Source organism: Mytilus californianus, unplaced genomic scaffold (genome assembly GCF_021869535.1).
Source record: "Mytilus californianus isolate M0D057914Y unplaced genomic scaffold, xbMytCali1.0.p SCAF_3, whole genome shotgun sequence".
In the NCBI taxonomy this organism is placed as follows: domain Eukaryota; kingdom Metazoa; phylum Mollusca; class Bivalvia; order Mytilida; family Mytilidae; genus Mytilus; species Mytilus californianus.
Window position 1 is genome coordinate 38,982,903 of NW_026262679.1, and position 130,672 is coordinate 39,113,574.

The 130,672-nt window shown below is 32.1% G+C and overlaps 2 protein-coding genes across 2 annotated transcripts; both read left to right on the forward strand.

Moving 5' to 3' along the window:
- Positions 1-9,591: 9,591 nt before the first annotated feature.
- On the forward strand, positions 9,592-31,681 carry LOC127734538 (uncharacterized). Its single transcript, XM_052244464.1, has 18 exons — positions 9,592-9,960; positions 11,502-12,433; positions 12,651-12,722; positions 16,436-16,567; positions 17,028-17,150; positions 17,600-17,671; positions 19,069-19,190; positions 19,667-19,759; positions 20,614-20,700; positions 21,378-21,482; positions 24,305-24,491; positions 25,730-25,891; positions 26,082-26,167; positions 28,452-28,522; positions 29,001-29,170; positions 29,845-29,974; positions 30,839-30,912; positions 31,490-31,681. The coding sequence occupies exons 2-18, from the start codon at positions 11,686-11,688 to the stop codon at positions 31,492-31,494; spliced, it is 2,439 nt and encodes an 812-aa protein (XP_052100424.1). The 5' UTR covers positions 9,592-9,960; positions 11,502-11,685; the 3' UTR covers positions 31,495-31,681.
- A 12,666-nt stretch (positions 31,682-44,347) lies between these two features.
- LOC127734536 (uncharacterized) lies at positions 44,348-100,797 on the forward strand. Its single transcript, XM_052244461.1, has 22 exons — positions 44,348-44,470; positions 44,922-44,957; positions 48,512-48,588; positions 49,318-49,364; positions 49,654-50,533; positions 53,209-53,267; positions 53,540-53,611; positions 58,467-58,598; positions 59,717-59,839; positions 60,448-60,534; positions 61,790-61,923; positions 62,536-62,628; positions 63,588-63,674; positions 72,754-72,858; positions 75,019-75,205; positions 79,564-79,707; positions 79,931-80,016; positions 93,754-93,824; positions 94,331-94,509; positions 95,418-95,547; positions 97,962-98,035; positions 100,664-100,797. Exons 2-22 carry the CDS (start codon positions 44,934-44,936, stop codon positions 100,666-100,668), a joined length of 2,796 nt encoding a protein of 931 aa, XP_052100421.1. The 5' UTR covers positions 44,348-44,470; positions 44,922-44,933; the 3' UTR covers positions 100,669-100,797.
- The last annotated feature ends 29,875 nt before the right edge of the window (positions 100,798-130,672 follow it).

Consider the following 130,672-nt stretch of genomic DNA (forward strand, 5'->3'; position numbering starts at 1 on the left):
CCGATCTATCTGTCTGTAGGACTAGACTACTCGAAAAGGAGGGTAGTATACCGTACCTAATAATGACTTCACGGTTCAGCTAGCAAGCAAGCTAATCAAAGATATTACCTTTACCTACACACTCAATGCATTTTGCTGTAAAGTGATCTTTAAAACAAAAACATAGAAAGCTTTGTCTTGGTATAGTAACTTCTAAACGCAATCGGATTCAAAAAATGTTTTTATGCTTTGTTTACAAGAACATGACAGCGCTCCGTTTAACTTTTGATTATTTCGTCAATCAAAACAAGTTTTACCATCAAATTTTGAAGGTCTGTTTCATTGCTTCAAAATCAAAGAAGATAAAAGAACAGTAATCTTCAGTCCGTTTAAATGTTGCTCAGTCATGCTTATTATGATTATCATCGCGTTACACAAAAAAACAAAAACACAAAGAAACACATGCGATTGTTTGTCCTTAATAAAAAAAAAAAAAACAGGAAAATAATACAGAAAATATTCATACTTAGCAATATTGATTTTCAACATGTAATTTTCAATACTAAACCGTCGTTTTGATTTGACGATTCTTGCTGAAGATATATGACTTTGACCACATTTTTAATTTTTGTAACACAATGAAACCTTGAGAACGTAACGAATCGAATACGTTTTGTATGAAAGTTTTTATACTTGATATAATTGTTTTTCATCATGGGTAGATGATCATACTGAACAGTCATTTTAACCCACCATTTTATTCGGAAAATGCGTGTACCAAGTCAGAATTATGGCAGTTGTTTCCATTTGTTCCTTTGGATGATATAGTCTAACGTTTGATTTTGTCAGGTTTTATGGACTATCCTCTTTTTTTTTTATTTACTTTTGAGTTCGGTATTTTTGTTAATCCTTTTTTTTTATAAGACATTGGTAAAACAAAAGTTACACAATGACAACTTATTATTCCATCACTGTATTGGATACCAAAACTACATAAATGTCCTTACAAAGAACGTTATATTACTGGGTCTTCCAAGTACCCCACGAAACCCATTTATAACTTATTAACATCAATTTTATCAGCAATCAAAGCCGGGCTTCAAAGTTATTGTGAAACTACCTATTCTAGAGGTGGCGTGAATCAGATGTGGATACTAAAAAATTCCAAAGATCTTTTAGAGTACATACAATCTAAGTCTCTTTCATCTTGCAAAAGTATTTAAACATTTGACTTTTCTACACTTTACACAAGTATTCCCTAGTCCAAACTTAAAGACAAATTGAAAGAGTTGGTCCTGCTTTGTTTCATAAAAAAAAGAATGGCAAAAGTAGATTTACGCATCTTGTCTTAGGAAGGGATAAATCGTACTTTGTAAAAAATTATTCTGATTCAAACAAAAAATTCTCTGAAACTCACACTATCAAGATGATTGATTTCTTGATTGACAGCATATTTGTTATGTTTGGAGGACGTGTTTTTCAACAAACAATCGGCATTCCCATGGGAACCAACTGTGCTCCTCTTCTTGCTGACTTGTTCCTTTATTCATATGAGGCTGACTTCATACAAGAACTTCTTAGGAAGAAAGAAAAGAAGTTAGCAATGTCCTTTAACTTTACTTTCCGCAATAAAGATGATGTTCTCTCACTAAATAACTCAAAATTTAGTGACCATGTTGAACGCATCTATCACATCGAACTTGAGATAAAGGATACAACAGATACAGTTAAGTCTGCCTCATATCTTGACTTACATCTAGAAATTGACAATGAGGGCCGGTTGAAAACAAAATTTTACAACAAAAGGGTAATTTCAGCTTCCCAATTGTGAACTCATTTCTGTGTAGCGACATTCCAGCAGTACCTGCATACGGAGTATATATATCCCAGGTGATACGATATTCCAGGGCTTGATTTTCCTATCATGACTTCCTTGATAGATGGTTGCTTCTCACAAGGAAGCTATTAAACCAAGAGTTTCAAGAGCTGAAGTTGGAGTCATCCCTTCGTTAATTTTACGGACGTCATCACGGGCTGTTTGACCATTATGGAATATCCGTTTCACAGATGATAGCGGATATATTCAAATTGTCGTAACTTTCATCCAGTCCCCCTTTCCCCAAATGTGAACTACTGAATTAGACTTATTACCGGGTTGAGACTAACATTAGCAACACTACACGTGCCACATTTGGAGCAGGATCTGCATACCCTTCCAGAGCACCTGATATCACCCTCATTTTTTGGTTGGTTTCGTGTTGCTCAACCTTTAGTTTTCTATGTTGTGTTTTGTGTACTGTTGTTTGTTTGTTTGTTTGTCTGTTGGTCTTTTCCTTTTTAGCCATGGTTTTGTCAGTTTATTTTCAACTTATGAGTTTGAATGTCCTACTTGGTATCCTTCGCCTCTTTCTTATGAATGTAACTCATTTGAGATTGTTTGCCGAAAAGCTTTCATGCTTGGTAGGATTCTTTGACGTCCCGTAGTTGGTCATACTATACCGTCATTCGGATTTGATGGATATATTTGGAGATTTGGTACTTTAAAATTACTCATCGGCGTGGGACATTTCACCACATCTTAGCAATTTTGCTTTAATTTGATTTGAAGTTTCAGGTTAAGATAACTTTGTAAGATTGTTTGTCAAGAAAAAACGGTCATACTTGGTAGGATGGTATGACACCATGTTGTTGGCCTTACTGTACCGTTTCCAGTTTTGAGTAAAGATAATTTGGTAGGATTGTTTGCCGAAAACCTCACATACTTCGTAAGATGCCCGAGCAAAGACCCATATTCTACTTTGACAGATTGCGCAATCCAGTGGTATACTTTGTGATAATGAAACTAACTTGAACACTGCTTGTAACAAATAAATGTATTAATCATGGATATTTGTTTTATATGCTTATTGCGTTGACTTTTGATAAATATCGTTATCAAGTTATTATCATCTTGTTTTTTTACATATGATCGAAAAGATGCTAGGTATGATAAAAAAAATTGTGATTCATTTTAAACATCGTTTTACTCACAATGTAAAGGAACGGCAGTTAGAATAAAAGTTTGTTTATTAATTAATCATTGAATCTTACCGTCATTAAGTACATACTAGCTTTTTTGTTGGGAGTGAGATATTTGAATTCAAACACTGCTCAATATGAAAAATAGATTTATCTTAAACGTCAATAAGTCTACAACTAAAAAAGAGGACACATGAATGAAAGAAGATGAGGGTATACGTCAATACAAGCTTTGAATGGCTCATTTTAGAAAAGTTTAGAATAAATTAAAGTGAGCCTATCAAAGGCCTACTGTCAATATCAAAGTCCATTAGTGACGAAACAATAAGATGTAGAAAATGACTATTATTAAAACTTTTAAGCTTGATAGAAAATATTACCGTTAAAAAATTTAGTGTTAACTTTGACCGTTTACCTTGAAGATTTCTAGAGATCACCTTATATAGAAATAAGAAGATGTGGTATGACTGCCAATAAGACAACTCTCCACCAGAGACCAAAATGACATAGAAGTTTACAACTAAAGGTAACCGTACGGCGATCAACAATCAACAAAACCCATACAGCATAGTCAGTTATAAAAGGCCCCGAAATGACAAATGTTAAACAATTCAAACGAGAAAACTAATGGCCTGATTTATGTACAAAAAAATGAATGAAAAACAAAAATACGATATACAGCAACAAACGACAACCACTGAATTACAGGCTCCTGACTTGGGACTGCACATACATAATGTTCAGTCTTCGACAATACACAATCACACAACAATAAGTCATTATATATTTCCTGTCTACAGAAAAGTCAATGATTTAAAAAGAAACTATTTCTGCACTGATGTTGACATTGATTTATACATTGAAAGAAAAACTTCCTTCTTTAATTAAAATAAATATTAATTTCTTCCGCGTACGTATCTTCACACACACATATGTAGATGTAATAAATAAAATACCAATAATGACCCATTACTAGATGAATTTGTGTTATAATTGGAAACGAGACGGCTATCCACCTAAAAATATTATAACAAAGGTCGTGGAAATAAATAGCTTCGGGTCATCGAACGGCGTTCAACAAATAGCACCTAAGGGAATTTGGACCATTGTTTTTTTCATAACTTTTAAATTTGTGAGCAGAGAATTTACAATAGGTATCTCATATGGCATGTCAGTACCAAATCGACCAAGTGCTATAAATGAAAATAACACTTAATAAAAATTAAAGCCTAGGATGCTGAAGAAATTTATATGTGAAGAGCTAAATGACCAAAAGGAATATAAAAAGCATAACCTTATCCATCTAAGGTTAACATTTGAATTTAAAGACCGAGAATTAAAGATAGATAACATTTAGAAGGATACTATAAAATTGAGAGACCCACGTTTTCCCTTTACGGAACTTAAATGATGCCCTGAGAAAATTTCAATAAACATTTATGCTTTTAGTTATGACTAGTAAAGGATTTTAATTTAGAACTAACAACGTTTGAAAGTAAATTAAAAACCAATTATAACTGTTTTATCCTATCATTTGATTAAAAACCAATGATATGAAGTGGCGAAAGTTGGAAAGGAAATATATGTAGAACACACAAAAAGATTCAATTAAGTTTGCCTATATAACTTGAAGTATATTTGTGACACAGTGAATTTTATATTGTAGTAACAATTTCATTTACTACTGATTAGTTGAACTACGGTAGCATGTGTATACTGCGAGATGCAATTGATTTTATCATTGTGATGCTATAAAGCCAACATAACACATGTAAAAAAACATTATGAAAATGTATTTGTAATCATTTCATTCTTTCCCATGCGAGAAGACTAATTTTATTTGGATATATTCTAATCTTCAGTTGATTTTGATTACATACTTACTTATACTTATCTAACTGATCACATCGATGTCTGTTTGTATTAATTGTTTATTGTTTTCCACTTTTACTTTGAAACAGACATCTTTCAAGTCGTATAATATAAACTATTTTACATCAACAATTATTGGTAGAAAGTATTAATTTTGTAGATAAATATACCATTGTTTATTTCTTTAAATGTATGTACTCTCTCCCGTCGAGTAAAAGCAAGAATTGGTATCTTTGACGTAACGATACAGATACAGAATGTATGAGAATGTATGAATAACACATGGTCTTCAGTGGGAAATCTAGTGACAAAATATTACCTCCCCTGTAAACACTGAAAACTAGATCTTCTCAATGTTTATCCCATTTTAGCAAGGACGCTATCATTTATGTATTCAAGGAAAAACGTTCTGGTAATTAGTAAAAATAGAAATAAGTTGAAATAAAAACAAAACGTCGACTCAATGTTATTAGTTATCAAAGGTACCAGGCTTATAACTTGATATGCCAGACGCGCGTTTCGTCTACATAAGACTCATCAGTGACGCTCAGATCAAAATAGTTAGAAAGCCATTTTCCTCCTTAAGTAGCAAACGACGAGTACAGCAGGCTATAGAAGCTTGATGCAAAATTGGTTTAAAATGTTGCTATGCGAATAAATTCCCGGAGTACCAACTTCAATTTATTTTTTTACTGTCTGTATACCTCTCTGGTACATGCTAATTTTTCGTATAGAAATACAGCTAGATCAGAGAAAGTCAGGGAAAAAATTCCAAAGGAATCGATTGATATGCAGCAAAGATTGGCACTTTTGAAATTTAGTAACTAAGCAAATTCAAACAGACCTTATCTCGATGTAAACATTGAATGTGAATAGATCGAGAAGACCGCAAATACTTGTACAAAACTCGAGACGACCTTTTCTTAAAATTGTATACAAAATATTAGAAAGATACCTGCTTTATAAAAATAGTTATCTTTTAGCAGACCGGTGTGCTCGATAACTTAGATTTGAAAAAATAAGCATACTTTGGGAAATTGTAACATGCTAAGGACTTTTTGGAACACTTCGAAAATTGGTGACCCGAAAGATCTTTGGATTTTGTATGTACATGATTTTTTCCATTTTTTTTTTATCAATATGCAGCAAAAATTGGCATTTTTTAAATTTCAGTTTCATAAGCTTCTAATGCAGTTATCTCGATAAATACTGAACATAAAACATCGTGTATTTGCATGTATATTTCTAATAACACAGTTTAACAAATTATTTCTTTAAAATGTACAATTATTATTTAGAAATAACTTTTGATCAGTATCATTACTGGTATTGTTTTATTATTGACTTTCTCGACTCTATCATAAGGAGAGTGAATTTTCTTTTGTTTTCGTTCGCTGGATATCCCACTGGTCTTCAGAGGAGAAATGCATTCACATAATGCGTTGATATAGAGCTGTGCTCTTGTAAAAGTTACATTGAATGGTTTATGACATTTATATTTTTGTTTTTAGTTAAGTTATGTATTTGTAATGTAGTCCTATGCCCGATAAGTAGTTATTACTTTTTATTATTTTCTTGTCTCATTTCTGCGTATTGACGAATGAAATTTTTAAAATGTTTTCATTTCTTACAGAATTGGGTTGATACCTCTACAGGGGGACCATAAATCCTCGAGGATATTATCAGATCAGTAGTCCGTACTTCGGTATTGACATGATTTATAACAAACCTTTCTAAAATAGTACATTAATAAATTTTTGAATTATCAAGAAACTAAGGTTTCGAGTCCCTCAGACAAAGTTGACCTTAAATAGATTTGGCTATTAGTTTTTGGTCCTTGTTATTGTCATATAGCTCTTCAACTGTTTCGTTTTTTTTTAATTTTCTCCTATACTCTTCAGTAACTTCAAAACTTTCTTTTGTATTTAGCATTGACGGTAATACCAATATTGGAGAATAATGTTCGATTCATGGTAAGATCAAGTCAAAGACTTTGAAATTGCTACAGATGTGTACATCAGAGCAAGTACATAGCATTCAAGAGTTGGGGAAATATACTGGTCGGCTCGGGTACCATATGTTCTGCAGACTGTTACCTTGTGTTATATTACGTTTAAATCCTCCCCAGTACAAAGCAGGATTTTTTATCATGTCGAATTAAAAAGGTATAGAGGTAAATACATATGCCTGTCGTTTATATGATATGTATATATGAAAAGAAAAAGTCAAGAGAATCAAATGATCATTGACACTGTACATGTAGCATGTATTCATCAATCAATCTTAAACGTGTTAACTTGTAACTTTTAAGAACTTTTGTGTTACTGGAATATCTGAAGAAATATCTTTTTCCACAAGTTGTCGAGAGTCTTTGCAATTAAGTAGTTTATATATAAGTCATAGACACTTTTTACTGTTAATGAGGGTTAGTTGACCTTAAGGTGTATTTTCTATTTTTCGTGTGTTAGGTCTATTGATAAGTATATTCAGTCCCTGTTAGTCATATCTATTTCTTTGATATCAGTTCCAGACTGTTATTCATATCTCTCTTTGCCCAAGCCTCTATTATATATCTGTTACATTTCTTTTGTGAAAGATACCCAAATTGATGCATCCTTGCCTCTATTATATATCTGTTACATTTCTTTTGCGAAAGATACCCAAATTAATGCATCCTTGCAAATTGAAATTCAAGTATCCCTTATTCATAAAAATGTTCTACATTCATCATCTGAGTCCAATGTACTATCAATAAGAACACATTAGCAAACTGATTTGGCCTTAGACTTTCTTTTTTCAGCATTTTTCGACTCTGCTTATACACATATTGTTTTTGTTCTCACGAAATAAAGAAAATGCAAAATCAAATTCAAGCAAAGGTATGATATTTCTATATAAGAAATTATAATTGTTCTTGATTTTAAGAAATATTAATGTCAAATCGTCGATTAAACATTTATAAGCAGCTTCATTTTAATGTGATTCAATATTGAAACATATATTTTAGAAGTAATTCAAAACATTTTAACGCTCATTATAAAGCCTTAAATGACATTAAAGATACCAGGCTCATAGTTAAGCACGACAAACGCAATTTAGTCTACATTAAATTAACTAGAGGTGCTTAAATCAGAACAGTTGGAATGCCAAATTAAAAACGAAGTTGATGATCATGGAAAACCAATTCTATTAGCACCGAGAGTCTAAGAGTTGAGAGTTGATTTGATCATATCATTTAATAATGTTTTATCAAATATTTCTATATACTGCTCTGTAAAATATAAATGCAACATTTGACCATATTCTACCTGGTCTTCCTTTAAAAATATACCTTAAGATCAGAGCATTTCGGATTGTTTAAAAATATTGCATATTGACCAATAATACACTCCATACTTTCTCCTTAAAGTTATTTACACTCTAAATTGGTCCCAGGTAAACCGATGTTTGCACAAAAGTAGACGAGAGATAAACAACATGGCGGATATGGACGTTGCGTCTTTACTGCAGCTTTCAGAGCTGCTGTAATTTGATATCATCAATGATTCTCAAATATATGGAACTATATTATTAAAGGGTTATTGCGCTTATATTGAGAAATGTAAATGGTATAATCATGTAAGACACGATATGAGACGAAACACGTAGAATATTTGCTGTGTTAGAAAAATAGGGAGAAAGGTATTATACTTATTTCTTGCAATTACGGGGAAAAGATACTTTCTGTTATTGTACCCCCTGTTTCCCTAATAGTGTTTGCCTGCCATTAATTGAACAACAGTTGTTATCCATTCGTTTGATGTGTTTGAGCTTTTGAATTTGCCATTTACTTAGGGACATTCTGTTTAGAATTTTCCTCGGAGTTCGGTATTTTATAATTTTACTTTTTTCCTAGCAAGAATTGAAGATCATTAACGGACAATTCTTCGTTCCATTGAGAACTTTGGGAAGATTAGAAGAGCCGACTATCTTGCTTTTGACGTTTTGATGATTAAATGCTTATTAGTTTCTTTTGTTTTCCATATACGGAAATTACAAAGAAATAGAATCATCTCCCTTTGCCAAATTATTAAAGAGAGGTGGAATATACCAAATAGATATTCAATCGCACAAGTCGATCACAAACTGATAACGTCATGTCAAAAAACTACCAAAATAAGACAGTAAACATAACATAACACAGAAAAGTAAGGATTGAGCAACACAAACTACACAAAAAATTGTGGGTGAACTCAGGTGCTCCGGATTGACGGTCATTTTGACGATGTGCGTATACAACATCTTTCATTTCATAAAGTTAATATAATTTTACCTTTCTACGATTTTATTGATATAAAACGAACCTTACACGAATATAACAGAAAAATTGATCAGAATATGCTCAAATAGGTAAGTTTCCGAATTTATGTATCTGTGAAGTTATATATTTAATATATTATGTTTTGTTTAATAAGATAAAATGTAGTTTGTGAATTTAAAAACATATCTAGGATTTTCCGTAATTAAAAAGAATGTGTTGAACTTAGGTCTAGTATTTATACCATTAATTTGCATGCCATTCTCAAAAGACACTAAGAATGTTTTAGATAGATTGCTATAAGTTGTATAATTCTTTCCAATATAATCATTTATTCTACTTCTACCAGTGAGTGATTACTAATCAGTTTGATTATTCTGTCACTTTTGTTGGTGTGCATGTCTGTTACAGTAATTTTGAAAACAGATGATGTATACCCGATGAGAAATAATAACAGGTAACGATCTATCTTTCTGCTGGACAATAGCCTATAGAATGATTAGAAAGTTTTGTCGGAGGTAACTGATTAACGTAGGCGTTCAAATTTGTTATCCTGTTACCATGGGTTAAGCAATAAAGATAAAAGCATAAAAAAGTATTAGCTGAAAACATTATTTTTGCAAACGGCAATTATTTATATCAATAAAGATAAGGCATACACAAGCGAGGTATTTTAAAACTATGCTTTTTTGTCAAATTCATATAAAGTGTGTGTAACGGTTTATTAAGTTCGATTGATTTTTTTAGCATGAGAAGTACTTCGATGCTGGCTGTTGCGTCAAAAGAAATTATAAGTAAGTATGTTTAAATTATGTTTCGTGCAAATAAGAAAATCTAGTATCTTGCAATACCACTATTTCATTTTTTGTCTTCCCTTCCTTAATTTCTGAACATTGATGTGATTGGTAGGTTATATATAAGGCAAAGTTAAATAAATGGGTCATGTCATACATTTTTATATGATTTTTTTTATACAACTGTGTATTGTGAACTAGAGCTAAACATTCGTTTAAAATATTGATAAAAGAAATCCTGCAAGATAAATGTATTTTCGTATAGAAATCACGTAAAATCGACAAGAAACGTTATTTCAATTGTCTTAAGATCATTAAATCTCCATAAACAGTTGAATAGATTTTTTCTCAAAAATTGATATGTTGTTGCTACATAAATTTCTTTTGCGTTCATATAAGATAATAAAACGACCACCAACTTCGTTTAAATGTATTAACACAGGTGTTGCAGTGTTGTGAAAAAAGTCGATATACTTTGACCAATTGGCCTACAGTACCCTAAGACAATTGAAGAACGTTTTTCATCGATTTTACGTGCTTTCTATACACACTCGATTATATTTTAAAAAAGAAAGAAGTTTTTAAAATTGATTCTGAAATAGTTTTAGATACATTTTATGTATATATTATACTAATGTTGAACTTATTTAATGATTTCCATTCAATAATCTAATTATTAAGATGATTTAAGCTCCCTCAGGCACAGTTGACCTTAGATGGATTTGGTTTTCATATTTAGGTCCTTTTTGGTCATAAAGCTCTTCAACTGTTCCGGTTCTTAAACTTCCTTGGCTTTCAAATGTTCGGCTTTTAGCATTTTTGATGAAGATTAATCCAGGAAAGCGCTTCAGACGCACACAATTTATCAAGTGTTGTTTTCATTTTTTATAACACTGGGTCGATACCGCTTCTGGAGGACAATTAGTCCTCGAGTGAATCATCAGCTCAGTAGTCAGTATTTCATTATGATGAATGATAAACCTTTCTTAAATTGTCTGTTTCTAAATCTAGAAATTATCAAGAAACTTAGTTTTCAACCCCCTCAGGCAAAGTTGAGCTATGATTGGTTCGGCTATTTTTTGTATGTCCTTTTTGGTCATATAGCTCTTCGACGGTTTCGGTTCTTTTACACCCTTTGCTTTCAAATATTTTGCTTTGAGCGTTCATGATGAAGTTTAAATTAGAAAAGCGCGTCGGACGCATAAATTTATCAAGTGTTATTTTTTGATAATATTTTAGGAAGTTTAACCGAAAAAAATGATAATTTTTCCAGTTTTTAGTTATAGTTCAGGTGTAAACTTTATCAAAATATGTGAGCTAGCCCGTGAACTATTCCTTAACCTTAACTGAATTCAAATTTGTTAGAATTAATTTTTTGGTCATTTATGATGCATCTATCTTTAGTATTGGTCTTTATGACGTAATGCACTAATTTGAATGAGAACAATACAGACATTCATTAAATTGCAGAGACGAAGTGAAATTCTATCTCAGCATTCATTACATTCTTAAATTAAATATATATGTGTACTTCTTTTAAGAATTAGAAGAACACGTGAGTCGAGAAGAGACTCAATCTATTGAATATTCCAACAATCTAAACAGTGCTACCAAGCAGATTTCAGCCTTAATGGTGAACACCAGTATAGAGTTATCACACTGGTAGATAATCTACAGAATACGACAGCCTTTGGAGGAGACAATAGTAAAGAGAGTTCTATTGAAATGTCAAATAGTAATGAATGTTGTATACGTTCATTAGATGTACAAGACAATGAAGTACCGGGAGTGATAGGTAATTTACCATGCACGGAAAATAGTGAAGCATCAGGTGAAGATAATACCCAATGTAAATCAGAGAACGAATTTTGTAGCGTTGGCAATTCTATCCACAATCACCCCTCACATAGTTTGGACGAGACGACAGTGCCACCATCACTGACTCATAATACAGTAAATGGTAATGCATCCAATATGATACCTTACGAGCCTATTAGTGAACAAAGCGATACAAAATTCTTAAAAGAATTGGAAAGCAATAGTGATAATGTGAAAGTTCAACATGCTTCAACTTCAACAAATAAATATCGGATTAACAACAGTGGAGATGAAAATATTCAAGATGAAAACGAAATTGATCAGGAAAACTCATTATATACATCAAATAAGGAAACCAGCGATGGGCTTTCGTCTGAAATGAAAAAGTGTAATGAACCAAAATTACAAATCAAGATTCATAAAAACGAGTCTGGCTATAAAAGTAAAACTAGGATTTCACAAAACGACAACCGAGTTACCTATATCAATAAGGACAATATTGGGAAGACAATTGATTATAGCTATTTTATAAGGAACTTTCAGAGAGAAGAATCGATTGTACCAAATGTAAAATCGACAAAAAGCATGACAGATGCTATAAAAGCAAAGATGAAGTCAGCAACATCGAGACAAGAAGGGGACATATATGAGGAAGGCATGTAGTATAAAACTAACAAAGCAGAAATGTTTTCGTGTTGATATGTATAAATTGTTTTCAGCATGTAGAAGCTCGAAAATTATTTATAAACGCTAATTTCTTACGAATTCTATTTAAAAAAAACCCGTAATTTCAAATATCAAATCTTCGAAAAAAAGTGTTGGATGTCTCGTTTTCTTAATAAAATAAATGTGCTTATTAAATATATTTGAAGGTCTTTTCGATGCTGACCAACCCAAAACGTTTAGAGAATGGTATCAGTATACCGAACAAATAAAAGCCTATGGTAAGTATTTTGACAACAAATTACTAACTCGTTGAAGATGTATCTGTGTTAAGAGATTAAGAGAGATTAGAGGAAAGAATAACTTAATTGACAATCTAGATGAAAAATCAATAAATTTCAAATTTAGTAAAAATAAAATAATACTTGTATCTTTATATTTACCAAAAGATTGAAGGGCTAGATGTCAATGAGACAGTATTCAAAACTACGATTTGATTAAACTAAAACATGCATGTTAAGGTTTCTTTTTGAAATGGACATTTGTATATAGCAAGCTCTTCTGTTCAAAACTAGTTGAATTCATATTGCAAAAGAACTACCTCACTAAGATAATAAAAAAAACAACACACACTGAGATTTAAAAAAAGGCACTGAGATTATTAATAATTAAACTCTAACATTGAGGTAAAAAGAATCAAGAACCTAAACTGAGAATACAAATTACACATAGTGATTTAATAAAAGGAACAGTGAGATTCATTACAAACTAAGAATTTTAGAATTACACAGTTAGAATCGAAAATGACTCACTGAGAACAAAACTTAAGCACTGAGATTAAAAAATGAAAAACACGCCTTAAAAATGAAAAATCATACTCAAATGTGTGCGCCCATTTGATGCTTATATACATGTACATAATTAGCAAATATAGGAAACGTTTGTATATGTATATGAAGTTAACTTCGGTACGCATAGGTATATAATAGCTAGGTATTTAACAATCGTTTAAAGTAAGAAAAAAATAATCTAACCAAATGTGACCCTTTGTAACCAGAGTTCAAACACACTTCAAGTTAACTTTCTATCCATAAATGATTAATCACAACAACACTTAATTTTGTTTCATTTATTCGAATTTTAAATGCACTAGCTAGTTATTGATTAATTACTCATTAACTATAGAACGCCACAGCTGTCTTATGTGGAACTCTGATATTACGTTATGTTGTTTTATCATAACTTGATGATATTTTGTCTTTACATAATATTGTTTTGACATTACGTACATGTAATGATGTTTTGATATAACTCAATATGGAATAGTCATTACTTAATAATATTTCGATATTACACGATATGGTTTCGTATTGAATTGATATAGTTTTGTCTTTACTTAATATGGTTTTGTCATCACTCGATGTGGTTTCACCATTATTTAATGTGGTTTTGTCATTAGGCAATGTGGTTTTAACATTACTTGATGTGTATGTGACTTTACGTAATGTATTTGTTTCATTACATGATGTGGTTTTATTATTTCGTAATGATGATTTGCTAATTCTTTATATGGCTTTAACGTTAAGTAATGATGTTTCAAAATTTGACGATTTTACACTACATGATGTGTTTGTTTCAGTATTTGATGTGGTCCTGTCATTCTTTGGTGTGGTTATCACATTACTTGATGAGGTAAAACCACGTGACCAATTCGGTTATATAAATAAGATGTGGTATGATTGCTAATGAGACAAGTCTCTGACAGAGACCAAATGATCAATAAAAAATTAACAACAATAGGTCACCCTACGGCCTTCAACAATGAGCAAATCCCATACTGCATAGTCAGTTATGAAAGGCCCCGAAATGACAATTGTAAAACAATGCAGCCGATTAAACTAAATGCCTGATTTACGTAAAAAACAATGAACGAAAAAACAAATATGATATACAGCAACAAACAACAATCATTAAATTACAGGCTTCTGACTTAGGACAGGCACATACAGAATGTGGCGGGATTTAACATGTCTCCTCACCTGGGACAGTGCACGTGATGTAACAGCACAACATATGAATTCGAACAAACTATAAAAATCAGTCGAAAGGGCTTAACTCATCAGATCTCTATAAAACAGAAAAACAAATAACAAAAACACAGACCGGACGTGGCAGGGTATTTATACATCCCCACAACAAAAAAGACACTAAGTACAGATCTGAAAGTACTTGCAGTTACTGACAGCTAGTTCAAAGCAACTAACAACTAATAAAAAAATCATGTACCTAGGACTAAAGTATCAATCTTTATAGGTCACCGTACGGCCTTCATCAATGAGCAAGACAAATACCGTATAGCAAGCAATAAAACGCACCAATGTAATCATAAGTCTTCATAAAAAATGTCACACTCATAACATAAATATTTTGGCTGTTAAGCGTATACCCACGGACAACCTTAAATGGTTATAACATAAAATCACACAGTCAATTGGACTTTCAACTCTTATTTTTCAAACATTAAAAATATCATAATATGAACTCATTTTATAGATACTCTGGTCAATAGGCACATCATAGTGTGGAGTGGAATATCAACCCATTGTCAACAAATCAAAATTAAATAAACTGAAATTTCATAGATCTATTTGGGATAATGTTCATTAGAAAAAAACGTCAAAAGAAAAGAAAAAGAAAAAAGAAAATTAGCCAGATCTTTATATTGGAAGATGCAGTCAAAAGGGAATAAGAAGAATGGCCAAAAAAACCTACATGTATGGCAAACAATTCCTGAGATGAAGTTTAAATCATAGTTTGTGTTTGAAGTTATATTTATCAGCTGTAAATTAAAAAATTCGTAAGGGTTCCGCGGAACCCAGTTTCTCGCCTACTTTTGCTGTTGTCTATGTTTTCAGTGTGATAGGGGAACACACATAATAGATTTACAGTTAAAGAAATAAAACGTTTGAAATGTATGAAAAAAGTTATGCTTGTAAAAAATAAATACAGTATGCAATCAAATCTAAAGATTTATAAAAGAGTTGAAACATAAATTTATTGAATAAACAAATGATAAAGAAGATAATTTTTAAATAAGTTTGCTAAAAATCCAGGATGGTTTATGAATCTAATAAATGTTTTAAAATCTTTAACTGCAGACTATGTAATGTTAAGTGGAAGAAAAACTAAGTCCATTTATAAGTAATATACGGAAAAACAGGAAATAAGTTTTTACAAAATTTCCTTTTAGATACTAGCTTTTGATCATAAACAAGCTTCTGTGTAAGTTTGGTACAAATCCAGGATAGTTTAAGAAAGTTATTAAAATTTTAACAACTTTAACCACAGAGTGAATGTAATGTTTACTGGCAGAAAAGCTAAGTCCATTTCTAAGTAAAATACCGATGAACAGGATTTTTTTTTTTGCAAAATTTACCTCTGGATACTATCTTATGATCATAAACAAGCTTTTGTCCAAGTTTAGTAGAAATCCAGGATAGTTTAAGAAAGTTATTAAAATTTTAAAAACTTTAACCACAGAGTGAATGTAATGTTAACTGGCAGAAAAACTAAGTCCATTTATAAGTAAAATACGGATAAACAAGATTTTTTTTACACAATTTACTTCTAGATACTTTCTTATGATCATAAACAAGTATCATTCCAAGTTTGGTAGAAATCCAGGATAGTTTAAGAAAGTTATTAAAATTTAAAAAAACTTTAACCACAGAGTGAATATTTGTGGACGCCGCCGCCGCCGCCGCCGCCGCCGCCGCCGACGACGGAATGTAGAATCGCTATGTCTCGCCTTTGCGACAAGAGTCGCAAACTCGACAAAAACCTTATGAAATGAATTATAATGAGTTTTTAAAAACAAAAAATCTATCAACATGCTTAGTGCATTTGGAAATTATCGTTGGTCAAAAAAACATTATGAATTTACTGTATTTAACCTTGAAATTTACATGGATAAAAATATTTATGACAATTTTAGCTTCAGCTAGAGTAAAATCAGGAGCAGTTAAACTGAGAAGAGAGCATGATAATATTTTGGTATTAGATATATCTGAACGTATGGCAGAGTATTTTCAACAGATGAAATCAGCTGCTCTACAGTATGTGTATGGTGAGTTAAAATATAAAATCAAAGGTAAGATTCAGTTAAATCAAACCCTTGCCGAATTAAAAAAGAAAGAAAAAAGTATAAACAAATAATATTAAGAATGAAAAATCGAATACTGCACAACAATGATGAAATAGCAAATTGTAAATTCATGATTTATGTAATCATAATGGATATATAACTTGTTTATGCTAGCAGAGTTCAGTCATATTTTATTCTTTGTATGAAGCAACATATAGAGATAAAAAAGTATAACAAAAATCAAAAAGGGGAAGTTCATAAACACTGACAAAATCAAACTCTATCAATCAACGGAACAGAGGTGAAAAACAACTACCATATACCATATACCTGAGTCGGTTCTTTCATTTTCCGATTATAGCAAGGAATTAGAGATTTTCATAAAACAGCTGAACTAAAAAATTTCTTTCCATTGCAAAATACAATGAACAATTATCTACAGGAATTAAAGAAATCGCAGAATGTGGCGGGAATGAAAATGGTATTGGTTTAGCAGTATTTGGACGACAAACCCGACTTATTCAAGAAGCAACGATTGATTTTGAATTAATCATAGAATTGATAAGTAAAAATATTATATCTTTTTTTCATCTTAATGATCAATTTTTAGTTTTAAACTATTGAAAGTAAGTCACACAATTAGCTAAAGTATACATTGACTTGGTGCTAATGTTCAGAAAAGTAGTTTGATAAACGGATTTTTCCATTAAGAATAAAATAAAATAGTTGTTAACAAAATGATATTACTTTTCATATTGGAGTTTTTTATTCATAATGTTTCGTTTATTCCTTCGATAAAAAGTGACAAAATGTATGTTGTTGAATAGTTACGAGGAGAAAGCTACAATAAACAAGTTTCAATATCATAACAAAAAATGTTAAAAGACAAAAAAAAATAAAAAAACCAAGACAGTCACTGAAAAATTCCGTAACTTATTTTCTAATTTTTGTTGCTAAAGATGTAAATAATTCAATATACGTAAGATTTTTATATCAACTCAAGTTTTTTTAAAGGACAATTACGACCGGATGGAGATGCTTCTATCATTGCGGGACTTTTGATGGGTTATGCTGGTGTTTCTGCATGTAAGTACAATTTGATTTTGTTCTCTTATGGTTTGCAATTTAAATTTGAAGTCGGTTTCCAGGAAATAAACTGGACTCGCAATTGTAGTATATTAATCACAAATTAAGAAAAACTATAAACCAAATGAATTCACAGACCAATATAAGGTAATGAAAGGTGCTGCATAAAAGACTGATCTAAACTTTTCTTTGATTTTTTACCACAAATAGATATACTTTTTGTTGACCTTTAACAGTAATTATTGAGACAGTTTTATAACACTGGCAATTTATTCAGTTTGATATAATATAATATTAAATATACATCATGTTGTAGTGTTGTTAAAACTGAACTGCCAAATAACAAATGGAAAAATGATTCAAATGTTTTCCTATCAATATTTCTTTGCACATATTTTAAAAACGGGTATTGCAGTTAAATGTGTTTAATTGCGTGATTCAGTACAAAATCGATGTCTCTTTTATAAAATTTAAAAGAATGCAATCTTTCTATACTGTACGATATTAGGTTTTCTCACCCTTGAAGGCCGTACGGTGACCTATAGTTGCTCACATTCACTTCATCTAGCTCTGGTGGGTAGTTGTCTTATTAGCAATCATACCACATCTCCTTATCTTTATATTTCTGTTTATAATTGGTATTTGCAACACGGAGGGTACAACCAGTGATGCAAGAACTTCTAACTCTTTTACAGCATCTGAGTTTATCCTGGTTTGTTTGGATAGGTTATGTTGCTCAATCTGTAGTTTACTATGTATTGTTTTCTTTCTCTTGTATTTCTATTTTGTATTCACTTTTGACGTATGACTGGATTTGGATAAAATAACAATGCTCTATTCGAAACAGAAATTTCAGAATATTCCGGAAAAGCTTAAAGCACTTTCGATCAGCGTTTTTTAGAGTTTTTTTGTTTTGATTTGTTATTTTAACATCTTTTACTTCAATTTTAACATCAATGATTTTCTGGTCTGCATTTCTGAGGTAATGGAGACATCCGTTTGAAGAACATGATTCGTTCCCGACTGTTTAAGTTTGGCTGCTCATTTCAGGCGCCCACAGATAGTCCCGAAATCAAAGAACACATAAAAAAAGTTCTAATATATACAAGTAAAATTATATACATGGGATTCCAGTTTAGCAAAGTTTGGCTAAAACCAAGGTTAGACCCAAACTCCTCGATGGTGACAGCAGCTACCGTGATTGCTGGTAAAAAGTTCCAACCTTGGACTTTTCTTGAGAGGAATGAGTTTCGCTATGTTGCATTATTTGTCCCTCTTTGGTCAGGTGGTGTTGTTCTATAGTCCTGCTGACAAATAACTCTCCATGAGATATATCGATATTTCATGAACATAATTGAGGTAGATTATATTTTATGTACTGTATCATTTACTTACAGGTAAAGTAAGCAGAATACAAGATGTTGTTATACGGGCACATATGATTGTTTTCACTAATGGATCGTCAGACCAATGTTCATTTTCAGCAGAAAGTAAAAAAACTGCATCAATAAATGATAAAGTAAGTATATATAGGTTATATCTATTTACTTCAATGTAATAGCTATTTTCTTGAAAAACGTGATTTTGATATTTAAGCTATATCATACTTTGACTAATCACCTACATCGTATTAGTTTGTTTATTTGTTAATGCATGACCCAGACAACTCTCATGTTTGTAAAGAAATGTGTGTTAGCGATAGAGACATTACATCTTATGAATAGTCTCCGTTGCGTTTCAGACTGGAAGACAGTGGTATATTTTTGAAAAACTGCGAATTATTTTGTAAGAAAAATATGATATAGTCCTACTCCAAAAATGTAGCTTATCATGCTTATGGTACAGTTTAAGTTCTTGTCAATGATCTTAGGAAAGTGAATCTATTTTAATCTTTTTTGTATAATGAGATTTGGATTTTCTTGCGGTCATCTTCATATTCATTTTGACAATCTTTAAACTTCTGGAATCTATATTTATTTATTTCTGTTATTTCAGGTATCAACCGACATTGATTGTATTATTGACGAGATAACTTCTACCACTACAAAAATATTTTATGTTCCTATTGGTGGAGATCAGTGCAACAGTGTTACAATGTAGTACTATTTAGTAGTAGTTTTGTTATTGAAAAAGATCTCCATGTTAATGTTATTGCTACCACTGGGTCGATACCTCTGCTAGTGAACTGTAAGACCGCGATTCTCTACATCCGGCTTTGTCTATACTTTTTTGTCCTTTTTGTTTTATAAGCTCTTCCTTTTTTTTGGGTTTTTGAATTTTGCTTTAAAAAAGTCATCCAAAGTCAGTAAAGTTATTACATCAATTCTTAATCTTATGGTATTGATAATATATCTTTCAAGTTTTCAAATATAAGCTAAATAGTTTTTTTTTTACTAGGAAGGCTTTTAGCGACTTAGTGTTTTCTATGAACCATCCTAAGACGGAATTACTCATAAGTTATGTTGTGTTAAAGTTCGCATTGCAATTAAAGATATTCATAATGTCTAGTTTTTGATTTGACAATGACATTTTTATAGGAAATAATGGACTTAATATACAATCCTTTCTTGAACTTATACGCTATCCAAGTTTCCAGACACTTTTACAAATTCGGACATACCAAAACTTGAAGATAATGTCAACATGTTTGTCGCAATGACAATTTTTTTTATTTGATTCCAAATCATTAGGTTTATTACCTAAATCTTTAAGTTGTGGAATATTTTCAATGGCAAGTTTTGAGTGAACTTAAAGATGACGAAAGAGATAGGAGAGAAGTCGAAAAAGCGGCTTACATATCGTAAGATAGTGTCATAATAAAACACTTTAACTTGTCAATTATATTCTGCTTATTTAAGATAAATAACTTATATTTTTTTTCAGATTTAGAAATCCCATTTCCTTTTTTTCAGATTTTAAAATACACAAATATTTTTTTTTAGATTTTAAAACAAGTTGTAAGAAAAACAAACGGAAAAACTATACCAGACAATGAAATGAATCGCTTGATCAGAATGTCTCGAGTGATGGTAAGAATAATTGTCATTATATAATATACAATGTAGCTTGTTTTAGTTTTCATTCATACTTTGAAAAAATGGAGTTTTTTTTTATCTTTCTTTCCCCAAAACTGTGAAAAAAGTATGGATTGAGGTTTTCTTTACGGACTACAAGTTGTGCAAGATTTTCATACCATCTTTATAAGAATGTTATTAGAATTGAAATTAAAAAAGAATTTGTTATGGCTTTGAATTGGCTCCAAGTACTGTCGAATCTGTACTTTGTCTTTTATTGTGTTTCGTATCGAGCTGAGGAGTTAACTTCTTTTGTATTTGTTTTTCGTTTATTGTTTGTACATAAATCAGGCCGTTACATTATTTATTACGAATTATATCATGGATACAAATTGACCCCAATCAATATCGATAATTTAAATTAACCTTACCCTTACCCCAAACAGCAGTCATGCTTTTTTATTTTGTCTGCTGATGTTCATTTAAATTACGCGGTAATAAAAGAAATTTGCATTTTCGTGAAAAAATTGATAACTCCATATTAAAAGTCTAAACAAAACTAAACACACAAGACTTTACCTCATTTAGAGGCTGTTTTTTTTTCATACAGAAAGCAAAATATGATTGAAACATTGCTGTTTTCGTTGGGTGATTGTTTTCAAACTTGAAATATTAATTATTTTATATTACAGCAACTGGCAGTAAATATATCATCAGATATACGATATTTAAAGAATCAAAGCAGAGATGATATCAAAAAGATAATATCAAACCTATCAAATGTTCCCGATACACACGTAAGATATAATTGTGCATAGGATTTTACCATAATCAATCGCACAAGTCTCTTTCATATCGAACGGTTTTCACATTCCTTAAAACAAGCCAAATTACGATAACAAAGAAGTTAAATTAATGCAATTGCTTAAAACCATGATATAAACCCTGATCAACTTGTTTAAAAGAAAATATTTGATATCTCTAAAATGTATTTTTATAAATATGATTTCGACGAGTGATAAAAAAACTGAAACTCATGCTTCGATCATTATAGTTTTGTTGTTATTTTTTATTCACTGTGACTTCAAACCACAGAATATACTTCTGTGTTATCCTAAAATGCCATTAGCATTTGACAAAAAGTCGCCATTTTACTCTTAGTATTTAGCAAAATGAGCCAAAGCTTTACCAAAATATTTTACCCACATTAACATTGCTGTATCATTCATCTTCTGGCTAATGAACTATAATCGAAATATCCATGACAAGATCTCAAAGTGAGGCACTTATGACAGTTTTGCAGTCTTGTAATACACGAAAGACGCATGAAGCCACGAAGAAAACGTGAACGACAAATTAAAAATATATTTATATTGAAATCTAGCAAAATAATGTTTTATCAACATCTAATGGATGTTATCAGATATATTCATATACTGTGGATTCTTTTTTATCTTTAACTAGTAACTTTTTTCATTTTTGAATTCATGTGGTAAAACAATTGGACTCATTTATATACAACTTTCAACAGTATATCACATTTGACTTTTCAACATTTTACATAAAAAAATTCCAATTCCAAACTTAAAGAGAAATTGAAAGAATGGTACAATATTGTTGCATAAAAAAAATGTCCAATGTAGCTACAAATATCTTGTTTTACAGGGGTATACATCTAACTTGGTAAAACAATATTCTGATTCAAACAAAAAGTTCCCTTGAACTGATATTGTCAAGATGCCTGATTTCTTGTTCGATTACATATTTTTTATTAAATTTTGATGTCGTGTTTTTCAAAAAAAGATCAACATTCCTATGAGAAAAAACTATTCTTCTCTACCTTTGACATTTGCCTTTATTCCTATGAGAGACTTCATACAGGCGCTTCTTATAAAGAATGAAAAGAAGCTAGCATTATCCTTTAACTTTACGTTCCGCTATATCGATTATATCCTATCACTAAATAATTCAAAGTTTGGTGATTATGTTGAAAGCATTTATCCCAACGATCTTGAAATAACGTATCCAAAATGTGAACTTTCTATTTCTATGTATCAGCGCCTTCTTTTGGAGTATAGATCTCCCAGTTAATAAGATATTCCAGAACTTGTGTTTCTTATCTTGATTTCCTTGGAAGAGGGTTATTGTTCACATGGAAGCCAATTAACCAAGGGTTACAAGTGGCAAAGTAGAATTCTCCCGCTTTATAAATCTAAAGGAAGCCACCAAGGGTAGGTTGGCCGTTATAAATTATCTGTTACATAAATGACGACGAATATCTTCAACAGTCGTCACCACATGACCATCCTTTTATTCTCTAATGTGACATCACCGAATTAAACTTACCAACGAAATTGTATTAACATGAGGAGCACGACGGGTGTCACATGTGAAGCAATATCTTCTTAATATTCTGGAGCATCTAAGAATACACCCGGTTGTTGGTAGGGTTCGTGTTGCTCAGTCTTAATTTGCTTTGTATTGTTTTATAGACTGTCGTCATTTTGTCGTTTTTCGTTCTTTTGTCATAGAATTGTCCGTTTGTTTTTGAGCAATGAGTTTGAATAAAATTGAGAATGGAAATGCGGAATATGTCAAAAAGACAACAACCCGACCAAAGATCAGAAAACAGCCGAAGGCCACCAATGGGTCTTCAACACAGCAAGAAAATCCCACACCTGGAGGCGGGCTTCAGTTGGCCCCTAAATAAAAAAGTGTACTAGTTGAATGTTCCTTTGATATGATCCACCTCTCTTTTATGCCTTCTCCTGTGGTGTCACAATGGTAGAAAGTATTGTCCTCTTTTTCGAAATTGTTATTAAAATCAGGCAGGACATTTGTGAAATTTTGTCGCTGCACTTTCAATTTAGTGTTTTAAATTTCATTCTAGACAGTTCTTGAAACGAAATTAGTTGTTAGAATAAGCATCAAATGAGAAAATTTGAACGGCTTGTAAAATGTTATATTGTTTGCCTAAAACATAAAGGTTTAAACATTTACGTTTTCCCTCAAAATAACAAATTATTGCAATGGAAATATTAGTCTTTAAGATCCTTAACTTTGTTTTTTTTTCTTTATTTTAAAATAGCTGCATTTCAATAAGTGAATCTTGTTCACTTTGAAAGGAAGGGGAACATTTTAAAACAAAATTGTAAAACTTTATTACAAAAACTTAAACACTATTAAAAGACACAATTAAGCCTGTAACTCAGTGGTTGTCGTTTGTTGATGTGTTACATATTTGTTTTTCGTTCATTTTTTGGTACATAAATTAAACCGTTAGTTTTCTCGTTTGAATTATTTTACATTTGTCATTTCGGGGCCTTTTATAGCTGACTATGCGGTATGGGCTTTGCTCATTGTTGAAGGCCTTACGGTGACCTATAATTGTCAATTGTGTCATTTAGTCTCTTGTGAAGAGTTTTCTCATTGGCAATCATACCTCATCTTCTTTTTTATACACACTACAACACCACCCGTGCAAATCACCACTTTCATATGAAATCGACATAATTGCGAACATACCCTTGCTTGTTAAATTTCAAAGAAGATAAAATACAAATTTTCGATAAAATTGTAGAAATTGAAACACTAACTGAACATGATAATTCTTTTTAAGGATGACTGTCTAGATATGGTGCAAGATTTCAGCAACCCTATAAAGTATTTTAATAATCAAGGTCTATATACAGATATAAAACGTAACACACTTAAACTAGGAGATAGAGTAAGACGAGGACCGGATTGGACTAACGATGATCAAGATTTAGGTCTTCCAGGAACAGTTATTGGACAGAAACGAGACAGTATGCATTTATGTCTGTGTTGTTTTTATTTTGTTTACCCTTGTATTTATATTGTACTTAATTTGTAATTTATCGGGAAACATATTATATTAGTACGGTAATATGTTTGTATTTACTGTATGTCCTTTCAACTACAAAAACATGTGTTGGCTATCAACTGCAATAACTTTTTGTTGGCTGCTTTGTCATATTTATGTGTATATTTTGTTTGAACTTTTTAGTCAGTTGTGTTGTATGTCTGTGATGTGATTAACACAGTTTTGGTTGTTAAATCCAAATTATTGTAACATCATATTTATGTGTTTTGTTAACTTATCCAAATTTGTCAATATAACGGAACTATAAACAACTGTCATACTATTGGGAGGTTCAACTAGTTATAAAACAAGGTTTAATCAACCATTTTCTTTGGAAAATACCTGTGCCGAGTCCTGAATATGACAGCTGTTTTCCATTCGTTCCGTTGGTTCCAATAGTCTAACGTTTGATTTTGTCAGGTTTTATGGATTTTTTTTGAAATTTACCTTGGATTTCGGTATTTTGTTAATTTTTTTTTCTTAGAGATTGACAACATAAGTACATGCATACATGAACACGTATACATACGCACAAACATACATACACGTACAAAATGCGAAAGCTTTTCTTTTGACAGGAAAACTTTAAAAATAATTTAAACATTAATTTTATTAGTTTGAATATTTGTTATTACTACCACTGGTTCGATACCTCTGCTGGGGGACGTTTAGTCTCCGATGGTATCACTAGCCAAGTAGCCAGTATTTATGACATTGTGTTATTGAAATTTGCTGTTACAAAATTTCGAAAATTATTTTATATTAAGAAATTTATCTCCTTCATGCAAAAAGCTCAGATTCCTTGCCATACTTTGGCTATACTGTTTTTCCTATTTGGTTTATGAGCTCTTCATATTTTAAATAACTTCTGATTTTCAAATACTTTGGTCCCGAGGATCACTGAATAGAAGAGACATTTATTGTCGAAATACGTATCTGGTGTAGAAAAATTGGTACCATGAATGTTATTTTTAACTGAAAATAAACTATTTTAAGCGGAAATAAGCTGATCTTCAAAGTTATCGCTTGTAAAAAATAAAAAATTATTAGAATTTCTGTATATTTTATTAAATTTTATTAAATTCGGTTATTATCTGTTTATAGGTTATCTCATAAATTCATCTAGTTTTATATTCATTTGAGACATTACTTATTTTCCAGACTGGTCTTTAACAAAAGAGTGCGTTCTAGTTGAATGGGACCATGGAAGAATATTTTCATATTTGTATGATGAACAGAAGAATAAATTCAAAATAAAAAAAGTTAATGAACCTAGAATTCTTGCCAATGAGATGATAGCAGTAGGTTGTAGAGTTGTCAGAGGTGAATAGAATAATGCAATAATACCAATTTCTAACGAAAACTTATCCAGTACTCTATCATTCAAGTGTTTTGATGACTTATTTTCTATTTAACTATTAAGGAAAGAAAAAATAAATTTTCTTTTAATTTAATAAGCTGGAATTGAAATGTTTTGATCCATGCAGAAAGTAGTAACTCAATTTATATATAGGACTAGACTGGAAATATGGAGACCATGATGGAGGTATAGGAACGTTAGGAACAGTATTGGATCTGAGTACAGAAAGGACAGTAGTTGTGAGTTTTGTGCAACAATGATATCACTTCCTTTTAACATAATCTTGCATGCCTATTTTGTAATAATTTAGAATGTACATACATCAATAACATGTATTTATAACAAACTAAGAGAAGAAACATCAATCTAAAGCACCCGAGTTCGCCCCCGTTTGTTTTTGTTTGAGTTCGTGTTGCTGAATCTTATAACTTTATCACATGGACTTGTATATTATAGTTTGAGCCGTTATTTCGATATAAGCTAAAATAACCCAATGCCAAATGTTAAAGTTTATGGTATATGAAATCCCTAAATAGTCGAGATATCATCATATTAAGATTAGATTGGTTTTGCGAGTCTTTGTATTTCTAGTTTCGCGTGCATAGTGTAACAGTGGGAAATCTAGTGTCAAAATATTACCTCCCAAGTAAACACTGAAAACTTGTTCTTTTAATGTTTGTTCCGTTTAAACAAGGACGCTATTAATTATAGAAAAACGTTATTGTTAATAGTAACCATAAACATAAATTGAAATAAAATCAGATTTTCCATATAATGTTATCCTCTCCCCCCTAAAACAGTAAACGACAAGTGTACAGCAGGCTATAAGAGCTTTGTGTATAATTGGTTTAAAATGATGCTGTGCGAATAAATTCCTGGAGTACCAACTTCAATTTTGTATCCTACTGGAATATGCCAATTATTCGTATAAGGGAAGGGGAAAGGAATCAATTGATATGCATCAAAGATTAACACTTTTAAAATCAAGCTTAAGTTACTCGGCAAATTCAAATGGACCTCTAAGTAATCCCCTATGAGACATTGAATGTGAATAGATCGACAAGACCGCAAATACATGTACAGTAATCGAGGCGACCTTTCTTAAAATTTACCAAAAAAAATAGTAACATTGTTTTAACGGATAACCTGCTTTGTAAACGCATTAATCTTTAATTTTATATTTGAACCTTTTAAATTGTTATATGCACGAAAAGATATTATTTCTATATTGAAAGTTCATGTGACAATAGCAGACCGGTGTATGCGAAAACTTAAGATGTGAAAAACAGGTATATTTTGTAAATTGGTTTTATCTTCTAACAATAATGGGGAACACTCATGTATTGTATGTACATGATTTTTTCATTTTTTTTCCCATATCAATATTCAGCAAAGATTAATATGTTTTTAAGTTTCAGTTTCACAAGCCTCTAATGCAATTATGATAAAAAATGAAAATTAAACATTGAATGTGTATTTGCATGTTTATTTCTAAAAACACAGTTTAACAAAAAATTTCTTTAAAATGTACGATTGTACTTAATATATAACGTTTGATCAGTACCGCCAACGGCATTGTTTTACTTTAGATTTTCTCGACTTTTTCATAAGAAAAAATAATTTTCTATTGTTCTCGGTCATCGGTTTTTCCACTGTAAATGATTAATTTCCAATCATGAGAAAACCGGTAGATCAAAATCGTAGAAATTCAAATTAAAGTCTGTCCTTCTCGACATATAAATATCTTTTTCTTAGTTATATAATACATAGGCAAAAGATACACAACGGTTTAATAGAATGCCATCAGTTAATTAATTTAAGAAAGTAATATTAAAGAATAAACACAGCTAAAATAGTTTTATACATTGCAGAATATGATTGCAAAACAAAGGCTGCTTGAAAAGATAGTACATATTTTAAATCTATACAATATATGGTGTCTGTTGTTTATCCTTGTTGTTATGACAATAAAGGAGTCCAGGGGTTCCAGCAGTTCTCCGCCCTTCTGAGTCTTTTATTTTTATAAAATATATATTTGTCTATCAATAAGTTTTCTTTTGAATAATTTTGAGCGCTATCATATTGGTTTGTTCCAATGATAATTTGCTTCTATAAATATAGAATTTTGTTAACAGAATTATTAATTTTTTTTGTGTCATTTTTATCGGTTTTCGTTAGAATACCAATTAAAACCAAATCTATATTTAAAGTTAGTTCTATTTATATGTTTTCAAATATGCAGGAGTTAAGGTCTTCCCATAATTTTGATATATACGTGCAAGTCCAGAATATATGCTCTATTGTTTCGACCATAATATTTTGATGTTGTAATTTTTGCGATTTCCTGTTTACTTCGAAATACCGCGAAAATCAGATAACTGCAAAACAATACTGGTTATACGGTATTTCAATGTGTTTGATTAAAGTTCTACTTAGTAATCTTTGCTTATGATCAATGTTTACAAAAAGAGTTATTCAATAAGGAAAGATTATGTCAATGATATTTTTTTTTAATTGTTTAAGGTCATATGGGACAGTAAAAATGTAGGCCTATATAGATTTGGATTTAAGGGACTTTTTGAAGTGAAGCTGTGGTAAATATTTATGTAATAATTATTGATAAAAATTATGCAAATGTATGTGAACTAAAATAAGAATGGCATTATGAAACATTGAAAAAAGGAAGTACTTTCTTAAAAAGTAATACATTGAGATATTCGATGTTCTAATCATTTTACATAAAGTTGACAATCATCATTGTTTTCTTGGTTACCTTTAGAGACCTTTTAAACTTGTTTAAAAAAATACCTAGTGTCAATCAAAAACAGAAAATCATGGAACGACAAAACTCTAATGTCTAAATTAAAACAGAGGCATATCTGTCAGAAAATCAAAAGACTGAACATCAACAACACTACAAAAACAAGATAAGAAACAAAATTTAAAAGACTTCAAATAAACAAATACAAATATGATGCTATGATATATTGTCTGTCTTTTAATTTAATTTGATTTGAATGAAATGTTGTTGAATAAATAATTTGTCTTGTTGCTATTTTTACCATATTTTAGTGGTGATTTGTCAAACAGTATGCCATATGAACAAACCAAAAAGTCGGTTTATTCCGAACAAAAGTTTAAAAACAAAGAACCTGGAAACTATCGAAATACTTCAGAAACAATGATCACAAATGAACGTGATAAAGAGAACTACCTTTTTCCTTTATATTCAGATACATCAGGTAAGACGATTATAAAAAGACTTCTTCACTTTAAAAGTGGAAAGCTTCAACATTCGATATACAAAAAGAAGATAATCTCATGTTCTGTACATATAATCATGCCTCAAGGTATAGAATTGACCTCATGTATCTCCCGCCCATCTTTGAGACAAAAATTCAAAATTAGACGAGAAAGGCTGTTTAAACATTTCATCACAGAAAACTAATAAAAAATAAATACAGATAGTATGTATTCATTTTGTATAAAATATTTGTTTAAGATGTTTTCTAAATGAAGTTAATATGAAAAAAAATAATGACTTTTAATGCTGACAAAACGGTATGGGTTATTGTTGAATACCCTACGATGACCTATGGTTGCTCATTGTTGAATACCATACGATGACCTATGGTTGCTCATTGTTGAATACCATACGATGACCTACAGTTGTTTACACCCACGTCATTTGAACTCTGGTTGGTAGATTTCTCATTGGCAATCATACCTGACCTCCTTATTTTTTTTTTATTTATACGTTCGATTACAAGGAAGTTACTGTTGATTAAAAGATAAAAGAACAAATAGGACATCTGTATTCATTGACAATAAAATAAATTTACGGATTAATTCATGATATTTGCATAAAATGAAATGTAAAAGATTATGTTATAGCTATTTCGTATCTTTATAAAAGTCAGTGCCATTTGGGAATACCAGAACAGTTTACAATGGACGAAATATCCATCCGGAATAAATGTAAAGATTGAAAAAGCATATCAAAGGAAGAAATCAGGAAAAATCATTATCGAAATGGATCGCACAACGTTAGTATTAATGTTTATTTTGATAAACACATATTAGAATGTAAGAAGTAATCTCAACCTGACATGTGCAGGAAATGAACAATAAAAAGTGAATCACAATAAACATAATCAAATTACAGTTTGAACGAAAATTAGACGTGTAAAACATTTTAAATTCCAAATTTGGTTGGTTCAAATTAAAAACCTATAAGACATATGCTTTAAAAGAGAGAATAAAAATACCGAAGAAACATTCAAACTAATAAGTCGAAAATAAACTGACAACACCATAGCAAAAAAGAAAAAAAAAGACCAAAATACAAACAACAATATACAAAACACAACATAGAAAATTAAGGACTGACATGAACCCCACAAAAAAACCGGGGGTGATCCAAGTGCCCCAGAAGGGAAAGTAGATCCTGCTCCACAGACGATTTACTATCAGAATCATTTATATTTTGATTTTGATATTTTATTTGTTTAATAAATTATATTGAACAAATCAATATGAAAAATCGAACTTTACAGTATGTATTATACATTATCAAGAACACAAAAAATACCTGTTTCAAACGAATCACCCATGTTTCATAAATAACCATTACTAGGAACGAAAAATGAGGGAGGCAAAAAACATAAAAATCCTGGATCCTTTGAAATCCAGCTCTAAACAAATTAAACAAAACATCGAAGCTAGACTTTGTCTGAGAAGTTGCAAATTTAGTTTACGTATTATAATTGAACCCCAAAAAGACGAAAACTCAGAGTAAAAAAATGCCTATTATTTGTAACTTATGTTTATATTGAAAAAAAAAAAAAAAGAAAAAAACCCATTCCATATACATATATAGATATGATGATGGAAGTGTACTTTTTTTTTAGATACATAGTCAATTTTTCGAAAATGACACAGGAAAACGCCAACAATAAAACAGAAATGGCTGTAAGAAGAAAAGGTGAGGTTATTTTTTTTCAGTAATTGATTGTCTGATCCTTAACGCCATCTTCTGTACAGAATAACATTTGAGTGGCGAGTTAGATATTTGATAACATACATTGACCGATTAGAATGTAGGATAAACGTAAAAATATAAAGAAAACACATATTAATAAAAGGTGACGCGAAAAATATGTCAATGAGACAGCAACCTCATGACACAAAAAAACCCAAACGAATGATACCTATAGACATTTCAAACATTTACATATTGACATAATTATCATTATCAATTTTAAGAGATTTGATTGTCATAAAACTCGATTAGTTTTATTTTATCTAAACCTTTACACGAACAACAAAACAATATATGTATACAGTAGATTACTGTTTCTGTGTTTAGGCACCTCATTATTTACAATGATGGACTATTGTTCACGATACTACTATAAACCAGAAATTATAAATGATATATAATATGTTAAACAGATTACACAATTTCCATTTATAGTGCATGTGTTTGTCTTCTCCCCTTTTCAGATATTGATGAAGTTTTTTCTATAGCATTATCCTTATGTTTGTTCTTTTGTTTTCAGATTGATGACTTACTACTACAGTGACTGTAAACAATATTGTTTCTGTGCCCGCTAGAAACATGTGAAAAAAATCAAAAAGTTAAGACCACTCTAAAATAACATATTCCAACATTTTGACCCCTCAAAGCAGTGCCATTTTAAAAATTATAAATAAATAGATAAAAGTTGGCGTACTTTTGGCAAACTATTATACAGAAGCTTTTTGTTATTGAAACCTGTCATGAAGTACAGTGCATGGACATAAGTATTCGCGATTTTTTCTGAATATAACTTATATAAAACCGCGTTTTTTTTCCAAAGATATATTGGAGTCATTTCTTGTCGGATTTTAAGGAACTTGGTATGATAGAAGCGGATGCAATTTGGGGGAACAATTGATAGTTTTATGTTTTCCATACAAAATCATCGAAAAACAGTTATTCGCCATGTAACAACGATTGTTAGCTTGATTTTACTTCTTTTAGTTGATCTTACTTGACTGAGTACCAGAATGTCCTACGACAAAGTAGGTAACCAGTCGAAAATCATATACTCTAGAGTCGAAAGTAGGTAATATGAAAACAGTCTATATATACCCTCATTTTGCAGTGGCAGTCAAAATTTCCTCGACCTTTATCCCGGACGCCTCCATTACAGGACGTATTTTTTGTATTATTGTACATTCTTCTCGTCCTCAACACGAGACTAGTAGTACTACTCTTAAAATTGCATATTACAACATTTTGAGCCCTTAAAACAGTAACATTGAAAATATAGATTCTACCTCTGCATCGAGTGTGATACGATATATATCCACTCGAGACAGATAAATTTTCAAATTTAAAACGCGAGGCTCGCCGAGCGTTTTAAATATTTAAAATTTAACTGTCGAGAGTGGATACATATCGTATTACACGAGATTTGTTGGTGGAATCTGTTTCTCTAATGATTTTCTAACAATATGCAGGCAAACTTATTCCGTCTTTTCGAATGATCTGTAAAAAGATGTGTTCTTTCTATGTGACGTCATCAGGCATGGTCGCCTTTTTTCATGCCGTCACAATAGGAAATTCAGAGGAAAGCAAGTAAATTCGACGTCATAATCGGATTTTAACCAATGAAGAACTGAGATCAAACGAACCACACGTTAATTAAATTTTTTTTATACAATGGGTGCAGAAAGGGATAAATTGACGAAGAATTAGAGAAATGTTCTTATATGTGATACGGGAGCAATGCCATAAATACGAACCTGATGACGAGAATGATATTCTAGAATCATTTTCATTTTCATTCCTTTTCTTATTCAATTTAAACTAAATAATACAAAGAGAGAATGACCAATTACACTGTAAATACCACATGTAGCTTCAGAACACAAAGTTATACCAATAAGATTAACTTGGTAGTTGGAGAAGCAATTCGCACACCATTTGAGAACCCACATACATAATATTCCTTTTGAAGTATTCTCCCATCCTAAAACTTAACGGTAAATCAGATGAAAAAAAGGTAGACAATTTTGGCACTTATGTAAAATTCTTTATAACTACTTAGTTCACATTACAAAAGCCAAGCTCAATCTAGTACATGTATGAAGGCATACAGCTACGATTTTCATCATCGCCATTTAACGTTCGATAACTAAGTTGAAAGTAAGTCTTTAGTCTGAAAGAACTTGAATTTTATTTAGATGTTATTAGCTGTTATTGTCTGAATAACTGCGAGTTCTTTTAAATTGGTGCTTTGCGTCTTTTATCTTCATGTTAGTTGTTTAAGCATGTGTTTTTGCTTTCCGCCGATTTGTTGAGTCAAACCATTTCCAACTTATTCTTACAATTTGTTCTTATGTTGTGCTGTTACGTGCACCAATGTTTTTGTTTGTGGGAAAGTTTAACGATCACAAAAATGTATAACCCCGCCACGTTCTATATGTGCATGTCCCAAGTTAGGAACCTGAATTCAGTAGTTGTTATATTTGTTTTTGCGATTCTTGATTTGTCATAAATCAGACTGTTGGTTTTTCGTTTGAATTTTTCGCACATTTTGTCATGTCGGGGCCTTTTATAGCTGGAGATAAGGTATGACTGTGGCTCATTGCTGAAGACCTTACGGTGACCTGTAGCTGCTTAAATCCACGTCATTTGGACTTGGATGGTGTCTCATTGGCAATCATACCTCATCTCCTAATTTGGAATAACGTAACAAACCCATCGGAAACAAGTCCTTTCCTTAACATTAAACGACAACACAATTGCTGCAGGAATGACGGAAAGCAAAGACGACATTTCGCTTTTAGGTTATCTTATTGTAGTAATAAGGTAAGTAATAAGTTCATCAGAACTAGCATGTTATATAATACGTTACCACAAATATTGCATTTACATGCCAAATATCATCTCAATATTTGCACTGAGATCTGATTAAAGGAGGACAGAAAAAAGGCGAAATTTTCTGAGTCATGTGGTCATACTCAGGTTAGAAAAGAGAATCTTAGCAAATTCTAAAAAAAAATAGGACTTGTTCTTATACAACAAGTTTTTTTCATAAACAAAATGTAACGCGATCAACATCATAATACACATTATTTTAATCACACTCAACTCATTAAAGGATTCCGAATATCTGACAAAAAGTCAAAAACAAGATCAGCGAACATCTTTAATAAGTTAATTGCTCTTGACATCTCTCCCCTACATAATTCACCTCTTCAATTATGATCCCTAAACATATATGTAACACGTATCTTGTTACATGACTCGTGATGGTGTCCTTCAAACTTGTGAAGTATCGATTTTAGTCGTTCTTTCTCATACCTCTGGTCGAACAGTTTTTGTGTTAGGAGCACAGCCTTGTTAATGTCGTCAGTTTAATTTTGAACCTGTGCACATGAAACGTATAAATTGAGATATATGAATGTTGAAAATATAGGTGTTACGTCTGAGAAATGGTCAGTAAAAAAGAATATCAATGAAGAATGTAGCCATGAAACATATATAGCAAAAGTACTTGCTATTCAATACAGGTTATATTATAATTATAATGCTCTCATTGTATAAAGTTATGGAAGTATTAAGTCACTAAATCATTGATTTGATACAGTATGGGATGTCACACTATCAAACATAAATTCAATAATAAACACTATTGGCCAAAATTAACCAGACGAAAAGACTAGTGACAATAGTGCATCGAATATTAAAGATTGAACAATAAAAACACAACCGAAAAATTGACGAACTTTTGTTCAGAAGTGCAAGTAACTGCGAGAACAGTAAAAGCACAACAAGATTTAGACGTACAATCAAACCCCAATTTCCCATAGGACAAATATACACTACACAAATAACAGCAGCAGACGAGGTTCCTGGCTTCAGTCATTAATATTCAAATGATGTGGGAATTGTTTAACATCCAGTGACAAGTATTTCATCTATATGATTAATTATCGCTATTTTACGAAATATTCCTTTGATCTTAATGACTGATAATTTCCTTTCTCAGTACAGTCGAGTGATATGAAAAATTATAGCTAGAAAATAAGGGCGCACGTGCCCGTTGTCAATGAAATTAACAACGTCGTCACAGGTAAAATAGCGATACACAGATTATCATTGGTCATCTCAACTCGATTGCTTTTCTCACTTTCGCCGTTCCGGCTCAAGCGAGAAAATCAATCTCGTTGAGATCACCAACGATAATCTATAAATATCTTATTGTCGGCTCTTAAATCAAGTGGCTTACATTTCATGTATATTAAGGACGATATCTACACAATGTTTAGGTCGACCGGTATGAAATGTTGGGAATTGAACTGCGGCTGATAAATGAGGATATGTTGTAATTCAGGGGTTGCTGTGTGTCATTTTTGTTTTTTTTCGTTTATTGTACAGCGTAAAGCAAGCCGTTTGTTTTTCTCGTTTGAATTGTTTTACATTTTGTCATGAGTGGATCTTGAACTATAGCTTACAATACGATATGTGTTTCCTCATTGTTGAAGGTGAACTATATCATCTAGTCTCTGGTGGATATTTGTCTCATTGGCAATCATATCACATCTCACTAGTTGTATATTGATTTATCAAATGAAAATAAAACCTTATAAATTTCCTGTGTCCGGAGCTATTTTATGGATCTACCTTCTTCAGGTACTCTTATCCCAAATATTTGAAATTCAATGATGTATAAATGCGTCAAAACGTCAGGAGCTATGTGACAAAAAAAAAAGACATAAAAAGAATTGCAAAATTCATCTAAATTCAACTTTGCATGAGGAAGTTGGTTTTCTTATTTTCTTAGTTTCAAAGGTAAATAACTTTGAGCTCGCTTTCAGTATTTGCGATTAATTTTTAATAAGGCATTGTATTGTATTGTTTTAGTTTTAATACTATTTCATTTTTATTGTATTTCCGCCATGTAGTATCCTTGGTCCTACCGATAGAGATTAAAAAGTTAACTAGGAAAAAAGCTAAGCTTGGTTCTTCCTAACAAAGTGCTCCTAAGGGAAGGCTGTTCACGCATTTCTATCTTTGGATTACAACATGCTTTATTGTCATTAATTATTGAATTGTATTATCTTTTTTTTACATATTTTATTTACCCCCTAATATTTTCTGCACCTTTTTCTTTGTTCTAGTATGCTGGAATTTTCTTCATCAATATTTTTAAGTGCAAATGACCAAACCTATAACTCCTATAATATTTCCTGATAAATTCTTCATCCTCGTGTCTCTTTTACACTTTTGTTTCCTCTCACAATGAAAGTAGTCACGTTTAGTAGGGTGCCCAGTGTCCAAAAAGTCCTCTAGTGAACGAGTTTAAGTTAACGGAATAACACACGGCTAATTTGTTTTTGCAAATTAAAGGAAAATCATTATATTTTACAATCATGATTGTCGTCGTAATTTCCTGTGGTCACGATTTTTTAAATTTCGTGTTTTATAGGGTACCCCCAGATACAAATTGTACGGGGAATTTCAAATATGAAAAATAAAATTATTTCGCTCTTTGTTGGTGGTTGAAATAGTACTTATAATATAGTTTATGTATTAAATATATCAGATAACGAAAGCGGAAAGTATTTAAGTGATTTTATTTTAAGTATTTCAGCATTTCAGTAAGACTAAAATTTTACCCTAAATTTACCACATTTTCATCGAAAGCAAAATTATTACGTATATCATCACAGTATGTTTTACTCTGATTAAAGCAATAAGACAAAGTGCATGTGTGTACCAAATTTCATGTGTGAAATAAAAGTTGTTTTGAAGAAATTAGCAATTAAAACACAAATTAAGTCAACATTTTGGCATTGATTAAACACGGATTATCCCGTGTCATTTATCATTTTGTTGCTTACACTATTAGGTCATTACAAGGACAGTGGTCACTCAATACATTTCTCATTTTTGCTTGTTGTATGGTTGATTTATTTGTTTTAATAGCCATCTAACTAAGTAGATTGTTATTTTCTCCGGAGGAATATGTTTTGTGTCTGTTTTTCGAAACTTAAAACTTTTTATTGAATAGATATTTTTGTTATAATTGTAGTATAAAAATCAAATCGGTCGGTTTCGTTTAACATCCGGAATATGGCACATCAAGTCTATGTTATGGTCTCGCATGATGTTTTCGATCTAAATCCCCCTCGGTGTGAACGACAACAAAAATGTACCACCGTTCGTGCTATAAATTATACACCAGCAGACACAACTGCAGTAACTTCAAAGCTTAATTGGCAATAGGTTTGTCCGAGCAAACCACTGAAGCCAATGACCTACATGTGCCTAGCATGCATGTTCAATCTATCTACCATGTTTCAAATTGAAATGTTTGTTTTTATTTTTTCTGTGAAAATAATACAATTAAAAAAGATCGGTAGTTTAAAATTATAAGATCAGCTATAAAAGGCCCCGACAAGACAAATTGTGAAACAATCCAAACGAAAAAATTAACGGTCTCATTTATGACAACAACAAAAAACAGATACAACAGACAGCGACCTACGACAACCACTGAATTGCAGGCTCCTGATTTTGAACAGACACATACAGAATTTGGCGGGGTTAAACATGTTTGTGATCCTTCAGCCCTCCCCTTGCCTGGACAACACAACATAAGAATAATCATGTTGGAAATGTTGGAAAAAAAAACAGTTGAAAATGGACTGGCGGCAGGTGATTTTTTTCCGGATAGACCTTTTTTTTTTCATCTGTTGCTACGCATGCTTATTTTTTTTCGCGGCTTTCCTTTGCGAAAATTTATTTTCACTTTTGTACACATCTGTATCCTCAACTATCCTGCATTTCATGTTGCAGAGTATTCATTTCATTCTGTCTTGTGCAAAGTCATTTATTTCCAGTTCATACCAGACCAAGTTATTCATTTTCAAAATCCTCCTCCCGCTTTCGAAATCAAATGGTCGTCCCCTTACTGTAAGCTAATGAAAGGACATCATCCCCTTACTGTAAGCTAATGAAAGGACATCATCAATAGTCTGATAAAAGTATGATCATTAACACCATTATCGTAAAAAACTAGGATTCTACTGGCACAGCATGCCTAACTAACTGACTGAATTGTGTCGAAAGTCATAGAGAAAAGAATTATACATTCTTTATATGTCTGTCCCAAGTCAGGATCGAGCCGGTATTTGAGTGGTTGTCGTTGGTTCATGTCTGTCATATTTGTTCTTGGTAAATTATTTTTGTTATAAATTAGTTTTCTCAAATGAATTGTTTCAAATTTTTCATATCGGGGGCCTTTTATAGCCGACCATATGGTATGGATTTTTCTCATTGTTGAAGGCCGTTCGGTTGCCTATAATTGCTTACTTCCACTTCATTTGAATTTTAATAGGCAGTAGACAGTTGTCGCATTGGCAATTAAACCACATCTCTCATAAAATTATTATAACATTATCAATGGTCCATCTAAATGAAGTAAGGTCAGATGAACTCTACCACAAAGACATGTACACCTTGCTATCAATCCATACACCAAATATATTTGACCCACTACTTATAGTATCTGAGATACGGACTTGACCACTTGAACTTAACCTTGTGCACTGATCCATGAAATGAGGTCAAGGTCAGGTGAACCATGTCTGACGGACATGTAGACCTTGCAAGGATACCATATATTAGTAAACAAATACAGTTATCCTAGAACTCACGAATATATAGCTCATGATCTCTAGATTGATGTTGTTTCCAAGTATTTATAAAATACATCGATGCTGTACATAACCCTCTTTTTGTAGATAATCTTTAACTTCATATCAACTGTAGGCAAATATATGCTCAATAAGTCATATAAGTGTGTAAGATAGAATAATTAACCTGTTTCTTAAAGTCATTTTGTTTTCATAACTTTAACAGGCAACAGGTAACTCTACCCTTTTTCACAGTTTGCAGTATTTCTTATTTCTATAAAGCAAAGATATACTCAGACCTGCTATTCACTCCATTCTTACACCAGTTTTGAAACTAAATACATTTTGATGTGCTTCCACACTTACCAAAAGAAAATTGGATATTTATCCAGGAAATCATTACGAACACCTTCTATTAAGAGATGGATAAAATAACATTTTGGTAGGGGAACTTTTAAATGTCAATATCTAAAAAACATCTCTAGAAATCACTTGTATCGAATCTTATGTAAAAAGCCGAATTTGGAAATTTTAAGAGCTCAAGGTCACTGATATTTAACAGCTAAATGAAAATTTTAAATGTGCACCCTATAAGTACAAATGTCAATCTCGAAGCATATTTGGCAACAGAAATATCAAATTAGACATAAATATAAAAACTATAGTTATTATTCTTTGAATTATTCGAATTTATTTTGCTATAAACGCATATATGTAGGGGCGGAGAGCTGTCTAAACTGTTTTCCCTAAAATTTAAGCTTTGACCGTTGACTAATATTTAAGAAAATCGTGACCACTGTAGACAACGACGACATCAATATTTCGATGAGGCTTGTTCTCCTCTTTCTAACAGCCGTGTGCTATTCCGTTAATCCAAATCGATCAAATTCGTTGACTGGGCACCCTACTAATAAGGTCGTATATATGTACAAAATAAATACAATCCCGCAGTACAGAATATTTAAAACATAAACGTTTTAATTTGATACAGAAAATGACATTACGGGCATGTCATATTTTTACCTTTGACAAATGGTCATCTCATAGTATTCAAAAAAATTGTTGCAATGTGAAGATGTATTCCAAAGAAAGGTTAAAATTGAGAATGGAAATGGGGAATGTGTCAAAGAGACAACAACCCGACCCAAAGGCAGAAAACAGCCAAAACATTAAAATACACTAAAATTAAAAAAACATACAACACTTACAAAGGCTAGAGGCTCCTGACTTGGGACAGGCGCAAAAATGCGGCGGAGTTAAACATGTTTTGCGAGATCTCAACCCTCCCCCTATACCTCTAGCCAATGTATAATAAACAAAGACACAGCAATACGCACAGTGAAACTCAGTTTAAAAGAAGTCTGAGTCCGATGTCAGAATAGGTAACAAAAGAAACTAAGCAAAATGACAATGATACATAGGTTAACAAAGGACTACTAGCAGTTACTGACATGCCAGCGTCAGACCTCAATTAAACTGATTGAAAGATTATGTTTATCTGTTCCGTGTCGTACTTGAAGATTTTAAAGTTATCGTTATCAACTGGCCAAATTTTAATAATATTTATGAAATGCTGCATACAATATATTTAAGGATGTTTGTAGTAGATACTAAAACGACACAATAGTGTTACAACTGGGAAGAACAGTGTCTTTCGAAGTATTCAACAATGAACCTCTACATAAAGTAAAGAAGTGAAAATGTTCTTTGAAATTCCAATTTGTATAGTCATCAAAAACGTTTCAAATGCACAGATATGGATAATGAAATCGTGTCTCGCAATTTTGGGGAGACAAACCAGGCTTACACTAGAAACAACTTATGATTATGACTTGATTATAGAATTAATAAGTAAAACTATAAATAAGAGCAGGAGGAATTAAGGACAGTACATTGTCTAAAATAACAATAATATACTTCATCACAAATTCGTTTGCATCTGATCTCAGAATATGTTTATTTTGAAAAGTAGAAGATTTCTATATAGATACAATGAGTAGTTTATTGACCATCTTCAGAAATCTAAATAAAGTATTCTAACGTAATGACTAGATGTACATGGCTGATAAATGATTTTTTGGTGAATGATAAAATGTTTCAAGAATTAAACATTTCAATATTCTGTACGAAATTTCACCCTTGCAATTTTATTTGCAAAGAAGCGAACATAGATCATGAATACAACAGACGGAATCGGATTATTCCCAATTTGAGTTAGACCAGGTGACTCGTCGGGGAAATAATTTACTGCCAGGAGTGGATCTTCCGTCAAATGATTCCAAAGTTACACGCAGTATGAAGTATGACCCAGTAATAATTAAGTATTACACCCAATATTAAGTATGACACTCAGTAATAGGTATACCACCCAGTACTGAGTGTAACAACAAGGAACATCACAAAATCGTTCATAATGTCGAACATTTTGAGTCTATCACGAAAATACTTATTGTGCTTCCCTTTTACGACAAATTATGATTTCGATAGGCAAAATTTTATGCGCACGTAAAATTGGTTTTACCACAGCATTATTATGAAATATAAAAAAGACCACCGACAATCACTGAGTAGTTGTGTAATTTGATTATTCTGTAGATTTGTTATCGTTTAATCGAAATGACTTTTTCAAGGTTACTTAAGAATGAATTAAAAAATACTTCCTTCTTTAAGGAAAATAAATATTAATTTCTTCCGCGTACGTAAAGAGCAAGGAATTAAAAAGCTACAAGTCACAGATTGACCTTCAACAATGAACATAATTGGACGTCTTGATCTTCATGCACGGACTGAGTGCTTCAGCTTATCGTTAAAAATCCCGCAACAACTACAAAAATAAAGACCAGAAATAATTGCATTGTTTCTGTGATATACTTTTATTTTCTGAAATTGAATTAATATTTTTTTCCAACGTATATTACATATAGCACATCAGTAATACAATATTAAATGATATGTAACATGTTGAACTGAGAGCACACATCAGTAATATAATATTAAATGATATGTAACATGTTGAACTGAGAGCACACATCAGTAATACAATATTAAATGATATGTAACATGTTGAACTGAGAGCACACATCAGTAATACAATATTAAATGATATGTAACATGTTGAACTGAGAGCACACATCAGTAATACAATATTAAATGATATGTAACATGTTGAACTGAGAGCACACATCAGTAATACAATATTAAATGATATGTAACATATTGAATTGAGAGCACACATCAGTAATACAATATTAAATGATATGTAACATGTTGAACTGAGAGCACAATAGCAGCTAATATTTCAATTAACTCTATTGACTCTTTTCAGATAGTTTAATTAAGTGTTTTTTTCAATATCATCATGTTTATGAATGTACATAAATTTTGTTTTTCAAATTGATGACGACTTGCTATCACAGTAACAGACATGTACAACCATTTTTGTTTCTTTGCACGTTATTAAAAACCCATTTAACAGCAGCAGTGAAAAACAGTTTTATAAAAGAAAATAACACTTCCCTTAGAAAATTTGGTGCGTCCGAAGCGCCTTTTGAATATACCTCTATCAGTAACGCTAAATAAAACCTTGGATGCATAAGTACTTAAATACGTGAAAATCTACATGACTAAAAGTGTCACGAATAGAATAGCAAAATACATTTAAGGTCATTATAACCTTGCCTGAGGAAGTTGGAATATTGGTTTCTAAATAATTTTGAATGTATCGGTGGAGAATTTAATATATGTTAAATTTGGAATTTGCTGATAAAATTGGGAGTCAAATATTAATTTTTCTTTACACGAGTCATATCATGCATTGAGAGAATTTAAATATACCTTAATGACTTTGAGTAATGACTATTAAAGTATTTTTATTTTTATAGAATTATCAACGTTTGAAAGTAAAAGAAAACCAGTTAATACTTTTTATTACGTACGGGACTGAAAACGAAACAGGGAAAGATACAACAAATTATTTATAGAAAAAAAAAAGATTAAATCAAGTCCACTTTTATAACTTTAAGGATGTACTTAGGTGAAATTAAAAAAATCTAGAATTTAAAATTGATACTATGAGTCAGAAGAGCATTAGTTAAGGAACAAAATAAGCTAAAAATATTGATAGGTTATGGAGCTCCTTTTCGAGATATTCATTTTTTTTAAAATGGCGGGTAAAGGCTGACTTGGACTTTTACCTTATATTTGCATTGGTATTAAATCAAAGCGAAAGAAAAAAATCTTGAATCTGCTTAAATTTTGGTAAATGATCTTTTATGAGCTATTGAAGTCTTATATGAAAAGAAAAATTAGTGTTAGGGGGCAAAATATTTTATACTGTATCGTAGGAAAAAAACCAAGGAGTCCGAACATCTGACAAAAATTCCTAAACCTGACCCAAGTACATCCTTAAGTATATTCAAACGTCTGTCATACACTTATCCGATAATACCTTTTAACCCGGTTATTTACTCTAACGAAATACTTTTATCCTGGAAATTTCAATTTTATCAAGTAAATATTAACTTGACTGTCGTTTTCTACAGTAGTTTGTTCAAATTTATAACCAGTTGATCAGTTTGCTTTGATAAAATAAATGGCGATTTGGTCAGAATTTTGAATAAACTGCAATAGGTAAGAGCAACGCTTACAGTCAAGTCACAGTAAAAGTGTAAATACATATGATGTTAGCAGAAAAAGCGTTGACTGAAGCACATTTTGGATCTTACTACAAATGTGTGCACGTTCCACGCTATAACAACCCTATACATGATAAAAAGGAAGCATCAAATTCTTATAATTTCATTTTTGTGCTACAACCATAAAACTACAAGTTATTTAAAGTTTGGCCAGAATTTTGAATAAACTGCAATAGGTGAAGAGCAATGCTTCCAGTCAAGTCACAGTAAAAGTGTAAATACATATGATGTTAGCAGAAAAATCGTTGACTGAAGCACATTTTGGATCATCTTACTACAAATGTGTGCACGTTCCACGGTATAACAACCCTATACATGATATAAAGGAAGCATCAAATTCTTATAATTTCATTTTTGTGCTACAACCATAAAAAGTTATTTAAAGTTTTTAATCTGTTTTCCAGTGCATTGTTGTGACGTTGTCATGGGAAGCACGTACAGTCATGAATGCTGCGATTTTTGAATTCTATTAGGAAATAAAATTTATATTTTTGGAATGACTTGCGATTCTTTTCTGTTTATTATATTTAAGAATATTAATAAAACATACATGTATTTTAAATTTATATATCTTTTATAAAAAGAAAATTCGATTATCTCCAATTTGACATTTAAATCCGGGATGATGATCCTTTATGAACATCATCAGGTAGTGTATTACAACTGTGCAAATTATCATAAAACATCTGACTTTAAAATGGGATTGTGCTTACATTTCAAATGGACGGACAAACAGTGGGACTCACATAGATACAACTCAATATTTTGTTTGCGGGGATATAACTATTTCTTTCCATTCAATATAACAAAAATGAAAATGTTTTCGAACTTAAAAACTGAAAGATTCTTAAAGGAAATCAGATTACATTTGGGTTTAATTTGTCAATTTCTATTTTTTTAGTGGATTCAATATTTGATATTCATTTATGTATTAAAATATGTTGTTTTATTCTTAAATAGTTATAATCATTAAAAACTGTGATATCCATAAAAATACATTAATATATTTCCAGGATGAGAGTAAAATACATTTCCGCGTTAAGGGTTATTCTTAACCCAGTTAAGTGTATGAGGTATGACAAACATCTCATTGATTCCTTCGAAATGAAAGCATCAACAAGAACACAAAAATTCGTTCTATATAGATAAAAGGTAAGTAAATTTAAGTTTTTAGATAAAAAAAAAAAAAAAAAAAAAAAAAAAAAAATATATATACTTAATTGTTAAACAGAATAAAAAAATAAAACTACAAACATTGATCATAGTTACTTTCAGTTTCGGTTATCAGCTGTTTCCACACATGATACTTAAAATGTCGAGAGAAGTTAACTTTTACAGTAGTTACTTTCTTCCTTTACGATAAGGGTCATTATAAAGTTCATAAGTGCGTTACAAAGATATGGCTATACTGTAATAATGTCATGACAGCTTATGTACTTAACAGTAGAAAATATCTCAGAAGTTTGTTTTTCTTTAGTACTTTTCTTTCTTTTTAGAGTATCACAAAATTACTTTTATTCTGTGGAATATGTACAATTAAGTAATCCTTGAAGTTCGTTATTGTTTTAACCCTTCAAATAATAAAATTATTTTTTTTCCATAGGCAATAAAGAATATGGAAAACAAAATGGAGGCAATGGTATGATATTTCAAAAATTTAAGATATGTTGTTCGTTATAGATCAGAACAATGTCAGTGTGAAATCGTCGATGACTTTAAGCTCATTACAAGCTATTTGCAGTGTGGTTCAATGCATACACACAATAATAAGAAAATAAGTGTACAATAGATTTTCGAGTTTGAACAATAGAAATGTAAAGTGTATTATTTTTAATTTTAGTTTCTTGTGTACAATTTGGAATTTAGTATGGCGTTCATTATCACTGAACTAGTATATATATTTGTTTAGGGGCCAGCTGAAGGACGCCTCCGGGTGCGGGAATTTCTCGCTGCATTGAAGACCTGTTGGTGACCTTCTGCTGTTGTCTGTTCTATGGTCGGGTTGTTGTCTCTTTGACACATTCCCCATTTCCATTCTCAATTTTATTATCTTTCAAATATCAATTTGTTAAGATTAAATGATATAATTTATGGGTATCTATATTACTTACTTTGAGGAAAACGCGTGACTCAACCTGCAAAAAATAAAGTCAAGATTTTATTGGTTTTCTTCCATTTGCGCACAACCTCTAGATCCTGTTTACAATGTAGGTCCTTTTTTTTTTTATCTTACACCTCTTTAACTGTGTCGGTTCTTATAATCCTTGGCTTTTAAATTTTCGGCTTTGAGCATTCCTGATGAAGGTTATCCAGAAAAGTGTTTCGGATGCATCAAATTTATAACTTGTTGCTTTATTTTTAACAATGAAGACATTTTGCTAAACGATATCTTAAAAGATATTTTAGGAAGCTGTAACTTACAAATTCTGACAATGAATTATAATCAAAATGACCATTTAAGGTAAAATCTGTCAATTTTGACGGATCTATATCATAGTGACATATCAACTGACATGTCTTCAGAACAATGTACAGTGTTAAGTATCTTTTTAAAAAGAGTGTTCTTTATTTCTGGCAATTTAAGGGACCAGACATTGGCTGTTATAATATACCCCTTATAGTGTTGATGATTGCAAATCTGTCCATATTCGACTCATAGTCCAAGCAGGACTTGAAACTCGTAAAATGTTAATTAATCGTCTAATTGAGACTTGACTTATGTTGGACTTTTGATGTTTGACCTTTTCGGATGAAAACCCCATTGTTGCCACAAAAAAGAAATTTCTCTGTTAACCGTTAGTTAATTTCAAGATTATGCCCAAATTACACTAGAACTTTTTTTTTATCAAAAGCAGGAATGAATGTGAAGTTAGCAGCCGGTTCTTTATTCGATATTCAATATCCAAACGGCTGCTAGCAGTCGGTTCGATATTCAAATTTAGTTGAAAATCATAAAAATTAAAACATTCGATAACATTAAACAATGTTAAAAGCATGATAGTCATAGTTAAAAGGAGTGAAAAGATATGTAGGAAATCGTTTTATGACCCCTTCAACCTATCGTAAATTCTCGTTCTCAAATATAAACCCTTATATAAATCGCACATTTGTCTTTATGAAATTTAGATTTTTATCAATAAAACGACATCAAAGATGTACTTTTATATATAATATTTCTAGAAAAAAAAAAAAAAAAAACGATCACTCTAGTAACATTTAAAAATATAAATAAAAATAATTATGGAAAGCCAAAAGAAAAAAGAAATATATAATGAAAACCTACCGGAGACCGCTTAAATGACGGTGAGACCCCCCTGATCTTTTAATGTCCATAAAATTCGAAGATCTTTTAGACTATGTAAATATACAGATGGTATCAAAAGGATTTTCCAGAATAATGTCATCTTCGATATCTACGGAGGGCTTAAATTGTCATTTTTCAGCTAAAATTCGTCGAAAATTCAGGTCAAAGGGCACAGGGCGATGTCTAGACCCCTCTGATCTCTCAATCTTCCTAATATTATGCAGATAGTTAGTTAATATAAAGATACAAACGAGACCAAAAGGAATTTGGGTAAACTTCTTGTCTTCTATGTTTACGGAGGGCTGAAAGTGCCAGTTTGATATTCAAAATATATAATGAAAACCTACCGGAGACCGCTTAAATGACGGTGAGACCCCCCTGATCTTTCAATGTCCATAAAATTCACAGATCTTTTAGACTATGTATATATACAGATGGTATCAAAAGGATTTTCCATAATAATGTCATCTTTGATATCTACAGAGGGCTTAAATTGTCACTTTTCAATTGGCTCAAAACTGGCACTTTAAACCCTCCGTAAACATAGAAGACAAGATGTTTACCCAAATTCCTTTTGGTCTCGTTTGAATCTTTATACTTAGTAACTATCTGCATAATATTAGGAAGATTGAGAGATAAGGGGGTCTAGACATCGCCCTGTGCCCTTTTATCTGAATTTTCGACGATATTTAGCTGAAAAGTGACAATTTAAGCCCTCCATAGATATCGAAGAAGACATTATCCTGGGAATTCCTTTTGATACGATCTGTATTTGTACATAGTCTAAAAGATCAATACATTTTATGGACATTGAAAGAACAGGGGGGTCTCGTCGTCATTTAAGCGGTCTCCGGTAGGTTTTCACTATAAATTTTGATAACCACTCTGGCACTTTGAGCCCTCCGTAAATACAGAAGACAAAAAGTTTACCCAAATTCCTTTTGGTGTCATTTGTATCTTTATATTAATTAAATATCTGCATAATATTATGAAGATTGAGAGACCAGGGAGGCCTAGCCATCACCATGTGCCCTTTTATCTGAATTTTCGACGAGTTTTAGCTGAACAGTGACAATTTAAGCCCTCCGTAGATATCGAAGATGACATTATCCTGGGATATCCTTTTGATACGATCTGTATAAATACATAGTCTAAAAGATCATTCAATTTTATTGACATTGAAAAACCAGGGGGGTCTCATTATCATTTAAGCGGTCTCTGGTAGGTTTTTACTATACATTTTGAATATCAAACTGGCACGTTGAGCCCTCCGTAAACATAGAAGACAAAAACTTTACCCAAATTCCTTTTGGCGTCATTTATATCTTCATATTAACTAACTATCTGCATAATATTATAAAGATTGAGAGATCAGGGAGGTATAGCCATCGCCCTGTGCCCTTTTACGTGAATTTTCGACGATTTTTAGCTGAAAAGTGACAATATCTTTTTTTCGGGGCTTTCCAAAATTATTTCTATTTATAATTTTAAACATTACTAGAGTGATAGTTTGTTTTTATTTCCAGAAGTAGCAGGTATAAAAGAACATCTTTGATTGTTTTTTATTGATAAAAATCTATATTTCATAAAGAAAAATGTGCGATTGATAAAAGAATTTACGAAGCTTGAAGGGGTCATAAAACGATTTCCTACATATCTTTTTACTTCTTTTAACGATGACTATAATGCTTTACATGTTATCGAATATCTATTTTTTTTTGTTTTCAACTAAGAAATTTGAATATCGAACCGACTGCTAGCAGCCGGTTGAATATTGAATATCGAATAACGAATAACGAACCGGCCGCTAACTTCACATACATAAAGCAGGATATTGTGAAACTTCTATTATAAATGGAAAGCGTTATATAATTTGTCCTTTATTTAAGGTCATTGCTATGAAACGCACCATATATGAATTAAATAAAACTCAAGCAGAAATATTGGACAGAATGACATCAAATAGGTATGCTTCTGCAATTTTGTGCATTTTTAGAGATATATATTCACCTTTGTTTGCTTTATATGATAAAGCTTTTAATGCAGAATTAATAGATTTTCATGTATTAGAAAATATGTCTTAAAATAAGGTCTAGTATAATTGCACACACTATTAATTTGCCTGAAATTCTTAAAAGACACTTATCTTTTTATACTTTTAAAGATATTGTATGCAACTGTTTTGTTGTTTTATCTTGAACTGCCAGGTGTTCTACTTCTACCATTTAAAAAAATCATCACAGAAAGTAGGCTTATAACTGCGTACGCCAGACGCGTATTTTGTTTACATCTCAAACAATTCAAAGTTTTAATTTTGTAATTGACCATCGTTATTAGGTTTACTATTACGTCACTTTTGGATGTTCGCGTTAACCTTTGAGGAATTAAAACAAATGTGTTATACATTTGTATAATGATGAGAAAAAAAAATCATACGTCGATTTATTTGTTTCGTAAAGTTAAGCCTTTTGACGAACACACGAGTAATGAGCAATGAGAGGCTATTATCATGTTTTACCTATACATTTAAACGAATTCGCTGCATTAAACATTAGTTTTGCAAAAGTCAATGTTAAATATCAATTAAATCATATGATACACAAGTGATATATTTTGAAATCTTTGCATTTGGTAAAATTCAATATAAAATTCAAGTGTATGTAACTGTTCATTAAGTTTAAATTAAATGTTTTAGCACGAGTAGAACTTCAATGCTGGCTGTTGTCTCAAACGAAATAACACGTAAGTATATTTTAAAATATATCAACGACAAAATGTGGATTCTGACAATTTTAGTATAACCTTGTTCTTTCTCAATATTTAAACATAAATTTCATTGCTAGGATCTAATAACTGTGTTCTAATACATTAAGTAAAGTCAGAGTTTTTAATTCTTTTTGCGTTAATGACTTTTTGGCGGGAATGTAATTCACATGAGAACAAAAAGGTCAATATTTTGCTTTATTTAAGAGAAAAAACATAATTTTATCTGAACATTCATAATATACTCTGATAAGATATATGTTTTTAGAATTGGAAGAACATGTTAGTCGAGTAGAATCTGACACTCGGTCCATTGAATATACCAACAATCTTGACAATGTTACAAAGCAAATGTCCAACTTGTTGATGAAAGTTAACAGATTAAACACACTTGCAGTAAATCTACAAAAAACGACAGCCTTTGATGAGAATAGTGGTAAAGATGGTTCTACTGTAATTTTGAGTGAAGATGAATCTGTGTGTTTCTCAAATATACTAGACAGAAATGCATTCGGAAAGAAAGATAATATACCATCTAGTGAAAATTGGGAAGAATTTGAAGAAGATAATATCGAATATAGACTAGACAATGAATGTTGTAGCGGTGACGCTAATATCCACAACCTTTCAAACTATATGAATGGTAGGACAGTACAACTACTGACACACAATGCAATAAATAATGAATCCAATACCATCCATAACGAACCTCTTGGAGCACAAAACGATACGAAAAACATTAATAAATTGAGAGAAGGTAGTGATAACGTTAAAGTTCAACAGTCTTCACTATTAAACAACAGCGGAGATGAAAATGTCGTAAATGAAAATGAAAACGGACAAGACAACCCATTATGTACATTAAACAAGGAAGTTGATAATAAAGATTTACCTGAGATTGAAAATTGTAACATATCAAATTCAGAAAGCAGGATTCATAAAAATGAATCTGGCTATAAAAGTAAGGGACCGAAAACACAAAACGACAATCGCGTTAGCTTTCATAATAATCAGGAAAGTTTTAAAGGGGATATAGATAAAAGCCTTCCCAATATGGACGTTCAAATAGAAGAATCGATTGTACCCAATATAAAACCGACAACACACAATAGTGTTGACGAAAGACCTATGATGACGTCTACAACATCGTAAGTATCAGTACAAAATATCTCAAAAATATTCATTGTTAAATATATTGCTATATGATACTTCTTTTGATTAAATTTTTTCGTCTTAAGTTATAATCAGCTTTCTGCTACAATAGCGATTTTTTTGGAATAACCTTTAACAGGTACGCTCGAGACCGAAAATTTGAAAGCCAAAATGTACAACGTGTGAGAGTAAAAACCAGTATATTCTTACAAAATGTCAGGACACTCAAGCTGTATTAAAAGATGTGGGAAAACGTCGATATTGTAACATTTTGGTATTATTGAATTATCTTTCATAAAATTAACCCTTAGTTTCAGAAAAAAAATGATCTGATCCTATGTTTTCCTAAGAATCAAGAGTTATACTTACAAACAATGATTTAATTTGAAACATATCTAATAAGGATGTATTGTAATTGCTATACAGTTATGAACAATGTTTGGCCTATATCATGTCGATAATTATATTTGGCATTGCAAACGGTCATGCTTTTCTTATTCTGTTTATGACGTCGTTACACTTATTCCGTTGGATGTGTACTATTAGTTACACATTGTGCTAGTGACCTAATATGATATATATTGGGTCATTAAATTCCATATATACGGTTCACGCAAAGCGAAGCTCGAACCCCATATAGAATTTACTGACCCCATATATATCATATTAGGTCACTAGCACAATGTGTAACGTTTTTATCTTACCGACTATCTTAACATGTGGCATTTAGACTAATTGATCAAGTCTTCAATATAAAGAACCTACTTCCATTAGTCTATACAAAAACAAATGCCAACAATAACAAGAGAGGCGAAAGATACCAGAGGGACATTCAAACTCATAAGTCGAAAATAAACTGACAACGCCATGGCTAAGAAAGAAAAAGACCAACAGACAAACAATAGTACACAAAACACAACATAGAAAACTAAAGACTGAGCAACACGAACCCCACCAAAAACTTGTTAGCTTTAATGTGTTTTCTGCATTTATTTGAATCGGTCATTATTAATTTCTTCGTCTGTTGTTCGAGCGAAACGTTTCAGATTTTCCCTCAACGCCGTGTTTTTTTTATAAAGGGACGTAACATCACTACTAACCGTGTATTAAAATAAACCACGCCTACTAATCCCATATTAAATATACACAGTAGCCACGCGGTCGTTTTTAACCAATTATATTCATAGAAATGTATAGGAGTTAAGATAATGATTGATATTTTATTCTTGTAAGATTTGTTTCATTTGGTAGTTGTATTGGTCTTTCAACTAGAGTGTTAAGTAACTACTAGTTTCTTAGTTCGGTAATTTGTTTCTTTTGTTTCGTTTGTTTCGTTTGTTTTTTTTGTTTATTGCTTTTGTGTTCGTGGTAATCAGATGAGTCAAACCCTTTGCAACTGGTTTTTACATTAGCATAGCTGTTCTACCACTATCCCTGGTCGGGGGATGTTCATGCATCTAAAAAAATATTTAAAATCGCCACATTATTTATGTACTTGTCTCGTAACGTAAGTCAAAAATTAGTAAAATATTAGTTGCTGCATGCAATATTTGATTTTAGTTTTATGTTTTAGCATTAACAAAAAATCATGGTTTTTGAATTGGTTCACAGTTTATCTTGGTTTTTTTTCTCTCATGGTTGAAGGTCCCCAGTTGTGTCCATAGAACATTCCAAGTTGTCTTCAATATATTCTATTTTATCGATCAGATAATGCATAAGTCTTTGTCTGTTGAACAGTCCGATGTGTCTCTCTGATGGACTGTCCAGTATGTCTTTATAGACGTTCCGATTTGTAATTTTTATAAACGAGTTGTCTTCGGGTTGTGCTGCCTTGTACTTGGGCCTGGCTGGGCTATGTTTTAAAGTTTGTGAAGTGTTCCAGTATGGCGTGACTAGTGGCAAGATAAATAATTTTGTTTTCAAGAAGAGCCTGAAAATATTTTACGTATTATGTCTTGTGCATGAGCAAATGTTGAGAAGCATTGAGCTTAAATGAATTTATTTTCATGATAACTCTCGAAAGATTTTAACTTGGTAGTATTTAGAAGGTGCTCTGGCTGTTTGAAAAATAATTACTTGACAAGCAAAGAAACCAGAATCTTAATATATAACTCAATTGCCCCTTTCACTTAAGAAAAGAAAAACAAAACAAACAAACACATAAAAAAAAAACAAAAAAAAAACAACCAATAGCAAAAAAATGGCATAAATTTAAAAGATTGTTCTTATGTTGTGCTGTTAGTTACACCACTGTCTAATGGTTAGGGGAGGGTTGAGCGCTCACAAATATATTTTACGCCTCTAAATTCTTGATGTGCCTGTCCCAAGTCAGGAGCCTGTACTTCAGCGATTGTCGTTGGTTCATGCCTGTTAAATTTGTTTTTCTTAAATTTTTTGGTTATAAACTAGACCGTTAGTGTTCTCGTTTGAGTTGTTTCACAATTGTCATGTCAGGGCCTATTATAGCCGACTTAGTTTTTAATTTCCAACGAGATCACTGTTCAGATTGCATTATGTAAAAGTGCAAATCGAGAAAGCGCCAAAGATGTTGCTGAGTGTAGATTGAGAAAACATTTTACAATGCTCTATATTGCTCGTTAATAGGATATGGACTAGTAGCTCTTTTATTTGTTATAACTGTAAAACAATGAACATATACTATTACATTTAGATACAATTCGTCCAGGCGATCAAGAAGAAGGAGAAGGGAGGAAGACATATTTGTTGAACGTATGTAGGATATAGTACTTATTTGACCAAAAACTAATTCATGTAATTAAGAAAAACTATGTTAGTTCGCCTATGCCTGTTCTCACAGAAGTATTTGTTTGTTGATAATGTTGCGTTTGATAAATTTGTGATTTATGCTGATATATTTTATGAAATTATTTTTCGAATGCATATTTTATATTGAAATTGTGTGAACGATTTGACTGATAATCGTTAAAGTTTTAGATGTCTCTTTTCCTTAGTTAAATAAATGTACTCAAATTTATTTGTAGGACTATTTCATAGTGATCAACCCAAAACTTTTAGAGAATGGTATCATCATTTCAGACAAGTGAAAGTATATGGTAAGTGTTTTGAAATCAAATAATCTTCTGTATTTTTAAAGTTATGGTGTATTTATTCTTGAGATAACTTATCTTATGTGTGCCACGTAATTCTCTCAATTTTAGGCCAGTTTGTATCCTTAAATTTAAATAAGATGTACACCACCTATTCCTCACTGATTCGTGTTGCTCAGCCTCGGTTTTCTATATTGTGTTTTATGAACTGTTGTTTGTCAGTTGGTCTTTTCCTTTTTTGCCATGGGGTTGTCAATATAAATAAGATGATGTGGTATGAGTGCCAATGAGACAACTATCCATCCAAATCACAATGTGTAAAAAGTAAAAAATTATAGGTCAAAGTACGGCCTTCAACACGGAGCCTTGGCTCACACCGAACAGCAAGCTATAAAGGGCCCCAAAAAGACGTGTGTAAAACAATTCATACAGGAAAACCAACGGTCTAATCTATATAAAAAACGAGAAACGAGAAACACTTATGAACCACATAAACAAACGACAGCAACTGAACAACAGGCTCCTGACTTAGGACAGGATCATACAAAATGCAGCGGGTTTAAACGTTTTAACAGGCGCCAACCTTCACCCTAACCTGAAACAGTGGTATAACATTACACTATAAAAAGACACACAATAAAATACCAATTGAAATGGCTTAACTCGATCAGAAAGACAATACACAAATATAAGTAAATATACACTGAACGAATAAGTTTGATCTAAGACACAATATAAATAAAAAGACAACTTTAACCTAGGACAAAATGGCGTTAAATAAAGTAACGTACACAGGTAAATTTAAATATAATAATTTTGTTGTTAGGAGTACAGAAACATTTTTTACAAAATAAATTTGTTATTCATAGTACAAGTACAGAAGTGAATTTTTTTTCGGCATACTTATCAAATGTGGTACATATTAAAAATAGTAAGACGAGATATAACACAAAATAAGTAAACATTGAATAACAGAAATGCATTACAAATTGTGTCAACAGGTCAAATAATACGAAAGTACGATTTGAGAGTACTCGCAGTTACTGAAAGCTAGTTAAAAACCTATTAATTATAAAAAATCATGCATCAGAGACTAAAATCAATTAAAACACATCAGGCAGGGATTTAGTGTTTTAACGCCATGGACAGTCAAAGAAGACTTGACTTGTGCAATGCCAAAATAAAAGTAACGACAGGCAGTAGGATAGTTAGGATTAAACCTTATAATAAATATGTATGATGTTATGTATATGTTGTGTACAAGTTATCATTTTGTACAAATTATAATTTGTACCAAAAAATTGTAATTTGTACAAAAAGTGCTTGTGCAAATTACAATTTGTACAAAATTTGACTAAAATTCACTTATAACTTGTACAATAATTTATAGTATTTATTTTGTTATAAAAAAGCATTGATACATACTATAGAATTTTTATTCAATGACTACACAATAGACCTTATTTACAAAATACAAAAATAGTTCAGTATCATTTGATTGAGCATGTGAGTGAATTATGGCTTTGGTAATTGCACAACATCTTTTGCTTTTTGCATTTACATTCAGAAGTGGTGCATCCCCCTTTGTATTTACATGAAAGAAACCCCTGACCACCAGTTTTTGAAAGCTTCTTAACTGCTTCACGTAGCGAAAGTTGAAGCTCAGAAACTGTTTCGGCGAATAAAGATGTGTCTTTAACAGCTTCAATTTGATTTCTCGACAAATATCCTGTTAAAATTCCTACAGCTGTTTCAATGCGGTATCCAAGTTCTCCAGATTCAATAATTACACTTAAGATATTTCGAGGATCAGTTGGGGCACGATCATATTGAGGAATTAGTATAATGACATTATCCCCCACTGCAAGTTCTGATTATTTCTGTTTTGGCTTGGATCTGTTGGCCAGACAGCGCACGCTTCCTGGCATGTTTGATTGGTGTTTTAACGTCAGCGTCATCCTGATTGTCACTGGGGCCAATTTCTATTGTACTATCACATTGTCATTGGGGCCAATTTCTACTATACTATTAGAATTGTCACTGGTGCCAATTTTTGTTATTCTATCACAATTGTCACTGGGGCCAATTTCTATTGTACTATCAGAATTAACTGGCATGCATGTATCAATTACATTTCCTGTCTCCATCTGGGTTCTTTTGTATTTTGTAAATAGGGTTTATTGTGTGGTCATTGAATAGCAATTCTGTAGTGTGTATCAATGCTTTTTTATAACAAAATTCATACTAGAAAATATTGTACAAGTTATAAGTGAATTTTAGTCAAATTTTGTACAAATTGTAATTTGTACAAGCACTTTTTGTACAAATTACAATTTGTACAAAGTCAAAATACAAATTATAATTTGTACAATTTTTTGGTACAAATTATAATTTGTACAAAATGATAACTTGTACACAACATATAGATAAAACAATTTCTAAATAGAAAATAAACATCCCAAAAAACCATTCGAAAAGAATACAAATTTAATTATGTTTTAATTTGTTGATGACAAAATGGATGTTAGTGCCAATGAAATCAATATTCAAAGATCTTATTACAACATTAATAAGATAACCTTTACTAATAAGTTTGTTCGATAAGTTGACGCGGATCACATAGTGATTTCCGCACTTTTAGTACAATATTACCGTAAAATTTAAGATGTGAAATACCATTTTTAATAAGTTTTCTACAGGTACAGCCAAATTAACTAATCAAATCTTAGTATCTATGAGAGAATTTAGTAAATGTTTTTAGTAATTTATGGTAACGAAATCCCTGACTTAATAATTTACCAGTGATACATTGATTACGTTCGTTAAAATCTTTGACATCATTACACACACGGGCATAACGAACGAGTTGGGATATATAAACACCGTATGATGAAGCCAAAGGAACATCGCCGTCTAAAAAAGGAAAATTAACAATAGGGAATGAAAAATCGTCTCTTTTGTCGTAATTTTTTTTATGGAGTTTCCCTTAAGAAATTGAAATGTCTAAATCAAGAAAAGGACAACAACTGCTGTTTATGTTAGATTTATTCAAAGTAAGTTCCTTTGTGTAATTTTCGGTAGTATGTTTAGAGAATTCTGGATTATTTAATGAAAAAAAATATCATCAAGATAACGGTAGGTATTGTTGAATGTATCAACTAAATGTAACAATGACGTGTCTTTTCTGAGTTTGGTCATAAACTGTGATTCATAGCAAAATAGGAATGAATCTGCGATTAAAAGGGGCGCAATAAGTGCCCATAGGAATACCTACTACCTGTCGATACATTTTATCGCGGAAACGTACAAATATGTTGTCCAGGAGAAAATTTAAAGCTTCAATCATATCTTCACATTTCCAGTAAGTGTATCTAGCATACTTTCCTTTTCCGTTACAGAAAAAGGCTTTCAACGAGTTACAGCAAATAAATTCGCAATGAGAATTTTCAAAAGACCATTTAATTAAATATGAAAACTTTTTCTTGATAAGATTGTGTGGAAGTGTAGTGTAGACAGTAGAAAAATCATAACTGTCAACAGAATTAAAAGGACCATCAAAAGCACGTATTTTATCTAAAACCTTTTAAGAATTTTTAACACTCCATAAATAATTTATAGCATTATTTTCATAAACTTTATTACAAAAGTTAATAAGTTCTTTGATAGTAGCAAGACAGGTAGTTAGAAGCACTGACAGATAAGGAGTAGAACACTTACTAGATGCAGAGATGAAACGAAATTTAAATGGTTGTTTGTGTAATTTAGGTAACCAGTACATAGTCGGGACTTTCAAATGTTCGGAAGAGGCTTTAAGCTGGGTAGTGGCATTGATATGCTTGTTTACAACTTGACTCTCTGTGGAGCGCACGGACCTGAATGTAGAAAAATTGATAACTTCGTTTTGGAGAACTTCCGTGTAGTATATGTGTCACACCACCACTACATTATTGGCTGCTTTGTCTGCCGGTACGAACACAAACCGCTTTGCGAGTATTTGGAGTTTATTTTTCATTCTGGAAATGGGTATATCATGAACAATATTATTAATTTCAGAATTGTTTTCAAAATGAGATATACGAATATCAACAGTATTCATAATTTTATTCAAATTACAGTCAAGAGATTTTGTATCAGATTTTTCACGTTTACACCAATTTTTACAGTAGGCAGACAGAGCGTCTTTAATGACCTGACGACACTGTTTCCAATATATAATAGATGGAGGACGATATTGAGTTCCTTTCTTAAGAAAAGTTTTGACCTCACGGTCTTCAACGATATTGAGATCTCCTGTAATGACATGACATAAAGGAACATATCTAAAATTAGATGTTTCACAGTCTCAAGTGTAAGGAGCAATATTTTCTATATTAACGTCTAATGTTACTGACGTATAATTAAAAATCAAACTTCTGCTGTTTTTTTTTGTACGAATACGAAATAATAGGGGGTTCTGTATTATCAAAATATGGAGGAATTTGGCTATGGACGGTAGAGTCAATGAATATTCTAGATAAGTTAATAAAATCAATACCTCTGTTTATATATTTTAATTTTAAAAAATGTCGTTTATGATTTTCAGGTTTATCGATACTAGGAAACAGCCTGTGATGACAAAAGGCTGTAATAATACGGGTGTATTCATACAACGGGCTGAAAAACACTCCAGAAAAATATCATATAGTTTACTTATTGTATATGACCAAGTTTGCATAGTATTTGATGTCTACCATTTTTTTTATTATAGATAACAGATCAGCAAGTGTACAATTTATACGATGTTTAATACGTAGATTACGGTTTCAGTTTATTTTTCTACTTATGATTTTGAATGTCCCTCTGGTATATTTCTGATTTAAAGCTTCAGTTAGAGTAAGATCAGGAGTAGTCAACCAGGCAAATGGACATGATGTTATTTTGGTAATAGATACATCTGAACGTATGTCAGAGTATTTCCAACAGTTGAAATCAGCTGCTTTACAGTATGTTTACGGTGAGTTAAAATAAATAACAGGAAAAGCGGAATTTGAATTAAGTACAATAAAATACTTAGTGAAATCATATCAGAAAACCCAAATCCTAAACACTACATAGTATTGATTGAAATAGGAAAAGTTCATTTAATGTCATTTTATATAATCCATAGACAACTTTTACGGACGCCATCACGAGTTGGAATAACTGTTTCACATATGACAACGGATATGTTTTAATTATCGAAACCACAATCTTGTCCTGTTTTCCTCAAATGCGACCTACGGAATTGGACTTATCACCGGGATTGCACTTGCGTGAGTAACACAACGAGTGTCACATGCAAAGCAGGATCTGCTTCCGAAGTACTTGAGATCACCCCGGTTTTTGGTGTGGTTTGTGTTGGTCAGTCTTTTGCGTTCGATATTGGGTTTTGTATAATGTTGTTTGTCTTTTGGTTGTTTTTCGTTTTTTTACCATGACATTGTCAATTCCTTTTTCGACATATGAGTTTGAAAATTCCTTTGGCATCTTTCGCCTCTTTAACCGATCGACTCACACTGTCTCGCTCCCTTTGGAGTTCGTGCAATTCCCTTAGTGTTTGTTTGTTACCTTGATGTTGTATTTCTCAATCATTGTACCAGATTGGAATATCCGTAAACTATTGTCATCTTCCTAAGCATATACTAAACAATAAAGAAATAAAAAAAAAAAATGTTGATTTTTGATGGACTAGTATGCGAGATGCCATTTTTATTTATGTAATCTAAACCTATATATCTGATTTGAAAACAAAAATCAAAAACCTTAAGTTAAAGAAAGAGAAACATCATGGCAAAAAAGAAAAATATTAAGCAAACAAAACACTGAGATGAAACATGAACTTCACCAAAGGTGATCTGGAAGGGTAAGTACTTTTCTGCATCACCAGTGACAACCATCGTGTTGCTAAAGGGAAGTTAAAATTCGGTGGATTACATTTACATCAACATAAAATCTCTTTCATTTCTCATTGGATGAGTAATTTGGTCTTGATCTCCTCAGATATGTTTAAAGAAATGACTTATAAACCTTTTATAAATAGCTGAATAAAGATGAAAACTTTCACAATATTAGAATTACAAATATTCTTTACAGGAATTAAACAACTTTCAGAATGTGGCGGGATGGAAAATGGAATTGGTTTAGCAGTCTTTGGACAACAAACAAGACTTATACAAGAAGCAACAAATGATTATGAATTAGTTATGGAATTGATTGGTAATATCAATAACATATATATAATATCTTAATAAATTGCATGTCGAAGCAATTGTTCAAAAGGTAGTTTGATGAACCAATTTGGTTTTTGTTTGTAACTGAAAGGATAAAAGATGCTTTTCTTATCAAGTTTGACCATGCATACTTTTCTGTTTGAATATGCATACAAAAATATTTGTTGTACAGTGGTTTTTATGAATAAAATGAAAAATTAGCCAACAATACAACCAATTATTTAATCAAGCAAAACGTCCATTGTTTTAAAGAATTATACTTAAAATCAAAATAAACTGTTTTGAACAAACAATTACCCTGGCCTTTAAGCTCGAAGAAATGAACAGTCCTTAACTTTCTGTCTTTCATTGTTTTGTTTGGTTATGACTTCGGTAGCCTTAATTTCAAAATGTTTAATACGTTTATACATCATACTATTTTATTTTTGTTGCTTAAAAGTAAACAGGAAGCTTCAGGATACACGAATCTCTTCAATATCAGCTGTTGAACGTTTAAATCACTTGAGTGACATTAATTGTCGAAATTCGCATCTTGTGCAGTAAAATTTGTACCGTTTAAGTTATTGTATTAGAATTATTTTATTCATGCCAAAGGAAAGCTAAGGCCAGATGGAGATGCACCTGTCTTAGCAGGACTTCTAATGGGTTACGCTGGTGTTTCGTCGTGTAAGTATCAATTGTGTAAGTATAAGTTTTAATTTAATATAAACTATGAGTTAGTTTCAGGATATCAGCCTGGTTTTTTTTAGACGTGTACTATATTACTTATAATACCAAATTATCAAGTTATTAATTTCGAAATCACAACTTAGACCAATTTGCGATATTACGAAATTCGATATCATAGATTGGCATTAAAATTTATTAGATTTTACTACAAAATGCATTTTTTCTGTAATTGCTGTAACATTGTATCAATGGTTTTTGATAATTTCTAAATTCTAATCTTAGCGTCATCTGACAAGTATAAACAATACATTATTAAGTCATGTTCAGTCTTTCAGACCTTATCACTGCTTTAAAATCAGTACAGTTCAGACATTTTGCTTGCATTCAGTTGAGTTCTGTTGAGTAGATTTCAAACATTTAAGTATGATGTTTATGTGTACAAGTAAACAACAACTACTGAAAAGTCAGAATATAGACTGAACCCATCTTTATGGACTGCATGCAAAATTGTATATAAGAGGGGCGAAAGATACCAGAGGGACATTCAAACTCATAAATCGAAAATAAACTGACAACGCCATGGCTAAAAAAGAAAAAATCTCTTGGTTTAATACAGTACTTAGTTTACAGCATTAAATCCATCTGAAATTGACTAAAAGTCTGAAAAATGACTTAATACTCTATGTCAATAATGTATATCTCAATCTCTTTATACCTATGTTGTGATTCTTTCAGATACATTTCTGGTTTTTGCCTCTGGCTAGAAAAAAAAGTTGCTCTTTAGGGCTGTGTACAAAATTTGATATCCCTTAATTATAACCAGATATCACCTCAAATCAGAGTTTTATTGATTTATTCATGCATTATTTCAGATTAAAGTTTTCTGTATAGTATAGACTTTAAAATACGAATAGATACCTCATGATGATCACCAAGTACGATTTGGAAGAATCAACAATCAAAAGATGAATATTATATCACCAATGTTTAATGGTTCGCTGGTTTGTCTTAAGCACGTTCTCGTCCTCCCTAGGTATTTTTCGCCTCATTTTGTTATTAAAGTTTACATTCAAATTAATCTTGTACCTGTTTAATATGATTTTCAAATGAAATGTGTCTCCCAACAAAACAATCAGTACCTTCACTTTGATATTTGACGATTGTTTTTAGCTTCAACAGAAAATTAGGGATATATATGTCTTTTATGATGGACAAGTATCAACTTATATTTGATTTTATCTACATTTGTATTAACTTTTACACATAGGCTTATTACCTAGCAGTACCAGAAACGTTCCGATACAAGCAAATATGATTGTTTTCACTAATGGATCGTCAGAACAGTGTAAAGTTTTACCAGAAGATGAACAAATTTCTAATTTGGATTTGAGGAATCTTCCAGTACGTATGTACAAATTTTTAATATTTTTTCAGCCACAACTTTCATATTTTGTTTTGCAGGACCATTACTGTTAGATGTACAAGTTGATTTCTATATTTTAGCTGCATCGTACCGAGTCCGTATTATTAAAGAGAGGCGTTAGATACCAAAGGGAAATTCAAATTTTTTAGTATCCACATCTGATTCACGCCACCTCTAGAAGAATAGATAGTTTCACAATAACTTTGAAGCCCGGCTTTAATTGTAGAAAACATTGATGTAAATAATTTAGAAATAGCTTTCGTGGAGCACTTGGAAGACCCAGCAATATAACTTTGTTTGTAATGACACTAGTTTAGGTATCCAATACAATGATGTAAGATCTAGTTCTTCATCTTTGGTTGAATCATAAAGGAACATAGAACAGACCTATGATTATCCAAGATTTCCTCTTTGGTAAGTATATTCGCAAATTACTCTAAATCAGAAAAATATGATTTTATATGTAAAAATATTTATTGTTGATTGCCATAAAGAAGAAGACGGGTTAATGGATATAAACTTGATTAAATGATTGTTTGTTTTTGTTGACGATTAAAGTTTGGAGATATTACTCAACTTTTTACTTAAAGGTACCATCTGATATTAATGCAGTCATTGACGAAATTACTGCTTCCAGTACAAAGATATATTATGTACCTATTGGCAGACATCAGTGCAACAATGTAAGAACTATTCAACATCAATATGTTGATATTTCTATATCGTTATGTTGATATAATATATATAAATACTAATATTCAATCTAGCATCATGTTTCAGAAGTTGTGCTCACCTATTATCCCTTACTTTTAACATTACACTTTTGGTTATTATATTTATCTAGATGCATATTTCCTTGACGGTGATGGATTTGTGAAATAGAAGTCTTTTTTTGATGAAGAACATTTTTTTTTAATTCGACAATAATAATTTCATTTACAAAATAGCTGTCTATATTTTGTTTTTTTCGCTGCTGACTTTAGGATTCTCAATATGATTGCAAGTACTTGCATGTATTTAAGAATTCATCCATTGGCAGATAAAATCAATTTATTAGAATTTGCATATAAACATTTTGAATGTTTGAAAATAAATTGAGTATTGTAGTTTATAAAATTTTTGTTAATTCATCGAAACTTTTGCGACTCAAAACAAGCATGTGTAAGGAAACCTTACAAAGTACAAGACTTATTCAAGAAAAATAATTATTAGTTATGAAAAGGCTAACTGATCATTTTTTTTAATTCCATACCAAACAATTCTTAACTTGTAGTTTTTTAAATGTACACACGATTCATTTTTTTTTAAAGTAACTCATCTTGTAACACGCAACCCTGAAAGTTTCGGCACAACGAAATGCCCTTGCAATATTTCAATTCAGGTATACAAAACTTATAATAATGAGAACGTAAATCAGAAATATTTGCAAGACCAAAAATTAAACTTTTAAGATAAGAGCCAATTTCTGGTTGTTTATTTAGAGGAAATGGAACTGGGGAACTCCAGAAGAAAATAAAAACATTCAGATTTATTATAAAGCTATCAAAATTATTTGGCTATTTGAGTTCAGCAAGTATGGGATATTTGTTTTTGAATTTAAGATGACTGAGTTAAATAACTGTGAAATATTATGTATTTTCAGATTTTAGAACATGCTGTAAGACAGACAAATGGTAAAATGATTCAAGTAAATGAAATGAACCGCTTGATCAATATGACACAAGTTATGGTATGGATACTTAGCGTTTATGTTGGAGTCCATCGGTCGGCTTATATAGTTAAATGAATATTTGATTAAAGACAGTTGTTCAAATCGATATGAAATGATATATTGAAATATGTCCATGAAGTGTTGGAATAAATGACAAATTGCAATGACGATGCAGAAGAAACATCGCAAATCATTAGATTGTGTTTAAATAATTCGTGTAAATTAACAATACTAGTATACAATTCAGGAGTGCTTCATTTCAAAAGACATAAAATAATTTACCATACGCCATATACTAGTATTTATTTTCAATACGTAGCAAACAACAGAAACCACTGAAATGCATGCGCCTGACCGTTTGTGTCATAATGACATCGTGTGTGTTGACGACTTTTGTTCTTTCCCCAGTTTTGCATGTTGTAAGATAACAAAATATTTCGTATGTTTCTCAACCTTAACATTGTATGATTTATTCATAATCACTCCGTGTTACTTCACATGCTTTTATATAATGCATATTTTTTTACAGCAGGTTCGAAACTTTTCGGACAACAATTATGAGGATAATTGTATCTTCACTTCATAAAAAAGCTATACTGAGGCATAACCAATTGGGAAACATTTCAAATGAGAATATCACATGTCTTATTTATAGTACAACAATGAACGAAAAACACTTATTGCAATAAACAACAATCGACAACCGCTGAAAAACAGGTTCCTTGCATGGGACAATCTCATAAAGATTATGGCAAGGTTAACATGTTTGGGAGCGCTCAAGCCTCCTTACTGGGAAGTGTAGTGATAACAAAATTTAAGAATAAACTTTAATAATCAGCTTAAAAAGGCTTAACTCATCCCATCGAAAAACAAAACCCACAAAGTACCGCTCTACGAGTACTCACAGTCACTGAAAGCTAGTTTTGGACCAAATTTTAACTAATAAAGAAACCATATTCTCCCAGACAAATTATGATAATCTTTACACATCTGACGTCATAAGTAGACCAAGAAGAGCAAAATTATGTAAAATACAAACATATAAGTTTCGGTAGAATGTAGGACCAAGAAATGTTAACACATAGATATTTACGATACATATTAACATTCAATTAATGTAAGTACAATACCAATACTTTTCAAAAGATCTTACTTCACTGCTAATTTTATAACCTTAAAAAATGCGTTTATTAAAAGCATCAATAATGACATACGGATTGTATCATTATATACGAGTTATATACATTATTTCCCCGTATAACTTATGATTTTGTTACTGATTTTTTTAAGATATTCAATGGTACAACCAACTACCTTGCCAAATTTTTGTTTTGGTTACAAAATCCATTATTTAATGATATTTGTGTTTTAAAACTTGTTTCATTAATTTAAATCTAAAACAAATGGAAGCAAAGAAAAATCCCACTATGGAACGATGAATTGTCTCTTTGCTGTAAATTTTTATATAGAGTTTCCCGTTTGTAAATGAAATATTCAAATAAATAAAAAAGACAATATTATCATGTGCTATTTCATCTTTTATAATACGTTAATTATGATAACTTGCTGCAGTCTTATTAAAAATTCTTGATGTTTTTAAAGAGAAACATATCCATATGTAACGGTTAGTGTCACTACTTTTCAGTTGAATTGAATTAAAACAGATCTTTACCGCATTTGGCCATTCACCGCGACTCATAACAATACATGTCCTGAGACAAGTCTGCTATTAAAGGATTACATGCGCATTTGAAACACCAATTGAACAAAGCTTTCTAAGATATCAACTTTGGAATTTGTAACCCCGTTAAGTTTGTGATTATTTACATTTCCCAGATACAGATTAGGAAACTAAAACATAAGTTAATATATATATATATATACAACAGTGCAAATATTGAAAATGGTCAATGTCATGATTTCAGTGTTATATCTCAACTTCTATGTACAACTCTAAATAATTATGTTTTTTTCGGTAATATATAGGCAAAATGTTTTCATTTTTGATTCCTGGAACTTTACATAATTTTTCAAAGACTTGAATGATGGCTTAATTGTACAATGCTTATATACATTGCTACATTTAACAAATGTCTGTACTTAAATCAGTAGAAAAAAATATACTAACAATGAAACCTCTCTCTAAATTATTCACATCTATTTTATCAGCAATCAAAGCTGGGCTCCAAGGTTATTGTGAAACTGCCTATTCTAGAGGTGGCGTGAATCAGATGTGGATACTAAAAAATTCCAAAGATCTTTTAGAGTACATACAATCTAAGACTCTCTCATCTTGCAATAGTATTAAAACATTTGACTTTTCTACACTTTACATAAGTATTCCCCATTCCAAACTAAAGGACAAATTGAAAGAGTTGATATTACTTTGTTTCATTAAAAAGAATGGCGAACGTAGATACAAGTATCTTGTCTTGGGGAGGGATAAATCCTACTTTGTAAAGAATCACTCTGATTCAAACAAAAAATTCTCTGAAACTGACATTATCAAGATGCTTGATTTCTTGATTGACAACATATTTGTTACGTTTGGAGGACGTGTTTTTCAACAGACTGTCGGAATTCCAATGGGAACCAATTGTGCCCCTCTTCTTGCCGACTTGTTTCTTTTTTATTATGAGGCTGACTTCATACAGGAACGTCTTAGGAAGACAGATAAAAAGTTAGCAATATCCTTTAACTTTACGTTCCGCTATATAGGTAATGTTTTATCACTAAATTATACAAAATTTGGTGACTAGGTCGAACGAATCTATCCCATCGAACTAGAGACAAAGGATACTACAGATACAGTTAAGTCTGCCTCATATCTTGATTTACATCTAGAAATTAACAATGAAGGTCGGTTGAAAACCAAACTTTACGACAAAAGAGATGATTTCAGTTTCCCAATTGTGAACTTTCCATTTCTATGTAGCAACATTCCAGCAGCGCCTGCATACGGAGTATGTATCTCCCAATTACGTCAATATGCGTAATAGATTCTCCATAGGCGGTAATGTTAACGTTTTCTTCTGTTGCTCAGGCCATATCGTAAACTTGGATATGTATGATGGCTCATTTTGAAGCTCAGACACTTGCACATGTGTGGTGCGATTTTCGGGGTGGCAAGTGTGATTTGTTTTCCCGTCAAGTGCCCAACCCCGAAAGATAGTGAAAAATGTCACTCTCCTCAGGAAATAATCCCAAAATTCTGACCATAAAAATCATTAAAAAATATGTCCTTTGTAATTATTTGTTCAGGTTTATTTTTTTATACTTTTTTTCACATCACATCAGCTCTATAAAACACCAGTCCTAGTTCATTTATGTCAATTTTTAAAATCACAGCTTCCACAATTGTATGGCGGACTAATTTTTTAATGAGAGTCATAAATCTGTGTTCCTCATCTCAAGGTCCATTAGGGATATTGACCTATATTAGATCAGCTAATGTCAGATTCCACTTATATTGCAGTTTGTATCCCTTTAGTACACATTTTTGAACAATTCTGTGAAGTTTTAGCCATATCTGAAATAAAATAAGCTCATTTTAATACTTTTAGGTAGCAATGTTTATAACTGTTCAATATCCTTTTTAAGGAAGAAAAAAACACAATAAGCATATGTTACAAATTTACATTTTAAACATTTGTTTTAACTTTTATTGGTATAACTGCAATTCATAAGCCTCTTCTTCCTTACAGACTTTCTACAAATCCTCATTTTTTGTTGATAAATCATGTAAATATAGTGTTTTTCACTTAAAAACTATCAGATTTAAGAAATTTTTCCACCCTGATAGTCTTGTTTTCTATTATATTTTTTTTTTATTGAATAAATATCTCTATTATATGTTCATTACTGTAAAGATTAGTCACAGACCTTTCAAAAACTAGTCTTGTTTTCAAAATCCATCAAGGAATAAGAATTTTAGAGGTTTTTTTTGTATGTGTGTTGAAAGTGGGAAAAATGGGTTATTTCTTTGGTAAAGAGTACATTGTGACGTCATTGTTTTTGTGACGTCATTGCATTATGACATCATAATTTAGAGTTGTGCACATCTTACAGAGTGAATTGATTTTGAAACATGAAAGGCAAAAAGAAACGAAACAAGTTTAAGGTTGGTAACCAAGCATTTTTATCCCGTTATGATTCCCTAGCAACAAATCAAGATTGCAATGGTGTTGCTCCATCTTCAGCTCCATCTACACAGGTTTAAAAAAAATCATCTATGCAAGTATCATCTGCATCATCTAAACATGAATTTCCTCATTCAACTAAAATGTATTGCCAAAAACACCCACAGAATCCCTCTGGTTACCCCGCCTTACTGAAAAGGATTTCAAATTTTATTCTAAAGAAAGTTATGATAAGAAGTCATATGTAGCACCTCAGACTGAAAAGAGTGCTACTACGGTGAAACTCCTTCGTCTATATAAAGTGTCTGATGACTATTTGAGTGAATATTTAGGGGATAAAAATACAGAAAATAGAACAGTGGATAGAGATTTAAACATTTTAATGATGAATAATCTAATAATTTGTCATATAAATCAAAGTCCACATTGTAATGTTCCTCCTTTTGAACTTGTGCAAGAGACTCAGTGGGGTCTCGGTTGGATTTGGGAACTAAAATGTACAAAGTGTAAGTTTATATCAGAAAAATATAAACTGTTTAGAGAAATTGAAAGTGGGCGTCCTGGCCGCAAGCGTGCCAGCATAAACTATGGGTTTCAGACTGGTGTTATAAACTCTAACATAGGTAATGACAGCGCGCGCGTACTTTTGACTAGTTCGTGTATCCCTCCTATGGCAAGAACAACAATGCAAAGAATAACCAATAATGTATGTGACAAGGTTGTTAAACTTGCTGATGAAGAAACTAAAAAAGTTGTTGAGAATGTTATAAGGAGAAATGAAACCTTGGGGTTAAATAAAAATAATTCTTATATGATTTGCATATTAAGGAATACGATGATATGATTGGTCGAGACGACTTTCGGTAGTTGATCTTGACGTTGTTTATTTTTCGATAGACGACGTTGACCGAACTTATTTTCGTAACCAATGTAAACAAGATGGCGGCGAAAAAAACACTTACATTAACAAAATTTATTTTCACTGCACGTTGATCGCGTTAAATTGAATTGCAAATTTCATTGAGTACATATTTTTGCAATAACCAACAAGTATATTCATGCGCCAGGCCTATTCAATGACACAAATAAACAATTTACTTGTGATAGAGGTTACGAGTGTGGAAAAATATATTCCTTATCTCCAATTTTCAAGAATTATAAGCATTAAACGCCTTTTTAAAGGAATTTATTGGTGTATAAACTGGACCAAGTCACTCACAAAACATATCATATAAGTCCTTCGGACTTTTATTTGTTTGTGAGTGAATTGGTCGAGTTTATACACCAATAAATTCCTTTAAAAAGGCGTTTAATCCTATAATAATCCAATAAAATTACAAATGGATGGGACTTACCAGAGTATTTATATTAAAAGTAGACATAAAATGGGCCAAAATGCCTCGCAGGCAATTGGTATTGCCTGTGAAAATGAAACCAACAGTCATGATGTAATAGGTTTTCACTTAGTAAACAAACTATGCTGGGTCGGTGCATGGTTACGCGGTAAAGGTTATGATGTTGAATGTCATAACCATGAGCATTGTACAGCAAATACTAATAGGTATGATCCTTTGAGTGAAAAGGATCCGGGGTATGAAATAGGTAAAACAATTGCCACAAATGATTTACTTGTAGATTATTGCACTACTGATGGTGATGCAAAAAGTGTGAAAGGTTTACAAGAGGTAATGCAAGAAATATTTGGTCCTTTATGGTCGGTAAATAGACTTGCCGATACAATTCATAGGGGTCAAAGTCAGTTCCGTGAAGGAATCCGAGCAAAATTTAGTGTCGGCATGTTCCCTGGAGTAACAAAAGCCCAGAAAAATGATATAAAAACAGCTTTTGTCAATGATATAAAATTAAGGTCACATGGTATAATGAAATCATTATTTATGAAGTATAATGGTGACCGACAAAAAATTCAAAATGCTTGCCTGGTATTGTTCGGTCTGTGGTGAATTGCTACAGCTGTAATTACGGTGATACATGTAGATGGAGCATAACACTTTGTAATGGTGGTAAAACAACAAGCTGGTGGTATAAATCTATAAACATTAATAGTCATGGCTTGCAAAATGGGTCTCTGATACCAACTGACAGAGACAGAATATTGATAGAATCTTTGCTAGAAATGAAACTCTCTCAGAATGCGTTAGATCATATGAAATTTTTCAGTAATACTAATAGAACTATTTCCACATACCTACCCAAAAATAATAATTTCTCCCGCAATGCCATAGGTCGTGCATCTGCAGCAGTCTTGAAAGTAAATAATAATAGAGATGTTGCCTTGGTTAAAACTCTGAAAGCTGTTGGCTGCACAATGGGTAAAAAGTCTCGTGCTGCAGTAGCTCTGAAAACAAATACGTAAACTTAAAATATATGATTGTGCATATAAAAAAAGTTCAAAAGTAAAATATCGAAGGGTACAGGCTCGTAAAAGGCAGGCTATTAATATTCTGCTTAATAAAAGTAAGCGAAATTACGGGTACAAAAAAACATCAGTTAGAACCAAAGCTTAGTCAGATAACTAGCTGCAAAGAATTTGTTCCACAGCCTGGTTGTAGTTTTTGGCTAGATTAACAAGGTCACAATTTCCATTTTTCTTTCAGCAGTATTTCAGGAAATATTACAACATGTTTCAATTTATTTATTTATTTATTTTCAATGATTACAGGGATTAATAAATGTCATTTAAATTATTGTGATGATAAATCAAAATCTTTTTCAGTAATATGCATGTGCATGTTGTTTTGAGTTATTTGTATTTTTATAATAAAGAGTTTGTTTCATTTTAACTGTTTTGAAAATGGGATAACGGTCCAAGACATTAAAACATACCACACACAGCATCATACATGCAAATTAACACACATGTATTGCATAAAAATTTATTTTTCCTATCATGCACACATTCATTGATACAACATACAAGGAAATAAAATAAAATAAAATCATGTCCATATTTACTTCCATTTGCAACTATTTCAGTTCTGTTAGCTTTTTATTTTACTTTTGATATCCTAATTTTATAATTTTGTAGTTTTTGTTTGGTTTTTATATTGAAGATTTCTTTTAAAGCATGCTTACTTTAGTTGGTTCATGTGGTTTGAATGTCTCAATTTCCTGACACAGTTAAAAATACATTTGTAAACAACAAGAGTTACTCCCCCACCTATGTCAATAAAAGGTAAACACTCGTGAAACAAGCCGTAAAATGTGTTACCTCAGATTAATATAAACATGCATGTTTGTTTCAGTGTCTTGGAGGGTGAGAGGGAGGGCTTTTATCCTATTTTCATTTTTTTAGCAGTGTAAGAAACTTGTATTTGAGTAAATGATTCATGCATAGTGAAGTGTGCAATATGTCACCTCGGAGACTTAAATTTTAAAATTAAAAATAGAACAAACCACAGTTTAAGATGCAACATGCAGTTAGGATATGTTGTGCCATCCAGTTCATGAGTGGTGCATTTTTGTGAAGTTACACAGACCTTACGGTGGTAATTTACATCATGGGGCTCAAAAATTATATGGTCAGCATTAACACACAAGGCATTTTGGCAGAGGTGCGAGGCATCTAAATTTCTATCAATGTCAATTGTTTTTAACTGAAACATTTTTGCCAAGCGTGCAACATTCATTTTTGTCCTTTTTCCATTTAGATAAGCCACATTTCGCATCCCTAAAATATAATTTTTTTTCCTCTGAATGGCCCCTGTCCAGATTTTACATGACCCAATTTCTGCATCAATGCTATTTAACAACAAAAAAATAATATATTTTTGATAAAAATCGAACGTTTGGAAAGCCATTTTGTATTGTTTTGATTATTTAGCACTAAAAGAGTGTAACTGACCTTGAGTTCAGCAGCTATCATCCTAAATTGTGGTCACTGGGCCATGAAACACTCCATCACCTTTGAAACTCAAGGCCACAAATTGGGGCAATATGCGTAATAGATTCTCCATAGGCGGTAATGATAACGTTTTCTTCTGTTGCTCAGGCCATATCGTAAACTTGGATATGTATGATGGCTCATTTTGAAGCTGAGACACTTGCACATGTGTGGTGCGATTTTCGGGGTGGCAAGTGTGATTCGTTTTCCCGTCAAATGCCCAACTCCGAAAAATAGTGAAAAATGTCACTCTCCTCAGGACATAATCCCAAAATTCTGACCATAAAAGTCATTAAAAAATGTGTCCTTTGTAATTATTTGTTCAGGTTTATTTTTTTATACTTTTTTTCACATCACATCAGGTCTATAAAACACCAGTCCTAGTTCATTTATGTCAATTTTTAAAATCACAGCTTCCACAATTGTATGGCGGACTAATTTTTTAATGAGAGTCATAAATCTGTGTTCCTCATCTCAAGGTCCATTAGGGATATTGACCTATATTGATATGATATTCCAGGGCTTGTATTTCCTATCATGATTTCCTTGATAGAGGATTGCTGCTCACGAGGAAGCTATCAAACCAAGAGTTCCAAATGGTGAAGTTGAAATCATCCCTTCGTAAATTTTACGGACGCCATCACGAGTTGGTTGACCGTTATGGAATAACCGTTTCACAGATGATATCGGATATTTCCTTATGTCGTAACTACAATACCCTTCCCTTTTCACGAATGTGACCTACCAAATTAGACTATTTACCGGATTTGTAATAACATAAGCAACTCGACGGGTGCCACATGTGGAGCAGGATCTGCTTACTGGAGCACCTGAGATCACCCTCAGTTTTTGGTGGGGTTCGTGTTGCTTAGTTTTAAGTTTTCTGTGTTGTGTCATCTGTACTATTATTTGTCTGTTTGTCTTTTTATTTTTGGCCATGGCGTTGTCAGTTTGTTTTCGATCTATGAGTTTGACTGTCCCTCTGGTATCTTTCATCCCTCTTTTATGATATAAATGCTCTTTTCTAATGTGCAATATTTAGATATTTACATTACAGCTACTGGCTATAGGCATAGCAGCTGATTTGCGCTATTCAGAAAATCAAAGCAGAGAAGTCATCAGGATGAAAATATCAGATGCATCAAATTTTCATGATATCAATGTAAGTTTTAGACATTTAGTTTGTTAACATAATGTCAATGGGAAGTACTATGTGACAAAGAATATCATTTAAGTATGTTTCATAAAATAAATTTTCGCTCACGTCGATGATTTTATAGCTTTTTATTTCCTAACTTAAGACCTCGAGCTTTTAGCCGAATTATTTACAAGGAATTAATTTTGTATTAAGAAAAAGCTATTATGCATATTACATGTAGGACTTTAATAAACCTGATTACGGACCCATATAAATTTGAAAAGAATATCATTTTGCTTGGCATTGTCAGTTTGTTTTCGACTTATGAATTTGAATATCCTTTTTGTATCTTTCGCTTCTCGGGACAATCTTCTAATTGCTGAACCTGGCGTTCAAAGTTCATATCAGCTTATGTTAGTTTTTCTACGGAATATCTTGTATAAAGTATGTCTCGTACGAATAAAGGACCACGTCGACTAGAAGAGAAACTCATGTTGGAGTCATAGAAGATATCATGACTTACACATATGAATTGACAACGACGGTTGGTAAAGAAACTAAACTTTACGACAAGAGAGATGAATTCAATTTAACTCTCCATTGCTTTGAGGTTACATACCATGAGCTCATGCAATTGGAATATTTACCTGCTAGATGATGCAATATTCAAGAAGGTTGTGTTTCCTAAGACAATTTTCGTAATAGAGGGTTGATGCATAACAGGAATCTATTGAGCTAAGGCTTCCAAATAGTGATGATGAAGTCATTCCTTTCGAACGTTTGACGGACGCTATTATGATCTCGTTGACATTTATGGAATCTCTGTAACAGATGACAATGGATATACTCAAGTTGCCATAGTCACAATTTTAACCGTTTGTGATCGATTGTTACATAACTGAGTGCGATTTATCATCGAAATGTTACTTGAAATGAGTAACCGAACGGGTTCAAATTTTTACAAAGGAACTTCTGAAAATTATGTCTTTTGAGTTCACTCCTGGTTAATGTTGTTATTTACCTCGTATATCATTATTCGTAAACATTTCTGCATAAACGTACTACAGGGTTAATAAACGACTTTTATTTTTTGGCAGTCTTGCATTACCAACTTAAAGTTGTTTTGAAAATGCCAACGTAATTGGTATTTTTCGAAAAGAGTGAAAAAGACGAATTAACTCATAAGAAAGAGGGAAGTAACTTAAATTAAAATGATCAAAGAAAAAAAGCTCATAATTGAATGGAAGAAGTAATTTTCAATACTGCATCATGATGACAGCTGTCGTTGGATTTCATGTTGCAACTTTTTCTGGTCCGTTTGACAACTTCGTGACTTAATCCGATTTACGAGCCACATCCTGTCCACAACCTGTCCATTGAACAAGGGTGAGCCATTCCCGCCACGTGACGTTAGTAGTCTGTTCGCACCTGCCATGAAAGCACTCAGTTGGCCAACTGAATATGTGAAGAGAGATTCAAGTTTTTTTATTGTTAAAATGTGCGACGTTTTTATTCAAGTAGTATCTCGGATGTTTTTTTATGCTGGGAATTATATGTTCGGTTCTGACATCATTTATAACACACTATGGTAATGCAAATATTAATATAGGTCGTGCCACAATTGACAATAAATGATAATAACTTTTTGAGTTGAAAATTTACAGAATAACAGCTTCAATATAAAAAAAAATATCAAACATATACAGTCATTCCTTCGTTTTTTATATTGTTGTAACAGAATAAAAAAACAAGTTCAATATTTCTATTACCTCATCCATTTCCTTTCGTGCATAGAGAGAGAGGCTTAATATTTTAATGCACCGTTGCTTACCCTCTTATGAGTTTTTGCGATGAACGTATGTTTTTAAACTGATTTTCATATTCAAAATAGATTTACAAGTTTGTGACTATTAGTAAACTACGGTTGCCTCTAATTTGAGCAAGTAAATATATGAAAAAATATAAAAAAAAAAAAATTGATTTGATTACCTGTCTTTATTTGAAACAATCTAATAACCCTCCGAAATTAAGCTCATAAAGAATTGTAAATTTTCTAGACTCCAATGAAAGGTCATGAACCTGCTGTTCCGTGAGTTTTCTTTGACGATTTAAAAATTTTGGAAAAGAAAACAAAACTGCAGAAAGATTAAAATCAAAGTAGATGTTTAAATTGTTTTTTTTTAGGAAGACTGTTTAGATATGGTAATAGAATTCAGCAACCCTTTAAAGTTTTGTAATATGCGAGGTGAATTTGTGGAGTTAAAGTTTAACACACTCAAACTAGGAGATAGAGTAAGACGAGGACCGTATTGTAGATGCAAAAGTGATGATTTAGGTCTTGCAGGAACAGTCATTGGACAAGATCGAGACGGTAAGCACAACTCCTTTTAGAAAATACATACGTTATTTAAACGAAAAGACTACTAAGATCACCAGGTGTCAGTCATCCATTGTTTAATAAAATTTATACATTTCTCGGAAATAATGTGCATTGAATGCAACGGTTAGTCAATGAAAAGGTATATGCTATGAAATTTGGTGCGAAGTGCTTTGCCTCGGGCACCTAGTTTCATGGTATAGGCCTATTCAGTTGACTACCCAATTTAGCACATATTTAGAACTCGAGTCATATTATAATTTACCTAATGATATTCGATTTTTCCTGACAATTAGTTTATTAAGTATTTGTAAACAGAAGACAATACAGAGGTGTCATTAAATACATTCTGTTCATGTTAAATGTACTTACTAGTATCAAACCTGTCATATTTGTGGCAGTGATTTACCAGATCTTGAGATTATAAATGCAGCAAACACGGATTAAAACTTCACGGTTTAGATATTAATCAAAAATGATAGTTGGTGATTTTAAAAGGCCCTTAACTCCAGAATGTAGCTTATGGTGTGGGTATGTATATGGAGATAAAGAAAATAAATTGACTAAAAACTGGCATAGATAATCTAGTAGCAGTAGGCGTTATACGTGATTTGAAAAATATATATATCAATTTCACAGTACAATAATGCTATCTTAATATATAAAAATAAAGATATGTGTGAACCTTATATAGGCATTAGCAAATCAGCTATTATTAGATCAATTATTTATTTTTTTTAATTTCACAGTGAAAACATTAAGCTATTTAAAGTTATCCTGATAAAGATATAGGTCGCGCATTTTCATCAGACCTTATATGTTTGCTTTTATGATTGGGTTCCTCAAACACGTTCTATAATAGTAATCGTCATCATAATAAATTTCTGTGACATTATCATTATTTTTTTTCTCAAATGTATTTCCAACTTCGAAAGATACATTAGGGACATTCAAAGTCGAAAATAAACTTACAACGCAATGGCAAAAAACATAAGAGCACATAAGACAAACAACAGTATAAAAACACAACATAGAAAACTTAAAATGAGCAACACGAACACCACCAAAAACCGGTGGTGACTTTCTGTCTTATTAACATATATGTATGAAAACCAAAGATTTTAATAGTAGAATAAGTAAAACTCATTAATACATTCAACAAATTTTGGATACAAAATTCATTCCGAAATAGCCGGTGGCATTTATTGTTCTATCATCATGATTACAATACAAAGCAATATCACCCTTGTTGTCAACACTGCAACGTTAGTTAGTACACAGAAAAAGTATTGTACTACGGAACTTAAAAGGAAACTAAACCATCGGACGAGAAGTTGTGAGTGTGTTTCAACATCGTTTATTAAAAATGTCGTGCTGTAAACATTGTCATGTGAGGCAATTATTGATAGGTTAAATTTAAACCTAATTCTTTTTTCCATTACTATAACTTCAAATCATTTTATTTAAATTGTGATTTGGAATTTTTATATAAATAATCCTCATTTCTTGTCGATCGCAAGACATAAATTGCTGCAATCATGCCATGTATGTTCTACTGATTCATATCGTGATTCACATATTCATGTTCTACTTGACAAGCATTCTGACACAAACTTGTATGTTATAATGAATGGAATAAATATTACAAATACTCGTTATTATCGTACAATACATTGTCACCAGAGGGTATTACAAAAATAATGAGGTGAATCCTTTTCATTTAATTTGTGTTTGATGAATTGTCTACACACTTGGCATCCATGATGCCTGTACACAGGTAACTATTGATTCCTAATGGATATCTCAGAAGCTTTACACCAGATCTGCCTTAGCATTACTTTGCACAAGTTCTGTAATAATACACGAAAACAATATCAAAATACCACACCACCAACAGACGACTCGTCCAGAAAAATAACAGACAAACAAACAAAGACAAACAACAACTTATAAATATACGGTCCAGATAGCCCGGCTTGGTACATGTACAACTTATGGTGGGGTTAAACTCGTTTTTCACGGTTAACTTATTCACGTATACAAAAACTTCCCTCTTAACATATCTAAACCGTATGTCGAAAAAAGAAAAAACAAAATTCAAGGCGATTATCTTTGATTTTTAATACAGCTGCAAAACATTCGCACATATACCCTGAGGAAAATCGTAATTTTTTCGGTTAAAATATAAAATTTATTGAATTCCCCAAAAGCGCAGGGGTTATCGCTTCTGATCGTTAGGAGATTGCATAAGTAGTCTTTTATTCATTTACATCGTACAAGGTGATCGATAAGTCTTTAGAGCCTCGTAATTGTTCATCCCAGGTTATTTTAACTGTAGGTAGTTAACAGTACCCTTTATTACACATGAAGCATGGAAACTGACCTATAGGAATATAAAAAAAGCTGCTTTTGTAATAATACAACGTATCAGGAAGAAATCAAATGCTATAAATAATGTTGTACTATCATAACTGAAATTTCAACACCTTCTGTTAAACGTAAACGGAAAAAAAAACAGGCAAAAGATACCAAATGGATGTTCAAACTTATATGTCGAAGACAAACTGAAAATGACATGTAAAAAAACGAATATAAAAAAACATCAAAGGACAAGTAAAAGTATCAAACATCATTTAAAACTAATGAATGAGCGACACAAGCCCCACCAAAAATCGGGGGCGATCTCAGGTGCTCCGGAAGGGTAAGCAGATCCTGCTCCACATGTGACACCCGTCGTGTTACTTTTATAAAATATGTTGATAAGTTATATAAAGTGATAAGGCATCACGCAATAGCGAATTTTGTAATTGACTCTTATGTTACCTTAATACATCTCTAAATTCATAAACCATCGGTCATGCAAATTTTCTTACCGTGAAACGTGACCGAATGTGAAATTTTGAAATCGGAACAAGTTTTTCATTACAAATAATAGACAGGACTATCGCCGGTATAAATAATACAGACATTCCAAAAATAATGCACAATAAAAACCAACAAAAAACTAAAGCAAGAGCAACAGGAACCCATTTTAAACAAAACTAGGGGTGTGAGATAGTGTTTTCACTGTTTTATTCGTAACTGTTTTGTTTTATGCGGTATTCACGTATTTTATATACATATATGGAGTTATTTTCTCTCAGAACGATAGCCCTTTCTTTTGAATAATCAACCCAGCCGATACCAAGTTTCAATGAAATGTCAGTTCATTATTTTCCCTGATTAAAATGCATACTAAAGTTTACTAAAACATTTAACTTATTTAATAGAAAACTTGTGTTGTTGCCAATTTGGGGTTTAATTTTCAATTTTCCAACTTAATGCGTTTTAGGAAGAAACAATTCTTTTAATATTAAGACTTAAATATCAGAAAACGTCGTTAACGCACATTTGATCTTTAAAAAAAAAGTTTTGTTTATTCATCGCTACAATAAAAGTACATTATGAGATAGAAATATATCATGCAAAACGTATTGCAAAAAAGGATACAATCGTATTGATTCACACTATATTGGAAATCGTACTTTGACCTATGCATGTTCGTTTATTTTGTCAAATGTAAAATACGATTGTGTGCTTTCTCCGTGCCAGTTCTTGATTTTTTTATATATATCTTTTACTCTATCAAATGACCAAATATTTTTATTTTCTATAGGAGTACAGCCACTTACTTTAGAATGTGGGGGTTGTGGTTAACATTGTATCATGATTCTCAATTTTTAAAGAAAAGAATTTAATTTCCAGACAGAAAAGAAAAAGATAATTATCTCTACAGTTTGCACCTGTCCTAAGTCAGGAATCTGATGTTCAGTAGTTGTCGTTTGTTGATGTGGTTCATAAGTGTTTCTCGTTTCTCGTTTTTTATATAGATTAGACCGTTGGTTTTCCCGTTTGAATGGTTTTACACTAGTAATTTTTTGGGGCCCTTTATAGCTTACTGTTCGGTGTGAGCCAAAGTTCTGTGTTGAAGACCGTACTGTGACCTATAATGGTTTACTTCTATAAATTTTTACTTGGATGGAGAGTTGTCTCATTGGCACTCATACCACATCTTCTTATATCTATTTGTTATACGACAAGAATAAACATTAAAATATGCATTATCTTTAACATTATTTCGGATATAAAAGTTTTGGTCTCGAGCATAATTGATAAAGGCTATTCAACAAATACGCAAATTGTAATTAAAACTTTTTGAAAGATAAAATGAAAACTCTGTCCTGTACAGATTTGGGTTATCCAATCAACGCATTAGGAATAGGATATCATTTTCAAATAATTTGGTCTAAATTAAAAAAAATAAAAATAGACTTGTCTTGTTGTTTAATTGAACTATTTGATAAATATCTAAGGCGATGTACTGGTAGAATGGGATCATGGATTAGTATGTCCTTATGACTATGTTGATGAAAGGGATGTACAACATATAGTAAAAGTCAATGAAGTTAGAATGCTGGTCGATGAACTGATTGCAGTTGGTTGTAGAGTTGTCAGAGGTAATTAAAATAATGATATCTCATTACAAGTAAGATTCGCGAGTACTTTTGTATTTATTAACATTTCAAAATAATACCAAAATCAAAATTTGTCTTCTTGATATATTTGTTTAAACTAATCAATAACTCGCGAAACTATCCATGCAGAAGAGAAAAGAAGATGGTAATCTGAAATCAAAAAGTTTTCATATATGCAACAACTAATAATTGGGTTAACTCATAGGCCAGGATTGGAAATATGGAGATCTCGATGGAGGCAAAGGAAAGTTAGGAACAGTATTGGGTATACCAGCAGAAGGAAAAGCAGTGGTGAGATTTGTCTATTATCAACATCCATTAATGAACATCAAAGTATCATGTTGACTAGAATTAATGTGACAACTAAAGAAAATTAAAATCAACAAACAGACGAAGTTACATACTAAAACTGATCACAAATATAGAAAAGAAATACGAGTAGTTTGTACATTGAACAAATGGACATAGGATATGATGTTCAAATAACTTTGAAATCAAGCGTACGAACAGGCCAACTACATACTTTAAATGAAAAATGTTGTAAGGTTTCTGAATATTCACTAAAACTCAGGCTTTCCAAACACGGATATTTAAGTTTTCAACTTATCAGCAATTATCGTATCAAATTATTCGAAAGAAAACAAACGGAAATGTAATTTAGTATTTGAATATATTTACATAAACATGTATAAATATAAATGTTAAATACTATGCAAACTTGTAAGACTAACTATTAAATCATCATGATAATAAACAAAAAGTAAGTTTTATGTTTGTAATTTTTTTTTCAAGGGTTCGTTTGAACAATATAAATATGACCCAATGTGACAATGAATTTACTTTCATCGACAATATCTCATTAATATAGACGCAAAAAATATCCATAAACGGCCTTAGAATCTAAATATATTTAACTTTCGAGGACCATTCAAAACATTCAAGCCAGGTCAACATTGCCTCACATATGTGCACAAGACAAAAGGAATAACAGAACACATTAATGTATAGCAACACACCATCCGAATGAGCTATATGAAAAAATATCTATTTACAATGGATTTATATAAAAAAGTTGTTTTATTCGTATCTCGTTTACTGATATAAAAGCGTTGTTTGAAATGAATAAATATAGATGTGGGATATACTTCAATACACTTAAACACAGCGACAAACATAACTAAACTATATCTAGAGAATACCATACAGTCTTAAACGTTCTAAACGATTACCGCGCGTAACGTCACAAGAGGTAGTTCTGATGTTCAGAGAGGAATGTGACTCTCGTTGGGGAATAATATGAAGTTTTAATAATGTCGCGAGGAATATAATAATAAGAAGATGTGATATCATTGCAAATGAGACAACTCTTCACCAGACACCAAATGAATTAAAGTAAGCAAATAAAGGTCACCGTACGGCCTTCCACAATGAGAAAAACCAATACCTAATAGTAAATTATAAAAGGCCCCGAAATGACAAATTTAAAACAATTCAAACGAGAAAACTAGCGGCCTGATGTATGTACAAAACAATAAACGAAAAAAACCAATATGATTTACAGCAACAAACGACAACTACTGAATTACAGGCTCCTGACTTAGGGCAGATACATACAGGATGTGGATTAATAAAAGAATGTTGATTTCGCTATCAATTCTTAATTATATAAATGCATTAAAATAATAGTCAAACACTGACTATGTTCTTAATTGGGTTTTTAATTTCTTGGTTTGGTCGTTTCTGATCGAGACAAGTGCTTCGAATGCACCAACGTGGTAATGTGTTATTTTCATTTCTGTGAAAGTCTTATATATATGTGGTGGAATTATACTTGACCTTTTCTTTTATCTCAATCTTCCCTTCTTATATTTCTGAACAATCGACTAACAAAACGTTCAAAAAGAACATAATTTTAAATTAGTACAGTTAAAGCACAAACATTACGATATAAAAGAAAACAACAACAACAAAAACAAAAAACATAACAATACAGAAGAAAACAATAAAAAACAACAACAAACACAACACTCGGGCAATTGATCAATAAAAAATACACAATGGTCGAAGTTTCCACTACAAACCAGTAAAAGTCTGAAATGGCCTATATCTGTATGACCAATACTCGACCAGTTCTTGACCATTTTTTTTCAGTCTGAACCATATTTGACCGAAGGTCTGAACCAAACTCGACAAAAGTCTGAACCATAATTGACCAAATAACCTGTACTTTTTTATATTAACTGTTTATATAACTATCCTTTTAACATGACAACAGCCTAAATAAAGTAGATATATTTCAGATTTTTACATCCTTACATGATTATCATATTTATCAAATCGAGATAGCAAAATTATCTAAATTGAAAATGTGAGACTTCAAAAAAAAAAGATTTTCTTTTACCTGAAAACACACCTGTACTGAGGGTAATAAAACTTTATTAAGGTGCTTCTTGTTTGCCATGTGCATTTTTTTTAACAAAACTATTTTTTAACTGACGTAACAACAGCCATCAAAATCACTGAAATTGTTAAACCTTATATCAGAAATATATATATTCGTATTATAATTTGCCATATTTATGTATATTTATCTAAAAGGGATAAAAAAATTAAAGAAATGATTAAAATTGTTCTTCTGTTCAATGGTAAACTATAAAGTAATACCTCCTGATTGGGGCATACTCATTAAAAAGAGCACACCTGGTCAGTGAGTAATAAATCTTAAATAACATCCTTTGAAAATAAAACAACATCCTGTAAAACTTAAATAACAAGGCTTTTTGAATTAACTAAAAAAATAATACACAAGTTTGAAGATAAATAGGATTTTCTTTTTGCCTGTTAAACACACCTGTATTGAGGTAATTAAACTTTATTCGTGTCCTTTTTAGCTCACCTGGCCCAATGTATAAATATAGTTTTTTGCTTATATCTCTGAAACTAAAGATCAAATCTGACGGGATAAAAATGTTTGTCAAGTTTAGATCTATCTGCCCTGATATTTTCAGACGAATCAGACAACCCGTTGTTGGGTTGCTGCCCCTAAATTGGTAATTTTAAGGACATTTTGCAGTTTTTGGTTATTATCTTGAATATTATTATAGAAAGAGATAAACTGTAAACAGCAATATTGTTAAGAAAAGTAAGATCTACAATTAGTCAACACGACCAACATTGTCAATTGACCCCTTAAGGATTTTTTGCCCTTTAAAGTCAATTTTAACAATTTTTCGTAAATTTCTGTAATCTTTTACAAAAATCTTCTCCTCTGAAACTACTGAAACAAATTTAACCAAACTTGGCGAAAATCATTATTAGGGTATGTAGTTTAAACAATGTGTCCGATGACCCCGCCTGCCAACCAACATGGCCGACATGGCTAAAAATAGAACATAGGCTTAAAATGCAGTTTTTGGCTTATATCTCTGAAACTAAAGCAAAAGTATAATGGTTTCATTATCTCATGCATCAATTGTAAACAAAAATATCAGGTGAGCGATACATGCTCCTTGGAGCCTCTAGTTTTAACATAACTCAGTTCTATCAAATTTTTAAATGATAACTACATACAATAGTTACAAAACTATCTTTTTAACATCAGCCAAAAAAATCACTGAAATTGTTAAACCTTATATCTGAAATATATATATTCCTATTATAATTCGGCATATCTGTGTATATTTATCTAAAAGGGATAAAGAAATAAAGAAATGATTAAAATTGTTCTTCTGTTCAATGGTAAACTATAAAGTTATACCTCCTGCTTGGGGCACACTCATTAGAAAAAGCACACATGGTCAAAGAGTAATAAATTTTAAATAACTTCCTTTGAAAATTAAACAACATCCTGCAAAACTTAAATCACAAGGCCTTTTGAATCCACTTGAAAAATAATACACACAGTTTGAAGATAAATAGGATTTTCTTTTTACCTGTACATCACACCTGTACGGTGGCATTTAAACTTTAGTGCGTGAACCCCTGAGGGTTCACGCATATTTATTAGTTAGAAATATAGTCTATGGAGGAATATTCGGAAGCTAAATTATTGTTCATTCGGAACACCTTTTCATCTTATCTGTATTAGCTTCCTGCAATTAAGAGCACCTCCATACGGTGTATCTAAGATATATAAAACATGGCAATAAAGAATTTTCACAGATCGCTAATTCACTTATCTGATATATGATAATAAACAATCTATAGATCCTTTTCAAACATGTATATTTATTGTAAAGCTACAGTTTATGCATTGCAAGGGTTTACTGACTTGAGCAAAGTCGACAGTTGTACCCTTTGATAAACAAGTGAAAGTTAAATGTTCAAGATTTAATTACAATGACCTATGGTATCAAACATCTGTGTCTAGATATTCACAGAGAGATATTTTAAAATAGTGCTGTACGTGGTTTCTTCATAATGAGTTATAGTTGACTTTGGATTTGATTTGTAACAATAAAATCATTATGCACACTTGTCATTTTGACAAATTTGATAAAAAAAAAAATCTGTTTCAAATGAAAATAAAACAAGTAAAATAAAGACTGTTCGTTGATATACATTTTTACAACTTTTTCTGTTTCCTTTTTACAGTATTCTCTATAAATTAAGTTATCTTGTAAGTTAATTAAATGTTTATTTAATTCATTGATGTCACTATTCTTTCAGTGACCGCTGCAGAAGTCTTGACTCGTTCAAGAGACTACTGCATGCACATTAAATTTCAAGTCCCATGTTTTATTTGCACCATGTATAAATGTTATGTACAGCACAAATTATTTCCTTTCTGTTCAAATTATTTTTGGACTTGTAAAGTATGCAAGCGCACACCAAACAGTGACAGGATAGTCAACCAAATGACGGTGGTCACTTAGTGGTAGAAGTAGAAATTTCTTATATTATTCACACACTGTAATGTTCTTAAATTTATGTGTGTTTTGGATGTGCACTAGTGATTGGTAAATATTGATACGTTTCTGTGTTTTTGATATATGTGACTTAACATCAAGAATTCCATTATTATGGAATCGTTCACTTTTGTACACTTCGGTATCTAAATAAAGGGTGGTAAAATGGAGGGTCTGAACACGGAAACACGTGAAATAACAAATCGCAAAAACGTTGCGCGGAAAAAAAACACTCTGGAAAAACGAAGCCAAGGAATCAAATCGTAAATATTAAGGAAAAAAGTACCAAAAGTTATTACTCAGCCGTTCTTGGAGATCATGCAGTCATTATAAATGGACATGGCGATCCTGCATGTGGTCACCTTTTAGCGTCCGTTAGTTGCATCCGATTTATCATAGTAATACAATAAATAGCAGCTATTAATAAATATCTTGGGACCAGTTAATTAGTTTATAATTTAAAACAATATTTTGGCTGACTTCGAATTAGTCCCGGTTTACATTTTAATCAAATGCGGGACAAGCACGAGAAAAAAAGAGTACCGACACGAAACACGGAAAATAATTAAGGGAAAACACGAAGCACGCACATCGAACTAAACACGAGAAAACGAGAAATAAAACGTCGAAACACGGAAACACGTGAAATAAAAACGCTGAAAACGTTGCACGAAAATAACCCTTTACCACCCTCTAAATAGGCCATACTTGATGTCAACACCTCATATTAGAACTTAAGTAGATTGTCAATTTCGTTTGCAAGGTTATAGAAATCTTCAACTTGCTCTAATTTGCCTGTGAAGACCATAAAATCGTCATCCCTATTGACAGTGTAATTTGATGTTTTCTCCCCATTGGAACTTATCTAAGATTTTAATGAATAGGGCAGACAGATGCAGATCTGTGCATGTTGGTGACAATGGGTGCTCCTATAATGTGTTTGTATAACAGTCCATTAAACTCAAATTCATTGTTTCTAAGAATTAATTTAACAAATGCAGTTAAATCTATTTTGTTGAGAATCTTTAAAGTATATTCTCCTGTGTGTCAATAAATTCTAATGCATTGATAACAGTTTCTTCTAAATTATCAATGATCATATTTGTGTACATTGACGTACATCATAGGCAATAAATTGCATACTTTTTTTACCTCGTGTGACTATTTTATTAATGACATTTTTTATATCTTGAATGTAAAAAGTTTTCAAAGGTACCAGGATTATAATTTAATACGCCAGACGCGCGTTTCGTCTACATAAGACTCATCAGTGACGCTCAGATCAAAATAGTTATAAAGCCAAACAAGTACAAAGTTGAAGAGCATTGAGGACCCAAAAAGTTATGCCTCTTCAATAATTGGATGTGGGATGTGTATTAATTGATAATTTAGTCTTAGATGCATGATTTTTTTAATTAGTTGTTAGTGGCTTTGAACTAGCTGTCAGTAACTGCGAGTACTCTCAGATCTGTACTTAGTGTCTATTTGTTGTTGGGATATACAAGTACCCGGCCACGTCCACTCTGTGTAGTATTTCTATTTGTATCCATCTGATGAGTTAAGCCTTTTTCAACTGATTTTTATAGTTCGTTCTTATGTTGTACTGTTACACCACTGTCCCAGGTTATGGGGAGGGTTGGAATCCCGCTAACATGTTTAACCCCGCAATACTCTGTATGTATGTGCCTGTCCCAAGTCAGGAGCCTGTAATTCAGTGGTTGTCGTTTGTTGATGTGTTACATATTTGTTTTTCGTTCATTTTTTTGTAGATAAATTAGGCCGTCAGTTTTCTCGTTTGATTTGTTTTACATTTGTCATTTCGGGGCCTTTTATAGCTGACTATGCGGTATGGGCTTTGCTCATCGTTGAAGGCCGTACGGTGACCTATAGTTGTTAATTTCTGTGTCATTGTCTTGTGGAGAGTTGTCTCATTGGCAATCATACCACATCTTCTTTTTTATATTTATAATTAGATCAAGTAAGTTACTCTCGCGGGAGAGGTGCACTTATTGATGATTGGTCGATAACGAACATTAATGTGTCCTGCTAGCTGACCAGTCCGCAATGCCTCATTACTTATTTCTAGATTAATTTTATGAATTTTTGGAAGAAGGTACATGTGTCCTCCATGTTTTGAATTATTTTTATTCTTTAAGAAACTATACGTCTGGGAATTTTTTTTTCTCTCCTTGCTTTATATTTAACACTTCTCTCAACATGCCAAAATTGTGATGATTTACAATAAAAAGAAAATATTATCCTCTACACACATGGCCAAGATAACACTAATATATAATTTCTTATTCAGTTGAATTAATAATTAGAATAAAAAAGTTCTAAGGTTCACGTATTGTCTTTTTTTTTTTAAAAAGCAACTTGTTCAGATGTTTCTTGTATGCCATGTCTTTAATTTTGACAAAACTTAATTAATCAACCAAATGTTTACTGCAACTTTGGAACACAATTCCTTTTTTATAAGGTTATCAAGGATTGCTATGGAAGTTCTGTTATATAAAATTCTTGGTTTTACAAAGTAAAGGTGTCAATTTTTAAATTTGTTAAGTTGCTTTATATACAATATAAAAAAGGTTAACTGCGTTATTATCTAAACTTTCTGACACCAACAATTTATACCAGGCTTATGTTAGTATTTTTCAGTACCATAAAATATATCTGAAAAATTTAAAAAAAAATTAAATACCATTTAATTCGCTCTCACCCCATATGGAATTTACTGACCCCATATATATATCTTATTAGGTCACTAGCACACTGTGTAACTAATAATATATATATGTAAGTGTTGATAAATATGGTGTTGGTGATTATATTATGTTTAGTAGGAAATTTTGGTTTCAATGCTATATTATATACATTTTGGATTTCAAATTGTTGTTCAAATTTCTAGACAAGGGAAATACTGTTGTTAAAAATAGTTCCTAAATTGATAAAATACAATAGACAGATAAAGAAAAGGGTATAGGTTGATTAATACTTGGTCGAGTATTGTTCAGACTAGGTCGATTATGGTTCAGACTTGATCGAGAATGGTTTAGACTTGGTCGAGTATGCTTCAGACATGTATAAAATGGTAAAATCCTGGTAAAGGTCGAGAACAAGTTTAGACTGTTAAGTATGGTTTGGACTACAGTCGAGTAATATCGAATAAATTGCAAACAAATTCTGATTGGTTGAGTAAAAATCAGTACAAATAGAGGCCATTTCAGACTTTTACTGGTTTGCAGTGTACTGAATGCAATCTCAAAGCACAGTTGATGTGATTGAAAAATTAGAATATATATATTACTTTTTGCTTTACCAGTAAATCACAGAACGTGAATGCGAAATACTCTATTTGTAAATATACTCTAACAATAACTTTCTACATATATATAAAAAAAAAGAGGCAGAAGTTACAAAAGGAGATTCAAAACTCAAATCAAAACTTTACGACAACAGAAATTATGTCAGCTTCCCAATTGTGAGCTTTCCATTTCTATGTAGCATCATTCCAGCAGAGCTTGAATATGGAGTATATATCTCCCAGTTGATACGATATTCCTAACCTTGCATTTCCTATCATGATTTCTTTTATAGTGTGTTGCTGCTTACAAGGAAACTATAAAACTAAGAGTTCCAAGTGGTGATGTTGAAGTCATCACTTCAAACTTTTACGGACGAGTTGGTTGACCGTAATGGAATATTTGTTTCACAGATGACGACGGATATGTTCCAATAGTCGTAGCAAAAATCCCGTGCTCTTTTCCTGAAATGTGACTTACCGACTTAAATTATCGCCTGGAACAGGATCTGCTTACCCTTCAGGAGCACCTGAAATCATCCCTGTATTTGGTGGGGTTTGTGTTGCTCAGTCTTTATTTTACTATGTTGTGTTTTGTAGACTGTTGATTGTCTTTTGGTCGTTTTCGTTTTTGTCTATGCCTATGGCATTCTCAGTTTGTTTTCGAGTTTGAATAAGTCTTTGGTATCTTCCGCCTCTTTTTCATAAATGGAAGAAAAGCAGAATCATGGCCAAAAAATCTGAAACTCTGCATCAAGCATTATAGATTGAGTTACATGTGCCCCATCAAACATCGAAAGGGGTGCTCCTGTAGGATTAAAAAACCATGCACCACGTTTGAATCACGTCGTTTTACTAATGGAAAGTAAAATATGGGCTCAAGTTTCATTCGATGATGTCCAATCTACAAAAAGAGGACGATGAGGGTGGGGCTACGATAAAAAACATATCCATTACCATTTGTGACACTGCAATTCCATTACGTGCAACTCATGATGGCGTCCGAAAACGATAATGATAAAATTTAGTGAAGATTCTACCGATATTTGGCATTAATATCCAAATTGTACAAGTTTTCTCAAAAATCAAAAAACAATATTTCGAGATGTAACTGCAAAGTGGTAATATCGAACAGGCTGAGATATGTGCATTCCGTAAGACGGATTCAATGAAGTTACATTGCCAAGGAAATGAAAATTAACAAAAGCAAATGGAAAAAGTAATGTTTATAGATATAGGAAGATGTGGTATGAGTGCCAATGAGATAACTCTCCATCCAAGTTACAATTTATAAAAGTAAACCATTATAGGTCAAGGTAAGGCTTTCAACACGGAGCATTGGCTCACACCGAACAGCAAGCTATAAAGGGCCCCACAAAATTACTCGTGTGAAACCATTCAAACGGAAAAACCAACGGTCTAATCTATATAAAAACGAGAAACGAGAAACACGTATGAACTACATAAACAGACGACAACTACTGTAATCAGATACCTGATATTACCTATATTTTGGTATTTTTGAATATTAAATGAGATATTGTTGACAGAAAATATATTATCTATATATATACAAATACTCCTATAAATTTGTCATTATGTTCTTATTCGTTGAAGACTATCCATCAAATTTCAAATAAAGTGGATATAAGGAATTATAGGCAACTGTACGGCCTTCAACAATGAGAAAAACGCATATAGTATAGTTGGCTATAAAAGGCCCCGACATGAAAAATATGAAACAATGCAATTGAGAAAACTAGCGGCCTAATTTATAACAAAACAGTTCACGAAAAACAAATATGACAGACGTGAACCAACGACAACCACTGAACTACAGGCTCCTGACTTGGGACAGGCACATAAAAATGTTGCAGGGTTAAACATGTTTTTGAGCGCTCAACTATCCCCCTAACCTGGGACAGTTGTGTAACAGCACAACATAAGAACAAACTATAAAAATCAGTTAAAAAAGGCTAAACTCTAATAAAGCATTTATCAACTTAAACCGAAAACCCTGTTCCCTGGAGTGTCTTATAAAGAAAACAAACACTTGTAATATAGGATCAACTCGCTAAGGTAAACAAACGTAATGTCAATTTTTTGCACATAAGCCACTGTAATTTTACATTCCATCACAATCTTCAAAGATAAAAGATAAATATGAGCTTAAAGTCTAATTCTTTAAAACAAAATTAACATTCATTTCAAGATTTGCTTCTTAACGAACTTTGCTGCACGAATGTAGAACTTCAAATAACCATTATAAGTAAAAACATTTAACAAGAAAATGTTTTGGCTCGAAATCAAATTTCGTGCTATTAACATATCAATATTATATTATAATGAATATACTGCATTGCTGCCTTTGTTCATCCAATCGACAAACAAAGATATCTTATATATGTTGTATTGTCCTTAAGGCGAAGTGTACGTAATTAACTACTCCACAGAATTTTTTTAAATTTTACATGTGGATTCTGCTTGTAAAAATACATCACACAATAAAATAAAAAAAGGGGGTAACCGTTTTCGTTTTTCAGATACAAGCTGTTGAAATTAACAGCATGATAAGCCAAAAATACAAAGGATATATAGGGAAAATCATAAAAATCGGCAGTTATTTTTACTTTATCAAGATTTTCTAATTCGTTGCTCCACAGATTTTTTTTAAAAATCGATATGCGACTCAAAAATGAACGACGAACCCATTGGTGCAAAGAAAGTCCTTAGCAACCGTGCTAGTTTTCAAGCTATATCCTGTGGAAGTTTGATTTCTAGCGGAAAGAATAAAAACAATCGGCGACGTTATTGATGTCTACTGTAACGTCATCACAATTTCTACTCTATAACGCTATTATACCGTACAGTGTCGTAACAAAATCGTGAGTGTGTATAACCCATTTTCCTAATTATTGCAAATGCTCAAGCGTTAATTTCTGTGTCATTTGGACTCTTGTGGAGAGTTGTCTTATTGGCAATCATGTCACATGTTCTTTTTTTTTATTGTAATGTTCTAATAATTATGAATCAAATATCAAGTTTAAAATTGTCCCAGTAAACACAGCGTTGACAGAATGATTCTATACGTATTTAAATAATCGGTTATAATATTGGGATCGCGTATACACGTCTTTTTTAAAATCTTATTTCTGCATGTTTGTATTTTAAAAAAGTGAATTTAATTTGCTGCATCTTTTCATCCTCACCATTTCCGGCGCTATTCGAGGGATTGCGCACAAAGCCCATTTTTTGTCAGGTTCACACGCGTGCACGTGACACAACTCTGCAATTTTATTTAAAAAATTTTGTCTCGATCGCTTTCCCTTTTCTTTAACTACACGACAAAGCATGATTTAATGTTTGCTGGAGATTTTAAGTAAAAAAGGAAATAATTTTTTTGTTCCATAATTTGTTTAATATCCACATGCACGACTCCCAAAAAATAAGAAAACTGCATCTACATATTATCTTGAGAATTTTTATGACTGTAAAGGTCAAAAGAAGAACCCGCATATGAATTTTAGCAAAGTAAAACAGATCGGAGTTTTAACTTCACGTAGCACAGATCATTCCCAGTGTTAGCCTTAGCATTGCGTATATTGTGTATAATGCTATAGCATTGTGTATTGTGTAATGCTAAAGCTTTGTGCATAGTGATATGCTATAAATTAATGTACTGGTGTAATGCTATAAGAATGTACCAAGAGCGATGCTATACGAGTTTACCTAGTATAGTGCCATACAAATTGTTCCTGTATATAATGCAAATGAATTGCAGTTTTGTTAATATAATATGAACATAAGGAGCTGTGGTATGATTGAAATGAGACAACTATCTGCCACGTTTAAGGTAGATCGGGTTTCTTTTTCTGAGCGTCCGTTCTGATCATGTTAATTGCAAAAACTTTTTTGTTTTAAAAATATTTTACCAAGTATCATTTAATATACAACAAAATACCTAAAACTTGAAGTTTAAAGATTGAACTATCAAGAAATTAAGTGTCGTAAAGTATATTTAAAATTTTTGGGGATTTTTTCAAGAAAATAAGGCCCGTGACCCCTTATTTTTATTTGATATTTCGGAGTTATTAATGAAAAGCAATTCTCTCATCGAATTTTAGCCAATTCTATCGTTTAATGTTTCCGCAATAAGGAAAACTTAAGTTTCCCCTATATCAACAATATAAAAAAACCCAAATTTCGTTATTTCAATGTGTTATTACGAAAAAACAAGGTCCGTGATCCCCAGTTTTTATATTGAAATTAAAAATTACATTGACACAGAAGTCTTACAGAAGTTTAAGAAAAATCTATCGTCCAACATTTAGACACTCCAGCTACCTTAAAGGATGTGGATGTAAGCAAGGCAATCATACGGCCTTCAACAATGAGAAAATCCATACCGTATATAGTCGCCGGGTTATAAAAAGCCCCGACATTGTAGAACTATTATTCTTCACCCCTACCCCTTCTTCCCCTACCTTATACTACTGCTGAATGATACACAAAAGCACAACAAAAGAGAACAAATTTCGCTATCCCTTCGAAATCGGAATTTGATTAAGAAAAAATAACACGTTCTATTTTTATCATACATGTGTAGTTTCAGTTTCAACCATGGTTCTAAATTTAGATTTTACTTTCCCCAAAAATTGCGGACGGAATAGAAGACACCTGTTTATTTTCTGCACCTTGAAAACTGAGATTTGGATGACATAGATTTTACATATTCTGAGATAAATGTAATAGTGAACAATTCTTAGTTTCTGAGTGTGTAATGTTTTGTGGACGGAATCTGATGGGTTTTTTTTTTTGCTGTTGGCTTTTTCTTCGGCTTATAAATGTTGTACTAGTGGTCGATTACCCCTTAGTATCTTTTATACTTTTTACATAAATAATAAAATATAAAACATCATAAAATTTTCAATCGCATAAAAACGGACATGCCAACGTCTTTCTTGTTCAAGACACAAATTCACATGCAATATAATTATTCGTTACCTACAATTTTACGCTACATGATCTACAGTACACTGTGCATTTTATTCAAAACTATGGTTTTTCAAAAAATATTGTGGGGTCAATTCTGGTTTGATTTTAATGAATTTGATACGAATAGAAGCAGAATTGTCACTGGTTTATTTTTTATTGGTTATAATTTTGTTGTTTAGGCGTTTTTACCTTCTGTTGAAATAAACACGAGTCGTATTGTATACCTGCTCCTGCGTGTCTAAAACAAAAACAGTGGTAATAGAGTCAGACTAACTCACAATAGGATACTCAGATTTCTGATTGGAGTCATTCTAATTATTTCTTTGAAGTTTTGAGATAGCACATGAATACTTGTTTGAATTCATGATAGACCGCACGAAGTCATTTCTCTTTCATGTGCCCATTTTTCCTTTCTTGGAGTAGGGGAGATAACCTGCGTAACTAACGACGCACGTTTTTTATCCTGAATTCCGCTAGAGGCGTGCAATTACGTACACTTCGCCTTAATCAAAACACCATAACCTACTATTATTACATGTAGTAAACAAAAACACGTGTTGGGCTACCTTTGATAAATTCATTTATGAATATTAGTCATGATTTGTGATAACAGTACAGAAATAATCTTTCCATAAGAGAAGCACATTGCATATGAAGCACGAAAGCATTTCATTTAAAAAAAAGTGTACGTGTTCAACGATATCATAACCCTACAAAACTGCAAAAAAAAAAGCATTCAATTCTTATAATTATATTTAAACTCTATTAAAACAAGAAACTACGAATTGAAATAGCCTTGGTAATAAATAAAAAATGATTTTTTAGGTAAGATGGGACAGACAAAATATAGGCATATATAAAATGGGATGTGAGGGACTTTTTGAGCTAAAGTTGTGGTAAGTATTAAGTGCAATACATTTTTGCAATGAATTGTATAGAGGTATGGGATTTAACATTAAAATCAGATACAAGCATCCTTAAAATATTTGTTTTTAATATTTCAGCCATCATATTTTCTAATCATAGTCCGTTTCATTTACCAACGAATCTATTCAGTTCCACAGGGTTACTTTCTGATAATTTCCTATTGTTCAGAAAAAAAGTATAAGGGAGAATATCAGAAAAAGGAAAAAGGAGCATGACCAAAAGAATAGAAAGATAAACGCTTGTCCTCAAACAAAAGAACTATGCCATATCAAAACAATCTCGGATGAAATTGGATATTACAAAAAAAAAAGCATCAACAACACTCATGTAACGACATAATCTGTTCATTTTCATTTGATTTTTAGTTGAAACAACCATATCTATGGGCATTTTCGTAAAATAAATAACTTACTACCTTTCTGTTTGATAGGCAGTTTAAATAAATTTTTGTCATTAATCCTACCCATTCTTGCAGTGATACACTTTCAAGTAATAGCAGTACAATACAGAATGAGGAAACTGATAATTATCACAATACCGGACAATGGTTAAGGAAAAGAGAAAGTGTCAAACACCAAAATGCTTTAAATACAATCAAAACAAATGAATGTGATCCAGAGGATTACCTTATTCCTATATATTCAGATGTAGCAGGTAAGACAATTTCTTGTTGAAATGATTAATTAACTTTAAAAGTGAAAACATTACAGTTTGCAAATTTTAATTCTTGTGAAAACAATCACGTATAGCACAAAACCGGCCTAACTGTCTGTAACCAAGAATAAGAATATAAAAATGTGTATTATAGTTATATCAACTAAAAATGCTGTTGTTTTATATTACTATGAGCATATTACATATACAGAATACACATCTTGTAAGAAAGACATATTTTTGCCTACATTCACTTTATTTGAACTTTGGTGGATAGTTGTCTCATTGGCAACCATACCTCATCTCCTTATTTTTATATATAAAATATTTAATTTTTCCGACGTTTTACATTACATTTACAACTAACATCTATGTATTCCGATCGACCGGCCGTTTCGAATTTGCAGTGAAATGCGTGATTGTATTGTCTTTTGAGCACTGCTCTTTTATTTGTGTTGGGTCAACGGCGCGTGGGGATTTCGATACTAAATATTCATAAGATATTTTGATTACCTACTGGTTCCCATATATGAATCCCATTCTCATCTCATAAAGTCATAACTAGGGTATTCTTTCCGATATAGATATATTAAGATACCAGTCAATTTTGTTTCGACAATATTGAAGGAACGATAAAGGTTGTATCATTTTTATGCATCTTCAAATGAAAGGATAACGATAGTAAAAATGTGTGGCACTACCTTGTTTACTTGCAGTGCAAAAAGGCACATGTTTTTAGAAGTAGTGTAATGAAATAAATCAAACGTTAATGATAGACAGTTCCTGTAATGATTCAACACAACCAATTGCTAAGGAAGGTGCAAATAATTAAACTTAAGAGATATTATTTATAAAATGTACATACCGTGCTTATATAATGCCGTTATGCATTACCTTTTTTTTAACAGTCAGCGCTATTTGGGAATACCAGAGAGTTTCTAAGTGGAGAAAATATCCTTCCGGAATAAATGTAAAGATTGAAAAAGCATTTCAAAGGAAGAAATCAGGGAAAATCATTATCGAAATGGATCGCACAACGTAAGATTTAATTTTTATTTTGATAAATGTAAGGCGTAATCTTAAACCTGACATTTGAAGAAAAAATGAACACTTAAATATAAAATACAATAAAGAACAGCATCAAATTACAGTATGCAGGAACATAAGAGATGTAACACATTTTTAATTATAAATTCCAAAATGTTTAGATCGAAAAAGCATAGCAGAAAACACAAGACGCATCGTTATTGAAATGGATCGCACAACGTAAATCTTTTAATTATTTAGTAAGATTACGAGATCATAAAAACAAATTAAGAGTAAAACACGAAAAGAACAATTACAAGCTATGGCATGTTTTAAAAACTTAAATTTTAACTAAACCTGTTAATTACGAGACAAATATTTCACATTGCACAATAGTGTGTTAATGTCGTTGTATTAAACAGATATATTTGAAGCTATATCAGATTAATTAATTCAACATGATATTAGTGGGTTATTGTGTTCTTAAAGTGAAATATGTAATCTTTTATAAAGGTCATATTTTGTCTTTTAACTAATATTTCCGATTGAAATTATAATTGATTTTGGTTAGAACCATGAATCGATGTAATGAACTCAAATAATAAATGTATCGATGTTGTATGCTTGCAAATAAGAAAACTATCCAAATATGCTTATTAAACATAAATTCAAGCAACAGTAATCAACTAATGTTCAAATCTAATAAATCGATTAAAATAAAACAATAAAAAATTGAAAGGAATCGTTACAACTCCAAAAGGATCAAGACTGCAGGTGTCGACAAGGTAATCGTCTCCTGCTATACATGCACAACCTTTTATGTGAATCTATATTCAAGCAAAATTTCACAATCGGTAAAATTACTGATCAGACGACTATTTTGTTATCTAAAAATGTAAGACCGCAAAAACATGTCGCTAGTGAGTTGAAACACAGGGCAGTTTTTGTAAAGGAGAAGACCTATAATAATTTGAACATGCACGAACGTAACTTATTAAGTTATATATGTAAATGTCATGCGATGATGCAGAGGGTGTATGTATCTGCTGATAACGGGAATGTTGACAATCGTCAGGTTTTTAATTAATTCTAGATTGAAGTCGTCCATCTGTGGTGATATCATAGAAAATGTCAAAATATGCAGCAGACTTTCTTGTTTCAGTAGTATCCTATTTCTCTGGTTCTATGGAATATATGAGTGCAAGCACGCAATGAATTGTGAGCAATTAATGACAGGACATCATCTAAATATCTTCTAACGGAATTTAAGAAACCTCGCATCTGTTTGTCTTTGAGAAGATTCAGTATGAGTTCTGCTTCATATGAGTAAACGTCAGCCAGTACGGATTCGCACTTAGTTCCCATTTGAATACCGATTGTTTGCTGAAATATCAATCTACTTCATTCAACAAATATTTTGTTGATCAAAAAGTCCAGCATTCTGATGATATCATGTTGGAATTTGAATTACCTATAACAAGGAATTTGTATATACGATTCTTATTTCTGAAGAAAAAGTTATGATATTACTGCAAAATTGTAAAGATTGCGATTGAAGATTATTGGAATTTTTAAGGAATCCACATCTGATTGACACACCTGGTTGATAATTTTCAACGGCAATATTTTAATTAAGTAATAATGGTGGTTAGAGATTAAGAAAGATGTTTAGTAGCACATTTTGACTACCCGACTATATATTGTTCTTTATAAGAATTACTGTGAAAGTAATGTATGCTGTATAAAAACAGGAGTTTTTCATCGTCCTGTTTTATGTTAAAACCAAAGGCGAAAAGAACTGATTTTTTAAAAATTTTCTTATATCTCCTCAAAATGATGATAAACAGATATCAACCAAACGGGCAGAAAAACGTATAAAATAATTATTAGCAATATCTTCTTAAACAAAGAGGCACGAAATTTTCCGGTCACCATCACGAATTGGTTGATTGATACGATATATGTGTGTCTCAATTGACTAGTGAAAGGTTTTCGCAGTCAAAGATCTTTAGATTCCAAAATAGTCGTCTAATTTGTAATTTTACAGATTGTGTCGAATTCCCTATTGTGACATTTTGACTGAATTAAAATGGTGACAGATGTATGCATAGCAAAAGACATGTATCTTTTCGACACCCACATGCTTCTTTTATGCGATTCCCTCAATTGTTTGTGTTGTATCCTTGATTTGTCTTCTTAATCGAATTATAAGATTTGAGCATCGTTTCACTACTGTTGCCTGTATTAATATTTGTACATGTTGTTTATAACATTATATTGTATTCAAACAGGACAATTCAATTAAAAAAATAATGATGTCAATGTTCTTTAAAGTCTTTAGATAACATTTATTTATGTCAAGATAATATGATCGAATACCATGAAAAAAGTATTTTGATATAATACGAAATTCTACTTTATTACAGATATATTATCCATTTTTCGAGAATGGTACAAGAAAATTTTAAAAATAAGACTATACTGGCTGTTAGGAGGAAAGGTAAGTCATATATTTGATTACATAATTCTTGACTTCTGCAAGCCATCTTTCTGCTTGTCGAATTATTAGAAAGAAAGAAAAAACACGTGAGCAATTATGTAACATTATACAATTATTGACTTTTGATAAGGTTGATACAATGTGTTATCAACCCCAGAGATATGATATTCACCAAGGGCAACGGCCGAGAGTGAATGTTATATCTCTGGGGTTTATAAGTCATTGTATCAGCTGATATCAAAAGTCAACAATTGGTTTATTATATGACTTTTTATCCTTCTCCATTTTATTAGTATTTGCTCAAGATACTTTTAAAACCGTTCCTTGTTTATAATAAATATATCATCTGCTTTTGCAGTTGCTCACTTTTATAAGTTGTAATTCAGTAAAGTTTTCTTAAAAAGAATACATCGAAAACAAGAAGAAGATAAAAAAAAAACACGGAAAACAAGAAAGGAAAAAAAAAACGAAAAGTTGCATGACGTCAGAAACCTACGTCATTGACGTTGCGTTAGAATATCTATATTTAGGTTTACGTTAGCTGTTCCAAATCTTATATTAACCTATCATGATTTTTCCCGCGGTGAGATGAGCAAATGAGAAAAGGGATTTTTTTTAGTCATATAATAATTCATTTTATTTACATGTTATAATTTCCAACAATTATAAAAAATGATCTACTGGACTTGAACTATCGGCAAGAAAAAAGTAAAGCATGAAAATGTAACAGAGGAAGCAAACAGTCTTAACAAAATCATTGATTATTTCTTCATAATCAAAATATATGAAGAGACAAGTGAACGGTCACATTCATAATGTATGCTGCAGGGTATTATTGGTTATCAAAGTACGTAGTTCTGATCAATTTTCTTGATTAATAAAAAATGATACTTAAAAAAAACCGACAAATTAAATTAAACCCAGTTAAAGTTTAATACTGGTATCATTAATGACTTATAAACTCGTCAGATATACAAGAATTACAATATTGTACGAAAAACATGCGTTTCGTCTATAAAAGACTAATCAGTGACACTCGAATAAAAACAAGTTTAAAAGGCCAATAAAGTACGAAGTTGAAGAACATTGGAAACCCAAATTCCGAAAGTTTTGCCAAATACTAACATATAATTGCTCTTTTCAGATATATCACATGTCTTTCCTGCAAAGAGCCCTTTTTTCATCGCTTTTGTTTTATTATAAAAGATTTATTAAAATAACATTACTTTTTCAACCTATTTTCTCTAATCTTATGTGTTCCTGCTCTTATCCATACAAATATTCCATCACTTTAGTTTAAAGGTGCTGCGCATGCCTTTTGCCCTTATTTACCATTAAGCAGCAAAAGTGGAATTATTTATTATCATCCAATCAGCATTTTAAGATAAACTACGCAATCATTGCATGGGGGTTTGTTAAATACGGAAGGAACACTGTGCTAACATCAAACTGTATATCTCAGAAATTTTATATTTGAATATAAAAATATATGTTTTTATCAACAATAATTTTAATAGACCAGATCTTCACAATTAACTCACTAATTGGAAATTAACTGAAGAAACAACAAAATCATGTTTAAGGCCTTGTCTGTTGTATTGGATGTGTAAAATGTGTCTATGTTTGAGTTGCATAATTTTGATTATTTTCCAATAGTGTTACATGTTGTTTATAGGGAAACAGAGTTGTTCATAAAAAAAATCTCTTGATGATTCTTCTGCATCATATGTATTGTGAGATTTAGACTCAATTGATAATGTTATTTTTCATTCATATAGTCAAGTTAAACTTTAACGTTGACGATACTTGGTACTGTGATATATTATATCCGTTCTTTGACTTTTCTTAATCGTTGTACACAGTGTTTTTCAAAGGCATTTAGTGACTATATTTACAGACCAAGGCTTTTCCATTATTAATATAATATTTCTGCATTACCGCATATGTATCTTCGAAAATAATTTAGCACGTATGAATAAAAAAAATGAAAAAAGGAAGAAATACAAAGCGGGCAATAAAAAGCACAATAAAAAAAACAGACAACCCAATGGAGAATTAAAAAACAGACAAGACAAACAGCAATGATTTACACTACAAAGAGAATGTAAGACAACGAAACATAAACCTAGCAAACACCAGGGATGAAGTTAGGTGCTCCGGAAAGGTAATTAGTTCTTACTCCTCTAGTGAAATGGCCGTGCTACTCATTGTAAGTAAGAGTGGAATGATGTAGATCACAATTAAAATATAGAGGAGAACCAGTAAATATGACGCAAAGGGGCGTTTGGACTTGAGTCAAGGCCTTCGAACTTTATCTTAGCGTTAAAGACCTATCATCATTTATAAAGATGAATAAAAACGATACATTGTTTTTGATTGCCATAACCTTATTATGTAGTATTTCATTGGATTGTCTTATAAATACCATAAACCCACTTCCTCCTTTCCCAATGGAATATTTATAACAAATAATATATAAGAAATGATAAGTACAATGAAATATGTTGAGCCTGAGTAACTATACTCTTATTAATTTAATGTTACAATTAGTAAGTAGATGTTGTTTAATGTTATCGTTACAATATAAGTTTTTCGAAAGTATTCTTATTTGTGTGCTTTTACTTTCAGATTGAAATTTACGCTTACAATGAACTATACTTCTTCATATGTACATGATGTATGCTACCAGTCCAAATTAAAGTACAGCAGTTAATGTTATTTAGATTGAAAAAAAATATTTAGGTGTATTGCGTTGGTATAGAATTGGATAACTGTTGTAGTTCTATTCATGCGTAATTTATTTTTGTGTCGTTATTGTATTTATATTCTTCCTTGTCGCTTATATAATAATACTTTTAATATTCATATTTCTATCTTTGTTTACTTTTAGTGTCTTATTAAATTTAATTTGCTTACAAGAGCCCGTCCATTAATTTGCAGACGACCTAAAGAAAGCAACTTGTTCAACCGTCTGTGAGTGCATGCGATCGTGTTCCCATCCACCCGTCCATCCGGTCGTATGTTCGTGTGTATCAGGTGTCGTTGTGACAGTGGTTCGCCTAGGATTGATGATAAACACCACATGTTTACTTATTCTATTAATAATAATCAAAAACTTAAAAACAAAAAAAATATTTAATCGACAGAGCATCATCAAGATATATCTAAATATGAAACTGAAGAGTTTTGCAAAGCACACCTTTTCTTTTTGTAATTCAGAAGATTTTGTAAAAATATCTATATCCAGTACCAGCTGTTTCTTGTAATAAAATTAATTTAACTCGATAAAAGTGTTGTCGATAAAAAGACAAAGGTCTAAATTTGAGAGCATCACTATGCAATAAAAGGGAAAAAAGTAAAGTATAGGAAAAATGAAAATACAATATGGAAATAAATTCATATACATGTAAAATATATATCGGTCAAAAACAAATTACTTCTCAACAAGTCGATGCTGTTTATCCAATGATGAGAAACACGTATGTACCAAAAATCTTTTGTTTGTTGGAATCGCTTGCACCAAAATGTTAAAACAAGGAGATGCAATATGATTTCCCAGGAGAAAACCAAGGGAAAAAGATGTGAACAATGACATTCAACCCCTGTTGGTTTCCATTCATGAAAAAACTTAACATGATATTTATTGGTTAACAATTGCCAAATTCTTGACTTTTTCGACTTTCGATTTTACAATGTAGCAGAGAACACTACTAACCTTCAAGATATTGGTTATATCAATATAAATACACTAATTATTAATTGATTGTGTCCTTAATTTAAAATCTCCTGTAATATAATCTGCCTAGATGGTAACAGAAATGCGTATTGTTTTTTTATGGGATACTAGAAACTGAAATCAAAGTTTCGATAACACATAACGAACATTAAACAATTGAACAATGAAACAAAAAAAAAAAGATAACAAAAATTATTAGAGATTTTCAATATACCACTAATAAACGTTTTGGTATCAAATGTGCTATTTGTCGATGATTCAAGCGCCACTGATGAATTTTATATAGACGAAACGTGCGTTTGGGGTACCTAATTATAAGCTTGTAATCTTTGATGAACTTCTACATCTATTGGACCGATGCCACTATAGTGAACGTTTCGTTCCCAAGGGTATTGCCAGTCCAATAGTTAGCCCTTTTATTTTTACTTTATATATCATTGACACGGAGAAGGGAGGAGGGTATATAAGTCCAACAATTAAAGCATCGATCCAGTGGTATTGAATCAAAATCAAATAATCATGAGTTCTTCCGTCAATGCTGATTCAATTTTGTTTTATCAATGACACTCATTATCTGTTTTAAAATTTTATCTAAATTATAACTGACAGGGATATACTAATCTTCTTCTGAAGATACTTTCATTTCCCTGCAGTTTGTACCCATCACTAGGATATGTGGTGTCTTGTTTATAATTTATAATTTTTAGCTCATCTGGCCCAAAAGGGCCAAGTGAGCTTTTCTTATCACTTTTTGTCAGTCGTCCATCGTCGTTCGTCGTCGTCGTCGTCCGTTAACCTTTACAAAAATCTTCATCTCTGAAACTATTGGGCCACATAAAACCAAACGTGACCTAAATCATCCTTAGAGTAATAAGTTTAAAAGCTGTATCCGATGACCCCGCCCAACAACCAAGATGGCCGCCATAGATAAAAAAAGACATGGGGGTAAAATTCAGTTTTTTGCTTATATCTCTGAAACTAAAGCATCTAAATCAAATCTGACAGAAGTAAAATGTTCATCAGGTCAAGATCTTTCTGCCCTGAAATTTTCAGATGCATCAGACAACTCGTTGTCGGATTGCTGCCCCTGAATTGGTAATTTTAGGGAAATTTTGCAGTTTTTGGTTATTATCTTGAATATTATGATAGATAGAGATAAACTGTACACAGCAAAAATATTCAGCAAAGTAAGATCTACAAGTCAACATGACTAAAATTGTCAATTGACCCCATAAGGAGTTATTGCTCTTTAAAGTCAATTTTTCACAATTTCTCGTAAATTATTGTAATCTTTTACAAAAATCTTCTCCACTTAATGTACTGGGCCAAATATAATTATATTAAGCGACAATTTGCAATAGGGTATCTTGATTGAAAAATGTATCCGATGACCCTGTCATCCAACCAACATGGGCGCCAGGGCTGAAAATAGAACATAGGGGTTTACTATAGAAGTCTTTGGGAAAATTATAAAAAAACAATTTCAAATGGTCACAACTTGAAAACTAATTTAGATAATGATAAGGGGTCTTCAGTAACTATTGTAAGACTACAATGGGATGACCTGCTTTAAATTTAACTACTAGGACGAATTAAACCAAACTTGGCCTCAATCATTATTTGGGTATCTAATACTATTTATTATGATTTTAACCTTATTTTACATGATTTCCCAAACCACAGTTGATACTGATGAGCGACACAGGCTCTTGAGAGCCTCTAGTTGACTAAAATTATTCATTAATCTTGTAACTACCGTTATTAGGTAAACTGTTTAATAAATTAAATGTTAAATTCCAGATATAGACATCTTTTAAAATAAATTAACAATGAACTATGTCGAAAACGTAAAAATAAATTTCAAAACGTCGATTTTTATGAAAATTGACGATTTTCACATACTTGCTCTATTATCCAAGATTAACACATATTCCGTTAAAGTTACAATAGTAACCTTGGCTGGTGACAATCAACATCTGCAATAAAAAATAAATATTATTTTTACTTTAAGCGTTCTACCCTGAACGCGTATTTGGCAAAAGCTCATGCATGTAATTAATAAAAACCAAAACCACTAAATACCTCGCAAACATGTACAATTAAACCAACTCGAAGAGGTCCAAACAACATAGGTCAGCCATGAGTTTCTTCTGTTTCATCTGTCAAGGAATTTAATTGGGAATTTCTGACCCCTGACAGAAGCACAGCTCCGTACATGTAGTGTCTGAAACGACTTTGACAATTTCGGGATTTCCAAACGCTCCGGCAAAGTAAAGATGACAATCAGGTGGAATCAAAGGGGTTCGTCAAAATTTTGAAGAATAAAACTACCAAAGAAATTTAGGAGAGCCTGTTTGTTTTCTTTAACAGACAGCATTTCTTCTGCCCCCCAGGAATAGATTACCTTAACTGTATTTGACAAAAACTTTCGGAATTTTGGGTCCTCAATGCTCTTCAACTTCATACTTTATTTGGCCTTTTTAACTTTTTTGATTTGAGCGTCACTGGTGAGTCTGTAGTAGACGAAACGCGGGTCTGTCGAACACAATTTTAAGCCTGGTATCTATGATGAGTTTATTTCTTCCAGTCAGGAATACTTCTGCCTTCTATAACGCATACACTTTGGTGGAAGCTGTAGTCGTTGTGTGGCGTTCCCATTCAGCACATTTTGTAGAGTTTTTTTTATGTCGTAGCGGTCAAAAACATCGCTACTGTGTGCGCTAGAGTAAAGCATTGAGACATATTTTTATAATAGTCAGCTGCATGGTCACCGAATGTTGTTTTGTTTTCTTAGCATCAATACATTGAACCAATGCCATACCATCTCTGATGTAAGTTGTGAGTGATATGTCAAAGGAAAGTAGAGAAATTGCAGAAGAGACTTCAGATTCGAATTGCTTCACCAAATCAGACTTTGCACATAGTGCCGTCATCGGGAATAAGGGAAACTAGAATGGGACCGACAGGGTGAGCCAGCACCTTTTATATTGTAACACCATCTCTTCAGTTTGCCAAAACCAATGCACGTCTGAATACAAGTACTGGATTTATGTGACCTGAGATTATTTCCCCCCAATTTAAATTTAAGGTTTGTTTTTGAGGTCATATGTTCAAACGTGTTTAAATTTGACTTTGATATTGGACTATCAAAACGCATTGACTGACCTTCAGAATGAGTACTAGTCATGAAATGTTAAGACATGTTTATGATTCCTCAACAGCTGTGAGAAAAGAATCTTGAATATCTCTTGTAGCATGCATGACAGATGAGGTTATTGATTAGACATGGCGGATGTGATTCGGCATCAAAGGGATCAGTCATGGTTTAATTTAGATGGTTCACAATGGCAATACAATAACATGTTCTTCATCTCTTTTCATTGCTGTTGGTCTTGTTTCCACATGTGAATTTGCATTATTTGCAGCAATACCAACCCTTTCTAGCATAACACCACTCAAGGATGCTAGGAAATGTCTGATAAGAATCCATCTAACTAGTGACAACTTTTGATTTGTTATAGCTACAATGCCACCTGATCCCTTTGAGTCTATTATAACAGTATTTTCTGTTGTCGATCTATATACCGTTTAAATGTCCCGGAGTCTGTCAAATAGCAAAGTCACCACCTGTTAAAGCTGATCGAATCTGCTCTGGAAGTTGAAGCATATCGAGTATATAAACTGGCATCCACCTAGAGTAATTGGTACGGTTGGTTACAAAAATATAAGGTAACATTTGATATGACGATCTCAAATGAAGTGACAAAGTACCATCTTGTTCTGCTCTATCATTTGACAGCTTCAAGAAACATATCCCAGTATTTTAATGTAGGTGATGCAGCACATCCCCATTGCTTATATATATCTATAATAGGCTGTATTTGAACTCCGTCAGATAAGGCGTAAGGCCTTGTATCTGGCTTGATTTGTTGGAAATACCACTATGAAAATCCAACAAAGCATTCCAAAAAACATCCGGAATTTTATCAAAGTGATCAACGGTCATACACCAGTGAATAAATGAAGACACACACAGTATTTTAAAGCTTCAGAAACAATTGTGAAACCCCTGATAGCCCTGTTGAATTGCTTCCCAGTCAAGATTTGTTCGGCTATATTAACAGCATGAACACCCGGGTCAACCAACAAGTCACGCAGACCTCCATCTGCCTATAACTTCCCCAATGCTGTTATAAAACACATAGAAGTCAATATGAGATTCAAATCGAATTTCCTGAGGAAAACCTGTATCTACGATTTTGTAGTGTATATTTGGTTTCAATGCACAATGTAGAAATAATGGTTCTGAGATAGCTGTTTAATTAAGGCCATTTTTTTTCATTAAAGTAAGCTAACGTACTTTAAAGCCCATTTTAAAAAAAATGGCGCCATACGATTCTTTGAACTACTAATACTGTGATTTATAGCCGTATAGGTCGAATGACAGTTAAACTTTGTAAATATGCGACTTTTATTCACTCGGTCACTGTACTATTAGTTTCACTGTAAAACTATATTTTAGTTAATCGAGATAAAGTCTTAAAACTAGTATTCGAATACACCATAGAAGTTAAAACCGCCAACCTAACCTTACAAATAACAAAGATTCTTTTTTAAATATAGTAGGGAAATGTCAATAAAGCTAAATAGTGAAATAAGCAGAAGTAATTGGTGGACAACAATAAAAAGTAACACCTAAAAGGATAGACAATACAGCGTCAATAAGAAACCAGAAGGATAAGTAAAATCCCCATTGAACTAAAACTTCCAAAAAGAACCTACGAAGAGGAAGAGGAGACGAGGACAAATAAAACAATTTATCGGCAAATGTAAAGGAAGGAATGTTGTGTAAGGACCGGCATTTCGTATTTGCGACCTATGAACCCTCAAGTAGATTTTGCAAATGTTTTGTTTTTCACCGCGCAGAAATAAATGCATTTTTTCAATGCCTCGAATTTTACGTGGCTATTCCAACCAGACTTTGCTGCGTATTTTAACATTCCAAATGCATGCCTTCTCGGTACGAGTCTTAGCACAAGATGATTCAATTCAAGAAAATCAGTTTGTTGTTCCTCATTCATCTTGAGGGTCACTTTTGGATCTACCTGTGTTAGCCCGGCTTAAAATAAATCCCTAGTGTTATCAGTTGTAAAAGGCTGCATTCAATATAAAACTGATCAAAGATTTATTAATGACATGGATACCACATTAACATGCAACAACCACGTGTGCTAACGATTAACTTGTCTTTTATGAAGGCTGTTTATATACATATTTATTATGCCATTGACAAATTGCCATTATTTAAGAAATAATTCATGCAAGCCATAGATTTAAAGTAAATTTTCACATGGCCTGGGCCGTTATATACGAATTTTATCTCAAGCGTTAGCGAGGGATAAAAATTAATTAACGAAAATAACAGCCCAGGTCATATGAAATGATAACAAATATATTGCTTACATGAATCATTTCGATTCTAAATATAGAACAAATATGGTAATTTGAAAAACTGAAGGGAAGAAAAATTGCCGTGTGTATGGCTGTTCTATTTTGTCTCCCTGTAAGATAAAAGCTACAAATTTCAAATAAATATAAGGCTTAATTTCGTTGGCATCTATTTACTGTCAAATCCACAGTTGACATGTCGTAACTATTTGGTTAGCCGTCATGATGACTTGTTGAAAGCCATGAATGTGCGAATGCTGCAATAGAATAGAAAATAAAACAACAACTTCCTTAAAACTCCATTTTAATGGATATTATCCGAATTTACAGCAAACACGTAACGGAATAATATTCAGCTTGAGAGTTTTGCGCTAACGTTATGCCCATCCTCCAAATTACAAGGACTTCATTCACAAGGTTATTCTTCTATTACAGAAAAAGTTGAAATCAACACGTACAGGCCAACCATAACGAATGTATGGGTCTAAGTTGATAAGAGACATGTTTATCAGTTTCAAATATTAAGACATAGTATAGTCCCTTGATCTGTTAATTATGTCATACTCCCTACTTTGCCTTTTTTGATTGAGCTAAGATAAGCATGGTGATTATTACAAGTATAATTAGAGACGGTAGTCTCACACGGCCACATTTTTTTTTTAGTTCGTGCGATCTCTTGGTTGATGTATTAATGTAGGATTAACGAGATTTGAATACAGGAAAAATATTGTTTCTAATTTACTGATAATTCCTTCGTGAATGTCAAAGTAGTACCTGTCAAAGAAGTACCAAATGTAATTGTAAAGTGTTGAATTGGTTTGACCTGGTCGCAGATCGAACCCGCACCTTCCAGCGTTAGAGCCGAGCAAGCAACAATGTACATAAGATGATACCACCGAGGCGTTATTTTCACTAGAAATTGAACTGGCGTTGTTGGTTGTGCACGTTTTGTTTGCCTTTAAGACCTACACTTGTATAATCAATACTAAAGTAGGTAAAAAAAAAAAAAAAAAAAGATGAGAACCTGCTTTGTTTTATCCTTTGTAGTTCAAAGTTTGGTATAATACTTACTAATGATTATAACATTCTATAGATGGAGTGTGTCCGAAGCACTTTTCTGGATTTATCTTCATCCAGAACGGTTAAATAAAAAAACAATGAAAGTTAAGGACGCATAAATCCAATGAATACTTGTGGAGTTTTATTAACAAAAAGGTCCTGAAATAATGACCCAAATCCACCGAAAATTTACTTTGCCTGATGTAGTTGATATCTTAGTTGGTAAGTTTACATTACTATCTGTGTCTACAGACAATCATGTTTGGAATCTTTTTTTATCGTTTGAAAACTAAATGCTGGTTATTTTTATAATCCAATATAGATTTATAAAAACACGTCTGTAATAATGGCCATAACAAACATACAATACAAAATGATAAGAAAGGTTTATTGTTGTATGAACACTATATATTTACGTTTCCTTTGCTTGCTTTTCTACCTTTTTTCGTTGGTTGGATGTGCTTTGGATGACGTTTGCCTTTATGTGCCCATTAAACTTAAAACCCTTAATAGGTTGGGGCGAAAAGGGGAAAATATTGCATTTAGTGTATATAGTTTGGTTCACAGTACGATATGAGATTTCTAAATCGGGACATTTCGTGTTACTGGGGAATTTCCTGTGTCAATGAAAGGTGTACAAACAGGATCATTTTTATGTAGTAAAAACTTTGTTAGAGGGCTCTTGATTCACGGACTTACTAACCATTATAGAGTGATCATTCACCTCGATCAACTCAGATCAGTGTTTCATAAACATAATTTAGAAGTCAAACATGTCGAACAACTCAGTGCCAGTATTTTAGGCTCATTGCATAAACATTATCTAGTGGTCATTCACCTCGGACATCTCAGTGCCACTGTTATATGAACGTTAGCTGCAGATGTTTTATGAGACACGTTATTTCTCATCCTTCTATGGTAATATTACTTACAAAGCCTTGAAATCCAGAAATGATGAACAAAAACTTGTTACAACTCATAATAATGACAGTCACAAGGGCTACAGAACCAAAGTTGTTGTTAAAACATTAATACTGGTTGCAATTGATTGTAACACTGTCATAGAACTTGACACCTTGTCGATTAGAGAATCGTCCTGAGCTTGTCTCCAGTTAACTGCTAGCATTTTTTTACGTTTCCTGTGCTTGCTATTTTACCCTCTTTCGTTGATTGGAGCTGCTTTGAATGACTTTTGCCTTTATGTGCCCACTAAACCTAAAACCCTTAATAGGCTGGGGTCCAGTGTCGAACAACTCATGATCAGATAAATGTTTCATAAACATAATTTAGAGGTCAAACACCTCGAACAACTCAGTACCAGTATCTTAGGAACATTGCATAAACAGTATATAGTGGTCTTTCACTTCGAATAACTCAGACAAATGTTTCATAAATATAATGTAAGGGTCAAACATCTCGAACAACTCAGTACAAATGTTTTTATGAACGTTACCTAGAGGTTTAACACCCGAACATCTCGGTACTGCTATTGTATGAACGTTAACTAGGGTCATACAACCATAACATTTCACCATCGGCTTTATGTGAACGCTTATGTCATACACCTCGATAGTCTCAGTGTTGGTGTTAGATGAACGTTATCTAGGGGCCATACCCCTCAAAAACCTCAGTACAAGTGTAATATGAACTTTATCTAGGGGGTCGCACACCTTGAACATCTCAGTAACAGTGTTATATGAACGTTACCTAAGGGTCATACACCTCGAACATCTCAGTACCAGTGTTCCATAAACATTATCTAGGGATCATATACCCTGAACATCTCAAAACAGTGAAGAATTATTTCAGCTGAAGGTATAATCTGTACAATAATAAAGGGTAAATTAATATTTCTGTTCCCTGTCTCGTATTTTTACATGCCTTGCATACAAGTTTGGTAGGAGGTATCATCCTGCCAACACGACTATCAGTTCAAAGCCTTATCATTTTTAAAGTGTAAATACATGATGTTAGCAGTTTTTCCAGATTACAAGAAACAATGTTTCATTTTGGAAAGAAAGGGGATACAACCGAAAGCATCGCAGTTATGTCCTCATTCCCTGCAACACTCTTTTCTTTCATAAAATATTTATATAATTAATATAATTTTTTAATAATTCCTTTATAAAAGTAAGGCTATCTCTCTATATATATCTCTATATAAAGATTTAGACCGATTTATTTAGCGGAAGACACCCGATCTATATTTAGTGTTTTTAGTTACATTTTATTTCTTTGTAATGGGCTGTTTCTTGGGGGACCGAGGGGTTGGCGGGCGGGAAATGAATTGATGCATTTTATCCGTATGTTCTATTTTTAGCCATAGTGATCACATGGATTGAATGGCAGGAACGTTAAAACAAAATTGAATACTGTTTACTCTAAGGATCATTCAATTCAAGTTTGGTTTTTTTTATCATGTGGTCGCCATGTGCTTCTGTATTTCAGTCAGCACACGTTTATAAATAAATACATAATTAACGTCCTTTTATTACAAAACACCTCACTTGTGTTAGTAAAACCACCAAATATGACTTCAAAGGTTTATATAACTATAAATACTCCCTGACAATTTAAAAAATTATCAATTTCTTTTGGTTTTATATTTTAGTTTAATTGTCTTCTGCTTTCCTTCTTGGGTCCAAATCCAAAAAGGATAGTTAAGTCAGAATTTAAGGTTTAGTAACAATCAATGAGATTAGGGTCTCCTTAAACTTACTAAAACCAAACAAAACATATATGGTACAGCGCATCGTGATAACTGAGTTTAAGTACAAGACTAAAATTATATTAATGCATTTTTGTACAGACCCTTTAGGAGTATAAAGACAAAAACGCAGCTCAAAGTCGATGTACTTCGATACGTGTATGAAACCTGTTTTCACTTATTAAAAGGTTATATTTGTATCTTATTGTTTCTTATGTACTAGCTAGTGATTTTATCTTTGATGCGTATGATTAAGCGATATGTGTCACTCTTGTACTTTCTAATCTCTAAATTCACTTTTATTAGTCAGCTCATTGAGATAAAAAAAAAGGGGGAGGGGAGGTTGAGGTTTCCAAATCTATTTTTAACTTCGCCACATATTTATGCTAAAGTCTATATTATGACATCAAGGTGTCTCTTTGGTATTTGTGTGTGTAGGTTTCTGTCTCATTGACGTTTATTCCACAACATGATACACAGTATAAAATGTTTGAAAGTGTATTCTAATCTAAACAACAAAACAACATCGTTATATGTGAATACAACCACCCTATTACATGTTCATCTTTTGTAAATTTGGATGTGGTAGTCATCGATTGCCAGTCGAAGCCGAGAGATGGCGCAATTTGCCAAGAAACGAAAGAGTGTGTCCTCTCTGTGACTCGATGGACATCGGCGACGAATACCACTGTATTATGTTATGTAGCTACTTTAAGAATGATATAAAAAATTTGCTTCCCCAATTTTGTCATGACAATGCTAACATTTATAAGTTTGAACAACTATTTTCTTCAAACAATGTAATCATATAAGAAAAACTGTGTAAATTCATCAAGAACGTCCAAGAGAAGGTCGTTCCGCCAGGTTTGAACTTTTAGTGTTTATCATATATGTAATTCACACACGCACTACATGTTTGTATATTGTTAGTATGTATATGTTCTCTGTAACATTGGTTTAATGAGAATAAAGTATTCATTCATTCATTCATTCATTCATTATATCCCCACTTTAAAAAAGTGGGGGTATACTGTTTTACCTCTGTCTGTCCGTCCATCCGTCAGTTCGTCTGTCCATTCGTCCATCCATCCGTAAGTTCGTCCGTCCGTCCGTCCGTCCATCTATCCGTCAGTCCGTCCGTCCGTCCCATGAATATTTTCGTCGCATCTTTCTCAGGAACTACATTACATAGATTTCTGAAATTTGGTTTCAGGGTTTATATTAGTCAGCTATACTGTGTGATGCGTTTTCAGATTCATCACTCAACAACTTCCTGTTTACCGAACATTTGTATCACATGATAGCCAAGTTGGAAATTTTCGTCACATTTTTCTCAGGAACTACAATACAAGGATTTCTGAAATTTGGTTTCAGGGTTTTTTATAAGTCATCTATACCGTATGATGCGTTTTTAGATTCATCACTCAACAACTTCCTGTTTACCGAAATTTTTGGTGAGCAGTAGCTTGCAGTTTCACTTGTTCATTCATTCATTCATTCAATCAATGTTATAGGAAACGAAAATAATTAGTCTAGCCAATCAGTAGAATTATTTTTTATTATTTAGTAGGTAAAACAGGGAACTAATTTAATTAAATAGAAAGCAGAATAAAAACATTAGACTATGAGCTTGATATAGGTTTGCAGAAAATAACTTTATGACATAACTTTATAAAGTCCATACAAGAACTCATTCAGAAATACATTTGTACTTGCAGATCGTTTTTTTTTGTTATCCTTTATTTAAAAATGGATTCTTCCCCATGAATTGGATCTTAATGAAACACTTGAAAAGTGTTCGTTTACCAGTTTTAGTCCTTTCATTCAAACTGTTGTTTAAAGTTAACATCATATCATTATGACCAGCTTTGAATGTCACTTTTTTCTCTTGACGGTAATGACCCTTCCACTTCTCGTTAATAATATATTTCTTAGTTTATTCGATTTTCTCGTGTTTTATTGATTGCAGTGACGTGTCACCTTTAAAGAAAATTGTAGTTTGATTCATTTAAAATTGTAATAAAAAACCATGAATACAGACATACAAAACAATTAAATTGTATTCTTAGTATAGAGTAAAATGGTCAAATTATGTTTCCATATACCGAAATTTAGCACGAAAAGTGGTATTTTACTCGCAGTTTTAATGGTAAACGTATCAATAAAAAAGAAAAGCATCCTGCAACGGCAATTAACACTAATAAGCAGACAACACAATGGTCAATTAAATAATAGCGAATGGACAAGTATCATTCAATAAGCAATACACAGAAATCCCAAAAAAATTAGTAGGATGAACTTTATCGAAATCAGAGTGAACAGATCATGAATCGAGGAATAGAGGATGGGTCTGCTGCTACGACAGTTAAACATATTCCTGGTCATCTGTGACACAATAGTTAAATAACGACTATCTAAATCATAATGCTTACATGGCGTTCTTGGAAATGTTAAAAAATGGATTACTTCAACTTTACAATTAAGGATCCGTGCTTCAAACAGCTTCCTTTTTACCAGACTAACAAATAAAGGAATGTCCCCGTATATCTGTCTTTTTGGCTTAATAAACCTGTTTATGCTTGATATTATCATACTGTTGTTTTTAAATCATTGCTGCTGGTAATTTGGTCTAATCTTGACTGATATCAATTAGCTTATTTATTGTTTAAACAAGAATCTTTAACTTTCTCGGTATTTAAATTCTACACGAATTTGATTTGGTCATCACACAATAAAATTGAGAATGGAAATGGGGAATGTGTCAAAGAGACAACAACCCGACCATAGAACAGACAACAGCAGAAGGTCACCAACAAGTCTTCAATGCAGCGAGAAATTCCCGCACCCGGAGGCGTCCTTCAGCTGGCCCCTAAACAAATATATATACTAGTTCAGTGATAATGAACGCCATACTAAACTCCAAATTGTACACAAGAAACTAAAATTAAAAATAATACAAGACTGACAAAGGCTAGAGGCTCCTGACTTGGGACAGGCGCAAAAATGCGAATAGACTACTCCGAAGTACATCCATGACAGCTGTGTAAGACTATGTGGTATTATTATCAACATGTTAATAGAGAATATCATATGGCTTTCTCAATATCACACCTGCATCAACCCGAGAAACCATTATTATCCCAAAGTATCTGCTCGAGGTATTATAATGGCTGAGGGTTGATACGGCATGTGATATTGAAAAAGACATATCATATACACTTTATTATATACATTCAAATCTTTAGTTCACATGGCTATGGTCATCGTCATCACTTGACTTATATTTTCTTAAGAAATATATCACTCAAGGATTAATTTCATGCCTTTTCGATAAAAACTGGGAGTGAGCGAACCTCCTACAATATTTTTGAAGAATTGAATACTTTTTTGTTTGTTAAGAGATTGGGCTACAAAAGCGTTCATTTAAGCACATTTTTAATGAAGCGCTGACGCGCTTTTTACATAAAATGTGTACACGGTCCACGCTATTACAACCATATAAAAGGAAAAAAAGAAGCATTTGATTTAATAATTACATTTTTATGCTAAAAACCATAAAATAAAAGTTATATAAAGTTTTTAGTTTTATTCCAGTGCATTGTTGTGACGTTGTCATTGGAAGCAAGTACAGTCAAGAATGTTGCGATTGTTGTATTCTATAGGGAAATACAATATAGTTTTGCGATTGTTGTCTGCCTATCTAAATTACGGATTCCAATGAAACATACATACATATTGTTTTTCTTAAATTGTTTAACATTTCATACCGATATAACATGTTACTTTTATTATTCTTCCCTTAGTTTATTTATTTTGTATTTACATTGTATCATAGGTCAAATTTATTTGTTCAGTGTATGTTCACTGGTGTTAGTATGTCCTTTGATTGAGTTAAGCTATTTCAGTTGATATTTTATAGTGTGTCTTTCTATGTTGTGATGTTACACTATTGTTTAAGAAAAAGGGTGAAGGTTTGGTACCATTAAAACGTTTAAACCCGCTGCATTTGTTTGCACCTGTCCTAAGTCAGGAATCTGATGTTCATTAGTTGTCGTTTGTTGATGTGGTTCATAAGTGTTTCTGGTTTCTGGTTTCTTGTTTTTTATATAGATTAGACCGTTGGTTTTCCCGTTTGAATGGTTTTACACTAGTAATTTTTGGGGCCCTTTATAGCTTACTGTTCGGTGTGAGCCAAGGCTCCGTGTTGAAGACCGTACTTTGACCTATAATGGTTTACTTTTATAAATTTTGACTTGGATGGAGAGTTGTCTCATTGGCACTCATACCACATCTTCTTATATCTATATACATCTATTGTAAAAAGAAAATTCGATTATCTCCTTCTTAGAATGTAAGACCAGATGATCCTTTATGCACACTATCAGGTAGTGTTATACAACTGTGCAAATTATCATCAAACATCTGCCGTTAAAGTGGGGTTGTGCTTACATGGCACATGGACAGACAGACAATGTGATTAATATCTATACATTTTAAACCTCAATGTTTTGTTTGTTTGTGAGGGTATAACTATTTCTTTCCATTCAATAATACAAAAATAAAAATATTTGTAAACTTAAAAACTGCAAGATTCTTAATTGAAGGAAATACGATGACATTTGGGTTTATTTTTCTATTATAATTTTTTTAGATGATTCAATATTTGATAATATGCATTTAATATGTGTTCAAACATGTAGTTTTATTCCACAATAGTTATATACTCATTACAAGCTAAGCATTCCATAGTATATATATAAAACATTATATTTTCTGGATAAGAGTAAAATTCATTTCCGGGTTAAGGGTTATTCCCGGTTAAGTGTATAAGTGTATGACAAACATCTCATTGATGTCTTTCTTGATGAAAACATCAATACGAAACAACATTTCGCTCTTTACAGATAAACAGTAAGTAAATTTTATTATTTAGATAAAAAAAAAAAAACAACAACAAATGAAAAAATATAGATTGTTAAACAGAATAAAACTACAAACATTGATCATAGTTACTTCAGTTTCCGTTATCAGCTATTTCCACACATGATAATATAGAATGTCGAGAGATGTTGACTGTACTTCTTCCGTTATGATAAGGGTCATTATAAAGTACATCAGTGTGTATATGATTACACTGTAATAATGTCTTGACAGTTTATGTACTTCATGGTATTAAATATCTCTGAAGTTTGTTTTTCATGGTACTCTTCTTTTTTATTAGAACATTACAAATTAATCTTATGAAGTAGATATTGTCCTACATCATAAAATATCATATCCTGTCTGTCAAAAGATGTTGACATAACTATTTTATACGACCGCAAAATTTTTGTGGTAGATTATAGAATTGTATAATCGTGGTTTATAGATAAGTGGAATATTCCCAGCTATTTAATAGTGTTGTTGACTTTTCTTAACCGTCTCGGCATATTCCGTTACTTGACATTAAATATTGGTTAAAAGGTCACAATACATAGAGGTTAGATAAAGTTGTGTGGAAACAGCTTTTAAAACTTATTTTCAAAACACTGTTTGTAAAGATATTAGATATGCCTCCAAGTAAAAAACTGAGTCCGACGAAACGGAAATCCCGTTTCCAGCCATATAGTACTGAAACAGTTGCGACAAAAACTAATTCTGAGAAAACAAAAACCGAAATGGTAGATGAACTGTCTGAAATGGGGGTTCAATGTGCCTACAAACCTCATTTAAACGTTTGATACGTAGCTTTTGGTCCGGGATTTGCTTTTTGTCCGCTTTTGCTTTTTGTCCGACAATTTTGCTTTTTGTCCGACACTTTTGCTTTTTGTTCGTTGCTTTCGGCCCGTTTTGCTTTTTGTCCGATTATTTTGCTTTTCGTCCGACACTTTTGCTTTTTGTCCGTTGCTTTCGGTCCGTTTTGCTCCTTGTCCAATTATTTTGCTTTTAGTCCGACACTTTTGATTTTTGTCCGTTGCTTTCGGTCCGTTTTGAATTTTTGGTTTTTTGGTTTTTGTCCGACACTTTTGCTTTTTGTCCGTTGCTTTTTGTCCGATTTGCTGTTTGTCCGATGATTCTGGTTTATGTCCATTTTAAAATGTGCATACTTTTAAAGGTTCTGTTTGAACTTCAAAACTCAATGTCATATTTGAAATAAATACAAACCTTATTCCTCTCTATAAATGAGTGGTATATGGAGTATCTGGTTTTTTACTAGTCTGATCAATTTGTTCTGAATTTAATTAACCGTACGATTCGTTTAAAGATAATTATTCGTAAATATTTAGACGATTGTTATAATGAGCATTAGTAATATAACTTTATATTTGAAAAACAAAATGCCCGAGAAGAAAGCCACTGAATGCTAAACATAGGGATGAAAATACGGAGTCACTATCTTTCGGTATGGTTTTTGTCTCACCTGCGAAGACAGTAGCTGAAAGCTAGACTTAGGGATTGCTTTTCTGGCGACGACAATTTTTAAGTTTTCTGCTTAAATTAGTTTGATATGATCTACTTGTGATAGATCATTGTTATTTAATATAAAGTAGCATAAATATCAGTTTGGCGACTATTTTGAAGCCTTGCCTCCTGGGTCATGGTCTAGCAACTTTTAATTGATAAGCAATTTTTAATGTTAGTTTTCAGGTTTTTCTATAAAGTTACATTACTATCAGTACATATCAGTTTGATGACTATTTTGAGGCTCTGTCCCCTAGATCGACATAAAACGGTGACTTTGAATTAATTCGCAATTTTCGATGTTACGTTTTCTACTTGAGTGAGATTGATTGGAACTACTTACAATACAAAGAATATTTTCTATTAAGTTACATTACTGTCTGTGCATCTCAGTTTTCGACCATTTTCAGGCCTTGCCCACTAGATCATGTCCCAGCGATTTGATAAGCAATGTTGCTTTCCATCAGCTTGTCTTTTTCTGAATTTTATACTAGTATGTCAGTCAACAGTTTATTTTTAAATCATATTGAGAGAAGATATGAATGATTCATTTTTTTATATACTAATGCCTTATGTTTGAATGACATAATTTTCTATTGTGTTTGATTTCATTTTCGTGATTTTGTTCGTTTATAGGCTGATTGTAGGACGGACATGTCCGACCGGTAGGTTTCAACGGACCGTGGTTTATATGTCAATGTTGTGTTTTCATGGTTTGTTTTTTTGTCTGATACTTTTTTTTAGCAGTGGGTCACCTACAATTAAAGTATGCAATGATTGTTATTTCTTCTCGAATATTGAACGGGGTTCATCTAACCTTGAACACTTTTTCATGTGTCAATAGTAAATGCTTATTTTTCATGTGAAATGGTTGTATGGCGAACGTGCTAGTCGCGAATGGTTCGTCTGAAATTTGCTTTATTTTTTATCGGGTTTTTTTTTCTTAATAAGTTTGGAGGTTCGTATCGGATACTAAATACAATTGTTGGATAATGTTGGTTGTATTGGAATACTGTAATATGCAGATGTCGGATCAGCAATGTAAACAGACATTGTTCTAACTTCCGTCATTCTTCGATCAATTCTCATTAAGGTTGGTTTCTAAGAAACTATAAGACATAGGCATATCCGGCAAGAAGTGTCAATCTGACCTTGAGTTCAGTTTCATAGTTTATTGCTCAATTTTAAGCTGTTTCCTATTTTATACAAACATTTATAAATATACCATACCGACTTATAACTGTATTCTCCAAACTCGGGTTTTCCCTACAAAAGACTCATCAGTAACGCTCAATTCAATTTACATATATTATATAGTTAAAACGTAAAACTAAGAATAATTGTTTAGAATGCAAATGAGACAACTCTCTACAAGAGTCCAAATGTCGATTTTGCTAGCAACTACATGACATCATACGGCCTAAACACGGAGCAAAAGTCTACACCTCATAGACTATTCAAAACGAGAAAATCAACGGCATGATTTATGCATAAACCTTAAAAAAACGAAAAGATTCAAAGTGGTACAAATGTCTGACTTGTAGTGTTTATTTAACTTTGACCTTATTGTTATATTGTTTAGTTTAAGAGGGATGGTCAGTTTTTCAGATATTATTATTTATCGGTCATGTTTTTGAGTTGACTGATTTACTTTCAAGACTGTTTTGCCGAAAATGACGCCAATTTGAAAATGTCTGCTGATAACCTTAGTTTTCTCATTTGTCCCAGTCTATCTTTTAGCTCGATATGGTATATCATTAGAAGATGCAGAGCATCGTTGAATTTTGTTCAGATTAAGCGATTTTTGCCAAAGTTAAAGGACTCGAAATAAAGAATTGTTTTGAAAAATCATGTTTCCATCTTTTTCATCAAGGCTTGAATTAATTGATTGAATTGTTTAAGTTACTGATGGTATTTGAAATTCGTTTCAGTTAATGGATTTTTGCCTTAGTTACGGCCCTTAAAAAAGGAACTTTGAAAATATGGATCTACAAGTATTGTAATTGAAGATTTGCATGCACAAACTAACGATATCATTGTTGCAAATTTAGAAAATCCTATTATCGTTTAATATTTGTCATTCCAGGGCTGAAACGAACTTTTTATGCGGTACGGGGTTAACTCACCATAAAAACCGAGCAATAACCGGTTTGTAATGATCACAATTTTTATCGTGTGCTTTTACTGGATAGTCATCTCATACGCAAATATACCACATCATTAAATTCAATCCATTTGTTTTGCGGGACAATTGTGATGTCTCTTGTTTTTTTTTTTTTAAAGTAAATTAAGAAGTAAAACTCTACGCTATACGGTATTTGCATGTATACACTGAAATAAGAAACATGACTAGAAGTTGAAAATTTGATGTGTAAAAAACAGTAAATACATTTAGAAAGTGTCTCGTGTACCACATTCAAAAAAATTTATTACATTGAAAGTCAAAAAGTCAGCTCAAAAACTTGACCGATAAATAATTATATCTGAAAAACTGAACATCCCTCTAAAACTAAACAATATAAAAATTATGTCAGTCATATAAACACTACAAGTTAGACATTTGTACCCCTTGGAATCTTTTCTTTTCTTTTTAGGTTTATGCATAAATCATGCCGTTGGTTTTCTCGTTTTATATAGTCTATGAAGTGTAGACTTTTGCTCCGCGTTGATGCCGTATGGTATCGTGTAGTTGCTAGCAAAATCCACATTTGGACTCTTGTAGAGAGTTGTCTCATTTACATTCTAAACAATTAGTTTTAGTTTTACATTTTAACTATATACATGTATATAATATATAAAAAAAAACAATAAAAAATTTCAGATGAACCATTCGCTATTCGCCATACAACCATTTCACATGAAAAATAAGCATTTACTAATGACACATGAAAAAGAGTTCAAGGTTAGATGAACCCCGTTCAATATCCGAGAAGAAATAACAATCATTGCATACGCTAATTGTAGGTGACCCATTGCTAAAAAAAGTATCAGACAAACAAACGAACCATGAAAACATAACATTGACCAATAAACCATGGTCAGTTGAAACCTACCAGTCGGCCTATACACGAACGAAACCACGAAAATGAAATCAAACACAATAGAAAATTATGTCATTCAAACATAAGGCATTAGTATATAAAAAATTGAATCATTTTTATCTCCTCTCAATGTGATTTAAAAATAAACTGTTGACTGACATACTAGTATAACACTCAGAAAAAGACAAGCTGATGGATAGCAACATTGCTTATCAAATCGCTGGGACATGATCTAGTGGGCAAGGCCTGAAAATGGTCGAAAACTGAGATGCACAGACAGTAATGTAACTTAATAGAAAATATCCTTTTTTATTGTAATTAGTTCCTATCAATCTCACTAAAGCAGAAAACTTAACATAAAAAAATTGCGAATTAATTCAAAGTCACCGTTTTATGCCGACCTAGTGGACAGAGCCTCAAAATAGCCAGCAAACTGATATGTACTGATAGTAATGTAACTTTATAGAAAATACTGAAATTGAACATTAAAATTGCTTATCAGTTTAATTTTTGCTAGACCATGACCCAGGAGGCAAGGCTTCAAAATAATCGCCAAACCGATATGTACAGATATTTATGCAACTTTACATTAAATAAGAATGACCTATCACAAGTAGATCATATCAAACTAATTTAAGCAGAAAACTTAAAAATTGTCGTAACTACTTTCTTCGCAGGCGAGACAAAAACCATATCGAAAAGTGGTGACGCCGTATTTGCATCCCCATGTTTCGCATTCAGTGGTTTTCTTCTCAGGCGATTTTATTTTTCAAATATAAAGATATATTAAAAATGCTCATTATATCAATCGTCTAAATATTTACGAATACTTATTTTAACCGAAGCGTACGGTTAATTTAAGCATGCTTGGCTTTACCACAGAACAAGGTAAATTCAGGTAAATTCAGAACAAATTGATCAGACTAGTAAAAAAACAGATACTCCATATACCACTAATTTATAGAGAGGAATAAGGTTTGTATTTATTTCAAATATGTCATTGAGTTTCGAAGTTCAAACGGAACCTACAAAAATATGCACATTTTGAAATGGACATAAAGCAGAATCATCGGACAAACAGCAAATCGGACAAAAAGTAACAAAACAAACAGCAAAAGTGTCGGAAAAAAAGCAACAGACAAAAAGCAAAAGTGTCGGACAAAAATCAAAACGGACCGCAAGCAACGGACAAAAATCAAAAGTGTCGGACTAAAAGCAAAATAATCGGACAAAAGGCAAAACGGACCGAAAGCAACGGACAAAAAACAAAAGTGTCGGACGAAAAGCAAAATTATCGGACAAAAAGTAAAACGAACCGAAAGCAACGGACAAAAAGCAAAAGTGTCGGACAAAAAGCAAAAGTGTCGAACAAAAAGCAAAACTATCGGACAAAAAGAAAAAGAGGACAAAAAGCAAATCCCGGACCAAAAGCACCGTATCAAACGTTGTTAAAACTCTGTATACAGAAAACATTGGTACTAAAAACAATGATGCTCGCGGAGGAGAAATCGAAAATACTATAAGTGTAACAGACAGTTTTCAATCCGATACACAAACTGCTGCAACAGAGACACAAAGCCGTGAAAGCATTGACAATACTTTTTCTGCTACGGAAAATGTTAACACTAATATATTTGTGGCTGCTTTTAACACTATGCCACAATGCGTGAATAGCCTTAAGAAATCCGTCGAGACAGAGAAGCTTTACGATACTAACAAACCGTATAATCTACAACGATTGTACAATTCCAATAATACCGGACCGTCGATACAAAACACACCGGATGCGTTACCTCATGGATTTAATAGAACAGGAGTTCGTTCCGATGATTTTTCTAATGTCGACATAGTTTCTACAGCGTTACAAAAACAAATAATACACGGTAAGGACATTAACTAAGCTTCTCTCCTAATTCCTAGTTTCGAGAGTCCCTAATCACATACCAATTTGGCAGACGGTATTGAAATCAATGTAAGGAATAAGCCAGACCCCAGCTTAAGTCGACAACATACAATCTAGGATTTTATCAAGGCCTTCGGAAAATTTAAGCGTAATTTTTACGGGCAGAAGTTCTACGCCTACCATAAATTGTTCTCAGCAAAAGCCGCGACACTATTTCAAGAAAAACAAATCACAGTCGATTGGAGCAAAAGGGATCGCGACCTGATGATTTTGATTGGTGCGGGCGTTGAAATCAATATTTGCAAGGTTTGTCACATGGATATGGTTGACCATGATTCTTAAATCTGTCCACTGCAATTATCGGAGTAAAGCGTATCTACCCCACATCTTGTGAGAAATAGTGATAATTCCGATATTTGTGACTGGCTGTAATAAAGACGGTCGTTACCTCTTCTTACACATGTGCTCTAATTGTCGTAACTTTGATCATAGCTTAACCGTCTGTCATCGTCAATCTACACAAACGATACCAAGAAAAATAGAAAAAACAACACATTTAAAACACTGTTGCTAAGACTGGTACTCCTGCTCCAAAGCAGAATTTTGGTTCCGAAAAATGACTTTCAAATATTAAATTCCTCCAAAATGCTTCTACTCCGATTAACGTAGACGTATTAGAAAATGAACTTAAAATTCATAGTGACACATCTTTTGTATTTTACTTATGCAATGGTTTAAAATATGGTTTTGATACTAAGATATCTGTGACTAATTTCCAACCCTTGAATGTTGTAATAATTGGTCTGCACAATCACAACCGAACATAGTAAATGAATTGTTAAGGAAGGAATGCGAAAATGGTTTTATGTACGGCCTTTTGACATACTTCCATTTTCAAGTTACCGTGTCAGTACGTTGGGAGTTGGGATATGAAAATATTCGAAGAAAAAACGACTTAAATTGTATTTATCGGCACCTCATCAAAGTGATATTCATTTTAGCACCAATGAATTAATTAACAAAGACATCTGCTCTATGTCGTACGTCAAGATCGACAACGCTATAGATATTCTTCTGAAATACTGAAATAAAAACTCTTGGTTATATACAACGATTCAGAACACTGGCGCCGGAGGCAGACTCCTTTCCGGACCCGTGTCCCAACATCTCAGATGTAATATGGTGTTAAATCAAACTGTCGAACAACTATGGACGACGTCTATATCTAAAAGAACCAAGGACGTGTATGATATTGGTTTCATGCATTTTAAGAGATTTTTACTGTTGAAAGATATGACATTTACAAATAACTTTGCCCCAGTTCCGGAAGAAATCTTCATTTATTTTGTTGCCCATTGTCAATCAGTTTTGAAACTTCATTATTCTACCATTAAACTTTATATCTGTGGAATAAGGTACAACTATTTGAAGGAAAATTGTAGTGATCCTTTAGAATTGTATAACGGAAAACCATGTCCTAGGCTTACATGAATCTAAAATTCTGTCAAACGATCTCAAAATCGGAACAAGAGAGTAAGGCTACCTACCACTTTTAATATTCCTTAAAACATTATAAAGATATTACAAAAAGGAGTTTTTTCAAAGTTCATTGACTTCATGATAGAAACAGCTAGCGTGTTTTCTTTCTTTGGCTTCCTCCGATGTGGTGACATAGCTGTTATCAAATCCGAACAATTTGAACCTGTAATTAATTTATGTATATCAGACATTTCATTCACAGACAATGTTGCTAACTAACACTTTAAACAGTCAAAAACTGATCCATTTCGTAAGGGTATAGATATTCAGTTACACAAAATTAAAAGTCATATTTGTCCTTATCTTGTTTTAAAAAATAAATTTAGCGGTCAGGAAAAGTGTATATCGAAACACTGACTCTCTTTTTGTATCAATTGACAATCTAGCCATGGATTAAGATTTTTTATAACAAAAATCAGACATGTTCTAGAGTTATGCGGTTATGATCCTAAAAACTTTGCAGGTCATTCATTTAGAATAGGTGCTGGAACCGTAGCTGGTCAAGCTAAAATAGAGGATCACATGATAAAAACGTTAGACCGTTGGTCTTCAGCTTGCTATGTGCGTTATATTCGCACACAACCAACCTATATAAAACATGCACAACAGCTGCTAGCTGAATCTGTTGATTATATTATAGTTAGTTTTGAATTTATGGACATAAGTGCTGCATGTTTGCTTTATGTGTATATTTTGTTTTTCTTGCCTTATTATTGTGTTATTCGTTGACTTATTGAAGGTGATCCAAGAGGGACTCCTCATTCTAAATACTTGGGGGTCACTCAGACTCATCTGATTTCTAATCACTAGTTCGTCAGAGTTTCTTGGCACCTTTTGAAAAATTTCAGTTATCATTCATAATTTTCATTCATTTTCCAAGCATTTTTCATTTAACATCTCCAATCTCAACTCATTGTAGCCCACCGTCACGCAGGGGCTGGTCCACTGCCACGAATGGGCCGTCGGATGAAGCTTCGCTTTGTCATTCTTTTTTCAGTTGTGTTGTTAAAGTTGAGCGTAGTGGCTTGTCAGCTGGTGTACTTTCCACGAAAGAACCGGTTGCTGACAAAATTATTTTTTAGATAGTTGAGTTATTTTCCAAGGCCAAACATTTTACGTTCGTATTCTGCTATGGCGATGTCTGCGTCGTCGTCCGAAGACATTTGTCGTCCGAAGGCATTTTGGTTCGCAAGCAATAACGTGAGTACAAATTGGATCTCTATGTAATTTTAGCACAAGGTTCTATATCACAATAGGAAGGTTGGGATTGATTTTTGGGGTTATTGTCTTAGCGGTTTATTAATTAAGGGCCAAAAAGGTGCCAAAAACAATTTTAGAAAACTCTTGCCGTCCGAAGAAATTTGGTTGACAGACAATAACTTGAGTATAAGTGTATCGCTCTCTATGAAATTTTAACACAAGGTTTCATACTACAATAGGAACGTTGGGTTTAGTAATTAGGGACCAAAAACAAGCATTTTTCTTATTTCAGGACAATAACTTGTGTATAACAGTATTGATATCTATGAAATTTTTCCACAAGGTGCCATATCTCAAAAGGAAGATTGGAATTGATTTTGAGGGTCATGGCTCTAAACGTTAAGGAATTAGGGGCTAAAAAGGGGAAAAAAAATAACTACGATTTTCTAATTTCTGGACAATAACTTGAGTATTAGTCATTGATTGCTATATAACTGTGGCAGAAGGTTTTATACCAAGAAAGGAAGGTTGATTTTGGGGGTTATGATCCTAACGGTTTAGGAAACAGGGGTTAAAAACAATACTTTTGTAATACTTTGTATAAATTGCATATTTCTTGACCAATTTCAATGGAGTAATTCAAAGTCTTTCATTCTTGGGGTTCTTTCATATGCTGAATCCAGTTATTAAGAATTTGGATTTTGGGCCCTGATTTTGAATTGGTCCATATTAAGGTCTAAATGGTCTAAAATTAAACTTTGATTCAACTCATATAAAAAAAATGAATTAATGCTGTTCTTTGATATGCTGAATTTAATCGTGATTTTAGATTTTTTATTTTGGGGCCTGTCTTCTTATTGGTCCACATTAAGGTCCAAAGGGTCCAAAATTAAACTTTGTTTAATTCTTAAAAATTGAATTCTTGGGGTTCTTTGCAATGCTGAATCTAAGCGTGTATTCAGATTAATGATTTTGGGCACAGTATTCAATTAGGTCTAAATTAGGGTCCAAAATTAGATACTAGCTTTTGATCATAAACAAACTTCTGTCCAAGTTTGGTACAAATCCAGGATATTTTAAGAAAGTTATTAAAATTTTAAAAACTTTAACCACAGAGTGAATGTAATGTTTCCTGGCAGAAAAACTAAGTCCATTTATTAGTAAAATACGGAAAAACAGGAATTTTTTTTTTACAAAATTTACTTCTGGATACTATCTTATGATCATAAACAAGCTTCTGTCCAAGTTTGGTAGAAATCCATGATAGTTTAAGAAAGTTATTAAAAATTCAAAAACTTTAACCACAGAGTGAACATTTGTGGACGCCGCCGCCGCCGACGACGACGACGACGACGACGACGGAATGTAGGATTGCTATGTCTCGCTTTTTCGACAAAAGTCGAAGGCTCGACAAAAATAATAATAAAAGTACCCCCCCCCCCCTAGACAAAAAAAAAAAAAAAAACCAATGATTGTCGTCTTGTCGAAAGCAAGGAGATCTTCAAGATTTATGAGTGAAATAACTGCCTACTTGGATCTTTTGACACAAATCCTTCTTTTTGTCAAGCTTGAGAAATTTATTTCGCGAAAGCGAGACTTGGCGATCCTAGATTCCGTCGTCAGCGTTAACGCCGGCTGCGTCAGCATTTAGGTTCAGTCTGTGGTTAAAGTTTTGTTTTACATCAAAATCTTTGTCAAACATAATGGAATTTCGGGAAATTGGGACAGAAGCTTCTTTATGACCAAAATACAGTATCCAGGACAAAATTTTGCAAATATTTATTTTCATTTTTCCGTATTTTATTAATAAATGGACTTCGTTTTCCTTAACAGTTAAATTCAGGTTTTGTCTAAGGTTAAAGTTTTTCACGCAGTCATCAATAACCGTTTTGTTAAATCGTCCAGTTGCAAGTTAAATGCATATCCATGCAGGTCAAGATCATGATAATGATATATGAATGTTGAAACTGTTTTGTTCTACATTGCGCTGGACTTTTCACTTGTTTGTTCGAAATGCAACAGTCCGAGTAAAGACATTGTATAGCTTATTAGTGGGTGTGGCTTTTCTGCTAAGAGTTTAATTCCATACGACTAACTGTACATAGCTGTTTGTTTTTATGGGAACTTTTTTATTATGGGTTGAACAAGGAACGTATATACTATTCCAAGGTTAAACGATCAGACTATTTATACAATATTGAAAACATAACATTTATGAAGCCATGGTTATAGTTTATTAAATACTTCGCATATTATAATTCATGATATCGACTAGCTTTGTGTTATGACAAGAAACAACTTTTCAAAAAGCTCCGTTTTACATGACAATCATATGGTTTAAATTGTTTATCTATATCCGACCGACACAAGCCAAAGAGAATAAATTATGTAGTGTCACCGTTGAATGATACTTAGTATACTGTTTTGGCAATTAATGTCGTTACGTCAGCATGTATCAGGAAATTGTTCTCAATCTCCAAGATGATATTTCTGCACATAAACTTCCTCGAAGTTCTTGGAAGCTTCCAGTGACTTGTAGGCCCTAATTCCTTCATTATCAAACATTTGGTTTTGGTTATTTGCAAGGTAAATTTCAAGTTTCCTTCAAATTTCTTTCCCAATTTTCTCCCGTAATTTTCAAACACTAGGTCTCGAAATTCTACACAATATTTTTTTTACTTTATTAAACATAAACATAAACCAAAAATTAGATGACACTCAACGACTTCACAGGTAAACGGGAAAGCGGCGGGCATCCTTAACATCGAATATTGATTTGTACCAAATGACTTTGCCCTCAGTTCATCCAAATCTCGCATACTCTCGCATGAATTTTAATTAAACGCTTGACCCACTCAGAATTCTAGGTCGCGAACAAGCTTTCCCTGAACTAGAGTATTATGTCCAGTTTCTGATATTACCACTCCAGGACATGATCAATGAAGTTATTTGAAATTTTGTTTATTTTAACATTTTTATAACTAATCATGGAAATTAAATATCATAATGAATAAAGGAGAGTTTGTGATGTATTAATTCCCTAAAATTAGTTAATGTGTATATTTGTTCGATTATTTTGTAATTCTTTGTATGTTATATTTCAATGTATTTCATGAGGGCCTTAGGGAAGATTAGTTTCACAGCTAATTGTGTAACCCTCTTTAAATAAAGAATTATTATGACATGTATAATTATAATTATTATTATTTAAAAAAAAACAGTATTTTTCTTCTTATAAAAACTACACACAATTTGTATTACATATTTACATTTGTAATTAACTAAATATTCACATTGATGAATATGGATAAGTGTTGTGTCTTTACTATTGATTCATGCATGCAGCAATTACCACCAATTATCAAGAAAACAAAACATGTGAAATTCATCAAATAACACATTTATTATTAGAGTGACAATTATAATTGAAAACTTTGTGTTTTCTAAGTAGAGTGGCTGATAAGCTGATTAAAAAAAAAAAAAAGTAAAACAACAAAAATACCGAACTCCAATGAAAATTCAAAACGGAAAATCTCTTTAACAATTGGCAAAATCAAAAGCTCAAACATATCAAACGAATGGAAAACAACTGTGATATTCCTGACTTGGTACAGGCATTTCTGATGTAGAAAATGGTGGATTAAATCTGATTTTAAAGCTAGCTAAACCTCTCACTTGTATGACAGTCGCATAAAATTCCATTTTTTGACAACAACGTGTGAACAAAGCAAACAGCCATAATAGGTAAAAAGGTCAGAAGTAGTAGAACATCAGTCAACATTGTGTTATTATCTCAATCACCATAAAAACAAATAAATATGTCAACAAAGAAAAACAAATGGCATATAGATAAAGCACATACGCAACATTGAAACACAAGAATACAAACAATGACAACAGCACATCAACACAATGACGGGATGTACAAGTACCGAGCCACGTCTAAATCCATCATCTTTTTTTTGTGATTTCTTGTTATAACTGTAGGACTATATTAATGAGGAATGATATTTTGGAAACATGATATTTTTTTTGAAGAATTTCGTGATAGGTTTGTTCGTTATTCTGTATGAATTACTTTTCAGAATGGTATATATATCGATATATATATATATATATATTTGGATGAAGCGAACCTCTTTAAAAACTTAGCTCATATTATCCCTTAATAAATAAATTAAATAAATTCTTTGTGTACTTGGATATGCTGAATCTGTCCAATTCGGGGCCCAAAATTAAATATATGGGGTTCTTTGATATGCTGAATCTGCCCTTGTATTTAAATTTGAGATTTTCAGAACCCTGTTATCAAATTGGTCCACATTGAGGTCCAAAGGGTCCAAAATCAAACTTTGTTTGAGTTCATCAAAAATTAAATTCTTGAGGTTCTATGATTGCTTAACCTAACCGTGTATTCAGATTTTGGATATTGGACCAAAATAGGTAAAAGTCCAATTTCAAATCTTTCAGCTCTTTGAACACATTTAATCTGTGTAAGAAACCTTTAATGTGTCAAATATTTAATCACAATCCAAATTCAGAGCTGTATAAAGATTCAATGTATTGTCCATACTTGCCCCAACTGTTCAGGGTTTGACATCTGCGGTCGTATCAAGCTGCGCCCTCTCGGATCATTTTATTCATAGATGAAAAGAATTAGATGAAACTTAGAAACAAGAAATTCGTGAATTTCACAAGAAAAGAAATAATCAAAGCCATAAATATTTTGCATGGTTGTTTTTAAAGAGATGAAGTATACTGTCAAGTGATTGCTAATTATCGTATATATATATATATTCATCTACTTTAAATTGCAGTTATGGCCCTACGAAACACCATTTGATATATATTTTCAACAGTTGATGCAAATATAACGCTGACAAATAAATTTATTTTCATAAACCAAATTTTCGAACATGTATACTGATAATGTATCCATTTGAATTTTTTGGGATCACCCCCAGATTTTGGTAGGGTTCATGTTGCTCAGTGTTTAGTTTTTAATGCACTGTTTTGTGGATTTGTTTGTCTTTACGTCGTCTTTTGGTTATTTTTTTCGTGGCGTTGTTAGTTTTCTCTTCGACTTCCGAGTTTTGCCTGTCCCATTTGTATCTTCCGCCTCTTTTGTTTTATTTCACTAAATTCCCTTAAGGTGACCATGGTCTTTTATTTTAGTTCTGGTCATGATAAATTTTTCATGGTAATATTCGTGCAAAAATTATTAACAAAAGGCTGATGAGACTTATAGATAAATATATAATTATCGGTAGCACACTCGTCTCGATTCGTGGTAATGTCAAGCCAAACACTTAAAAATTGGATATGACTAAGTACCTTAAATACTCTCTTAAACCTGCATCCTGTTGATGTATATGTCCAAAGTCAGAAACATGGTTACGGGTTGGGTTGTCTGTTGTGACATATTTTCCACTAGGAAATTTTGGTGTTAATGAAATATCTTAAAGTATCGTATTACTAAGACATCTCTCTTTTCAAAAATGTCTACAATATTGGCAATTGACAGCTTTTTATATATGGCATAGACACTTTTCTATCGTAAATG

Excerpts from the sequence above, each read along its gene's own strand:
- LOC127734538 (XM_052244464.1), top strand. The coding sequence starts at position 11,686 with ATGTCAAATAGTAATGAATGTTGTATACGTTCATTAGATGTACAAGAC. Across the intron at positions 19,760-20,613 it reads GTGGAGATCAGTGCAACAGT|ATTTTAAAACAAGTTGTAAG; the intron begins GTTACAATGTAG and ends ATTTTTTTTTAG. Across the intron at positions 29,171-29,844 it reads TTTATATTCAGATACATCAG|TCAGTGCCATTTGGGAATAC; the intron begins GTAAGACGATTA and ends TCTTTATAAAAG.
- LOC127734536 (XM_052244461.1), top strand. The coding sequence starts at position 44,934 with ATGGAAAACAAAATGGAGGCAATG. Across the intron at positions 59,840-60,447 it reads ATTAGTTATGGAATTGATTG|GAAAGCTAAGGCCAGATGGA; the intron begins GTAATATCAATA and ends TTCATGCCAAAG. Across the intron at positions 60,535-61,789 it reads GTCGTGTAAGTATCAATTGT|GCTTATTACCTAGCAGTACC; the intron begins GTAAGTATAAGT and ends TTTTACACATAG.